This window comes from Nesoenas mayeri (genome assembly GCF_963082525.1).
Source record: "Nesoenas mayeri genome assembly, chromosome: 12".
NCBI classification, from domain to species: domain Eukaryota; kingdom Metazoa; phylum Chordata; class Aves; order Columbiformes; family Columbidae; genus Nesoenas; species Nesoenas mayeri.
In genome coordinates this window covers 11,708,379-11,848,633 of record NC_137547.1, presented here as the reverse complement: position 1 = coordinate 11,848,633, position 140,255 = coordinate 11,708,379, and the positions used below count along the sequence as shown (strand labels likewise).

The window sequence follows — 140,255 nt, the reverse complement described above, 5'->3', positions numbered from 1 at the left end:
CTCAAGGCATGAAAGTCACACCCGGGCTTTGGCTGCTCTGTATCGATTCCCTGCTCTGCGTTACAGGTGGGGTGAATAGTGCTGCCTGCTGTAAAGGCTGCCCGATGCTTCCCATTATCTTACCGTCTTTTCATGTATTTATAAATATTTGTTTATGAATTTTTGGGAGGCCCAAAATTTGCAGGCCTAGCATCTGCTTTGGAGAAACTTGTTGCTGAAGTAAACTAGTTGTTTGCGGGCACAGGGTGAGAGGGATGTGAATGTGCATCTGTTCTATAAAAAGCTTTCAAATCTTATTATTTTCCTTTTCAACTGCTGTTGTGTTTCAGCTCAGGAACGTGACATTTGAGGCAGAGCTGCGCTTTGTGCATGCTTCTTGCCATTCCCATAAGAATCAAATGAAAAATATTAAAAGTTTAAGACGATGTGGCCTCGGTAGAGACTTATTTATTGTCTCGTTCTCCAGATGCCGTCTCCGGTTCCTCACGACTGCTGCATCCTACGAGATGTCTCACAGGGATTGCAGGGTCCCTGGCAGCGTGTCCCCAACACCAGCTCCTCATTTCACAAGCTCTGCTGCCCTCGCATGGTGGGTCTAGGAGGAAGAAATGAGCCTGTTTTGGTTAAATTCAAATACATGGTTTGAATGTGGCATCTTTCATTTGTGAATGCTAATACGGGCTTGCAGGCAGTTTTGCAAGTGCTGATGTAACCCCTTCTGCAAGAATAATATTAAAAATTGATTGTCGGCGGACTTTGGTACATTCAAAGCCATATTCCGTAATAAATCTGTAACAAAGGCCTTGAAATATATACTTAACAAACCAACCTACCAATCTGCGTTTGTCCAGACAGGGAGCCCTCGTCTGCTCTTTGGTAAGCTTTTTTTTTCTTTGTGATGTCATTTTGTTCTTCACTAATGTTTCTCCATCCAAGGTTATCAGGAAGCTAATCAGCTAGACCTCCCAAGAGCAAATAATTACCTAGGGAAACATTACTCATCCTGAAGTCTGAACACAGCCTCGAGCTCTGCTTTGAATAGCTGTAAAAGAAGGATGTTCCAACCTGATGGCAATAGTAAAAATTTTGCTCACATTTGGGTCTTCTTCCTGCTGTTAGTAGTAAACATTATGTTTTATAAGAGTATCAAATTACAGATCTACCTATCAAGAAAGCCTGAATTCAGTCTACTTCTCAGCTCTGAGAAACTCTGGTACTCTGAATGTGGTCAGTACAGTATCCCGCATTAATTTCTAGTTATAGCTTAGTAGACCTTCGCTTTCATTTTATTTAAGCTTAATTTTAGTACAAAGTTGTTGTTAATGTTCACCTCTTTGTTGTTAAATCCCAAGATAATATTTGCAACAGGATGCACCACTGTGTGTGCTCTTGTAGCAATTACTAAAACCAAAGAAATGTCATACAATGGCTGGTAATGTATAGCATACAAAGGACTAAACCCACTGTATCATGGGATATGTGCCATATTCAAATATAGGTCACATGTGCAAGAGCAGATTTGAGAAAATAAGCTGCTAAACTGGCCTATCTCTGGGAGAAAGTCAAGCTGGCAGACTGAAACAGCTGAGCTAATAGTTAAGTTGATCTTTAATCCATCTTTGTTGTAAACTATCTAGAAAGAGATCACTGGGCATTAAGTAACCTGCATATATGAGTTAAATGATAAAACCTGAGAAAAATCACTGAGAAGCTGAGAAAGTCAAGATTTTGAAGCCTAAAAACTACTGTAATGGCATAATTGTATTAAGAGCAAGGCAGAAGAAATGCAGCTCTCTTTTCCTGGTGCCAGGCTAACAAAACACAGCTGGCGTTACTCTGGATTAGTTCCTTGATCTGGTTTACCACGTGTCCATGCAAATGCAGCACCCTTGAGAAGAGCAGGTGTAACTGGTGAAGGTGGGGTGAAAGTGCTTGGTTGTCTTGTGCTCTTTAATTTCTGCGGATGGCTGAAGGGCTGTGGCACAGACAGAAAGTGTCTTTTCTGGTTGTTGTAAGGTTTTATAGCTGTCAGAGGGCTGGAGCAGCCTTTGTGCTGTGTTGGGCTGTCTGGAGGTGACTTTTCTGGTGCAGTTAGATTGAACTGCTCAGTTTTATTCTTCTTTGAGAGAGACCCATCAAAAACATCCAGTGAGTGCACAGCATGAAGAAAGGCGCTTGGGAGACAAGCCAGAAACTCGTGCACTTCTGCTGAGGTAGCAACATCTCTACAAAATGAATCCTGAGCAGAAAGTCTGCTAATGCTGAGTGTAGGCAGTGAGTGGCATCGTGGTATCACAGAAGCAGCAGCAGAGCAAAAAAAATCTGAGATGATTAGACACAGCGGAGACACAGAGGAGAGGCTGAAAGGCGTTATTCTCAGGATGGGGATCCTACCTGTATTTCAGTGTCCTGCTCATATGCCCAGGCACGATAAGCTGTAAACATTGCAGCTTATGGAAATAAAGTCATTTGCCAGAGGAGCTTGTGCAGCTCCTTCCTCTCTGCGCTGCAGTTGTCAGTGATAAGAAGAGCAGTCATGTCTCCTCTGCCCTGTGAAGTGATGTGCCATCTCCATGGCCTGTAAAAATGCACAGCATAAATAACACATCTTGATGATGGAAACACCTGGTATGTTTGGACTTACTGGATCATTACTAGATTATCATTAAAAGGGAAGATGGCATTGCCAGCATGAGAAGAAAGTGTGTGAATCCTGGTGTGTGTAACTAAACCAGTGTTCGACTGCTCACAAACAGCACAGATGATATTGTAACCTCTGGGAGATGCTCCCTGGTGTTTCTGGGTCACTGGTTTGAAACCACGGCAGCCAGGAGCTCACGGAAGGCTTGCAGTCCTCACCCCACAGCCTTTCAGTTACAGAAGGGACATATAAATGTAATGTGACATATATGAATAGAAATATTACTTTGGTAGTCTCTTTCTGTGTGATATTCTCAGTGACAGCACCTATAAATCCTTTGCTCTATTATGTTTTGTTATCTGTAAGTACGGTAGGCCCAGTACTGTTTTGAAATTCAATTTATCACGCTAATTTCAAACCTCAGTGCTGCAATATTGACTTTCTTTTTATTGCATAATCCTGTGCCTTCAGGAAAGCAGTAAAGAAGATGTTAAAGTTGCCATAAACAACTGATATTTTTAAACATACATCTATTTTCTTCCCAACATGATTTGATCATACGGTGGCTGAGAAAACAGAAATATAGGTAAGTTTAGATGGCTTACTGGCCTCAAAATTACAAGCTGTTTTTTCAGTGCTATGCTCACACAGACTTAGTTTCTAAATAGAGCAACATAATTTTTGTTAGCAGAGATTCAGTTCCAGCGGCAAAATGATAGCAATGTTAATTGTCATGATAATTCTGCAGAAAGCTCTGGTTTTTCTCTTTGCTATGTCAACCTGCATCATATTTGCTGTCCAAACAGTCAAATTAGGAAAGAAAATGAACAGTAGCAGTGTTCACTGTTTTCTCCTGGATGCTTTGCAAGAGTTGTGTTTGGCCCGAGTGGCTTCCGCCCGTAGCGGTGTGAACAGGCAAATGAGCTGTGTGAATAGAAATGTCCTGGCAGCGGTCACACAATGGCAGTGCATTGGACGGTGGGGTTTGAATGTGAACTGATGCTACAAAACCACAGCACAGCCCAGTTATGTCTTTGGTTTGATTATGATGCTCTTTGTTCTCAAGGGCCTATAGCAAACCATACAGGAATAAAGAGTGCCTGTGTTTGGGATTTTAGGTTTTTGGGTTTTTTTTTTTTGAATGAGTTATTGCAAATCAGCTGCTAAAAATGTGTCTGTAAGTTCTTAAAGAAACACACTTCCTGTATAATCAACGAGGATTGTTGCCCTGCCTGGGCTTTCTTCTCCTTCTTCAGTAACCCAGCACTTTTGTACAAGGCATATGGCCATTTTTCCTTGTCTCTTCTCAACTAAAACATGTCTGGAAAGACCACTGGTCTTCTCAACCTCCAGGAAAGACTAATTAGAAAAGCCCTTCATTATGCTGGTTGAACCAGCCTATCCCCAAGTCTTTAATCTTCCCTTTGAACAGTAAAAATGAAAAGAAGGCAGGGTTAAACCAGCGTGACGCGTGAGCTCCACACACACTGAGGAGCAACTGCAGTTTGTTTCATCTTCAGCTGATGCAAATTTTTCTGCAGAGCCTGATTTTTGATAGAATGATTAAACACCATTTTTGAACAGGCCTGGGAAGGCAGCAAATTTGTTCTCAGCACACACATAAATAAAGCCATGATGTTTCAAGGTCTAAAAATTTTGTAAAAGGTATGTCAGCAAGAAATAGCATTTCCAAGGCAGCTCTACTCTCAAGTTTTCTGCTTGAATATTTCAACAGAAATTAATAGTGTTGATTTTTTAAAATAATCATAGAGGTTTTCACAAAACTTGGTCATTCTTTTTCTGTTTGAAAAATGCTCTTTCTTTTTAGTATATCACAGACAATTTTCTTATTCTATTTTTTTTTTCCTCAAATCACCTGTGATATGTCTTAATGCATTGTAAGGTGTTCATAGATGTCTTGGCACAATAGATTTTTTCCGTTTCTCTTTTTCTTCACAAGAATTAATTGTTTGCTGGCTGGGTGGATTTTTCATTAACAAATTTCGAAACACACGAAGTCTTGCTTAATTACAGTCACTTTTTCCAGCTTCCTCATGAGAAGGCAGATGTAACTGCGTAACATGCAGATCAAATTCCAGGTATTTCAGCCAACTATGCTGATCAAGGACGATCGTTGTGAGCTTCTGAGGGGTTTTGTGTTAATTTTTCATGAACATTTACAGCAGTAAAGATTATCAGGTAGTTTATTTTTAAAAGGCAATGATCGTGGAAGGCCAAATTAAACGCTGTTCTGTAATACAGAGACCCACCTCCATCTGATTCGCTCTTTACCCTTACTTGCTATATTCACAACGTTTTAAATTCATGTTTTCAGATGCCTTTGCTGCCTTCTTATCTACATGGGCCAACCCTGAATTGTTTCCTGTTTTGTGTCGTGCTTTTATTCTGGCAGGTCAATATGGGTTCATTTTCTGATGGAGCACATGGGGCAGCTGCCAGGGACCAGTCGGGGCAGAGATGACAAGAAGACAACAAGGGCAGCAGGAGGAGCAACTGACTTTTTTCATGATAAATGCTGGATGAAGACGCACATTAAACTTCACGTTTAAACCAGTTATGCCTCAGATCTTCACCTATGAGAACTGAGTTAATAATATCTCATTTTCTTGTCCTGTCTTCTGCTAATATCTGTGCTACCATCCAAAGGACCGATGGCTTCAGCTACAATAATGGCATTTCTCTTAAAATTGCAACTGCGGATGCAAAAGCATTTCACTTAGGGTGGCATTCTTCAGTGTGAAACACAAAGTTAATCGATAACTTAGCTAACTATGGGTGATCTCAAACTTTGTTTCTTTCAGCTAAAATAAGAGTTTTTTGGTATGCTTTCCTTCTGAGAGAACACGAAACAAAAATATCTGCCTTTTAAATACCTGGCCCCACACTTCCTGACTGACCCAGTATGAACCACTGCTGCTCTGCACACATTATTTCCTCTCTCTGAAAAAAAAAAAAACAAACACAAACTAGCCAGAGTCTGGCAATACTTTGCTTTGCCATTGACCTTATCTCTCATCCTGTGGGGGCAGCTGCTCCTCACAGGTAGATAAGCTAAAGACAGAGCATATGCATGATATATGATAAGGGCTGGAGACATCCACTTCTCCAGTCTGGCCTTTTTTTGATTCTGTTGACTGGTGCCCTCCCTGACACTGAAGTACTTTGCTGATGTACACTGGTGGAGGCTGAAAACCTTCTGTTTTTCTCTTTTTGTATTAGTAAGGATTTTCTTTTGTTGTTTTTTTTTAGTTTAGCTATTTTCTTAGCAAAACATATCCTTTCTGCAAGAATACTGCTATTGCAATGCCAAGTGCTAAAGTCTGGCTGTTGTTAGGATGGTGAAACCATCACAAAAGGATCTTCAGCTCTCAGCTTTGCCCTTTAATTGCGTTTTTCCTTCCACAGGAGCAGGCAGGGTCTCCTCGTGCCGCTGTAGACTTGAGTCCCCAAGCCAGCGGTGTCACCTCCGTCTGTGCTGCCAGACCAGGGGAAGCTGGTGCCTGTCACGTGCAGGGAGCAGGTTCTTCTTACTTTTCTTTAGAGATCCTGTAAGGAACCGTGTCTCCAGTTATATTTCTGCCTTATTTGTTGTTGCTGTTGTTTCATATGTGTTCTTTTTGGTCAAATGGTGCCACCTTTTGTTTTCATAAAATCCTTTGAAAAATGAACTCTGTTTTGCCACATTTGAACACTGTTTTGGTATAAATATTTGGATTTTCTTTTACTATTTTAAAAATTATATCTATTTATGAACAGATTTATCGAAGTATTTATAAATTATTATTATTATTTGAGTATAAATCAATAGAAAACTGGAATTATTCAGCTTCAACATTTTCATTGTTTTCCAAAGAGCAAAATAGAATTGGTGCAAATTCACAGTTGTTGACAAAGGGGACCTTCTTTTAATATATTTCCTTTTGGTGTAATAAACCAGGAGTTGAGTTCTGGTCGATTTTAAATCCTAGATTCCACATGGAAGCCATTTGTGTCCAGAGCACATGACCGAACACAGGCCACGTATATATATTATAAATGCATATCTTAAATCAGAAATGAGTGCTTTCGGTTTTCCCTCTCTTTTTTTTTTTTGATAAGGATTAAAGATATTAGACATTTTGCTTAAATCCCAGCTGCTGGATTCAGCAGAGTCCATGAGACTCTTGGTGTTTGTTAAAAAAGTAAATTATAAACTCTCTTGGTTACAGAAAAAACTTAAAAACAGGAAGAGAGGGCATCCCAAAGGTTTAGAAACCAGAAAGCAAAGAATTCAAACACAGAAACTAACAATTGTTGTGTTGATCTCAGGTGGGAGCATTATTAATGCACTGCTGCATTATTATTGCATGATGCAAGTGACACGGCATGAAAAGAGTTGAGCCCATGAAGATGGTAGAAGAGGAGAGAGAATTGCTGGCTGGAAATGACATATTTCAGAATTAGCGTTCCACTTTCTTTAAGACTTCCTTTTTTTAAACTATTTTTTTTCCCTTGTCAGCAACAGCCATAACAAAATCTGTCCTTGTGAAGGAGAAGAAAGTGTCATCAAAGGTGACGGCTTTTTTTTCTTGTTTTTTAAACTAACTAAAAGGCCCAGGCTGCTGAAAACTTGATTAGAGCTTTTGTATGCCTGAGGGGTCTCAACAGTGTGCTCTTACCCAGGTGGAATCAGAGTACAAAGAGGAAGAAACCCCCCCCCGTTTGACGCTGCCTCGCTAATCTCAGCAGTATATCATTCATTATTCTGCACAGGATTAAAGGTAAGGTCTGCGTTGCTGCCTTTGAGACTCAGCAAGGCAGCTACACTTTGCAGAAAGGGGGTTAAATAATTCCTGATGTGTGGCAGAAAGGTTCTGGAGAGAAGACGGCTGGGTTTAAATAACCTGGCAGAGCCTTCTGTGTTCTAGCTTTTGCCTTCTTGTCTCCAGAATAAAAGGACTTCTTAATCATAAAGCAAATGTAAAAACAATTTTATTTGAAAGAGGTAATGGTGTCTTTAAAATACTAGTCAAGTCTAAAAACCAAAAAACACGGAGGAAACAATTTTTCTTGTGTATGTGAAATTTTTAATGTCATTAGGAACAGACATAAATAAGGCCTGGATGCTCAGCTGAAGATAACTAAGCTATTTTAAATTCGTTCCAATTTGGAGATCAGGCTAAACAAGCATTTGCAAATTCACATTGCTAGTTCTTTCTTCATTCTAGACATTGTGTCCTGTTAAATGAGAGGTGTGTTAGAAATTTTCCTTTGAAAGAAGGTTGTTTGTTTTGATTTTTTTTTGTGTGTGTTTTTCTCTCTGTTGGAAAAGTTCAGGTTTAATGTTTGTTTTTAAAACAGCACAGAGGGTGTAAGTTCAGATTTTCAGTCAGATGTTACCGAATGAGTTGGTAGCTGATACCTACAAACATATTGCAAAATTTCTGGGGTTTTTTGGCCCAAATAAAATCTCTTGGGAGGTGCAAAAAGCTTCTTTTTAATACGATAAGTGAAATAATCTGACTCTGTATGCATATGATAACACATATTTGAGAAACAGAGCATGCCACGTGGTGTTCAGTATCTCCTTGAAATTCTGAAAAATGGTCCTTCGCCAACAGAGGTTTTCCTGAAGCTGCAAAGTTGAATTTGCTCTGTGAGGTGCTCAGAAGAGCGTTATTACAGACCATGGGCCTCGGGGAGTGGGTGGAGGTTGCAGTATTGCGTCTTCTCCACCCACCAGCCTGGAGCAGAGTATCCAGACTCCAGCATGTCTCCTCTGATCAGTTCTGCAAGCTGGATGGCAGTTTGAGAGACTAGAAAACTCAAGCAGCCCATCCTGAATATCTAATTTATTCAGGACTTCAGTCATTAGTAGGTACATTATCTAAATCCCCTCCCCGCCTTCCTTTATTTCCTCTTTTAAGCCGTTAACAAAAACGTAAATAAGATAGGGTCCCTATGCCAGGGTCTGTCATACCTCACCCAATACCAACTCCCACCTCGATCTGTTGACGCACAGGGTCTCCAACACTGTATGTTAAAAAGATGCTTATCATAAAAAGTAGAACAGAAGGTTTTGACCCTTTAATGTGACTCATTCAGTCATGACTACAGTGCATAAAGATAACAGCAGTTGCAATAACGATTTGCATTCTGTACAAATATGCTGATCCTAGAGATACACCAGATGGAGGCTCTTCCACGGCATAGGCGTCTGCAACGCATAGCCCAGAAGAGTATCTCTTGCTCTATCCCTATTAAGAAATTATCACTCAAGTACATCATCAATTTTTCAATCATATTTTTATGGTAGTGAGATTTTGACATGTGTTTTTGCATGATTACGTGCCTATCTGTATTAGGACCAGTGTGCTCTCTCCATTCTCAGCTAATTGTAGTGCTTTGATTAGCCAGAGGGCTTTTCTAAACTTTTCTGATGTAGCATGTGACGGATTAGAACTGATCCTTGCATGACTGAGCACAGAAGCAATGAACTTCTCCTCCCTTCCTGTGCACCCTGAGGGAAGGCCTTAGACAAGAACAAATCCCTGCAACCAGCCGTGTATAAAGTAAAGAAAGACCTGGCCTATGTCAGTTTAATGGTCCCAGAAGATCTTCCACAAGCAGTAGCAAAGACAATGTTAAGAAAACTTCAGCAGAACGGGAGGAAAATGGGAAATGCCCAGTGAGAGAGCACTTTGCAGCAGCACTGGGTGTGCGTTCAGTGCGGCGTCGGATCCCAGCAGGGCTCCCCATTAAGAGCTCAGAGTAGCGGCTCAATGCTCCAGTCCCGCCTTGCTGAGCCCTGTGCCCAGCCTGCCTCAATTTACCCTTTATTTCTCTCAGAGCTCACAGGGACAATGAGTGGGAGTGGGAGGCTAAAGCAGATTGTAACAGCACTTTTCTCTCCTAAACTGACTTGCGGTGGGAAAGAAATGAAATCTAGAAGGTAACTAGGGGGAAGAGCTGGACATTTTCTTACTGACTTGCAACTCACTTCATTCTATTGTCAAATGCTGGGGTTTTTTTCAGTGCTTCCCACTTGCAATCATACTGTTTTTACGAAAGATTTTAATTTTATTGGCTTAAAAAGCACAGGAGAATAGTTTTTCCTGTTTCCCTGCAGAGCCTCCTGCAGTTTTCCTATTCTGCCGACACCTCGGTAATGTTGAATTTCTCACTGTTGACAGTACTGGTGGATACTGTGGATGCAGTATTTTACATTTCATCTGAAGGTGTGATTGCAAGCCCTTTAAATATGCTGGAGTTTTGTGCAGCCAGTGAAACGGACTCAAGACACTGAGTAAATAGCTGGTTAGTATGCGTATAAAAAGCCCCACACTTTGACACTTAGTTCAAATGTTCTTGTGTGTATTTTGAGGTTATTATTGATCATCCCAAATCACACAGCAGAGATGCTTCTCAGCTGAAACTTCAAAAAAAATAATTCTGACAAATGCAAAGTTATCTTCTGGCACAGCTAGCTTTGCTCTGAGGAAACAGCATTCCTAAGTCAGGACATTAGTATAAAACCTGGAAGCCACATTCTGCCCAAGGCAGAACTGCTGTGAGATCTCTGGCAAACCTCACTCTCTGGGCCCGATGTCTTTGAAAATGTGAAATAAAGATTTCCATTCTTATATATATATTTTTAATTGTTTTGACATCTACAAAAATTACAGAAATTGTAAGCAATAGTACTGTATTTTGTGTATGAGGACAGAAGGAAGGAACTCCTCAGAAGTGTTTTTATACACGGGCCTTGCAAATAGCAAGGGACAGGGTGATTGAACTGAGGAGCGGCCAAACATTTTAGGACTCAGAAAAATACTGCAGCAGGCAACAGGCCAGCCACTTAGAAGTACAACCTCCCTTGCTTCATGTCAGCTTTTCTGCTAGCGACTTAAGTAGTTTACTTTAAATCAATATTTACTTTAAATATTATGATTAAGTGACAATAATTTACCAAGATTAAAATGAAACTCTGATAAGAATGGAGCCAAGTATACACTAGAATGCTTTTTACAAGAAATGCACTTTGTGAGGAGCCTGAACTCCGTTCTGCTGAGGGAGCTGGACCTGTCACATGGTATGATCGTGTTTGAGAGTAGGTCCCCTGCAAATATTGAGATGGTGGTGAGTTCTCTTGATGACGAATGTAAAATCCGCTTCAGAGTCCTGCAGATGAAAAGTTCATAAAATAAAAGCTTGAAAATGAGGTTTTCTCTATGAAATCTCTGCTTGTAGGTTTTGCAGCTCTAACCAGAAAATCAAGATGAGCTAATGTACATTCTGCTAAGGAGTGTAAATACGGTGATGGTGCATTAATAAATACTTAGGCTAGATAATCTGTCAGTGCCAGTCTCTAAAATATTTGTTCCTCCTGCCTAATGGATCTTTAACATTTCATACAATTGATGAGATAAAGCTATTAAACTTCTCTTCTGCACAAAAGCTGTATTGTCTTTGTAGCTCCTGTGAGGAAGTGGCACCAGTTTTGTGACCATTATTTATTACATCCATGAGGCTGCAGGGTGGTCCTGTGATTCTCTTCCATGCTTTGCTTTATTCTTCAGGGGAAGTAATCAACACTTCATTACCAAGTACAACAATAAGACAAGGGCTGAAATTTTCAATGCTGTAATTAAGAAAGTGTCAGTGTCAACGCTATAAATTCCCTTTTCGAAGGATTTATGACTGAAATGTAAAAATGTACTCCCAGCTGAAAAACTCCCTTTTCAGATCTTATAGTATGAATTGTGATTATATTTTTTTAACAATTCAGGGAGCCTGAAAAAAAAAGGAAAAAGAAAAAAAGGAAGGAAGATTTTATTCTAGTGGTTTACCTTCTTCTCCTCTTTAAACACATAGGAGCCAGATTCTTCAACTCAGAGAACTAATTTGCCCACATTTCTCCTCAGCACACATATACAGCTTTTTTTTTTTCTTTGCTACAGGAAAGAAGGACTGAACATGTCACCTGATAATTATCTGTGCCTCTGAGGTCCATTCTCTTTACAGGAAATTCTGTTGTGTGCCTGGAAGGTTCCGCTTTCAAGGTTTGAAAGCTGGATGGCAGGAGCTGCTGATTCTGACTATAACTTTGAATCTGCTATTGTGATTGTCAGAGTGTCTGAGTACTCTTGCTTCTGGTGTAGTGGGTGTGCTGAGTTATAGCTGGTGTTTCTTAAAGTTATAATTCTATTGTTTTGTTTTTAAGGATTGCTTACTCCATCTATATGTCTGGGGTTTTGTTGCATGCGCAAATTTATGGAATTCAATGTTATCAATCCCACTGCAGCTATGATTTTCTTCCATGTACATATTTTCTTTGACTATATAATGACTCTTCACCTTTAAGAGATAAAGTTTTATGAGGGCAGCTAAGGTTGTGCAAGAAATGTCAGGAGATGGTAGATTTTAGTCTTCCTTGAAGGAGACCACTGAGGCACAACCACACTGAAGTATGTCTAAACCAAAGCCTGCTATGCTTTGCAGTTGTGCTTAACTTCTGCAGCAATGTCTCTGAGTACCATAAGATGGTCAACTCTGTGCCTGTGCGGCTGGTGGGTTGTTGAAGGGTGGTTCCTGTGCTGAAGTTGTGCTGTATGACTGGTGAACGGCCTGTTGGTACCCAGCCTAGTGAAGCAGAACGAGGAGGGGCTGCTGAGGCTGGTATTTGCTGGGACTTAGATTCACTGTCAACATAGCCAGGTGAATCCTGGATCTGACAGCTGGGATTCAGAGAATACAGTTGTCTCCTGCTTGTAAAATGCCTGGGATCACCTGCACCCCTCAGCTCTCTGTGCAGGTTGAGTGCCTTGTGGGTTTGACCATATGGATGTTTTGGTGTTTGGCTTTTGCAGCTGGGGTTGTTGGCCACTTGGTGCTGGCATCCTGTCCATGTGATTTCAAAGGCTGCTTCAACAGGAAACATTGAAGGTTTTAATGATGAAGAGCAAAAAGTATGGGAGAGACACTTTGGTGTGATTGATACATATTCTGCCATCCTCCTTCTTTTATTATCACATCTCTTGTTAAGATGTTGTTTTGTGAATTCATAACTGTGTCACATATAAAGAGGGAAACTCTTCCCAGGTTTGGCATCTGGAAAAATGTGAAGAGTCCTTAGGAAGATGGTTCATGAAATAGTGAACAATGACAAGACTGTAACGGTCATTTTATTTTGAATTTTAAATGTTCCACATCTTTCACAGGTATTGGGGTTTGGGTTTTTTTCATTTTGTGGTGGTGAATGCACTCTTCAGTTCTCTTCCTGGTAAGTCACACTCATTTGAAACCCTTCGGTGCTTTTAACTATGATAAAGCCTTGTTAATTTGCTTTTGGGAAGAGTTTCCAAAATTGCTGCCACAGCTTCTGCTGGATACAATGGACATTTGCTTCTAAGTAACCAAATGGTGTTGGTGTTTGTTGCAAAACTTGTTGTCACTAGCCCATTCCAGATATCATTTTGTTTCAGTAGTTTCTGCAGGTTTAGGGCGAACATACTGATAAAAAAAACTTTTGACTACCATTTATAAAGTTTACTGAAATTGTGGAAAACTTTTTTTCCTGCCAGTAGATTAGATTATACTCTGTCAAAAGACATGTCATTTTCACTCCTTTGTGCCAGCTACTGGTGTTGAAAGGTGGGGAGATTAAAAGATATGTCTGACAGAGTTCATCTCATTGTTTGGGAACCAGCATTCAGAACACGGGTTCTACTGTTGTAATGTGGAGCAATCCTTGTAGATACAGCCAAGAGCTTCCTCTGTATGGGGAAACCTGCTCCATGCAGACACTGTGCCATCCCTTGCTTTGACTTCCGGGCATTTGGTCTGTGGTCTTCTGAACTGGTATGACTTATTCCCTCTGATAACTTTGTATTTTGCCTATGAATGTAGGAATTTTTCCTAGTTTTATCAAATCGGTCTGGAACAAGATTGATACATCAAATTTTGTGGCAGTATCTGGGCTTGTCCTGAGAACAGCATGTTGCATCCTATCACTACTTTTCTGAATCCCAAACTAGGAAATATTTTTAGTATTGCCATTCAAGGTGGTTGTGATACAACACACTTTGTAGTGGATTCCATAAAGCAAGTCAATTTTAACTTGAAAGCATAACTCCAGTGACAGTACAGTTTTAAAGCCTTTATCTAAACTCCTTTTCTCAAGGTCCCGTTCAATCATTTAGCAATTCTCAGCCAAACTAGTGAAATTTCTTCTTCGGATGAGCAGGAGAACCCATCAACCTCAAAGGGCTGGACAGTGGGTTGAGAGAGGTTCTCCTGCCCCTCTTCTCTGCCCTGGTGAGACCACACCTGGAATATTGTGTCCAGTTCTGGGCCCCTCAGTTCCAGAAGTACAGGGAACTGCTGGAGAGAGTCCAGCGCAGAGCAACAAAGATGCTGAAGGGAGTGGAGCATCTCCCGTGTGAGGAAAGGCTGAGGGAGCTGGGGCTCTTTAGCTTGGACAAGAGGAGACTGAGGGGTGACCTCATTAATGTTTATAAAAATGTAAAGGGTGTCAGGAGGATGGAGCCAGGCTCTCCTCGGTGACAACCAATGATAGGACAAGGGGCAACGGCAACAAACTGGAACACAGGAGGTTCCACTTAAATATGAGAAGAAACTTCTTCTCAGTGAGGGTGGCAGAGCCTGGAACAGGCTGCCCAGGGGGTTGTGGAGTCTCCTCTCTGCAGACATTCAAACCTGCCTGGACACCTTCCTGTTTTAACCTGATCTGGGTGTTCCTGCTCCGGTGCGGGGATTGGACTGGATGAGCTTTCGAGGTCCCTTCCAATCCCTGACATTCTGTGATAGCAGCCGAACCCCCCGCCCTGGCAAGAGGGGGACAGCGCGTCTCCCCTTCCCGCCTCAGGGCACGGCTGAGGGGACGGGGGAACGCGGCCGCTCCAGGGGCCCCGAGGGCTCAGCGACAGCAGGGAGCTCGCCTCGAAGCACCGCCGGGGAAGGTGGACAGGGCCGAAGTCTCGAAGAGTCCCGACCCGGCTTCCCCGCTCAGGGAGGCGACACACGGCAGAGCCCTCGCAGCGGGCGAGCGGCCGCGGGCTGAGCAGCGATCGCGCCACCAGCCGCCACCCCGGCCCGTCCGCCCCGCGCACCAGTAGGTGGCCGCGGGGGGTCACGTGGCGCCGCCCCTTCCCGGTTACGGCAGAAGCAGAAGTGGGAGCCCCGGCGGGGCGCGGCGGGACGCGGGAGCCCGGGCACCAGCAGCCGCCGGCACGGCGTGGCCGCGGGAGGCAGCGCCCCGCCGCTGCGCAGGTGAGGGCGGCCCCGGGGGCGCGGGTTGGCGCGGCGGCCGCACGCTCCCCGCGGCGGCGAGGGGCAGTCCCGGCCCGCCGGCTTCGCTCGGGCCGCGGCGGCAGCAGGTGCCGCAGGGCTGGGGCGGGGCGGCCGCGTCCCGGCGGGGACGGTGGGTGTGAGGGAGGGTCGTGTGAGCAGAGGCGAGGGCTGTCGGCGTGAGAGGGCTGGGCAGCAGCTGCGGGCTGTGCGGGACGTTGCGGGGCGCCTGCCCTGAGGGGCACGGGGAGTCTGGGGGCTGCCCGAGGGGACCCGGCCGGCCCGCACCTCGAGGCTTGGCCGCCCTCGCCCGCAGGCCAGGCCGCCGGAGAAGGAAGGAAACCCCCAGTCTCCGTGTGTGCTGACAGCTGCCCCAGGGCAGCAGCTGTGTCGCAAAGCTCTGTGCAAAGATTGTAATTAATTATTAGCGCCGTGGTACTGAACTGGTGTTGCTGGCGGATATCCGTATCATAGAATCATTCCGGTTGGAAGAGATCCTCCAGATGATAGAATGATAGAATCACAGAGTGTCAGGAATTGGAAGGGACCTCAAAAGCTCATCCAGTCCAATCCCCCCACTGGAGCAGGAACACCCAGATGAGGTTACACAGGAAGGTGTCCAGGTGGGTTTGAATGTCTGCAGAGAAGGAGACTCCACAACCCCCCTGGGCAGCCTGTTCCAGGCTCTGCCACCCTCACTGAGAAGCAGCTTCTTCTCATATTTAAGTGTAATCTCCTGTGTTCCAGTTTGTACCCATTGCCCCTTGTCCTATCATTGCCTGTCACCGAGAAGAGCCTGGCTCCATCCTCCTGACACTCGTGATACTCACCCTCATCATCGAATCCAACTGTAACGTGCTGGTGGTTCTGTGCTGAGGCAGCGCCTGCTCGGGTGAGGTGACACCTGAAGTGCCACCAAAGGGAGAATTTGGGGCAGAAGGTGCAACAACCTTTTCACAGCGCCCAGCGCTCACGGGAAACGTTAGAAACTGAATAGAGCCAAACTTTAGATTGCACTTCTTGGTTGACCTTGTGTGCCTGGAAAGCACCGGCTGTGTCATATGGGTGAAGTTATAACAGGTTACAGGTTCATCAGCACTTATCTGAGGTGTTTTTTGCTAGCCTGTATGTTTCTAATTTGCTTGTATAACAGTTTCCTCTCTTTCTTTGTTTTATCACAAAGAAAGCTGAGTTGTAGAGTGATCTTCAGATAAGAAGGGGTTGTTTCTGAAACTCTGAAGTACTGTATTGAAGTAAAACTAAGTATAAAGGTTTTTGGGTAGACTGAGTAGGGTTTTTTCCATGTCTGTGTTCACCTGCTTACTTGCATTGAGTCTTTCTGACTTTTTAGTCCAAATCGGTCAGGCCTTTCAATAAAAAACAGTATGAAAACATCTTTTACACAAACAGTAGCAAACGGTCCCTATTCTGGTACAGAATACCATAAAAGTTTTGCTTCTTTAGTGCCTACAATCAGAGGGAAAGATTTATGTATTGATGTCTGTGTCTGAACTAGAACTTACTATGTGCTTCTGTGATTATTAACTCACTTATTGAATCATGTCAGTTACGCTGGACCTTTCTGCTTTAGGCTTCAATAACTCTTTGTTAGAAGAGCAGTACTTCTATTGCAGATAAGGGTGTCTCATAGCTCATACCATGCTGGTTTAGAGGGATCCAGATAATGGGGTGGTGAGGGTTGTTGTAGAGTTTTGCTGCATGAATGGATAGAAATACTGTTCATTCAAATAGTTGTGCAGTGATGGGTGTAAGAAGACTGACAGGCACCTGTGGGTGAGTGTAAGAACACTCTTAATATTTAAAAGGTTAGGTCTAATATAAAGGGCTTCCATTAGTTCTTTTGAGAGGTCCAATGTGTTTTACTGTTACAAAGCTCTCTGTGAAGTTATTCTTAAACACAAGCAGGTAGCCAAAACAGTATAGAAGTGGTCAGATAAACTGATCAAATGTGACATTCTTTCTTCTTTTTCTGATGAAGTAGGTATCCTCAGCTACAGTATTGTTTCACAGTAAGTTAGAACCTTGGTTTATGCCTTAGGATTTAAGTTAGACTGGAAACACCATTCACCCTGTTTTTGGAAGAAAGAGCTAGTTTAAAAGGGGAAGTCCAGTATATTATATTCAGCGGAAACTGTTTAAGAAGCTACCTCTGAGAGGCAGTTCCTTTGTACTAAGGGACTAATCTCTCAAAAAACCTGTTGCTTTGCCTTTTTTTAAATGGCTATATTTAGAAACTCCTTTTCACGTTGTTCTAAGTTGTGTTTCATATTATAGCTACACCTCATTCTGTAAAAGGCAGAGCAGATGTGTGCTTTGTTACAGTCTCCTGAAGAACTATACTAAGTTAAAAGTTGAGTTTTTATTATTGCAGTGAAGTGTTACTAAAATGGTTAAACCTTGCTCCAAATCACAGCATATTAGTTTTATTACAATTCTTAATGAAAAGAGCAAAGTGAGATGACAGAGTTTCTTTTTTTGTTGGAAAACCAGACACTGTGCAAAGATTTTAATTTAACTTTTTTATTTTCCCCTCCTTTCATTTCTGTTATTACAAGTCATTGTAGCAAGGCAAGATGACTATGACTATCTTGTTCGATGGAAGCCCATTATAATTTAAATAATTGTCTGATTAGTTCCACAGAGCCAAAAAGGATCAGTTACATTCTGGCAAAAATCTGCCTTTGCTTACTGCCCTTAAACGTTGTCCGCTCCCTGTCAGTTGTAAGACTGGGCTGTATTTTTTCAGTATTATAAGGAAAGGGTACTCTATTGTTACAAGAACAAGCTTATAGATATTAAACTTTGAATAACCTGTATAATGCTTTGCAAAACATGGAGTGAGATGTGATTCCTGCTCTAGAGCACTTCAGGTTCACTGTGGGCAATGCAGAAGAGGCCACTCTGCAGCTAGGAAGGGGCTGTTATTTGCTTCTCTGGTAGCTTACAAAAAAAAGTGCTTGTTAAAATGGTAGAATTTAGAAAGGGATTGGAAAGATTGCACTAGACAGCTTCAAATTCAGACAAATTGCACCAAAAGCAGTTAATGACATGACGTTGTAAGGTGTTTTTGTGGTGTTAATAAGAGAGGAGAAATCGTTCTTGAGCACAGTGCAGATCAGGAGATGGTGACATGGGGCGAGGGGGAGGAGGGCTGGAAGAAGTTACGAAGGGGAAGCGAGAAGTGGCATGGTCAAATTAGCTATCAAGATGGAAACTGAAACTGCTTGTGATGGAGAGTGGTGGGCTGAGGAGAGAGGCAAAGAACCGGAGGAGATGCTGAGGCTGGTGGCTGCATGTGCCCGGAGATTATTTAAACCTGTCCTACTCAGGGATGTGGGTCAGGAGGATGGTTGGGAACCGTGTGGCAGCGGCTCCTGCTGTTTGTGTGAAAATGGTACTTTTCGTTTGTGCATGGAGGAGTTTCCAGGGCATCCTGTTTGTAAATCATCTTGCTGAGGAGTAATCAGGCTTCTGATTACCTGTTTCGTGCAATGGTGTGTGGGAGACCAGAACATAGAAACTTGCTGATATTCGAGAGCTGCTCTGCATGCCTCTCCCATTTGGCTGCTTTCTGCCAAGATGTGTCCCGAGTGTGTGCACACAAATACCTGCCACCTGACATGTGTGTCAGAAAAAGTGGACTGTGTAGGAGAAACACTGCCACGAAGTTTTAGAAGTGCATAAACTGAGATGCTTTTAGAAATAGCCAGCATTTGTTTCGGTATTTGTATTTTACTCATATTTTCCCTTCATCTTCTTTATAGTTCTCAGAAAGACAGGTGGCTTAAATTCTCATATAGGTCAGAACGTCAGAGTTTACACAAGCTGATGTCATTATTTCTTGTGTTTTGTCTTTGGATTGCTAGGCTTCGGTCATCAGCACTTCTTCGCTCCTCCTGATGTGATATCAAGAGGACAGCATCACTGGCTGTAGAGCCTTTGAGGCTGCTCAGATTTCAAGAGTTTTCTTCTGTCAGCAAATTGTTGCTTCCTTAGTAATATAGGGTGAGAAGAACAAACCTGCTGCAGTTCACAATGGGGACAGCATGTTATTTATCGGAAGATAGCATTGGGAATATAAAAAAAAATATCCTGGGAGAACAGAAAGATTTTGAGTGGGATTTAAGTCTGTTGCACATAGCTCTTTTCTTGTGTTGGTATCTAGATTATCAATACTTATGACAAAATGGACTTTCAGATAATTGTGACAGTAGTGGAAATGAAATTATCGTCAGTTTCGAGAGTGAAAGGTTTAACTTCCAGCCCACATAGAACTCATGAAATTTTTATGGAGCATAATTCTACAAATACCCTAGGACAATAGCAAAACTCCTATGGGAATGGTGGTTTCTGATAGGAGCTGTTTCTGTCTCTGTGTTAAAGAAGATCTCCATGAGCAAAGGTGTCTCACTCTATATAAAACAAAGACTATAGAAAATGTGGCAGAAAATGCTACAGAAATATCAAATAGTGCTCCTTTAGAAGACCTTTTTAACATAGTTCTGCTTTTGTTTGAACACATTTTTTTTTTTTATGTTTCCGATATGTTCTTTGGTCTTATTTGAACTTAAATGCTTTCTTTGTTACGGACTCATTATTTTCTCTGGCATTTCAATGCTTTGCCTACTTTGTAGTTTTTACTCTTTTGTCCTTAGTACTCAGGTATACTGACATTTCCTATTTTTTTCCATGTCTTCTTTTTCTCCTGTCCTAATTCTGCGACATTAGAGGTGTAAATCCATATTTGGGAGTGTACATGCAGCTGAAAATGCACATGCATAAAAACATACAGGGAATTACACACCTTAACGTGATTTTTATGTATTTGGGCTAAATAGACCTTGTCTTACTTTATTTTTGTCTGGAACACTGTGTACTTCTGTATTAGAAGACTGAGGAAGCAGTTAGTGGTACAGTGATGTGGTGCAGCTAGAAGAGAAGTATTGGTCTTGCTGATAAATTTAGATCACAATTCATTGGATTTGAATGGGCAGGAGTTTCTATTAGGTAGCTTTAACTTACACAATTTTTCTTTAAGAAATAAAAATGCTGTTTTAAATATTGAATTTTCTTTTTATTTTTTTTTTCCAGGACACTGAAAACCATAAAACTTTGATTAAAAAATAATTTAAAAATGCCCAGAAAAAGCATAGACTATGGAGTGCTGCCGGAGTATGAGAAAAGCCATATCAAAAGGACCTTGGAGTTGGGAACTGTTATGACAGTTTTCAGTCTTAAGAAGAGCAGTCCAGAAAGGAGGACTATTCAAGTCATAATGGAAACCAGGCAGGTAGCATGGAGCAAGACAGCTGACAAGATTGAAGGTTTCTGTGAGTATTTGCAAAGTGTACCTGAACTTGGAGTTACTAATATATTGATGTAATTGACAAATATTGATTTAATGAGCCTTTTTAATATAATGAAGGTTTTGGCTGAAAATAGTTTGATAATTTGCTGAGAATATTCTGAATTGTTGCAGTGTGGGTGAAGAATCTTCTGCAGCTTGTTATTTAGGTATCTTAAATTACTTAAATATGATTAATGTGTTTTTACCCTTAGCCCTGTTCTGAAAGTTTTTATCTTTGAATATGATGGAGCTTGTGTTCTCTATGAATTGAGTTACTGAGTGACAACTGTTTTCCGTCATTAAGCATCAAGATGGCTTGTAGATTCAAGTGATGAGTGCTTTTCTCTCCAAAAAGAAAAAAACGCCAGCTACAAGGAAACTGAATTCAAGTTTCCATTTTCTTAGGGAATTTGCTGTTTCAGGACAGAAATCATTGTTTAGGAACATTATTGGAAAAGTACTAGTGACTTAGAACAAGGAAGCTGTGACATGTAAGAGGTGGTTTCAAGGTCCTGAGTTGATACTGTCTCTTTAGTTGATATTTGAACTGAGTAAACCCACTCTTAGTAACAAGGTCAGTGAGTAGAAGGGGTAAAGCTACCTAGGACTGTAAAAGCTATGGTAGAAGAATAAAGTGAGAATATTCTTCAGTTCTTACTGAACACAGCTGATGTCAACCAAGCTCAGGTTGCGCTTTTTGGGATTTATACAGCTCGTTCTTCACGCTCATGTGAGAGAAACCAGGAAGGAGGAGAATGGAGTTTGTCTGTTGAGCTGTGGATTTTTAGAAGAGTTTTTTTGGTAAATACACAATAAATTAAAAATACATGGATCTAAGGTTGCAAAGACAGGCACTGACAAGTTGCCAGGTTTTTCGATTGTCTGTGCAGCTTCCCTTCATGCTCCTTACTTAGAAATATTAAATCTCTGTTTGCTACTCTTTCCATTGGTTGCTGTCACATTCCTTGTGCTGACTGGACCTGCAGCTGGAAATATAATGTAAGGAAATGAAAGACTGATTATTTGGAGCATGTTTTTGTTGTTGATGATGAAAATGTGATCATATAGAGTCTTCTGTGGAAAAGCAAACAGGTCTAGACACCCTACTTAACAGATATTCTGGATTATAATGTTGCAGTGCCCCAGTTTCTCATGTGGAAAATGAGGGTAATTATTCCTTGCTAAAATGACACGTGTGAAGGCAAATGCATTACTTGTTCGGATATGCTCACATCCCAAAGTGAGGTGTGCCAAAAAAAAACCAAAGTCCTGTGAGAGGATGAATAATTCAGTTATGAGAGCATGGCTTGAACATGCTTCACAAATAAAGCCTGGGGTTACACACAGAGCAGTAAGATTAAAACAAAATAGAAAATGACCACTTAGTGGGTAGATGAGGCATTAGAGTCCTCTGGCAAAAACAATTTGTGATCATGCAGTTAAAGAATTATCATAGCCATTTGCACAGAGGGGCCAAATATAAAGCTGTGCAGACTGTGCATTCCAGATCTTGGGGTCAACTTTTTTAGTGTTTGACTTGTAATCTTCTTTTACGGAAGCTTCCTAGGGTAGAGTGTATTTGTGCTAATACATCCTGATAATTAAGCAGTTTGCTGAGTGTGTAGATTTTAACACTTGTAAAAGAAGGTGGATGTTGCGATTTGACTCTTACTCCTGGATAATCCAGCAGGATAATGACTTACTTCCCGTTACACAGGCAGTCATCACTAGAATAGGGAATATAGCTATAGACCTGGGGTTTACCCAAAGGCCATTTTCCTCTTTCCCTGAAAATTGTAGTGCCTCAGCAGTTTTTTAAATTGAGCAACATTTAAGTGACCTTTATAACGATGTGTCATACTCTAAAGCACAAATACGCAAAATATCCTTTTGTTGTCTTAAAAAGCAATGAATCTGCCCAAAACCAAGATATATTTTTCAGGCATTGTTTCACAATATGGTATGAATAGTTTTTAAAATTTACCATGAACTGTATCTGATCTACTTGAAATGAAAATCACTGCAGTTTTAACTTGCTGACAGTGTTTTTGCTGCAGAAGAAGGAAATATTTAATGTATTTATTTAGTTAAATTTTGCTATTGCTTCTTTTGATTGAGACTCAGACTTCTTTTATGCTTGAAAAGTGGACAAAGTATGGATTTGAAGCTTTTGTATTTGATAATTAAGTGGATAGGCTTCTTGAATATCAATGAGAGGGCAATTTTTTTTTTCTTTTTCTGGAGCTATACTGAGGAAATGATACCAACTTCATGACAGGGGAAAAGTTTTTTGGTTTGTATATATGAACGACCCTAAGTATTCACTGATGGATTGTGTTGACTTTGTGAAAAATAAAAAACTACTTTTTTTTTTTGTTTTAATTGGCTGAGAGCATAAGAAATATATTTTTGAGTATGGTATTGTTTAATATTCTTGTGCTGCACAAGAAACAGTACCCATGATGTGATCTTAATTGTTTTTATTTGCATGTACTACAGTCCAGTAAGAATTAATACTGAATGTGGGCGGGAAGGGCAAGGTGGTTTCCTGTTGTGTGTGTGCCGTTTCACTGAAGTTTGGCAACCACTCTTTACAGAACCTGAAAACTGAATATTTGCGTCTGCTATGGGGTTTGTGTTTTTAGATCCATTACCAAGGAGAGTTCTTAAGCTTTGGGACACGAAACCAGGCTGCTAATATATAGAGAGGATGGAGACCGACTTTTATACTTTATATTGATATTCTTCCTTTGGAAATTAAGAAAAAAAAAGTATTGTGTGTGGGTTGTTTTGTTTTGTTTTGTTTTTTCTTCTCTATTTCACTGTATAACATTGAGAATTTTGGATGTCATAGTGCTGACTTTCTTGCCGGTGAACTGTAAATGTGTAAATGGTGTCGGCAACCTGTGCATGAACAGTCTGCCTTTCCTGTAGAGCTGCGCAGCCAAGAGTTGTGCAAGTCAAGTGAGCTCTTGGATGGCATTGTGATTTTCATCAGGTCAAGGTAGCTTGTCCAAGCTAATCGGATTTGATAAAGACAGTAGATTTTGCTGTTTATGAGGAAACTCTGATCCTCTTGTACAATTTGTGTTTCTTGGGTTTACTGACATTCTGCTGTTGTAAAATTTAATGCTTTGTAGACCCAAGCAAAGATTGTTAAGGGACTGCGAGGTGTCTTTCCTTTTTAGGCCATGGAGTTGGGAGAGACTGGTAAATGAGTACCTTTCAAGAAAAGTTAAAAAGTTGTCTATGTTTTCCATTTCGTGTGAGCTTCAAGTTTCCTTCTAGGCAAAAGGGGAAAGATGAGCAATGGAAAGAGAGGGGCTGCCTATCCTGAAGTGTTTTTTAGGTTTGATGGAGGCCAGGAAGGCTTTTAGTGCTACTGCTCTTTTGGTCACCTGCTCAGGCTGCAGAGTATCACGTGTGCCTTTCCTACATCGGCTGGGTCCAACACAAGCCATTGTCAAAACTGAACTGGGCAGAAGGGAGCAATACACCTTTGAGAAATGTTTTTATCGCTGATGTTTGGCTTGCAGGGTTTCATTAGTGTATTAAAATGAACGCCAGCAACATGTGCTTCCTTCTGTGGGCCTGCAGAGAGCTCTGCAGATGGCTGAAGGAAGCGGCTCTGAGCTAGATGTGACTGTGCTCACCCATGCTTGGGCTTCCTTTAGTCACCTGGCTATTGTTCTATACATAGAGACACTTTAGATGAGCTCTGAGATCATCTGAGGGAAGTATTTGTAGACACTGCCCACAAAATGTTGGAGCTTTTTCTTTTGTCTTTTACTTATTAATGGCATTTCTTTGTATTCTGCATTGTCCTCATTTTAAGCTCTTAAAGATAACCTAAAGTTTGCTGGGTGGGCTATGGGACTGCTCGTGAGGCTCAGAATCTCAGTACTGTTATTCCTAAGTTGCCCAGGTCATCAGTGCCAAAAGATTGGTTTAACTTCTGAAGACAAATATTTTTCCTGTGAGGATTTGTGTGTTTGTTTGTATTCCCCTGTTGTGCTTTGTATGTTGCAGTATGGTATTAATACTTCATCAGATCATCCATGCTTTAAATCCATTGTTGTGTTTTTCCTTCCCATTTATATTTCTTGGTATCCACAGTAACTCTGGTTTCGGTGGAGCCCCAGTCATTGGTTTCAGTAGGAGAAATACGCTCCATTTTTTTGATGAGAAGTAAGTTTTGGTGAGTGTTGCAGAAGTGCTGACCCAGCGAAAGGTTAGTGACCCTGATGCAGAATGCACAGGGTCTTGGGGTTATAAACAGGAAGGGTATTTCTGTCTGTGTGAAATAACTTTGAGGTGATATTTTCACAACCTAACACTAAGTGGATGACTTACAATGCTGGACTCACCTGGCTGCTCAGATAGTCAGTTGGGAGAATGAAAGGCTCCTCCAGAGTGAAGTTTCATTCCTGTTCTGAATTATTGTCTGCTGGAGTCTCTTTCTCTGGCCATTGAATGTATAAAAAGCATAATAACACCAACCTCCGAACTCTGAGGCAGTATGGGGGTTTTGAGCTTCTTTCTTTCATCTATGCAGTTGGTTTAAGTGTGGGAGTTCTGTTGCAAGGCATTGCAAATGTAAAATATAATTTGAACACTGAGAGCAATTTCGAGTGTAAAAGACAACACAGAAATAAAAGAGGCACTTTTTGTAGGGCCATGGATCTAAATCCCATGGCACTGGTTCCGCAGCTGATAGTAGATACCATTGCTAGGAAGAATAAGCAAATCTGATAGAAGTCTAGGGTGGACCACAGTCTTCCCCCCCACTTTTTCTTGCAGTAGCACAGCCTGGTGCTAAGGATGGCATTTGGCAATTTTGATTACGTAGCAGGGGAAAGTGTGTGGTGGGGGAAATATGTTTTTCATTGAGTGATACCCTTGGGCAAGTGGGACCCAGTATGACTTGGCTATGGATTGTTTTACTCATAGATTTTATTAACCAATGTACATTCACGGGTTTGCAATTTAAGAACTGCAGATCTTGGTAACTGTAGTAGAGCTAAACTTAACTTTTGCTTTACTAACACATGAGAGAGGGAAACTTCAGTTTCCTTGTACAAAGGGAGTTGATTTCCTTGTTTAATTTGTAACGGGCCTTTTTCTTTCAGAAACTAATTTATGCATACTTGGTACATGACCGTGAAGCTGTGACTTACCAGCATGATTTACTGCAGTGTGTTGCTCAGCCTGTCACTTCCTTAGGGTTCTGTTCTGTATTTTTATTGTATAATATGTTTACCCTTTCCAACCATGCGTGGGTCTGTGTGGTGGCCCTCAGCTCCCAGACACCCTGTGTTGTTTCTCCCAAACTTAGCTGTCCCAGGCGGGCCACACAATGCATACGTGTTGTACATCCCCGTGGTATCTGGGAGTCATTTCTGCCTCCACATCAGCCACTGGAGTGCTGTGTTTCTTTGCTGGGATACCAAGTGGCCCACAGACAACTGTACCGAGACAGCGGTGGGAGGCGGAGGGGAAGGAAGGGGCGGCCAGGGTGAGAAATGCCCATCCGGACCCTGCTAAGAGACGTGTCTGTGCGACCGGGGCTTTGCTGGCAGGGGACATTTCAATACGACCAAATAAGGTCTCGCAAATTTCCTCATATTGCTGTACACATATTTATATTTATGTGAATAAATTAGGGCTCAAAGAGGTTATGGTATTTAAGCTTGTTGAGCAAGTAGGTGGCAAGGTGTAAATCTCCAGGAGGCTGATCCATAATGGATATTTCACTCTTTATCAAATGCAAAGTCATTTAAGGACAATTGTTAAGGGAAAGTTTGTGGTGACTAGAGTTTAGTCACTGGAAAATATGTGAGTTTCTACCTACTCTTCCATGAATCCTTGTGTTCAGTGATGATTCACAGCCAGGAGAATTTATGCTCCGAGAAATCCGTAGTGGCTTCCTTGAATGTGCAAGTGTGTGTAATACTTTTCACATTTCAAGGAAGATTCTCTTGAGGACATAAGATGATTTCTCTTTTTTTGGTTACCCAGGATCTTTTTTTTTTTCCATGTAAAGAGCTGATCTTTTTTTATAAAATGATCTAAATCATTTTTTAATCCCTTAATTTTTGAAAAAGGTCACCTTTTTTTTTTTTTTTAATGTTCCTGATTTATTGCAAAATACTAAAAAAAAAAATAAATCTAGTAGCCATTTAGTTGTGGAAGCACACAACAAGAAGCAGGTTTAAAGTATTGGAGGGCCACGTTTAGAAAAAGATAATGTAGTATATCAGCTTTTAAAATGCTCTTTATGTAGCCCAAGAGGTTAGGGCGTAGGTAAGGTTGAAAGAGAAAAGGAAATAGATGTATTAGTATTAATTTATTCTGAAAACTTTATGTTTCTCAGAGGATGAAATAGCTGTGTTTGGGAATGGCAGAGATGCAGACCTCTTGTCAATGTAATTGCAAAATTACGAAGCAGAGGAATAAAAGCTACTTTGAGTCTTTTGATGCTAATGATGTGCCGCACTATAACACATAGTAACCATTTCTTTTCGATTCAGTCCAGACCTTTATTAATGCAGTAGGACTGTCTTATACCTATTTTCATTTTTAATAGAAAGGTATGATTGCCAATGCATAATATTTTATTTTAGGTTTAACATGGACTCATAATTTCACATTGTCTCTCTTCTCTTGTTTTTTTCTGTAATATCTTTCCAGAGTTTGTAGAATAAAATGACCATGGCTTTTTAGCTACATTTGCTATCTCATATTCATTTAGTGTTGTTGATCTTTCTTCTAACCTATGTAAAACATTATTGAAGAGTGAGATCACTTGAGATTTTCTTCCTGCTCAAAAGAGGAGATTTTACACAATTTTTCCTCTAGAATACGATTTTTTTAAAAAACATAAAAAGTTGAATTTTCATGTGTCACAGGTATATTAAGAAAGGGAGTGAATGGAAACAAAGAACTAACTTAATAAATTCATGTTTTATGTAGAATTAGAACCTGTGGGAGCTGCTCTGTTTTTAATTGGTCTGCAAGGTTGCACTGTTTGTGATTTCAGATTGTGTTATGTTGCCAAGCAGAAATCACTAGTTACTGCAAAATGTTGCACCTGGATATTTAATGATCAAAGCTCATTGGAGAAGCAGCGTATCTACAATATAGTCACATGGGTAACTAAACCACATCAGGCCACATAAAATTTACAGTGTGAGGTGAAATGCAGGGGTGTGTAATTTAATGCAATGGCAATCTTGCGTATGTTGGCACAGATGGTGCTGTTCTAGCTAAAATGTGGTGGGCTTTTTTAATCTTTATTGTTATATTTTGTGACTTTTATCTCGCAGCGTGTTTTCCCTGAGATTAGATTTTGTTTATTTTGCTTTTAAAATCTTTGCTAAAATGGCCTGACGAAGAGAGTTAATTTTGGTTCCGTGCATCCATTTGGCTGTCAGGTGCTTTGGGAAACTTAAAACCCAAACACCCAAGAGACTATATATGCAAGTGATTTACATTCTTAAACGTATATGATGGTTCTTTCCCCCCATCCCCGTAGGTAAAACAGCTAGGTTATTTAATCAGTATAGTTGTTAATGCCAATGTGAACGTCCCCTGTGGTGGAAAACTTCTTTCTTTCCCTTTGCGGTGTAAACTTTTACAGCATCCGTGCCTTTCTGGGAGAAATGATGAGTATCTACATACTCTGCTGAGTGTGAAATGAGTATTTCTTTTGGCTGGAGTGTTGGACTTGACCTTGCTAGTTTCTGCTCTCAGAATTTCTTTCTGTCTGAATTTCCTTACTGTTTCAGACATAAAGTAATAAATAACTCACCTTGAAAAGCTCAAGTCCATATTCTGTCATTTTCTTTCATTTCGTATTCTGAGTGCTGTTTAAAAAACAACCAGTATGTCATTGCAAAAGTGAATCCACTTCTTGCTCTTTGTGGAGTATCTTTTCAAAGGAACATTAAAATTCACCTTTTTTTCTGTTTTGAAATTGCTGTGTTTCAGTTATTACCCAGGGGATCTTTGTGTAAGTCTTCAGCTGAGTATTTAGAGCTTGGTTTCTGTGGTCAAATGAAAAAATGAACGTGTGTAGCCTTTAACTGTTTTAAAATAATTTCTTCCCTTTAGCAGCTCAGTTCTGCAATGTTTAGTGCTAACTTACAACGACCAGACTTCCTGTCATGGCCAACCAGTGAAACGGGGATGGGGTGAACTTCATGTACCTGAGCACCCCTAATGAGATTGATCAAAGTCAGTGCGAAATATAGGTTCTCCAGTGCACTTTTCCCAGGGTCCAAGTTTTACATGACAGCATTTTTGTTTCGTTTCGTTGCATGGAGTACAAGGTAAACTTTTAAGGGCATATACATAAATTTAACCCTATTCCTGTCTCATTTTGTGAAGGTGCCTTTTAATTTTAATATGAAACCAATAGCCATTTGAGATACATGGCCCCTTGAATTCAGAGCTCAAACTGGTAAGGGCTGTAATATATTGCTGCTCTACTGAGCAGTCCGGTTGAGAAGTTATTAATTTAATGGTAATTTGTTGTTACTGTACAGAACAGCTCTGTGTGACCTGATTACCTAAAAACCTGTGGGTTTGAAAGGTGGACTTGTCTAAAGCTTGTGTAAGTCACACCATTAAATCCCCAGAGGAGCCCTTGGAAAGACAGTCACGTGTGATTTCTCAAGATACACCAGACTGTTTCTCATGTTCCATCCTTGTAACTGTGTTTTCAGATATTTTTGTGGCTTACCTGTAACATCTTCCTTGGGCCACTTGAATGTCTCACTAAATTTCACCGTTTGTATGAGCTGGATTACTTGCAGTGCCACATCTGTACCGTGATGCTGCAGATTTCTGCTTTCGCGTGACTGTGTCCTTCGCTGAGAGAAACCTCACCTTGTTCCCTTTAGAGTTGCACAAGATCCATGTTTCACTCCTGCTCTGAATAAAACAGGCTATTAACATACGCCTTGTTAATTTTTAATTCTGCAGAAGTGAGGACAAAGCCATTGTCCTCACTAACCACTGTGAAGTACATTTGCAAAAGGATACTGACGGCTTTGTGCAGTCACTGGGTGCTCATTAGCAAGTAACCTCTGTTGCAGGGGACAGTTTCTACCTTGCTGAAACAAAACCTTATTTGAAATATTTTGTAATGCAAATTATTGGGAAAAATAAAAAGAAAGTGTATTCTGAAAACTGGTTCTTAAGTGCAGAATGTTGATATATTTATATATATACACACACGAAAAATCAAAAATATTCATATAGAGAATGTCCACCCTGTTTCTCAGTCCACAGCACTTACATGATCAGAGAGCCTTATTTTCCTCTCTGAAACACTGCTAGCAGTTTCCTTTTAGTCTTCTTGAGACTTATTGGAAATACCTGCTGAAGTAACTAATGCTCATGGCCTGATTTCCGACTCTGTCAGCATCCTTTGAATCAATCTGTAGGCTTTTTCTTCTCCTCCCTTAAGTATATAACTCTGAACTCTGAGGCAGAACTTTTCTCTTTGAATAGCAGTGCTGGTTCTCTTCCGGAATGAGGAGAGTGTTGTTGTGTACAACAATGTAAGGTTTTTTGCAGTTATCTTCACACCGTTCCCTACCTGTGCTTACTTTATGTCTTGTCTTCCATTCAGCTTGCACAGCACCTTCTCTGGTAGAATCCAAGTTCTGTTTTACCATCTGTCTCTAAGTGTAACTGAAGGAAATGTAGCAGCAATTCATACATATAAGTGCATTACTAAATGAGATCACTACTGCCAGGTTATTTGAACGGAAATCAGTGGAGATGTCGAGGATCAAAATTTTCTTGTTAGTTTTATAGTACTAAAGAGCTCTAGCAAGCACTCTGGAAGGCACCAAGCAATTAATCTGTGCAGTCTTTGGAAGGTAGCTTTGTAGTAGCGTAATGATCCATTGAATTAACTGATTTGCGAATAACACAAACCATCAGGAGCTGAAGTTCAGCAGTTTCAGGCTCTGAACTGCCACGAATACTGCACATCCAGCTCAGAGCCTGGAACAGGATGGTAATTGAAGATGCCTTGGAGTCCAGCCTTGTTAAAGAGCCACTTGAGAGAGTTGTCAGAATCAATATGTGACTGATGAAGCTGCCAAGGACATCCTTTTAACCCATGGAAATAACCACATTAAAGAATGGATGAAATGTAAACTACTATTGTAGGGTGTTTAGAATGGCACTAGACTTCTAAACTGTTTGGCTGGGGACCAAATGCGTTGGGAGTGTCCTCCTCATCTTGCTGGGTGTGAGTTAACTACAGGGCATACTTTGATTTATGTTTCCTTGCGAAATGCATTAATCTTCTTGCACTATTTTATTGAAATCACACCTGCAAACATGTTGGATTTGATCTGACACTGCAATCTGAATATGTCGAGATCTGTGCTTTTTTTCAGGTGTATCATACCCGAGGAATAAGTGTAAAAACGTGTCAAGATACAGCTCTGCAATTTGCATGTGGGGCTGAGAAGGAGGAAGGCTCCAGTACTTCAAGGCAGTAGAGTATCTGAGGTGCTGTGCTTGTAGTTTGAGCCCTGGCACAAAGTTACGTTTTGATTGTTCAGTGACAGATCGTGCTATAAAAAGTCCACAGTGACTGCGTAACAGCTAAGTTGGTACAACTCATTTACTAATCTGAGTGTGAAACATGCTGCAGCTTTTCCTGGCCTGTTCCTTTCTCGGCTTAGTTGGGATCAGCCATTCTGGGCTTAGTGAGCATCATTTGGAGGGTACTGGTGGCTCCAGACTACCAGACCCAAGCTTATGCTCACTGTGCATGTCTCTTGTTTCTCCCTCTGATTTTCTGCCTTGGCTTTTCTTTCAATAATATAGAATAATGCATCCTAAATGACACTATAAAATATCATTAAAATATATTCAGGTAGTTTCTCTTCATTTTCTGAAACTATAACATGTATTATGTCTTTCTTGTGTTTTGTACACCTGTTTCATATATTATTTAAGTAAACATAGTGATATCTTGCCAGAATTTTCTAGGACCTATATGTTGCCTGAAAAGTAAAGGAACATGAAATTCTGAATTTGAGGGGATTTTATATAACTATTTTCTCTCTTTTCCTCCCTTTCTCCCCAGATTTTGTTCTCTGGCTGAACCATTCCCCTGTTTACTGAATTTTAGCAATTAGGATATAGAAATGTCTTTCAAAGAGCAATTGGAGAAACAGTAATGTGGTTACCAGTGTGAAACCTGTGCATATAAAAATCCTTGTGTCTGGATGTATATACACATATGTTCATGCAGGAGAATGGGACGGTAAGGTTGAAAGGCTGCTGTAATGCAAGGAAAAGAACTGTAGTGAGTAATTGTAACCGAGGGGAGACATTGAGTAAGTTTGTGTGTTTGTTTCGGAGTTCAGTATGAGGTAAGAGCCACTTGAAATGACAACAGCAATGCAGGTTGTGAAACCTGTTTTATTGCTGCTTATAGTTTGTACTTTGAGGGGGTCTTTGTGGTGTGGTGTTCATGTGTGGATTTGTAGGAGTCTGAAATGAAAGGTGTGCTTTGCTTTGGAGTTAAAACTCTGGTTTTCAGCAGGGATTTGTTGGGTGAAGGGAAAGCAGAAGAGATAACTGGGGTTGCTCTTGCCCATGATGAGAATGAGCCAACGTGGTATGCAGTCCCACGCAACCTCCTTCCCTCTCCATTTGGGTACTTTCTGTCTCTGCATCCTCATTCTTCTCTGGGGATATTAACATGAACTCATGGGCTTAGATCATCTTTTTCAGATGGTGGCATTTGGGGATGGATATTTGGATACACCACTAGGGATCTATGTGAGACTGTGGATGGTCAGGGGCTCAGAGCCATCAGTAGGAGCTTTTGATTGCTGGACATTTATGGTCATGTCATGAATTTATTTTAGAGTTTACATCTAAATTTAGGGGCTTTGGCCGATCAGATATGCAGATCTTAGGAGGTGTTTTCATGCTTTGAGAGAGTGGCTGAGATACAGATCTTGACACATTAAAAGCTCTATCTTCAAGATAATGACACTTGGACAAATTAGTTTAAGATGCTTGTGTCCTGTGATTAGTTCAGGCTAACCTTTGAGGTCCCAATTTCCCAAGGTAAGTTGTTCAATGACTGGTAGAAAAGAGCATCTGGGGGAAAGTTTGGCCTGGGATACTTTGCAGAGAAAAAGAAATTCCAAGGTGAATTAATGTTTTATTAGAAGGCTTTTATTGATGGACTTTGTTACTTGTCTCTCTGTGCTTTCCATGATGGCATCATAGAATCCCAGCGTTACACAGGCCGAAGCTTTAACTGGTGTTCAGCTCCCTCTCCGTTGGCAGCAGAGTTGCTTTTTTATTGTATTATTAACTATCTTCTGTTATTGGTGAGACGCTCATTTAAAACAGGGTTTTACGCTGCGGCGTTCTTAAATGCATGCACAGAAACCCTCAGCTATTTTCCTTGGATCTTTCTAGGTCTGATAAACACATTTCGAGAGCAACCATGAAATGTTTTTCTTCACTCTTCATCTTGTAGCTTGCAAGTCAAGACTGTCCAGAAGTGGGAAGAGCTGTTTATTTGTCTGGTCCACGGGCAGAACAAAACCACTTCCTCAGTTTTCTAATAAGTATCTTATCTTGAGAGTGCATGTATTTCTATTTCAGTTCTGTCCCACTGCTGTTGTGCAGGCCGTGTAGCAAGGGTTTGATAAAAAGGGAGATGACTTTAGAAAATGTGTGCTCATGCAGCATTCCCATTCTGCTCTACTCATAAAGGTACCTGTGTTCTGTAGAAAGCAGCAAGTTGAAACTGATAAAATAAATAATGTCAAAAACCAGACATCTCTTTGGAGTTGACCAGAAAAAACCTCACAAACATTTTAATTATTAGGCTGGATTTTCTCTCTATATTCCTACTTTTAAATATTTTTCTTACAAGTGCCAGTGACTATACTAGCTGACAAGGTTAGCTGACTAAGATCTAATGTATAAGTTTTAGGTGTGTAAGTTAGAAGTTGTATCTTTTCTTCTTTGTCTCTGAACAGTTGTCATGGCAATTGGAAAATTCTTGCCATTTGTGGAATCATGTCTTCTGCAACCCAAAGGGGCTACGTGTATATACTTTGTCTGTGGATAATCAGTGATAGTGAAATGATAAAAATATGACAAGTTATTTTTCTTCTTCTTTTGGTCCTTCTCTACTGTTGTCTGTTAGTCTGTAATATATTTAGTTGTGGATTCGTGGATGGCAAGCCATTGCAATTTGTATTCCTTGCCCATAAAAAAAATCTATATATAGATATTTTATATATATATACATGCTTCGACTTATTCATTTATTTTTTCAGACTCTGCTGGAAGTTAAGTGCCGTTGTACTGACTGAATGCTGTTTCATTTCAGTGGATCTGATGGAAATAAAAGAAATTCGCCCAGGAAAGAATTCAAAGGACTTTGAGCGTTGCAAAGCAAAGCAAAGAGAAGAACACTGCTTTACTATTTTTTATGGTACCCAGTTTGTCCTCAACACCTTAAGCTTAGCAGGTACTTTTTTTCTTATTTGTTTCTTCTTTAAACCTCCCGATTCAACACATCAAATACATCGATGGAACAGTAATGCGAAGACTACTGTGGTTTTGACTTCTGCAGTTCAGGAGTGCACCAGATGTTTAAAATCTGGAGACAGACCTTTTACTTGGCCCTTCATGTCTGTGAACTGCTGTGTTTGTAATGTTTTGCTTTCAAATAGTGTATTGTGTGAGTGTAGTTTCTGCTTTGCTCAGTCATTTCTAGCAAGGTAGACTTCTGCTGGTTAAATACCTATGGTAAGGTTTTCAACACTGAAGAGCAGAGGTGACGTTGTCCTCTTTAAAGTCAGCAAAGGATTTGCTATTGTCTCACTGTGCTCAGAATATTGCCCTGGCATTTCCAGTCTGGACAAAATGATTCAGGAAACAATAGCCATGAAGAGTTAGACTAAGCTGCATCACAGAAACTTCATTATCACCTATTGGCAATTGCAGACTAGTTTGGAAAAATGAACTTCTAGTTTGGGTTATTTGTGTGCGTGTCACCTGATAATACCAAACTTGTAAAGAAGTACCAGGGGACTGTAAATAAAATTGGAAGGTGATAAATTGATATTGAAGTGATCCATGTGAAATGGAGGGAAGTTGTATCCTGTATCTGTGGAAAGGGATGGGACGCTTCTTATTTCAGGTGAGATTATCCAGGTTCGCAAGCCCAAGGTTTTTGAAATGAAAAGGGATATAAATTCTTACAGTGCAGGCTGAATACAGTTTCTCACTAGTGGAGTTTACAAAGAGATTTGTCTTCTAAAAAGTTTGTGGTGGATCCTTTAGAATCATACAGATGATTTATTTGGAGTGGTAGTTCTCTGTGTTATATACAGGAGCACACTTGTCCATTTAAATAATTAAACTAATTGCAAAATCTTAATAGGAGAAAATAGGAGTGCTTTGTAAGCATTTTAATGCCAACAGCAGCTTTTTAAAAAATGGAACTAATTGCTAATAGATTGCAGTACTAGAAGACAGATTTTTTTTGCAGTCTGATGCACTGGAAATTAAAGACTGCTTGTGACTACTCCATTGTTATAGGCTTTTAACTTTAAATAAGTTTTACCATTGTTTACTGAAGTCTGTGAAAATTTTGAGCAAGCGGCTGTGCTTACGTGCCTCCATGCCAGGTACTTCTGATAGATTTCCTCTAACAACCCCCCCGTCCCTCCTCCATGGCAGTTCTCAAAAGCAGCCTTCTGCCAATACTTTCAAAACACTTGGTATCGTGAGATATGTTGCCATAATGTTGAACTGCAGAACAACATGGTATAACTTTCAATTAAGGGGGAAGTCCTTTTCCTTGTTGAAGTGCTTTGTTGTGGTTTCTTAAAACAATATAAAATAGTTGTTACTTAAAGGGAATGGTAGGTGTCATAAAGGGCAGAATTGTCTTGGGAGAAGAATTGATTTGGCAGTGGTAGTGGGTGTTCTTTCCGAAATTGTAACCAACTGAAAAACATTTCCATGGGGAGCTGAGACTGGGCTCTAGCTTCATCCTTGGGGGATAAAGCATTGTTTGGCAGTATGTTTAAATAAAATGTAATCTTCATCTTGTGAGAAACGCAATTTCAGCTAGTGTGTGAAAATAATTTTTCAGAACTGGTTTAATTGAAGAATGCCTTTATGAAACTTCAGAACTAGCACACTAAAGCAGATGGACTTGGATTTCAGCTTAACTGGCATTCCCGAGGGAAGGCTATACCCAGCACGCAGTTCATCATGTTGCTTCTGTTGGATCAAAGCATTACCAAATGCAGTCATGTTAAATTATGTGGAGGACTCTTCTGGTTTGGGAAACAGAAGGGCAAACTACATTTGAAACAAACCAAGACAGTGATAAAACAATTTATAAGGTTGAGAGGAAGATGTACCTGGCTTCTAGTATTAAGCCACTTAAGGGATTCTAGACCTTTTTTAGCTTGTATTACAATGTGTTCTATGTGATCTACACCAGTTTTGTGCATTGCCCCCTTCCTGTTCCTCTTGCCTCAGTCTGTTCTGGAACAATCCGTGTTTAGAAGTATGGGTAGGACAAACAGGAGGTGGTTATGTACATCAAAAGCCCGTACTTTTCAATTTTCTTGTAGGTTGCTTGGAATATAATGAACTAGTTTTATGCTATAATGCACTGAGTTCTTTTGTCTGCGCAGCTCAAGTTGCTCTAGATGTAGGTCCCTGAGCTTTTGCCGTTTTGGAGATAGAAAATAAGAAAACAGATTTTGATTGTGTTACTACAAGAGCTCAGCAGTAGTTTCATAGTCTTTCTGCTGAGATACTGAAACTTGTCTACCCTGATAAACAGACTTCAAAGAGGAGGTATTTGCTGACAGCTTCCAAAATTAACTCTCCCACCTCCAAATTTGTGCTGTTTTTTATTAGTTTTATTATTAGCAACATAAAGTTATGTGGTGAGATTTATCAAAGAAAAAGATCAATCAGCAGCTTTGTATACTAGGGTTTATCTAAACATCGTAAGTTATGTCTTGGTTTTGTGTTGATTTTCTTTTGATGTTTCTCATACCATATTATTTTTTCAGCTGACTCTAAAGATGATGCTGATAAATGGTTGTGTGGCTTGAATATCTTGTATCAAGAGGTCATGAGTGCTCCAACACCAGCGATCACAGAGAGGTATGTGGACATAATTTCACTTTGTGAAATTTGGCTTTTCTTTGGAATTGGAAGTGGAAAATCTGAAAGAAATTTTTAAGGTGCAACAAGTGGTGCCAGCCAGTTACCTTAAGAACAACTACTGTCCAGTTAGTGTATGATACAGAAAGCTCGTATGGAAATTCTCCATGTCTGCTTTGCTATACACACACTCTGGAATCACACTCTGCTGCAGCCACTAATGTGGAGTTGCAGTTTACCTTGTTCTGAATTCCAAAACAAACCAAAAATCTCTTAGAGATCACAAGTACATTTGATGTAAGAGTGCACTGATTCTTGGAAAATTCAAATGTCTTATGCAATCACAGTAGGCTTGCTCTCCCAGATGTCCATGTGTCTTGTGTTCCAATAATTCGACATGCACTTTTGCAGTTTCTCCTTTTTATTGGAGCCGTTGCATTGTGTGGCAGTGTGCTCAGCTGACTCCGAGAGCCAGGCTGAAAATGAACATTTTGAAGGGTTACTTTTTCACAGCCAGCCATATGGTGTTGAAACTGTGCCCTTAATGCTTCTGTTTTCTCCACATGAAGCTACTCATGCTCAGAATGCCAGTTCTGTTGACAAGTTTTTAACACTGTCCCTGTACCCGATAGCTTTTCATCACTGCTGGCAGTTTTGTTTGTTGTCCACTGCTGTTACCTGTTGTGAGGATATACCTTGTCCTCGCTTGCTACCTGAGCAAACTGTGGTTTTGACATTGATGTTGTCTTTACTTGCTGTTCCAGTTGGGCAGAAAGAGTTCTTATCTATTCTTATCTCTTGTATGGTATTGCAGTGAGCTGTTATTCAAAGTGCAGCTGGGTTCCAGGCTACGTTTACACAGCAGTGATTCCCGTAGAGCCTGAGGATAAGCTTAATAATGACATGCTGTGTTCATCCTTTAGATCAACACATTGTGTGTGTGTATTTACTATTAATGCTGCTAACAGTGTTTTGCTGTGCTCCTATAACTGATGTGCAATTTACTGAGGCTTTTCTTTAAAATCCTCTAAACATGACCTTTGAAGGTCCCTTCCAACCCAAACTATTCTGATTTCCCCCTAGTTTTTAATTTTTGTGCATCTAACAGATCTTTGAGCCAGCAGCGTCATCTGGCATAAAACATTTACTCCAGTTTCGATTAGCTGAAGTTTTGGCTCACTTTATCCACTTAAATTTTTACAACTTCTGGTTGCTCATTCTTTTCTGTCCTGCCCACCCTTCCCCTTCCTGTGTTGTTTATGTGGCTTTAAAATGCAATATTAAGCAGCAGAAAAGTATGTATTTACAAATATGGTTATAAAACTGGCTGTACTGGAAATGCTTTCACTTTATTAAAAGATATGTATCTTATGACTTAAATATTTCTATTGGAATTAATCTGTGGATTTTGATATTTCATTGGCTCTGTTTTCTTTAGAATTCTTAGATTAAACCTTTTTTTTTCCCTTTTTTTCCCACAAGCTGGCTGAGAAAGCAGATCTATTCTGTTGATCAAACTAGAAGAAATAGGTAAGAAGCTCTCTTTATTCAGTTTGGTTTTAGCGAACTTTTGTTGCAGATTCTAACATGGAATGAAAACAAATAAATATGAGGTCACTGAAACTGGCATTTGCTCTTGCTTTAACAACTTGAGCTCTGCCTTTTGCTCAACACAATGTGGTCATAGCACTCACTCAAATGATGAAAAATAAATAGTTTTGCTTTTAGTTTAGGATTACTCTGCTGGAATGGGGACAAGGAGTTGTATTCTCCCAGTCTTACTGCAGAGATTCAGCTCAGCTGTGCAGGTGTGGTAGGTTGCTTGCCTTATAAAGGCAAGAGACCTTATAGATGTCCCATTCATAGCCAAATTGTAGCCCAGCAGCTTGGACTGTATAACCCGCTGTGGGCTTTCCCGTGCAGTTATGCCACCAGTTCTTCCTTCATTGCTGATGCATGTTTGCACTGAAATGATTACACATAAACTAGACAGACCAGAACCAGCTTTTATAAGCTTGTTTGGGCAGTAGTAACAAAGAAGCTGGATAAACAGAGCTCAATGTGGGCTGCTAAAGATCCAGGGCAGAGTGATTAGCCTTCCCTTGTTTCAGTCCCAGTGGGGCTTACACATAGCTAGTATTAGTATTATAGTATGTGTGGTATTATTAGTATTGTAATTATTATTATTATTACTACTAGTTGTATTATAATATGTGTGGTATGTATTTTGAAACTAATCATGGCAGCAGTGTCAAATATATCCAGAGATGGACTTGTCCCAGCAATAACATGAATTCTTGCCTGCAGGGGTCAGAGCTGTGAGGAGAACAGAGTATTAAGAGGAGACAGCAGAGATACCTGAGGCTATTAGAGGAGAGAAAGAGGAAGAGTACTGATATGACAGGGTAGTACCGTGGGAAAGAGTTTCTTCAACAGTGGGAAACAGAAGATGTTCTTGAGGATGGATACAGAAGGAAGGCATAGTGGTGTGGAATAAGGCAAAGTCTTTATTTTTTTTTAGCAATTAATTGGCCTGGCTACACAGGCTTGTCTCTTGCCACATGTTCAAACAGACCCAAGCCATAGAGTTAGCTCTGACACGGTGCTTGTCACGTGAAAGACGTCTCATGGCTTGTAGCTCCCAGTGTGCTGTGTAGCTTCGTGTGTTTGAGTTTCAGTAGGTCATTTCAGGTCCATGTGTGTTGTGGGTTTATAGCTTTTGTACAACAAAGGAGGGTTTTTTTTAAGATTAATTCAGTTGCATACCTCTCCTTAGAGCTGCCAGAAATCATGTGATCATGAGAAGAATGTTAACCCCTCCTTCCCAATGTCTGTTACTTTACCATCATTTTACCCTTTGTCTGGAACATGCATTTTATTCTAAGGTGTAATTCAGTGTAGAAAAGTACATGCGTTTCCTCTCGTTTAGGCCTTTTCCTAAAAGCAAAATAAAGTGTGGTGTTTCATTGTGTGAATGAGACTGCGTTCTTGCAGGAAACAACACTGTTGTGCAGCTGCCATCAGCATGAGCTGAGACACCATTGCAAACCAGCCTTTCGTAAGCTGACCGGAGCGGTGAAGGGGAAAGTAAATCATTTTTACTGGATATTGGCTTACACCTGCTGATATATTTTGAAAAACTTGCCCTGTGGTGGGGGTATGTTGGTAAGGGTCATGAAACACAAGCAAATGTTAGGATGGAGAAGCTGTGGCTGACAGTGTGTGTCTGCTGAAGAGGTTTCATGTGTTGGTTTAGGGTTGTTTCGTCACAGTCTGATTAGGATCAAGGGGACTTGCAGTGCGGAGAGGGCAGTTTTTCGTTCTCTTGATAGATGATTCATGCTTTTAGAAAAAGTCAGGAAAGCAGTTTAGACTGAGCTTCATTGTGTGTAGTGTTGCAGTTTCTTGGGAGGTTAATTGTAAAGGTTAGGCTTCCAGGTTTCATAGGTTGAGTTTTTTCCAGTGGTAATGAAGTCCCCGCTCTTTGTTTTGGCTTGTACTTGTCTGGCCAGAGGAAATGGCTTGTGCTTGGTCTTTAGAGTACAAACGGAGTGCTCGTTCTTGCTCCTAAAAGAAGTAGTTTTTTTCCAGAGGTCTGGCGACAAGGCGGAAAGCCAGGAATTTCCTGAGTTCTAATCTGGCTTGGGCATGGATTTTGGCTAAGCTCCTTCTCAATTTGCCTCCTTCCCGCTCTACACAATGGAGAGGAGAATATCTCACAGGGTAGCTACTTGTATGGACACTGTAGGACAGAAGTGCTGCTTTCGTCTATGTGCTGGTTGTTTTTGTTGCTTTCAAGTGACTCTGTTCTGATCCTGTGTTTGCAGAGAGTTAATGGCTTATGAATTGCACTGTAGGTCAAGACAGAGTACCATAGCCTTGTTTTCTTTGGTACTGGTGGTGTTGCATTAATGTTTTGTGGGCATTGCCTGTAGGACCCATGGATGCTGTGCCTGCCTTTTCTTGACTCTTCCCTGCTTCCTTTTGCTGCTGTGAATTCCCTTCATCTTCGCATCTTTGCAACTTTTCCCTGTGCCTTTCAGATGTCCCACTGTAACGCTGTGTCTTTCTCATTGAGACCTCACGTCAGTGCCTACCCAGAGTTTCAGACTCTGTCTTAGAACATGCAATCTGATTTCTATTCTTTGCTATCCAAAGAAAGTTCTCTCTGTTCATAATAATAATTAATTTAGCGTTGTGAATATTGCTTAAATACTTGATGTATGTAAGCACTACGTTGCTTACAATCTGAAATAAGTGTGTCTCATTTGAAAGATCTTGCTGTTATTTAGAAAACTTTGGATTTTAAATGTTGCTAGTGTATCACTGGACATTCTGAAACTCTCTAGAAAGGGTCAGCAGGTCTGTGCAAATGACCTGGAAGATAATTCCTCTCTGGGGATTGTGAGAGTAGGATGAGGTCGTGTTCAGGTGTTGGAGAGGGGGAGAGTCTTGCTGCTGGAAATCAATTTTACCATAAAAGCGAATAACAGCTGGAGAAAAAGGTTATAATGGTAATGAAAACTGCACCTCCTTGTTTTCAACATGTCTAGTTTGCTCACATGTGGATGTTATGTTTATAGAAGCCTACAGCTTTGTGAGATGAGCCCTACCCAAAATGTTTCAATAGTCATGTGTTTGTATTGATAGAAAATACATTAGTGGCTGACTAGATACAGCAGAACTGTGGGATTTTTGCAATCTTTCTTCTTCTTTTTTTTTTTTTTCCTACAGTATCAGTCTTAGAGAGCTGAAAACTGTCCTTCCCCAAGTAAACTTCAAAGTGAGCAGCATGAAGTTCTTGAAGGATAAATTTGCGGTAATTACCTGATAAATTATATCTGTTTGCTATTATTTGATATGTGTTGTTATTTCTTTTCAGGGCACTGCCTGTATGTTTGCTTCTTGCCATGTACAGTTAAATAAATTATATTGGTTCATTTCTCAGCTTGGCTTTGCCTATATCTAAGGCTATAAGAAAATATAGATATAAATGTTCCATCTTTTCATTGAATGGTTGACCAAAGCTAACACCGGGTTTTGAGCTCCAGTGCTTATACTGTGCAAGAGGATGGGAAACTGTTTTATATTTAAGATAAAAATCATATATAAGATATTTTTTTGGTAGTATGATCAAGTAATAACCTCTTCACTCCAACTTGTGTTAATAACTTCTGAAGGTTGTTTTGATTCCTACAGGAATTTTAAATATCTCACCTCTTCCTGCTTTCCAGCTCTCCACCCCTAAAGCCTACATTCTTGCTTGTGTTGCTCCAGCTAACAATGGCTAAATGAGGTACTTTCAGTAACGTAGTGGAAATGAAGTCACGATACAAAATGCCAGACCAAAGGTGTGGGTTAGAAGCACTAAGTAACCAACAATCTGTTTACTTGTTTGCATTACAAATAATTTAAAAAGTTAAAAATCGCAAGTGGTTAAAACAAGTGAAGTTGGAGTAGAACAGAATGTGTCAGAAGGTGGCAGCTGGAGTAAGAGCAACTTGTTTGCCGTGCAAATGCAGTTCAGGGAATTCTAAACTCACTCTGTGCTACTTTCTATTGTAGGAGATAGGCGCTCACAAGGAAGATCTTAGTTTTGAACAATTTCATTTGTTCTACAAGAAAATCATGTTTGAACAGCAGAAATCGGTAAGCTTTTTCCTAAGTAGTCTTCATACTGTTTAGTTGCTTGATCAGAATAAAGGATGAATGCTGATTGTTTTTTATTTCTCGTTATTACTAATTTTTCTTTATTTCCCCATTCTTGTAACAGCAAAAGAGTATAGTACTGTACTTTATAGATGACAGCCACCATCAGCAATTGGCTTAAGAAGATGAACAAGACATTGATATTGCTGCTTCTGTGGCAACAGAGATATGCACTGATGCAATGGGGTTTCTAGGAAGAACTTTTCTTCTGAGTTTGTTCAGGATGTAGCGTGTCTTTTCATTAGGCTTGGCTGATCTGTTTACTGATAAGAGCAAGGTTTTCCATACTTGCATTAATATTTATCACTAAGAACATTCTGTAAATCGTGAGGATGTATCCTGGGCATCATATAACAGCTATTGTTCTCATCATTCATGGTTAGAGATTAAAGGTGGTGAGTCCATTACAAGATGGGAAACTGCCCAACTACTGTTTCCATGTATTCATTGCAGCGATTCATGAAGTTGGTGGAAACTGCATACATTTAGTGACTCTGAAAGTCAGGAACCTTTAAAACTTTGTGGAAACACATAATTTGAAATTACTTGCATAACGACATGTGCTTATAGTTGGTTCAACTTGCATTTGCTAAAATAGAAGCTTCAATAGTGAAAGTCACTGCTGTTTCTTTTGGCAGTAGAGCTTTATTGTGCTGTTTAAAAGTGATACTGAGATTACTGTGAAGTAATAAAGAATCTCCATTTACTGAAAGGGTTTTAATTTTGGCCATGAAAGTCTAGGTAATTAACTTGAGCAGAAAGCTAAAGAGTAAAACAGGATACAGAGTGATTTCCTTAAACTTGTTGTTGCCCCTCCAGATTATTTCAGAGAAACTCCTCAGTTTGCTCAACAACTGCTTTGGGTCAGTTAATAAGTTTTCTGCGATCTGTAACTACGTTGCTCCAAGCTGGAAGCAATTTGGGTTTTATATTCCCATGAATAAATGTGATGGATGATACATAATTGCAATTTTTCTGGGATATCAAACAATAGAAGTGCCCTAGAAACTTGACTATGTGTATAAGGTGCCTTATAAACAGCAAGTTTTTTGCTTGAAAATTGCATGCGTTCATGCTGAAAGGCCTGAAGTGCACGTGCCAGCCTTGGCAGCATGTTTTACCTATGTATTTCATTCAAAGTGTGTCTTGACAACTGGCATGTAGCTTCTCTAGAGCAGAAATACATGTATTTCACCTTCCCAGGCCAATGGACATTATTAGATGGCATTAGATAGAAAATTGCTTGTTCTTTTGTTATTTATCTTGTCTCCCTTTCCTGTGTTTTGTTTGTTTTAAGATTCTTGATGAATTCAAAAAGGATTCCTCTGTGTTCATTCTTGGGTGAGATTCTTCGTTTGTGTTATTTTTTCCACATTTCCATATGGTTGTAGTGCTGCAGGATTGTTTTTTTAATTGCTTCACTGTTTTTTTTTTTTGTTCTGATGCTTTAGTAAGTGAAAAGAAATGATACATCTTTCTGCATTCAGAAAGGTGAACTTATAGTGGAAAAAAATGCTGGATATAATTTGATAAATGTTTTTCACCTTCTGACTACAAAAATGGTGTGGACTTGAACAAGCAGATTTGCCCATCCTCTGATTTAGTAAGAGCTGAGCAGAATTATTGAAGGACAATATGAACTAAACTTTGTGGGACTGCCTACAAGCACAGATTTAGCAAGGATGGGTAGGTTATAAATACCTTGTTGGTATCAGGTGATGCAGCATTTTTGTCCTACAAAAGAGAAAGCAGTTGTGCTGCTTTTTCTTGGTGCAGCTGCATCTCACATCCTTTTTTAGGAGGTTTTGGGTTATCACAATAGATCATCGGAATAATACGTGGGAGGAGTTATTTGTGGAAGTGTGGCTCTGTGGTAATTTATAAGGATGGTGTCTCCATATGTCTCAACTAAGCTTAACAACACCCCTGTGAATGCTGCTCATTTTCTACAAAGCATTGTGCAGAGATTTGATGCTTTTGCCAGTGAATCACTACGAAAAATACATCAGGAATGCAGGAGGCTTTATTTAAAGACTCAAAATACAGCAATTAGATAATACACTATTACAAGCCTAATCAAAATTCTATCGAAGTAATAAAAAGTCTCTTGGTGGTGGCAGCACATTTATGCTGTAAATCCAAGATACAAATCCATGTCATTTTCATATTGTGCTCTAACGTCTGCTGGCACTTCCTCTGTTAATTCTTTGGCTTCACTTTCCTTGTTTCTTTTTTTTTTTAAGAAATACTGACCGTCCAGATGCTTCAGCAGTTCATCTCCATGACTTTCAGAGATTCCTGCTACATGAGCAGCAGGTGGGAAGGTTACAGAAATTTTGAGTTCTTTTTCTTGAGATTGTCTCACAGAATTCTACGCTCATTAAAAAGAAATGTGATGTGTCATAGAATATGATTGATGTCAGCTGTGATACTAGACCTTGGAAAGATTTCTCCTTATTTGTTGCTGTTGAAGTTCACAAGAACTAGTATTTTTCATTTATACAAAGACTCTGAAGGTGCACCAGAGGAGGAGAGAGTGAACAAAGTAAATAAGGTTTTAACAGGTCTCCGTTTAGTCATGTAGATAAATAGACGAGGTTACAAATAAACACTGGATATATGTCAAAGATGACAGCCTGGCCTAGATACAGTTGTTGTCATAGCTACATCTGGGGTAATGCCTTGACCATGGCCCCATTTTAGCAGCAGTAACCCATTTTTACATAAAAAGCTGAGCTGAATGCCTGGATTTGAGTCAAAGTTAATTTTCTGTTGAATAGAGCCGGTTCGGTGTCCCATACAAGCAGGCAGGTAAGGATGGAACCAGGGATTGGAACCTTGTCTTCGTGGTCTTCTAGTATGTTATTTAGCACAGGCATCATGAGAAAAATTGTGTGATGTTTGCTAATGCTGCTAAGCTCCAGGTTTGCAAATATGATTGAAAAGTGAGATCTACACTTCCTGTATAAGCTTGCTACTTTCTTTTTCTCTCTGTTGCACTGTGTTAAGAGGATGTTCAGACTGCACTTAGAAATGAGATTATAGTTAAAGCAGATCCTTCAAGGCAGCCAGTTTTTTTCTCTGTATCTGCATGCATTTGTGCACATATATAGTATGTATCTTGTGAGCCTCCAATCTCTATAAAGGTACTTAGATGGAGATCTTCTTTTTCCGCTTTAAACTTCACAGAGGAGACTCTTCAGATACGCGCGTACAATAAAATATATTGGCAATAAACTTGCCAGATGAGAGAGAAGTAAATGACATCTGTAGGTCTCTGTTCATTATTTGATTTTGTGTAGCATAGTGCCACTTCTCAAGATTTTTTTCTACTCTATTATTATTATCTGCAGGAATCTTGGGCACAAGATCTCAGTAAAGTCAGAGAACGAATGACGAAGTTTATTGATGACACTATGAGAGAAACTGCTGAACCCTTCCTCTTTGTTGACGAGGTAAAATAATGATACTTTCTAATAACATGTCATGGACTTCTGTCTCTCACTGCTAGTTCCTAGCTTGGTAATTTTGTGGCAGATCCTCTAGGTTTCTCTTGCTACATTGCTAGATTTCTTTTAGTCTTGTGTGGTAAAAGCATTTAAATTCAGTCTCTCTCTTTGTATTGTAGTTCCTTACTTACCTTTTTGCAAAAGAAAACAGTATTTGGGATGAGAAATATGATTCAATAGATGCACAGGACATGAATAATCCTTTGTCCCACTACTGGATTTCTTCCTCTCATAACACGTAAGTGATCAAAAGTTCCATTGTCTATCCCTGTTCAAACAGACCTAGCACTTTAGGTCTGTATTTCTGACTATGCCAGAAATAAACTGTGCAGATTTGTGAAACCTTCCTAAAGCATGATGTAAATGTGGCAAATACAGTTTGTGGGATTCCTTTTTCCCTTTCTCTTAAGATCTTAGACACACTAAGAGAAGAGGAAAACCCCAAATCCTGTTACAAAAAATAAAAAGAAATCTTGAGTTTAAACTGTTCCAGCCTTTCTGCTTTCAGAAATTAAAGTTATTCAGGGAGCTTCATTTTTTTTCCGAGCACCAACAGCCTCACTGAGCTAATGTCAGCACTAATTGTACCTGAACATAGAAATGCCAGAAGGACCCCACTTGTCTTGTGGGAAAATCCCACACCATTTGTGTGGATTTGTTGCCTAGGGAGAGGAGGCAGTGATGTGCACTATTAGATAGATACTCTGACAGTTGACAGTGTCACAAAGTGGACTAAGGTTTAGTCCTGAGCAAGACAGGAATATGGAGACCTTAAATTAGCACATCTGCTGATGAGGACTTGGCTGTTCACGGTCTTTGCCTGGTAATGAGGATCGGAGCAGACAGAGGTCCCTGAGGCAGAGGAAGAGCGTTGTTTGCTATTCACACTCTTCTTTGTTATTTTGAGTTTATTCTACAGCCAGAAGCTTGGAGGCCTGAGGACTGTATTTTTGTTGCTACTGGTTTTAGAATTTGTGACTAGCAGCTGAGCTGCCAATTTCTATAGTTTGTGTGTAAGGTATCCAGCCCTTTCCCTCGACAATCTGTGATATTCAAGCTCTTTTGCTCAAGTACGAACCTATGTGATGATAAGTTTGAACTGTCTTCAAATGGAAGGCATTTGCTCATCTAGCATTGTAATGAAAAACAAGGTGTAAAAGAGGGAGGAGAGGTGAACAAATAAAATATTGCAGGCAATGAAATAAAATGGATATGGATATAGCGTATAGGTGTATTTCTAAGTTTTAGGCTGTGGTATCACTCTCAATACCCTCCACATATTTTCCAAAATGATTATACCTCAGCATGATGAGGTTTAGGTGTGTTTCAAAGTCATGATTTGCTCTCTAGAAGTGTGTCGGTTTGAGTTGATTGATGTTTAGATTGAGGCTTTAACCTCCTATAACTTGGTCCATTCAAAAATCTGATTGCATCAGATTCAGCAGCGTTCAGTTCTTCCATTGCAAGGAAAACAAAACAAAACCCAACCAATCAAAAAATCAACATGCAGTCTTCATGACAGGAGAAAAAGTGAGTGGGAAATGGTTGAAATTGACTGCCTGTCTTTTACAATTTCCTTTTATTCCTTAGATACCTGACAGGAGACCAGCTTCGAAGTGAATCCTCCACAGAGGCTTACATCAGGTGCCTTAGAATGGGATGTCGATGTATTGAGTGTAAGTAAAGAGTTTGTAGAGTGGTTTATAATGTGCTCTCTATATAAGTGGAGTTTCCCTTGTTTACCAAGAAAGAAAAAAGAACTGAAATCAAGAACTAGTTTGTTTTCTGAAGTTGAAGTTAGTCATATAAAAAACACCAATTCCCTAAATTGTTTTTCATATGCCTCAATATTGCCTTGGTTCACTTACTCAGATTCTTGTTCCCTTGGAATTTTAAGGAGGACTTTCTAAATCTCATCTCACTGTACACCAAAAATTCAGTGTCGGCTCTACTATATGAAAGAATAGGATTTCAACCAGAATTACTTATTTATTGTAGATAGATAGTTTATTTGCCTTCATTGTAATACAGACAAGCCTAAGGCATAGAGATTTTTGTAATTTGGTCCCATTTTTCATCCTATTTAACTTGCTTGTAAGTCAATTGATGTCTTTGTGTATTTGTTTTCCGCTAACCACGTATGTGTCTTCATCTCTGTGCTTGTGTACCTTGTTGAAAAATTTGACTTCAATTTCATATTATTTCACCACTTACTTCATAAAACTTGTTGCTACTGCCTGTTCAATTTGGCTAAGGCAAAATGTATCTCAAATCATTGAGTTTCAAGGTTAAAACCATCAAAATGGATAAGCTGTTGACTTGCCACCTATTGGAGTGTATTTATCTCTGGAAAATTATTGTAAACTAGTAGACTGACAATATAGCTGCCTAAATTCCTTATTTCCAGTTTCCCACATGATAATGCTTTGGGAAAATTTTCCATTGTATTTTATTTGCATTGCTCTTACTTAAGTGAAATTAATTTCCTCTATGAGAGATGTGAAGTTATCTAATAGAATATTTTATTAGAGCATTAAGGTCTATGACTCAATATGTGAAATGCTGAAAATTTGGGTGTATTCTTTCTGTTAGAATTATTTAAGTAATTGCTCAGTCTTTTTGTTTTTCCACTGCTTGTTTTTCCTAGTGGATTGCTGGGATGGTCCTGATGGGAAACCCATCATTTACCATGGATGGACGCGGACAACAAAGATCAAATTTGATGACGTAGTTCAGGCAATCAAAGATCATGCCTTTGTTACATCTGAGTAAGTTTTGATTTGCTTTCCTTAAGCCTGTTTTTGTATGCTTAGACCTTCCTGAACTTATTTTCTCTATAATCTAGTGCAAAAAGTAATAGGAGAATAACGACATTCCAGTAGTCTTCATTATTGCTAAACGTGGATCTTTAATAGATTCAGTTTTGAGGAAAGTCCTGTTACATTACAATTTGCTGCTAAGGAAGATAGCGAGTACCCTAAAGTGGCTCCCATTTCATTGCTTGGGTCTTCTTTTATTAAATTGAAGTGTGAAACTTCAAATGCTGAATACTATGTCTTAAATTTATGGCTTCAGACCATTAGTACCATGAATGCCGTGTGATGCTTTCCCTACTTACATTAAGGAACAGGCTACCCAGAAGATATATTGAAATATTTCCTGGATATGCAGGGTCAAAATTAGAAGAACCAAAGCTCATTCAGAGATGAAATTGCTGAGGGATGTGAAGGACAGCAAGACAGACTTCTATAGGTAGAATTGCAACAAAATGAAGATGAAGGAAAATGTGCTGCTGATTTGGACAGCAGACATAGTGAGTGGAGGAGGCTGAAGTACTCAGTGCTTTCTCTGCCTCAGTTTTCAATATTGGAGCTGGAGCACACGATATCCAAGGGGAAGCTCACAGAACTAAGCTTGTTTAGCTTTGAGAAGAGGTTAATGAGGGAGTCTGGTTGGTGTCTTCTGCTACCTAGTGGATTAATACAGAGAAGGTGGAGCCAGACTCTTCTTGGAGTGCATGTGAAGGAAAACAGACACAATTTTGAGGAGAGGAGAAACAAATGTTCACATAATGGTGCTTTAGCACTGAAACTGTGCCTGAAGAGCTTGGAAAGGATCTTTGTCCTTGCAGATACTCAAATCTCGCCTGGACAAAGCTCTGAGAAACCTGATGGGAACTGGGCCTTCCCAGAGAAGGGGTATGGACTAGGTGGCCTCCAGAGGTCCCTTCTGACCTTAACGATTCTGTGATTGCACATCTGTTATTATCTGTTGTGTGTCTGCCTCCATCCCTTTTGTCTTCTTGTTTGCTTTATACATTTTCTTTGATCTGAGGGTTGAGGGCAGGTGCTGTTTTCCTTGCCTTAACAAGTTGTAGTAAGGAGAAATTATCTTTGTTCACCTTTCTTTGCTCCATCAAAGATACCCAGTCATTTTGTCAATAGAAGAGCACTGTAGTGTGGAGCAGCAGCGGCACATGGCCAAAGTGTTCAAGGAGGTGTTTGGGGACCAGCTTTTAATGAAACCCGTTGAAGCCAGCGCAGACCAGCTACCGTCACCAACCCAGCTGAAAGAAAAAATCATCATCAAGGTAGGTTTGCTTTGTGTGGTGGTAGATAAAACAGGAAAACAAGAACAGGAGCCAGAAACACTACTGGCTTCACAGCTGAGCTGTTAGTTCCTGGCTTCACAGCTGAGCTGTTAGTTCCTGTCCAGAAAAAATAGACCCCATGCTTGAAGTATGTGCTGGTAACATTTTGCAATACCACATGGAGTTATGTAGCACAACACATTAGAGTGCTTGCTGTTGGTTTTCTTTGCAATAATTGTTGCTAGTTCAAGTGCCAGATTGAATGTTAGCTCTTCTCTAAAGGTCTTCCAGCTCCTGAAATGTCACTGCTAAATTTCAGCAGTTCACTGCCACAGATGTTCATAATAGACTTCTTACTCAATGTGGCCTCCTTAAAAATGATAAAAGTATGTTCTTGAACAGGAAGTTTGATTAGTGTAATTAACTTTTTTTTTTTTTTTTCCAAAGAATACCTCTTATTCGAGTGAAACCCGAAGTACTTGCAGGCTGCACACTTAGGTTGTCAGGATTGTTTGCAAACTGCAAATATTTGTGGGCATTTGTGAACTCAGTGTGATTTACATATGTAATTTAGTGAGCCACTTGTGAAACTATTAGAGGACAATGTTAGGGTGTCTTTCCTTCTGGGCAATACGGATGCTTTACTCGCTACTGTTGTGCAACAACATGAGGCAGGTAACTGAAAGATGACTTCTTAAATTGAAACTGCAGTAGAAGAACCTTTCAAAAGGCAAAATTAGGTGAAGAATCTGGAGGCTGCTCATGATGTCTTTAGTAAAATAATAACTTTTGTCTATGCTTCAGGTTTCCAGCTCTTGTGACAGCACTGCATCCTATTAAACTTTTGAACAGAAGAAATAAGAGTAGATATTAATAGTTGTAAGCATACAGCTCTTGAATGTAAGACTGGAAATAATAGCACCCCAAAAGTTCTCTGTTTAGGTTTCTGGGTGTTTTTTCCCTCCAAACTGTCGTTACCTTGCAGAGCATAGATGGGAGTTGCATAGGCACATGAATAATAACGTGACAGATCTGATTCAAAGAGAATTACAGACTACTGTGAGTCTGCACGAGAGAATATCTGTATCACTCTGTCCTGTCTAACAGAGCATTAAAGAGTCTTTAAATAGATCAGCACCTGCCAGTGAGCTGGTTGTGTTATCTGGGTTTTGTTTGGAAAATGTTCTCAGTAAACAGAGACAACTCCTACTTAGGGGCCTGTGGGATTTTTCAGATAAACCTGTCAAATTGAAATCTACCTAGAGCAGGCTATGCAGAACTGAATGTAGTTAAGAACTACTAAATATGAGATGATTAATCCTGTCATTAGCTGCAGCTCAATATTTGATGTTACTCCTAGCCCCCTGAGCCACAGTTTTTCATGATCACTCTCAAGAAAGTAGAACTTAGCCCCTCTTTTCATAAAAGATTTTGCTTCTGCTCATTTTTCTTGTCGAAGAGTGACCCCTTTCATTTTAATTCTTTTATGTCCTGCTCTCTGCAGAGGGATTCTTGTTTTATCCTTATTTCTTGGTATGTGTCACTTCATGTTTTCTGTCCTCTAAAGAATGGTAAGCTCTTATCAATCTAGTTGTTTCTTCATTGCTTGAGTCATACCTCTGCTAAATTTTTAACCTTTATTATGATATTTACATTTTAAAGAAAGAAAATCCAGCCCTGTTGCATAAAGCCTTGTGGAATAGCCATTGTTATTGTAATGATAGAAGGTGACTGGGCAATGGAGGGAAATACTTCCAGTAATACTGAGTGTGGTGAAATATTATGATTAATTTTATAGGTTATTCTAGATGAGTGTATGTATGTGGTGGGGTTTTTTTTGTTTGTTTTTAAGCACAAAAAACTGGGGCCAAAGGGAGACGTTGATGTGAACTTGGAAGACAAGAAAGAAGAAAAGAAGCAACAAGGAGAACTTTACATGTGGGACACAATAGAACAGGTATCATTTACGTTAAACTTGCTACAGTCTGTTGCTAGCTTGTGTAATATTGGAAATTTACGTGGATTTTCTCAATATTTGTGAGGTAATATTGTCAGTTGAACAGCTGTGACTGAAGGGAAGAAGGTATTTTGTTTATCGTTATACCTTGTTTGGAAATTGTCCTGAGTTTCCCTCTGTCTTGTTAATGGTTTTAATATCTCTCAAATTTCAGAAATGGACTCGGCACTACTGTGCTATTGCTGATGAGAAGCTTTCATTCAGTGATGACATAGAACAGAATGCTGATGAAGATTCACCAAAGGTAATGGCTATGTTTTATTATTTAAGCATGTTATTTTTATTCTCACTGATTGTTTCAGTGTCTACAGATGCATATTTTCTATGCTGGTGCTCAAATGGTAGAGGATCGGTGTCAGATAACAAGTGTACCTGGAGATAAAGAATTTTAAGGGTCTTTGCCAAGGTACTCCAGTTAGCCTTATTTTTAATAAAATAACTTTTTCCCTTGACTAATTGAGGGCTTGTGCAGAAGAGTACAAAGACAATGAAATATAATTTTGGTACTTAAATGCTAATGCTGCTGCATGCACTGGCAATCAAAGTCTTTATATGCCTTTGGCTAAGTAATATTGCTATTCTCAAACTAGACAGTATGATGAACAAAGATTTGTTGTGGTAGTAATACAGCACACTAAGAGGGCATATTGTTCACTTTGTATTTGCAAAGTGTTTGTCACAGGTGAGCGTGTTTTACCTGGTGGTTGTGCCTGGTAAAGCAAGAAACGTGAAGCTCAGTAATGGTTGCAATAGCAGTGATGTTCAGCATGGTTTCTAGATGGATCTTTTGAGTTTCTGTGCACTCCCTTTCATGGGTAACATGTATGTGCAAGGTTCAGAGATCTCTCTGCATATGCAGAACATCTTACCCATTCACCTAGTTGTTAATGTCAGTAAAATAAATAATGTGTATGAAAGAACACTGATAAATCCTGGAAAAAGCTGATGAGAAACCCTGTGAATTAGCAGTAGGGTGTTTTGCCTTGAAAATATAAATGTGTTTGCATTGCTGCATTCTTTCACTTTCTCTTGATTAGATATTAAAATAAGGCTGAAGTTGATCACTGCTCCACAGGAACGGCTTGAAAAATTAGAAACGCACTATAAAAATTCTTATTTTCTGGTCTAGGAGGTGAAACGTACTGAACTGCACTTAAAAGAGAAATGGTTCCATGGGAAAATGAAGGAGGGGAGAACAACTGCTGAGAAACTGCTCCAGGAATATTGTGCTGAAATGGGTGGCAAGGATGGGACATTCCTAGTTAGGGAAAGTGAGGCTTTCCCTGATGATTGCACCTTGTCATTCTGGTATGGCGATTGTCATAAAAATTTTATGTGGGTTTTGTTTGGTTTATGGCGCACAAAAATGTCTGTATTTTTCAAGTATGCATTTATAGTGGAGAGAAAATATGAATAAGGAGTTGCTGTAATTCCAGGGATGTTATTAATGAGGTTGTGAAAGACTACTTTCTGAATTAAACTTCACTGTAGTGTAGCGGATTTTGGCACAGTAGGTTACAGTTGTCAAGAGAGAACTGACTGGTTTGATTCACTGCCCCTCTCTCTCAACTTTTCTAGTGCTCTGGCAGGATATAGGATTGGTTATTTCCTCAATAAGTGGGCTAAAGTTTGATTTTGGGATAAATTACTGATTTCTACACTGAAAATGTAGCCTCATGAGTTAACCTTTAGTAGCAGAGATTGATCTTTTCAATGAAAAGGTCCTCTAGATGGAAAATAATAAAGAATTTTCAGAGTGTGGCGTGTGGTTAGCTGTCAGAGCAAATTTTGCAGGGACTGAGTGTATACCAGATTTTAAACCACTGTGAGTTCACAATTATTGGTTTTGGACCTGTAATCTTACTTGTCAGGATTTTTGTTGCCCCTCTTACTTTGCTGGTTTTAGGAGATGATACAGATTTCTTGCCTCTTGGCAAGCTCAGCAGCTAGTTAACCAGGAACGATGAGGAAATGCTTCAAAAGAAAATCTGTTGTAAAACCTTCCTTTTCCTTATGCCTCTTTTCATTTCTTCAGGAGGTCAGGCAGAGTCCAGCACTGCCGTATCCGTTCTTCAAGTGATGGGGACGCTGTGAAATACTACCTGACAGACAACCTCACCTTCGACAGCATCTATGATCTCATTCAACACTACAAGGAGGCCCACTTGCGATGTGCTGAGTTTGAGCTGCGTCTGACTGATGCTGTGCCTAATCCCAGCCCTCACGAGACTAAAGAGTACGTACAGCAGAAGGCAAGCAGCAGGGTTGTTCTGTCAGTGTCCTTGGCATTGGTTTAGATCGTCCTGGATTTTTGCAGAGAAAATTCCCTGGTTTCAGGAGCACACCTGAGTGTTGCTTGTCCATGGGTGTCGTAGGGATAGGCTTCCTTGAAAGAGTGCTAGAGTTAGTTTAGGTTATGGTTGGACTCAATGATCCTGAGGGTCTCTTCCAGCTGAAATGATTCTATGATTCTATGCTGAGTAAGATCACTGACTTTGTGAGAATCTGGTACAACAGAGGACAGTCACTGGGAAAGCAATTTAGCAGCAGCAACTGGGAAAATCAGTGAGAACTGTAATGCTGTGGAAAAGCGCCAGTTCCTTCTTTCTCAGCTCAGTGTTTTTATAACACCCAGTGGATTGGATTAGGTATTTAGTAGTTGGCTGTGGTCTGGCAACTAAGTGGTCGTGGTCTGTGCCATCTGGAAACGCTGTTACTAGGGCACTGAGCCCAAATAGTTAGGTTTTCCTAATCCCGTTCTCCCCTCACCTCTGTCAGAGATGATGAGGCTGACTTTGCCCCATGCTGCCAGGAACAGTGTAGCTGGGTGGTTATTTCCAGCTGTGATTTGCCTGATGTAGATCCCAGGCAGAGCTTGCTCTTGTTTGCTGGCAGAACACTGTCATCACTGCCCCAGTTTTCTTTTCAGTGAGAAGAAGTAAATCTCCTTTGCATGTGAAATACTGATCTGTGACATTAAACTTATTTTTTCACCCCCCGCCCTGTGCTCTGGGAGTCACTGACCACCCACAGATCACTTTGGAAGCCAGTGAGAAGGAAGGGTAGAGTTTAAGGGTTAGACTTTCCTGCCTTTCTGTATAAGATGGAGATGTACTGCCAGAGTAAGTGGCCACAGCTTCACTGAAGGCACATTACATCCAAGATGGGTGTATCCCTATAATGAAAGACAAAATGAAGCTCTGACTAAAATAATTCAAATGCCTGGTGTTTGTCTTTTTGGGCTTTTCCTTAAATCTACTGTGTGAAAACTCTGAATAAACTACTGAAAACTGAATGGTAGACTAAAAGCAGGATCCAGCACCTTTGTTTCAGGAAGAAATGCAGATTTATGTTCTATCATTTCAGATAGGCAAGGTGTTCTGATCTATTCTTTATGCTTTCATCCAAAATAAGCTGCTATGTTACAATGTTCTGTAATAAGCTGCTGTCATAGGCGGCAAGATGGGGAAATTCCAATGCAGAATTTTTCTTGTAATGTTTGGAAGTGTTGTTAATAACACTGCATGTTATTCTTACTGAATGACACTTGACAAGCTTTGTAATCCTTTGTCTGTTTTGATTTTTAACTGTTGTAGTTGGTACTATAGTAATTTGAGTCGGGGAGAGGCAGAAGACATGCTGATGCGAATTCCTCGAGATGGAGCCTTTCTGATTAGAAAGAGAGATGAACCTGATTCGTTTGCCATGACTTTCAGGTAAGAAAAGGCAGATATGACGACATTCCCTAGTAGCCCAACAATGTTCTGTTCTATATAAAAATAAAGTGGTCTTTTAAAGACTCATAAAATTATTGCTTTCAAACTTTGGGTAATTAGCATGGTAATTTGTGCAGCAGGTCCATGTATGACAATGTGTACAAGAGTTAATTTGTGACTGGAAAAATCCTTGATGCTTTTATAAAGAGTGTTTGCACACTGACTGTCCCTTTTTTCCCATAGAGAACTGTGCACAGTCCTTCTTCACTTCCTTGGCACTTCTTACTACAGGGTGTTATTTTGAAGTTCTCTTTGGTGCTGGTTCAGCAATGATTCTGGGTCCTTCTGCCCTTGGAAATCCTGCCCTGTCATATAACTGATCAAAATGAAATGTCAAAATGAAACTTTTTTTTTTTTCCCCCTAGGGAAAATATTTTTGAAACTGTGGTTCTTGCAGCAATATTAATAAAATGTATAGAATCGGGATGTTTTCCATCATGCCTTCAAATAAAATTGTGCTTCTCTGAAAACGCATATTTCTGCAACATATAAAATTGCTTTGGAAAAACAAATACTTGTTTTTTCCTCTTATTTACAACCCTTACTGTGTATTGAAGGTGTCTAGAATTCCCCAGTCACCTGTGTACTTTGGTTTTAAGCTTTCTGCTGTTACAAAGTGTTATTACCAAGTATTATATTAAGTTATTGAAGTAGCTTGAGCTGCAGCATCTCAATAAAACAATTTCACAGTGGGGAAAACAAGAAGTACCACAACCTCAGCAGCTTGAAAAGGGTGCAGGGGTCTTCTGTGGGTGGGCTGTCAGTGGATGGTTTTACTGTTAGCAATGCAAGCACAAACCTTGTGTTCAAGCACAAGAGTGAGTTTGTTTGTTTTTCTTTCAAAATGGATTTCTGTCGTTATCAAAATGAATATAGGCAAGAGACAGCTACTCATTCTGAGGGGAATGTGTCTGTCGCTTAGGGACACTGGCAGATCAGCTACAGCGGATGCCAGAGGGTCTGTCACTCTGATCAGAGACATACGTGTTAGTATAAAGATGACAGAATACCTGTCTGTAGAGGAAAAAATAGGGAAATTTAAGCAAAACCGTGGATTTGTTCCAGGGCTCTGTACATGGTAGAAAAGTGAGACTGTCTTTTTGTGAATTGAATCGATCAACTGGAATTCAATGTGAATAAAAGAGGCTTTGGAAGAGGGAGAAATTATTTCATGTGGTGAAGATGCACAAAGCAGTTTTGGTCCAGTTTACAGCCCTGATGCTCTCACTGCAAGTACCAAAACCATTTACAGCACCTGCATTTGTTTCACAGAGCGGAGGGGAAGGTGAAGCACTTCCGAATTCAGCAAGAAGGCCGTCATTTTGTTCTCGGAACCTCGGCCTATTTTGAGAGTTTAGTGGAGCTGGTAACGTACTATGAGAAGCATCCGCTGTACAGGAAAATGAAGTTGCGCTACCCGGTGACTGAGGAACTGCTGGAGCGCTACAGCACGGTGAGCAATGGTCTGTGTCCCAGTGCCAGTCGCTGTAGTGGATGGAGTCCCCGATCTAGACCTGGAGGTGCTGGGTTTGGTTCTGGCCGTGGTACATGATCTTTGGGGGAGGTTAAGCAGGTAGTTTTCTTGTCTGTGAAACTGAGATGGTTGTACTGACTTCTCTCACAAAGGTTTTGAGATGTGTAAAGGAAAGAGCTTCATCTTTGATTACAGGTCAACTCCTGCTTTCCTCAGGGTTTGATTGGAAAAGAAAAGTGGGGGATCATTGCTCTGCAAAGAGTTTTTGATAAAAGCCTCACCTGCAGTTGGCCCTCTCTTCTGTTGCTGGAGTGGGCAGAGATCTTAAAGTGATCCTGCAGATGCCAATTGCTAAGCATTTCAGAAAAAAATGAAATATTCTGCTGTGCCTTGCTCTGGACAAACAGTGCGATTTGCTTCACCGCACCGGAGCCATCTCAGGGATGGTGTCCAACTGCCTTCTGTGTTAAAAAGCGAGGAGTACCTCTGAAGGCTCACTCTTTGAGATAAGCATGGAGGAATCTCCCTCAGAGATACTTGTCTCTGTCCATTGACTAAACTGGGAGCCTGGATAAGCAGCTTAGCATAGAGCCCGACTTTCTGGATGGATGTTTCATGATGAGAGAGCTGATGTAACTGGCTTTTGAAAAGCCTGAGATGCTGTCTTCTCTTTTCAAATATATGTCTGTTAGAAGCTGCAGGAAAAACACGCCTGCCATGCTTGAAATCTGGGGTTTTTATTTATTTTGGGGAGACTAAAAGGGACTGAAAGGATTTTAAACCTCAGGATTTTTGATAATATTGCCTATAGCTAAAGTTCTGTATCCTAGAACTGGGTCCAGATAGGAACACAAGGAGAGAATAAAATGAAAAATACAAGTGTATATATTTTTTTTAGAATTTTTACTTAATAGTGAAACGAATACTGGTACTAAAGTATGGTAACACAGAAATTGTAAGTGTAGGTGTTACCTTCCCTGATTACACATAGAAGGTTCCTCAAAATCTCAGAGCTACTCAACTGATTAAGAGATATATTTGTGAGGTGTTGCTGTTTCGTTGTGTTTTACTCTTCATTAAACTGAGGCATAGACAGGTTAAATAACAGACTCACGTTCAGATATGTTCAAATATGGAAATGAGCATAACATAGATGTCTGGCTTCCCTCCTCTTCTGTTTGCCTGTGTATTGCCAGAAAGGCGATTGCAGCAATGAATGTTCTGTTGACATTAAGTACTTTAATAATTTTTTATTCCTGTAACTTCATTTTTTTTTCTTCTCCCTGCTTTTAGGAAAAAGATATAAACTCCCTCTATGAGGTCAAGATGTATGTGGAACCCAGTGAAATCACCCCTACAGTGGTAAGCTTAAAGAGAAATAGACCACCGAAAATTATGAGACTGGGCTTTTTTATTTCCTATTAGCAGTAATGAAAAGGATAATTGAAAGCATTAGTGTGTTTGATTTGAATTGTGTCACTTTTTTCTAGCATGTCTCTCAAATTTGTACCCAAACTTTTTTTGTGTGTGCAAATCCTGTATTGATTCATCCTTACTGGGAATTTGGGCACTTTTTGCTATTAGGTCTGTGGAGGTGATTTGATTTGGCCTGCTTGCTTATGCAAGTGTGCCCCCAAATTAAATAACCTATGAGAAGATTTAATTGGAGGAGGCCAGATCTCTGTGAAAAGAAAATATAACATGTAAACCCCAAGTGTGTGTGTTTATGAGCACGGTTATTTGTCTGTGCACAAAATGATCGCAGTTCCATTAGCAAACATGGCCTGCATGCACAAATAGGTGCAGAGTTTATTTATGAGCTCTCTGTATAAAAATGGTGTCTTTGATTTATTAGTGAGTTATTAAAGTTTGTCTTCTTTTAAGATGTATTTAATGGTTTAAAAACAAGTGGCACAGCAAACATCTATTTATCTCTAATTCTTGTTAGGGCCTGCCTACTTGTAAATTCTCAGAAAATTTCACCTGCTTGTAAATTTTGTGAATGTTAATTATTTTTAGTCTTTTTGGCCAGTGAATTTGCATAGCTGCTGAAGAATTTGGGTAGCAGTAAATTCCAGATAAGGAATTGCTTGTCCTGCTAAAACTGGATGTCTTCCTAAATGAAATAAAACCAGCAGGTTAACTGATATGGTTTTGAAGTAGAGGCTTTGTGGGCATCTAAGCCTACAAGCTCCAACTGCATATGAATACATGCAATGAAGACAGAAGACTGATATTTCAATGTGTAGTTTGTTTTTCTTTCTTTCAGCACCCCAAGAAAGAGAAATATTTTTTTCTCTTTCTTTTTTCCAAGCTGATACTTGAAGCATAGCAGTTAAGTAGCATCACTTACTTCCATCAATAGATGTCACTCTGGAACTTTAGTATTATGTTTTCTAAGCTTCATAACAAAAAATGATCCAATCCTCTCACTTTTTTTTTATTATTATTTTTTAAGATTGCATTATTGATCATTTTGTGACCCATACCCCTACATGACCCCTTTGCTCTGTTTCTCTTAAAGCCTCAGAGAACAGTGAAAGCCCTGTATGACTACAGAGCCAAAAGAAGTGATGAATTGAGCTTCTCTCGAGGAGCTTTAATTCATAATGTCACAAAGGAAACTGGAGGCTGGTAAGGACAAAGATTTCTCATAGGAGAACTTCTGGTGACTTACTAGATGGAGGAAGAAATTGAGCTTTGGGTAGTTGTTTTTAAAATCTTTGCTTATTGTCTGATTGCTGGTTATTAACTGTGGGTTTATAAATCTTTCTGGCAGTACATTAAGGAAAAAAAAAAAAACCACAAAAAAACAAAACCAAAAAACCCCACAAAACCCCAAGCCAAAACAAACAACAAACCAAACAAAATCCCCCCTCATCCTCAAGTCTCCTTTCATGTCTTTTCCATTTCCTCTATCCTACAGCAATAACCTCATCCTGCAGAACCTCTATAGCCCAGTGTATCCAGTGTTTTTCCTTTGCTGCATTTATTCTTCCCAAACACTTGTGTATTCTGGGAAGTCACGCATTGCTCTATTGTCGTCATTGCTCTGTTTCTTTCCTTGCTCTGCTAAGTACTCAGGCATCAATCCCACCTTTTTTAGTTATCAGTACAGTCTTCTTTCATAAGAGGTTTTCTTTCTTAGCTGGCTTGTAAATTGCTTGGAAAGCTTGGGAATCTAATGTTTCCCTGTAGTTTCTGCAGGGTAATCAACCATATAATAGTATCTTTAGTACTGGAGGGGGAAAAAGCCTCTTAAGTCATTAATTGCAGTTTACAGGGACTGTAATCCCTCTGAAATCATCTGTTCTACAGTTAATGATCACTTTGTTAGAGCTTTTAGCTACTTCATCACTTACATTTTGGTGATAGCCAGCTAGACAAGCTAGTGTGGGATATTAATGACCAATTTCTTGAGGATTAGTGCCTCATTTATGTCCTGTTGAAGCTCTTTAACTAATTTTTTCTCTATATATACATTTCTTCTTAAATTCAGGTGGAAGGGGGATTATGGAGAAAAAGTCCAACACTATTTTCCATCTAATTATGTTGAAGACCTGTCATCTGATAACTCTTCTGAGCTTGAGAGCCAGGTGAGGGTTAAGGTTTATCCAACACCTTTCCCTAGAAGAAACTGCCTACTGGAAGTCTGGTTTATACAATTACTACTCTGCATAACGTGTTTGAGAGAACAAGGTGTTTATGGTGATTTCCTGCTAATGAAAATCATACCAGTTTAGATTTTTCAGATAGTTTGGTTAAACAGTAATGGTCTTAAACTTTTAACTAGGTTGCCTGTATAATAACTGCCTTAATATTTGCAAATAAGAAAACTGTGTGTCCAAACACATCTTACTAGCCATTTCATACTCCATTATGAAGTTCTGATGCCTAACTAACCCTATAGTGTTTGCCAAAAGCATCTAAAAATCCGGTCTAGCATCTTGGACAAAGATATCTTCAACAGAAGAAAACAAAGCTCCACAGTAAGCAGTTTTGACATTTTTGAGTTTTAAAACTAAAATCTTGAGTTCTTTTGTTGTCCTCAAGCACTTCTAATGATTTACCAGGAGTCTTTGGAGGAAAACACATGTATTAGGTTCCCCTCCTTACCCCCCCAAATCATTACAGCTTTAGCAGACTTGAAAAATGTGCAGTTGTCAGGACAGAACCTGCACTCCCCATTTTGCCCATTTTGTCCCATTTTGGACTCCCTGCACTCTTACTATGGAGATTCTCATGTGTTTCTCAAAATGAGAAATTCTTGATAAGGAAACAGGCATTTAAAGATTTTAGTGGGCATGCTTTCAGTGAAACAGGTTAGATTTAACAGTACATGTTTATTATTTGTTAATGTCCTGTGCATATTCGCTCAAGAGAAGACTTGAGGTTGGATTTAACTCATGTCTTTCAGATTATCGAAGACAATCCATTAGGCTCTCTCTGTCGCGGCATACTGGTACTCAATACGTACAATGTTGGTATGTATTTTCTGGTGCTTACACGTGGACTCCTGAGCTTTCTGTGTTGAGTAAACTCTTTTACGTTTAGCAGGAAAATTGGAAAAAAAATCTACTTGTATTAATACAGCTAATACAATTAATATGATGAAAATGTATGATACTATCTATTGCAATAAATCAACAATGACAGCTTTGAAGAACAACTGTTGTATTTTAATATCAATTTCTTGCTATTGTGTTGCCTAATAGTGAAAATGCCACAAGGGAAACACAACAAGCCTTTTGTCTTCATTCTGGAACCCAAGAATCCAGAAGATCCATCTGTCGAGTTTGCAACGGATAAAGTAGAAGAACTCTTTGAATGGTACCAAAGTATCCGTGAAATAACTTGGAAAACTACAGAAGAGGTATTGATAGATATCTATCCATTGTTTTTTATAATGTACTGCTATAAATTTACAATAGGATTTGTCTTTAGCTGCCATACACTGGTAAACCTTGCTGACACCTGGTTCTCCACTCTTTTCGTATGGCTGTTTTTCTGTTCATTTTACTGATGCTGGGAATCCTCTGTAAATTAGCATTTTATGTAAATTCATGTTAACAGGAGTTTTCAGCAGAGTACTGTCTGTTTTGTACCCTAGTACTGTCTGTTTTGTACCCTGTACCTCAGTGAAGAAGTGTGATTAGTAATACAAAGTGGACACCATTACAATTTTACATCTGGTTGCACTGTTTCTGTCCTAGTGTTAAGCAGAAGAAAGTAAAATTACGGACTGTTCTCTTCAGAGTTGTGAATCCACTAGCGAGTATATGTGAAATCTGAGCTGCCTTTGCCTAAACTCTTCTAAATCCTGTTTGCTAACTCTGCTTCCAGTGAATGCAGTGGCACTGATAGGGAATTGTTTGGCTAATACTTTATTTATTTGTAACTAATAGGCACATTCTGGATTTAGTAGTATTTCCAGATCCCTGCCTAAAGATTAAAGTATTCTGCCTAAGTTTAGGTTTTATGTTCCTCTACGATTACTGCTGCTTAAAGACTTGCTTTTCCTGTTCTGCTGTATTCATTTGCCTCTCTGTCATCTTTTCTAGTATTTAAGAAGTCTTTAACGTGACCAAAAAGGCCTTGCAATGACTATGCTCAAGTATACTCTTTCCTTTGTTGCTTTTATTCACTTTTTGTTAAACGAGTGATATGAGTGATGGAAAAATGTGTTTCAGTATCATGTTGGCTCATGCTGTTTATCTGTCATCTGGAGTGATAATGCTCTGAGGGTCATCATAATCCTATTTATAGCAGGCGAGTTGGTGTCTCAAGCAGGGGACTGCAAATTCAGCAAGGGAAGAAGTGACAGGAGCTGTTCACCTATTGCTGGGGGAGGAGAGATACAGTTCTTATGCCAGGCTTTCATTTGGAAATAAGAATGAGAAAAAGAGAAACATGGCCTAGAAGAAGTGTCTCTAAATTGAATGTTTTTTACGGTACATGAATGGCTCTTCAGGAGCTTGGCAGCTTTTTCTCCCTCTGTGCTCTCAGAGAAGTATTAAACAGTCTGTGTTCAAAGGTGTTTGAAAACTCATTTCTGGCAGTCAGGAGGCTTTTCTCACCGAGTGGCCTCTGGAAAGTTCACATGATAGACTGCTGCATGGGGAGAGGAAAAAAGACGAGGAAAGGCGTTTTTGCCAGTACAGTTAACAGGCTGAATTTTGGGGCAGGAAAAAGCGTAGCGAGTCATCACTATGCCACAAAATTATACAGGTGTTTTATGAGTTTATTTTGGGGCTGTGTCCATTATACACAAAAAGTAAAACTAAGCTTCACGTGTCGTGTCGTCTCTGTTTAATACGGGCACCTGGCATGCTCCTAGGAGTGGTTGTTCATTACTAGCTCTCCTACCTGGTTACCACTAGAGAGTTATGTCTAAAGATGAGCTTGTGGCACCTGCAAGTGGTCCTTTGCTATTTGGAACTCTAGTTACTGTTGAGCAATGTCTGGGAAATGGTGGTGGATCCCTCACTAAGTACAATGAGGTTTGTACAGCTTTTTCCCAAGGTTATTTCCAAGTCTAAAAGCCATATTCTTCTTCACTTCTCTTAGACTTCAATATATAATCTCTGGTTCAGTGAAACTTTCTGGAAACCCATGGTTCCCTACCATGATTTTCATTCCTCTTTAGTTTGTGTTGTTGAGGGAATTCTTTTGGAAAACTTCCTAATAGCTGCTGCTTCATAACCTCTTGTACCAAAACTAATCGCTGTTTAATGTGGGACTCTTCTAACATTTTTTATCCTGTAATTACTTCTATGTCTGAAAATCCTCCAGCCTGAATATCTCCACTCAGGACAAGTCTTTCTGATTTCAGTTGTTCCCAGCCTCTGGTTGCAGAAAGTGTTGCTCAGCTTCCACAGAGCATGTGCGTGTGCAGTTTATTACTGGTAATGACAAGAAGATTGCATGTGATTTTCCATAAATCACGTTATTGGTTTGGTGTGCAAATAGAAGACTACAGGAATGATGCTCATAGGACTTGAATTCAACTCTTGGGAGTTACTAACAAGACTTAAGTCCTGCTTGGGATTGTAAATAAACAGTGAAACAATTCATTACCCTTTGCATTTTTTCTTCATACCTGTGCATTTATATGAGGTATGGAGTTGAGAATGTAACTAAAATTGAGTGGACCCACATTAAAAGGAAAAAAAAAGTTGGCAGGATTCTGAGTGGGGCTGATCAGGGAAACACTGAAATACTTGCTTAAAAAAAAACCAAAACAACACAACAGACCTCTCAAAAAGCCCGCAATGCCAACTAACATCTAAACCCACTTGGTTAGCCTGTCCTCTGAATTGGGTCTTGAAGTACATTACATCTGTGCCAGTGTCTAAGGTTTCAGATAAGAATCTGGGCAACAAAGAATGTTCAACTTCGTCATTTTATTAGATTATACCCTGGAGTTCCTCTACCATAATACTTGGAGTTTCTGTAATCTAAAACTTTGATACATTTTTCAGGAGAACAGGAGGAAATACTGGGAAAAGAATCAATTGATTGCTATTGAATTATCCGACCTGGTAATCTATTGCAAGCCAACAAGCAAAACCAAGGACAATTTAGGTATTTCCTTTACTATTACATCTGAATTTTACCCCTTCTTTTATCTTTATAAATGTTAGTTGACATTTTAGAACTGAAGATATAATCTATCCTTTCTCTACTGGAAAGCAAAGTTCTGACTCACCCATATGGTTTTCAGTGACACTTGAAATTGTGCACTGGAGTACAAAAAAATCGTCACAAATGTCTAAATTTCTCTAGTTAACTAGAGACACTCTCCTGTAGGTGTCTTTCATGGGGAAGCTTGCTAGTTACATGTCAATTGACTTTTTTGAGATGAAAAACTCTGGCTGAACACTCGTGATTTGTTTGTGAAAACCTTCAAGATGGATTTGTTGTGCATTACCTAATTTTACTGAAAGAACCTGTTTGCTATTTAAGTAAGCTCTTGGAATGGTATATGGTTTCATAATATGAGAACTGGGGTCTGTGTAAGTGCAGATGTGGAATCTGACACTGGAACACGTACTACTTATTCCAGTTTTTTGTTACTGCTGCTGGAGAAGCCAGCAAATGTGCCCTTCTTCCTGAAGTTTCTTTGCAAATGTTTCTAATAAGCTGTCACTGTAGTTAAGACATAATAATTATAGTCATTGTTTGAGGCATTGGCTAACCCTGGCTCACTCTTTCTTCTCCCCATTTAAACCCAGGAAAAGATGTCTCATTGAAATATGTTATAGTAGTCAGAAGTGCATTATTAGCAATGATGAGATGAGAACATGACTATAGACTCTTATCTGCCCTGCTGTGAAGCAAGTGGCAGGCAGGCAATTTTAACTTTCAGACTTGTGCTCAACCAATTTGCCACATCTATATGAAAATGGTGCCAATTATTGCATTAAAGGACAAAGCAAAACAAAGTGAAACAAAGTGTTACTAGAAATACAGTGTAAATGTCGACTTCTTTCTTCCTTTAGTAACCGCTCCTTTTCCTCCCTGCCCTGTGTAGAAAATCCTGATTTCAAAGAAATCCGTTCTTTTGTGGAAACCAAGGCAGAAAGCATTGTTAAGCAAAAGCCAGTTGAGTTGTTGAAATACAACCTGAAGGGACTGACACGCGTCTATCCTAAAGGACAGAGGGTCGACTCATCCAACTATGACCCATTTCGCCTCTGGCTTTGTGGCTCCCAGATGGTGGCTCTTAACTTCCAAACACCAGGTAATATTATATTTAAAAAAGGATCTAATCCACCTGCCATTTCACCATAAATGAGCCTCTTTCTGGCCCCTTTGCCATTCTAGTTACTGTTGCTGTCCTGTTTATTTGTACTTCCCAGCAAGAAGGGACGTGTGAGAGCTAAAGTTTGGTTTTGAATGTGTGGATCACCTGATAGATCTGGTCCCCAAAAGTCAGTCTGCAAAAGCCTGGTCTTTAAGCCTAAGTAGCCTCAAAATCTGAAACATTTATTTCACTTTGATCTCTTTGTGATAAGCAAGCAGAGATATTTACAGCAAGTTTCAGGTGGATGAACAGTTGTTCAGCCACGGGGAAGGCTGCACTCAACTTTCTGGTAAGGGCCAGCTAGCTTATGACGCGTTGATAGGGAACTAATTGTGAATGGATGGGTTTATTGGGATTAAAATTAGTGAGAAATAGCCTGTCAAGTTCAGTTACTGAAAGGAACTGAGTCTTCCAACTTACCTTTCCAGTTCTTTCAGATCAAGTGGTGACCAGAAAGAATTGCAGAGAGGAGTCGTCAGTTTAGTGCTTCCTTAGCTGTATTCAAATAGAGATCTTCTGGTTTGACTGTTTAACTCTCTCCCTAGATAAATACATGCAATTGAACCATGCCTTGTTTTCACTGAATGGACGCACTGGCTACGTTCTGCAGCCAGAAAGCATGCGAAATGAAGACTATGACCCAATGCCAAATGACTCGAAGAGGAAATTGCAGATGATTATGACAGTGAGGGTAAATGTCTTTTGTAAATTATGTTTTTTACAAGTCATAAATATCTATAAAACTAAAAATAAAGCTATTATGTTTCAGAGCAAGATCTGACAGATTGTCAAAATAATGTTTTTAAACGTCAGTGTGTTTGAGAATAAAACTAATTCCACTGATTCCTGAAAAGAAATATATGTCTTTATCATGCTGATGAAGCACATGCTATAGGACTGAAAACACAGTCCTGGGATAATTTTATATAATGGCTAATGAAAATTTCAAGTGAAGTAACATGCGTTTCCAATTTCATGACTTCTCAATAGAAGGGTGCTATTGGACATTGGTTAGCAGCAGACTAACCAGTTCAGAGACTTCCAGTGTGGAAGAAAGATATTTATAATGAAATATAGAAACTCAGCAGAAAAAATAATGAGCTGATTCTCCCCCCCTTCACCATATTTAGTACACTGTGACTTAATCAGTATGTCATTCTTATTTTTCATCAAAAGATGGGTTTATCTTTTGAAGATTATACCATGTTGTCTTCTGGTGCCAAACAGGAATTGAACTTGTTTCTGTACAATAAGATATGTCCTTTAAAAACATGTTTTCTGAGAAAGAAGAAACACGTTCACTGCTCTTCACTACAGTTTAGAAAAGAGGTAGACGGGCTGTGAATGTAAAGCAGGAATGTGTTAAAATAGATACATAATAAAGGCTGAGGAAAGATAACAAAATTTATGTGACAGGCCTGGTCTGGAACTGCATACTGTGTGTAATCAATGTCAGCAACAGTATCTTACAATAAAAATTATTGGGTTACCCAAACAATGAAATATTTTATTACTGGTGGCATAGATAGTGTGCTAAATACATGCAAACACATTCAAGAGAGAGAATACATATTTTTACATGTTCTCTGGAGTTGTTTCCCCCCTCTAGTTCTGTAGTCTACCTTCTGTACAGAAGCAATAGTGCCGAATTTCCCTTGGGCGTGGTTATAATGTACAGTTGCTTTTGCAGGTTTTAGGTGCTCGTCATCTCCCTAAACTTGGCAGAAGCATCGCTTGTCCCTTTGTAGAGGTAGAAATTTGTGGGGCTGAATATGATAACAACAAATTTAAGACAACAGTTGTGAGTGAGTATCTGCAGTTTTCTGTGTTGTGGGGATATGGTAATACTTCCAGTGCACTTAAATAAAATGTGTAGAGGATGACCATGAATATATGTTGTCTGTAATTGGCCAGAAACCTATAGAGGGAGGAGTCAATCAACTGTTGCTCTGGACTAATGAGTCAGACAGTGTAATTCTTTTGCTTGCCTCAGGGCCAGTTAATTTGAGAGACTACAATGTATATCAAATTTAGAAAAAAAAATACTCTTACATTTTGTAGAAAAAAATTTCACAATTCTGTTATGTATTTGCCTAAGCATAAGTTCGTGTATTTGCATATTTTAAAAAATTGCAGTTTTGGAAGTGTGTGCCAGTCAGCACCCAAAAGTCTGGTCCAAATGGGAAGTTGCTCCTGTGAGATCCAGACTGTGTTTATTTAAACTTGGGTTCTAAGACTGGCATCCCCTCAGAGGCAGCTTGGGAATATAAGGCTGTAAAGAAGTATAACTTGCAATGCAATAGAGGGTTGATCAAAGTTCTGGATAAGAGGCGTGTGTTTGGTGTGTGTGTGTGTGTTTGTGTGTGCATGAGCTTCCTTTAAGTGCATCGAAATGGGGCAATATCTCAGCCCTTAGTATTTCACCATCTAATATTTCTGGATGCAGCAGTGCTCCTCAGGTAGACAAGGGGCTTTGCTTCTAGTTATCCAAACCAGAGGAAAATAAACACAGAATTAGGAGCAGAATGTGCATTGTAGCTCTTCAGTACTTCAGGGAAGAGGATTATGATTTTAACTTCTTGTGGGAAGTGATCAAGACTTGAGAAAGCCAACTTCCTGGCTCTGTCACACATACCTAATTATTTGGTGTTTCATAAATTACTGTAAGAAATGGGCCATTGCACATTAGTCTTCCCAGTGCTTTTCACAGTTCTACTCTGATACGGAGTATAAGGCTCATGAATATGAACAATGAATTAGATTCTTTTACAAGTACATGTCCAAGGACGTTTTATATGTTTAAATTCAAACAACAGCTTTTCTTCGTGGATTTTCATCCCTGCCAAGTTTCTTCCTATCTCCCCCCCCCAAATAAACATATACGAACCTTCTGAAGCAAGGTTACAACAGGAGGCAGGTGGTAAATAGGATTTTTGGGCTTTGTTATATCCAGAAAATATCCTGGGATACATACCCATATGTGAATGAAGTGAAATTATTGCTTCATAATGCAAATGTTTACTTTTGGTTACAGATGACAATGGCCTTAATCCAGTTTGGGCACCCTGTCCGGAACAAGTGAAATTTGAAATTTATGATCCAAATTTAGCGTTTCTGCGCTTTGTTGTTTATGAGGAGGATATGTTCAGTGATCCCAATTTCTTAGCACACGCCACTTTTCCCATCAAAGGAATCAAATCAGGTAAGATCAGTGGGTATAATAAGGGGCTAAATCAGAAAGATGCTGTTCAGCATTGTTGTATTGTGACTTGCTCTCAGTCGAAGTTACAAGGTGCCAAAGGACAAGTGCTCTTTTGATCTGAGTTCCTTTAATCCATTGTTTATGATGATACTGGGTGTGTCATTTGTAAGTATTTAAAATAATCCTGCCACCCTCTTGAAATTCCATTTTTAAAATTGAGATAGGAAAGCATTATGTAGAATAATTTGCACTGTCTTTATCACATACTCAATTTCAGCAACAGAGTTATGTGCTCTGAGTAAAATCTGAGAAGATTCTTTTTCTCTTTTGGGGTCAGGGCATTTGTTTTGTTAATTACCTTAGCTGTGGATGTCGAGTAAGTTTTCTGCTTTTCTCTGCTTCTGGCTGTAGTTTCCAAGAGCACGTGAAATGGTGTATTTCTCAGTTTTGCCATTCTTGCCTTTCGCTTCCCTGTATTTGTCACAGCAAAGCCTGCTCTGCGCAGCAGAGCAATTGAGCTGTGAAGGATCCGTTAGTCCTCGGGACTGTAAGCACCATTTTTGTGACTGCTGATAACCCTTTGCTTTGACTCTAATTGTCCTTCGTATGTGTCCCCTGCTCCAGGTTTTAGATCAGTTCCTCTCAAGAACGGCTACAGTGAAGATATAGAGCTGGCCTCTCTTCTGATTCACTGTGAAATGCAACAAGTGCTGGTGAGAACCACGGAGGTTTTTTGTGCACTTAGTGTCTGTGTTATCAGTTCTTTGTGGAAAAAAGCAAATGAGGATTTAGTTTTCTGTTCTGTGCACATCTTCTGTAGGTACTGGGGAAGGACAAGAACGCAAATAGTTACTCTCCCTCTGGGTGGACAGCTTACACAGTTGTTAAAAGACATAAAGCACTAACAAAGTCTCATTACCTCCACTAGTTTTTGCTGTAACGGCATGGTCGTTGGCTTCCCTTCTCAGCTGACTGATGCCATGCAAAGTTAATCCAGCTTTGACTTTGTAGAACAGTCTTTTTTTAAAGGTCCTGCATAAAAAGAAATCACTTTAGGAAGAGGAGATAGTAATTTTTCCCAGTATTTCATTAAAATAAGCAACCCATCAGGTGGAGGACATATTCCTACAGAAGTGCTAATCTGCGTCTTTTAAGCCTCTCAAAACCACCTAATTGAAGTAGTAGTATTTTTAAACATACAAGGTAAAAAATAATGATGCATCCTTGCTCATGAAGCCAGGCATTGAAGCGGCTGATCTGTGAACAGCATTTGTTGGTGTTCCAAAGGCGTTGCTGTATGTATGTTGACTTGAAGCAGGATTATTCCCAGGCTCTATCTCAATAATATTTAATGTTATTTAAGCACACTGCTCCAGAGGCCATGTGATGAAAGTTTAAAGATGCTTCTGGGAAGTGAATATTTCAGGGTGCTTTCCAGTATCTTTCAGATTCAGAGGAGAAAAAAAAAAGCCCAACTTCTTATTTGTAGTCTTTTACAACCATTCAGGCTTCTGCTGCAGTTCACACCAGTGTACATTATTTTTCCAGATTAAAACATGAACTTCTGCTAACTGTAATCATTATGTCTCTGGGGGGTTTTGTGCTTGCAGTGCCATACACTGAAATGAAAATTACTGAATTCAGTCACATTCTTCCTCCCAAAGAGGCGGCAACCTTTTTCAAACATCCTTTGTCAGTATTTTTACAAGGCCACCACATAACACGCAGTGTGAAATGACCATGTGCAGTGACAGTGTTTGGCAGCTGTGGTAGGTTCTTTCCAGTGGGTCGCAAAGAGCCATGAGAGCAGGAGAGGGCCGGAAGCTGAAACCAAAAGTCTGTGTCTCTGTGTGTGAACAAAAGAGACCTACATCCTTTGAAGACAACGTTTAAAATGTTCTTATTTCATGGACACGAGTCTGATAGAGTAGGCCTGATAAACTACTATTTTTTGGCTTGCTGCCTTTGAGAAAACTGGGAGAGACTCACCGTTGCCTAATAGGTTGAGCATGGACATCACTTGTAGACGCGTTGCGAATTCCTCCTGCTGTGGTTTCTCTTCAGAAATTCAGATCATTATTTGCCTGGGGCAGGAGTAGCTCTTAACGTGTTGTTCATAGCAGCGGGATGTCTCCCAGTCTGTCAGCACCGAGTCCTTTGGCAGCAGCACATTTCACACTCTTCAGGCCCCTTCTGCTTGTTAAGCCAAATGAAGATGCAGCATGGCTGTGTGTTTTTACGTTTGATGTCTCTAGGTGGTAACGCAGTGGCAGGAGAACTTTCAAAACTCTCCCCTTTTGTTTGGCAGTCTGCAACACACTGGGACTTGCCGTAGTTAATCAACTTCTAGAGCTTTTGCCAGATCATTCAAGAAGCATCAGAAAAGATCAAGGCTGTCTCCATCTGTTCTTCTGCCCCTCTTTTTTAAATGATGACCCTCCATAAAATGATATAATTTAATAACAAGCCTGTTTATATACAGAGCCCATCTGCATACTCCTGGAAATGAAATACAAAATTATAAAGGGGAATTACAGATGGCTGTGGATTTTCTCAGGAATAGAGATGCAAGAGTATTGTACACATAAGCATGCACATTTGTGAATTATTATGGAGGGCCTTATGGATTTTCTGTGGAAGTTAACCAGTTTTCTTGATATTGTGGAAATCGTACTATACTGAGGTTGTTGTTACATTTAGGAGCGTGTCTTATTTGCTTGAAAATTGATTTACCTGCTGCAGAAAGTGTGTATATCTCTTCAGCATTTTCTGATTACAGTCAGCCTCAACAGTATATATGTTTTTAACATAAAGATTGAAATGGACATTCTTAAATGGGGCTTTAAAATCTAGCTTTGTGGATATATTTATTTACAAGAACAAATAATAGTACATATGCATCTCAATGATTACATCTGCAAATTGGTCATTGGCAATCAGCTTTTCCCTTTGTGATTTTGGAATGCAAAGTTTCATTCACCTTTAAAAAAAACATAAATAAAATAAAAACAAATACCTTTTTAAATCTTAATCAGTAGCATAGCACCGAGGTTGTTTGAGTTGCTTCAGCCCATACCTGGGAGCTGCAGGAATGTGTTTCAGGAGGAAAAAGGTTTAGGAAAGGATCTTGTTGCTCTAACTGAAGGTCCTTGGGTATGTTGCTAAGCTGTCAATTTTCCTTGATCTGGACTGAGTGCAAAAAGAGGCATTCTTATTAGTATGCTGCCTCTGAAAATGTTTAGATTTATTACATTTATTGATTGCATGTCATTTCATGGAGGATGAGTATCTTGGTTTGCTGCTGATGTGAAAATTAAGACTTCGGTCCTGCCGGTACTATTCCCCACTAGTAACTCAATGAAGGAAGCGGGTTTTGCATTCAAAGTTTTGAAGTATTAAAATAATTTGAAGTCATAAAGGGAATCAGTATGATTATTTCATGCTTGTGGAGTTTTTTTGAGACTTTCCACTGTGGGCCACATGCAACAACAGAAACGCAGACTGCTGCAAATTATTTTTCAAATATTTAGTCCTGCTGCAAGAATTGAATTTCCATAGGTCCACAGAAATACAGGATCTGTCCTTCTTTCTTGGCCATCTGAGTACTTGCTACTATTAGGGGTCCTATTTACTAGTCAGTATTTCCATCGTTAGTCTCCATCTCAATAGGGAAGCACCAGGAGTGGTAGGATGTAGCAGAATACACAAATATGATGGAACAGTCAAAAATTAAACTTTTTTAAAAGTATTTTTTAAACTGTTAGAGTCTGATATCCCACTATAATACACCATTTGCTGTCCTTTCCTCAACAGACTGTCATGCTTTATTACAGAAAAATATTCCAATAGAAGTTTTTAGATATACATATTTCATTACTTGCACTGTAATGTCCGTGATGCCCCCGTTAGAGGGTATGGCTGTTTGTACTGTGGGGGTTTTTTAGTGCTTTCTTAGTTAGTTTGTCTCTGTAAACATTCAAAAAATGTCTTGTAAAACTAATTTTATAAAACATTCTATATAAAGCCAATGGAATGTATTTAGGAAAACAAAATATTCTCCCTATGTTGATTCGATGTCATTTTTGGTGCTTGTCTTACAAGTTACATTGATTTCCAATATTCTTTTGAAGGAAAGTGAAGAAGAGCTTTATTCCTCATGTCGGCAACTTCGGAAGCGCCAAGAGGAGCTTAATAACCAGCTGTTCCTTTATGACACCCATGTGAATTTAAGAAATCCTAACAGAGATGCTATATTAAAAGAATTCAGTGTGAATGAGCGCAAACTACAGATATGTCAGGAGACATGCAACCGCAGGTGGGTTGATAATCATTCTCCTTTCCCAGGCAGCTCTATTTAGACATGATTTCTGGTGAGGAAACCTCAGCTTTATCAAAATGAGCACCCGCAGAGTGGCAAGGGTATGTCTGAAGCAAGGAAGGGCTGTGAGCCACTAGAGGCCAGCAGATGCTGTGAAATCTCTGCTCAGTGCCATCTCGCTTTCAGTGATCACAGTGAAACACGTAATTCTGTGAGTTTATGTTTCTCTCTTCTCCCACTTTCCGGGAGGAAAGCCTGGGGGTATATACAGACAAATAAACCGCTTCACTCCTTCTACACCAGTGAAGTTATGTCCCTGGAAATATCTTTAGCATATTAGATATGGGAGAAGACGCTTCCAGATACAGACACCACAAAAGATAAGACCAGTAACAGCCTAGAATTGTCTGATAAGTGTCAGTACATTATCCAAAGCTGAGGGGAAGGATCCTTCTCCTTTGCTGCCACTGTTGGGCTCGGTGTGAGGGAGACAGAGGCTTCGTGTACCAGGAGGAATTCTTGAGGGGATCTCAAGATGGGATGGGGGGAAGACTTTTCTATGTGTGCTGAACAGCTGCATGAATCACTGGTTTACTCCCATTTATTGAAGAAAAAAAATGCAATGCTTGTTACCGATGCATTACTTGCCATTTGTATCTAAGTAATTTGAACTTGGTAGACTGTTTTCCTCTGAGAAATTCCCACTAGACTTGATGCTTTCCTTTTCTTTTCCCTTAAGATTAAAGGAGAAGAAAGTCAGTAACAGCAAATTCTACTCTTAAAGAAATCATTCTTTGATGCATGCTCTACTGTGCAATTCAGGAAGAGATACTAATTTATCCTGGTCGTCCTACTCAATGACGGTCTCATCAGACTGAATGACTGGAAGAAGAGGAGGAGGAGGAAAGATGGGTTTCTTTTATAATTTCTTGTTATAGGAAAAACTGTTTTAATTCCTAATAATTTATATTCTGTACAAAGCATACCGTCTGTGCAGGCCACACCTTCTACGTATTCAAGATTTTTAAAATCTGAGGGCATGTTGTTGGATAGACCTCACTTCTCATTATCAATACCTGAACAACAAGTGTAAGTCATCTACTATATTTGTGTACGCAGGCTATAGATAAGACATTCACAACAATTTGCATGCATGGAATCACACCACTTTAATAACCTGGCTCCTTAAGATTAACTGGTAGTGAGTTTTTAATTTATTAAATGTTGTAAAAGCACTTTTACACCAGCATTGTCATGTCATATATGTTACAGTGCCCAAGGCAGCAGATTGTACTTTTGATACTGTATAATATATTTTACTGTATTGTCTCCTTTTTTCTTACATTTTTGAGAACTAGATAATATGTTAATTTTGTTGAAACCAAATATCTTCTGCAACTGTAGTTGTGTTTTTCCTGTTGAACTCTCTGTGGAGGTTCAAGAAAAGAACGATATATGAATCTGTATTCATTGCCCTTGTGAACCTGTGTTCACAACCTCAAGGCACCACAAGGAAGAGTTTTAAGATTACACAGTAGGAAATATCGGTTTGTTTGTGGAAAGGAAAGGTATTTGAAATTCTGAAAATCATTTACTTTGGTGTGGTGTCATTTTGCAATTCCTTTCAGCTGCTAACTTTCTTACAAATGAGTTTTTAAATGAACTGTCCATTTTAAATCTTGCAATCCTACTTAGACGATAGCGTCAAATGATAGTGCTTTGTAAATATAGACTGTTTTCCCAAAATGTATCTAATGCAAGAATGATAGTATGCACAAACATAGAGGTACATCTTTCTTACGGCTTTAATCAAATGAACACGGATGAGAAAACTTGTTAGATTAGCAAGTGTGTTCTCCTGCCAGAGCAGAACCAAAGTCCTTCCATGGCACATTTAACACCAGTTGTCATCATTTGTACATGTGTTGGTTCTTTGTGCTACCACCATTGTTACTATCACATTCCTTTACCTCTACACGGGTGGAGTTTTGCTGTCTGTGTGCTTCACTTTAACCTCCAAATGCGTGCAGAGGAGTTCAGTTTTTCTGTCTAAGTGACTGCCTGAGGCATAAAATGCTGCCTACATAGTGTTATGTTTCTGATCACGGAAAACGTGCATGGATTTGGGATTCACGGCCCGATGAAGCTGCCTCAGCAGTTTTCAGTTTTTCTTGCTCCCCACGCAATGACTTTTGTTGTTTCAAGAGGCACTTAATTGATGCCATTGTGCGTTCACAGATGATGGTTTGAGGAACCCCCTCGAGGCTTTAGTTATTCCGTAAAGACACTCTTGTCTCAAAGATGAAAGTGCTATAATCGTGTGTCCCATGATGGGGTGACTTCTGTAAATTTTTTATGATAAAGAAATTAATTACTAATCACTCAACTGAAAAAGAGAACAAAGTTAAAGGCAATTTTCTGCTTTTCTTCCTCCTGGCTGAAATCTTTTCACTAGCCAGTTGTGTTCAAGGATTAGATGGGTACAAACTACCCTCCAACAAAGAAAAATCACATCAACCGTGGATTTGGGAGGTGGAGCTATAACCTAGACTGCTGTATAAAGCTGGGCTTATCTGCAGTATCCAGGTGTAACTGGATGATCCAGTTGCTGTTCCTCAAGGGGGGACCTTTGATGTGCATGCATTTTGTAGCATGTTCCAGGATGTTGTTAGTTTGTCGTATGATCTGTCCTTGTGCTGTGTATTTCATTCAGCAACCTCCATGATTCCCATCTGACGTTGTGAGAACACTGTGGTGTCAGTGTTGAAAAGACAAGGTGGCCCAAAGCCTTGTCTGGAAGGTTCTGAGGTTGTTGCTACAGGTGGGACAGGATTTATAGGCAGCTGACTACCAGCTTGGTTTGAATTAATCACAAAAAACAGGAATCTACAAGATGCTGTGGCCTCGGGAGACCAAACCCTAGAGCTCGAGGCTGTTGCTATGGCGGGTTGATTTTTGTTTTGTTTTTCTTAAGCTCAGTTCCAGAGCAGACGTAACCAAACTTTCCATTTTTCCTGGCTTCTTTGATTGGTATCTATATTCCCGACACAGAACAGCCATTGCATGATGAACACAGGAGTTCCTTGTGCACATTTTTTAGTCCTTTGAAAAGTCCCGTGCATATTTCCCACACATACGTGGTGTCAAAAGTTACAAGAGGCACTCCTCCGTATTTATAAAGATCATTTTACAGTAAGACCATTTCTCACCAGAGTATAATGTTACACTGTATTCAGAAGGAATATACTGCATTGGCTGTTTTGTTGACATGTAAGTGATGTGCAAGGCCACATATTAACTCTTCTCCTGTTTCTTGCATTCTCTCTTCTAACTCCAAAATCCCACTTCTCAATTCTTTTCCAGGGCACACCCTGTAGCAACTTTTTCACAGTTGCAACTGTTTTAATATGAAAGTAGGTTTGAATGTGTGTGCTGATTGTATAATCTAGGAGGAAAAACATTTATAAATTTTTTGAAGTCAACAATATCTGTTAAATTGTTATATTCTTATGGAAACTGTTTTAAATTCTCAAAATAACTTATTTTTAATAAATAATTTTTGATATCTCAGCAGTGGTGTGAATGATGCCAGATGCTTCGTTTTAGCATTGCTCATGGAATTGCAAGAATTTTGTGGATCATTTGCGGTAGTATGAGTGAGTTCTTACAGAAAAATGGTCTGCTGGTGTGTGATGGTGTGTTTTGCGGGGGGTTGGAGGAAGGGCATCTGTGTTTTTTCAAGATGAACTGACTTATTGATCATTTCCATAGACGTGGTTATTGCTGCACTTCATCTGGCTGCAGACAAGCAGGGCAGAAGGAAAAAGTCAAAGATCATGTTTAACCTGCAAACCCTAACTGACCTTTTTCAGTGACAGGCAGATATAAGCTTCAGCCCTAGTGAACATCACATTTAGATCAACTCAAACAGTGAAGCCTGAACAAGGCAAAGATGGGTTTGTAGGAGTCTGGAAGCACAGTAATCGTGATGTTCACCATAAAATTGCATCAGCACATTCTGCCTGTAAGGTTGCATGGGCAGAACTGCTGCTGGGTGAACGATGCTGTCTTCATATTGTCATCTTTTTCATTGTTGGGAGTCTTGGGAACAAAATTTTTCCCAGTCTTTTGATGAAAATGACGTGTATTGAGCAGGACTTGATATGCGCAGCGTTGCTCTTCCAGGTCATTACATGAGCCAAACGGTCTTTGTCACCTTTTAATTTGTGAATATTGGTATGCACAAGTTCTGAAGTAAAAAAAAATTGCTTCACTCAGGTGTTTTGTTGCCTGTGTTCTCACTTTTTTTCCACCCTAATGCATCTGTAAGTTTCTCTGTTGCAAACATTTTTTCAGTTTTGCAGCTCTCAAACGGAACTTCTAGATGGTGAGATGGCATTGCCTGTGCACCAGAGGTTATCTTTGAATTGTCCAGACTAGTTGTAAAAGACTGAATGCGGTGTGGAAGCTGAAGTACAGTTGGCGAATTCTGCACTAGTCATGTGTCAGCGTTGCCAAGTGCAGTACAACTAGTTGACTTTGTTCCAGACTGAAATTCAGTTTATATCATTAGAAACAGGAGATAAATGTAATGCAAATTAACCTTCAGAATCAGTTTGGAGCCAAATTTATCTTCTGATCCATAACGGTATTTATAAACATGCACAGCTATTAGTTTTCAAAGAATTTAATCATGAGCTTGACTAGAATAACACAGGAGTAGCTCCCTTAACACTTGTGCACTACCAAATTGCAATTTAATTCCCAGATCTTTTACAATCTGTGTAAATTATCAGTGTTCAGGATGCTTTTCCGTGAAGAACACATCATAAATCATTGAATACACCACTATTTTGTTGAAAGTATGTGGAAATTAGTAATAAATAGAAATGAAGGAAAGTTTTGATTGAGTCTCTTAGGAGAAGGAACTATAAAAATCTGGTCTATTTTCTGGGTAGTTTAAACTTCTAAACCAAATATATTTATATTTAAATATAAGTTGTTTGTGTATATCTGGCAGATTTTTACCTTGACTACCTTGCCCAACGATTCTTTAAGTAGTTACTTAAAACATCAGCGTCATTCTTTATAGTGAGGCACCTATCAGTTGTCAAATAATTTTGAGGACTAGGAAAAACTGAAGCTGTGCTATATTTTCAGATCTGCTTTTTCAGTTTTTAGATACATTTCTGGTAATTCACTTTCAGGAAAACAGGTGATAGATTGAAATTTGGAAATAGACACAACACTTCCATTAATTACCTTAATTTACTCAGCTACTCTTGCAAGAGTATGAAAATGAGAAGCAGGAACGAGAGAATTCTCATTGTAAAATAGCTAAAATGGAGCGGCTGTGACTGGCTTTATACATAGGTGATTTTCAAACCATTTTAAAGTATCTCCTTAAGCCACTGTTTTCGTTTTGGAAAAAGTCTCCTTCACCTCTTCTGCAGCCAGGACTTGGCTTTTTTTTCCCAGATGGAGCTGAATGATGGGGAATCAATGAATTCAGCGAGAGGCTGTTGATGTGGTCGGGGCGGCCGGTGCCAAACCGCTGCCTGGTTCTCCTCACAAGTACCTGATTTAGGAGCCTGTGCTCAAGGAGGAGTCAGGAGCTCTCAAGACAAAATAATCCCTCCTGTTCTGTTGTCAGCCAAAAGTTCTGTCCTTGACTCCAGGCAAATGAAAAGGTTCATGTGTTGAGCTCAGCTTCTGCAGAAGTTTTGGTATTCATGGGCTTTTTGTCTTCTCAGGATCTTCTGGTTTTTTGTACCTAAAAACCTATGCAAGGCTTTAACCTCAGCCAGTCTTAACAACGTGGGTTAGGCTTCATCAGTTTAGGACACTTTGAGAGATTTTTTTTCCACCAGCCCCACCATTGAGATAATGATGATGGCAGTAGCTGAGTTTTGCTAATAAAAGTATCACAAATAGCCGAAGAAATTCCTCTGGGGCACAGGAATTATGTGCCATATCTGAAATAAAAAGATTTTTTTACAAGACTTAGCATAAAACACCAATGTTATGGTTCTGTGCAATGGGTTTGTGCAATCTCTTGTACGTTTTGGTTTTGTCTATTGCTTCTGCTGGCATTAGAAGTTCTTAATCTGTTTCTGATAACATCATGTCAAAACCAGAGAACCCAAAGGGGAAAATAACCAAGTGGTTTTGACTTGAAAAACAGGGCCTGTTGGAAACAGAACAGCAGTCCGGCGCTTTCATGAGGTCATGTCTGTCTTTCTTCTGTTTTATTAAAAAGTTTATTCTTTCTGCAGACTATGGTGATGTGTATTGATGAGTTCTGGAACGTGGCCTTTGTGCCGTCAGCGCTCTGTTGGAGGCACGTAAGCTCTTTATGAAGGAGCGCAGCACTGCTGCTACACAAACACCGCTGCCCCAGGCCCCCTCGGTTTTATTCCTATTATAGGGCAGGGTGAAAAGAAAGAAGTTGAGTGTTCTCTTGAGCTGTCCCTCAAGCTAAGTATTAAATTTAGTTTCTTTCATGGTGTACACACTGGTAGGGTAATGAAGGAGGAGAAAATTCAGATTTCAAGCAAAACAAAACATCAATAGCAAGTTGGTTTTTTTCTAAAGGTGAACTTCCCAGGAAAATAATTCAACATTCAAAAAATAGTGCTGTCTTCAGTCAGCATTAACTACAAAAATCTCCACTGTCTAAACACGGGTGGCAGTGGACTTGGAGCTTGGTTCCTCCATGTAGGCAGTTTTGTTTTCTGAGAATCCTTCAGCAATGCAGTGCAGCTACTGCCGCTTTCTTCCGCTTCACTTCCCCGTTCGAACCCCAGTAGGATGTAACAGAACTGAGGTAACTGGAACTTACACAAAATTAAGATCACTGTAGTTTCAGCTATTAAAATGGAAAGAGTAAAGTTTAAAGAGAACCTTGGACTTCTAGGAGTGTCCTTTTATCAGAAAGTACTGAAACTGTAATGCTGATGGGTTGAGGGAAAGAACTTTGTGATTTAACATTTTTATGTGAATTTTCTCAGTATCTCTTCCTATATTAAACTGACAGAGATGAGGGAGATGCTGGAGACAACAGTAGCGACCTGTACTTAACAAGGTCTTATTTTCTGTTCTTAAAACTCCACAAAATTATGAGTTTCATTGGATCAAGTGTTTATCATCCTACTACAAAGGTAAAGTTCTATTCAAATGGTGTCAGGTTACAGAAATATTATTAAAGACTAAAAACGTTTTATAAACAGTGGAACATGAATGTAATCACTTACCAAATGTCTTTGATGGATTATTTGTTTAACCATTCAATAATGCTGGGAAGAATCATAGGTCTTCTTTATGAATGCACTTTAGCTGGCTCATTCATTTTAAACAGGCATATTTTACTGTTAGGAAAATCTACAAATCTGTGCTGCTTCAAGCACTTTGCTGTAACTTAGATTAACCATTGTGCGTTTTCCAGAAATGCCATTAGATATCACAGTTAACTCAGAAAAGCATACCAGAATGTATTCATTAAAAAAAGAATTTATTTATTGTCTAGCAGTTTATCAGTTAATCATGGTTAGTCATATATACATCCAAACTGGAAGGCGAATTTGGTTTTGGAATGCGATCAAAGAATAAGTTTATTCTCCTCTGGATCATGTAGCACAAGCTCTTTAGGAATAAAGGGCAGGGACTGAGAGTATAATCCCATCAGGGGGAAGAAGGGCCAGTCTAAAGATATTTGTTCCATTGACTGTAGTGTGGTGTTGTACCTAAGAATAAAATGCTGTTTGCAGTAACACTGAACTTCATCTTGTTCATGATCTGATCAAATGTACTTTGAAGAAGAACTATGTATAAAAATGACACCTTTTTACTCAGCAGTTTTGTTCCTCGGGGACTGTTACTTACCCGAATGACACAAATGTGTATTTTCTTGTTTTTCTTTTTTTAAATTATTTTTTTAAATTACCTCAAGACAGTACTGAGAGAACATAAGTAAATTCTCTCCTCCATAGTCAGCGTTTCACCTTTCAGGCTGAAAATGTAACTGCAGATGGAAACCATGAGACTATCACAGCAATCAGCAGCAGGATCAATCCTCCATCCCTCACAAGATGCACAGCCGTGTATTTTCTTGGCTTTGGTCCACATCCCTGAGATCTAAACCACTCAACCACTTCATTCAGGCTGTACTGCTGAGGCTCATAGCCCAGCTCTTTTCTGGCCTTCTCCATGCTAAAATAATGTGTGACGCCAGTTTTGTAAACCTCCGTGCGAGTGAGGAGAGGCTGAAAATTATAAATGTGACCTACAAGAAAATGAACTACTTCAGTAAGGAATGCAAAAAAATAGACAAGGGAGAGAGGGAGACGACAGGTTGGGAACTTGTAACCCAAACCTTCTACTAACGGTCGGAAAAATTCAAAGTTATTTACAGGCCTGCCATCTGAAATAAAATAGGCTTGGCCCGCAGCTATGTGCTTTTTGTTGGCTTTGAGGGCCTCAGAGGCAAGGATATGAGCCTGAACTAGATTGTCTACATGTACAAATTCTACTAAACTAAGAGGATCTCCGTATACAAATTTAAACAGTCCCCTTTCAATGTAACTCACTATTCTTGGAAGATGCCTTTGTTCCCCAGGCCCATAGATACCTGCTGGCCGGAGAGCACAAGTCCTTAACACCCCTTTCCCATTTCCAAGCTCAGCACCATTTGCCTCCAGCACCTTCATTTCAGCTAAAGATTTGGTCCGGGAGTAGTGATCTGGATGAAGGTGAAGAGGTAGGTAAGGCAGAGATTCGTCCCCATTTTCTATAATCTGGCCTCCAAATATCACGTTATATGTACTTGTATAAACCAGACCCGACACTCCTGTGCTCATACAGGCTTGGATGACATTTTCCGTTCCTTTCACATTAACATCTTCGATGAGTTTTCGGTTCAGCTGCTCCCTCCCAGACATTCCATAGGAAGCGATATGGAATACGCAGATTACATCTCTGAGAGCCCCTTCCACTTCAGACAGGCAACAGACATCCCCTTGCATGAACTTTATTCCCTCTGGCACGGTTTGACGTGGCTTCACGACATCAAAGAGAATCACATCAACTCCCTTTTGGTATAGGGCACAACCTAAACTGAAACATGATAGAAACCATATGTTAGTAGACATAGCGTAACAATGCATGAAACACTTCACCTGGAGGTAAGAAAAGACTATTAACTATTTTAATATTGGCTTTTTTTTTTTTCTGATGGGAGTTTTTAAAATATTTACCCATCTACTATGGAGAAGATTCAACTGTGATACTTTAGATACTGAGCTAATTTCTCAGGCTTCATCAATACTTTGGAAAAAAAAAAGGGGCAGGGGGGTGGAGAGGTAGAACTGTGATAAAGGAAAAATCAGAAGACAAATAACTGAAGTGCTTTCAGCAGCCTTTATCTGCTTCTGTCCCCTATAGATCAGCAATAGCAAACCTTTCACATGTAAACCTGTAGCCAAATATTTTTAGAAAAATAATAAATCAGTCTTATTGGTTTTATCTTATTGATTTTGTGCCATCCCAGCTCTGCCAGGACAACAGCCTGGTCTTCACTGCTGTGCTTGAAATTTATGGAGAAGAGGAATGAGCAAGATGCTTCTAAGCTGGTATGAACACTTTGCCACATGTCTACATTTTATTCCAAGTCAAAGGTATAAATACAGGTATTCATACAACGTATAAATCTGATATTGCTCCCCCTCTTTCCTTCAACTGTTGTATTTCTATAATGCCAAAAGGGGGAGACAATGGAAAAAAACAAGCAGAATTCAGATAGATATGTTCTGAGATTTTTTTGTCCCTGCTTGAAATTTACTTTTGGGTCAAGACTGCAATCTCTCTCACTCTGAAGCTTCTCTGAAAGACAGTCCAGGGCTCAAAACAGGTTTTTTTTCTTTACATGGTTTAGCCTGCAGAGCCATATACAGTTAGGGGAAAAGGATTTCGCTGAAATAGGTACCTTATTAACAACTCTAACCCTAAAACATCAATATCCATAAAAATAAATACATTCTTAAGAGCAGCTGGAGTATTTAATCTATATGGCCAAGTATGTGTGTAATTATGTGCTGGCTGTGGCCTCCTGTCAATAGAAAGATCTGTGTACAAGTGTGGACTTGCACTAAATCCCCATTACGAAAGTGACCAGACAGGTAAATGTCTGCAAATCAGCTGATGTGGACATTTGGAAACACAACAATTTGTTTGCTTAAAACAGTGGCAAACAGAATAACATGTTTGTTTAAAACTGCGACCCAAGATGACTCAGAGACGGGAGGGAACTGGATCAGGTACCTCAGGCCCGGTTTTCCCTTTTCCAGACTGATTTTGTTGCCTCACCAGCAACAATCCATTACATTTATTCTTGTACGTGATAACTATTTAATGCACTAACCGGAAGCCAAAATAGCCGCCTCCTCCGGTGATGAGGACTCTTTCCTTGGCAGCGTTTTCTCGTTTCATCCTCTTTCCTTTGGCACTACTGAAGGAAATTGTCCTATAAAACACATTGTAAAAATGCGCATTAAAACCAATCTGTGTTTTAACATCGCTACATGTTCAGTTATTCACATATCTATTTCATGTTTTAATTGAAGCCCTTCATTTCACCATCTGCTGGGCAAGGCTGAACCACCTCCTGCCCTGGTATTCCTCAAAGGAGAGCTTACAGTCGTGTTAGGCAGATCTGTGGCTGTCGTTATGAGAATTTAGGAAAGTCTCCACCTTCCCTCCCCGGGCCTTGTGCTGCGGTTGTTCCGTGTTCAGCGACTGCGGGCGGGACAGCCCGGCGGGATCGGGCCCCTCAGCGCGGCCCGGCCCCTCAGCAGGGACCCGCGGGAGCGCAGGGCCGCGCTGAGGAGCCCCCGCGCCGGGAAAGGGGCCCGGGGAGCGGCGGGGCCCGGCCCTACCTGCTCCGGAGCGCCGCTGTGCCGGCCGCGGGGCTCCCCGGGAAATGGAGTTCCGCGGGGGCGGGCGGCAAGATGGCGGCGGGGTCATGTGGGCGGGAAGGCGGTCGGTACGGGTTGAGTTTCGTCCCGGTGAGCGTCAGTTCGCCGCGTTGTGTCAGCCTGTGTGTCCGGACGATGCTCCTTTTCCCTTTCCCTTAGAATCATAGAATCATTTTGGTTGGCAGAGACCCTCTGAATCATCGAGTCCAACCATAACCCAACTCCAGCACTAAATCACGTCCCTAAGAACCTCGTCTAAACGCCCTTTAAACCCCTCCAGGGATGGTGACTCCACATCCCTGGGCAGCCTGTTCCAATGTCTGACAGCCTTTCTGTGAATAAATTTTTCCTAATACCCAATCTAAACCTCCCCTGACACAATTTGGGGCCATTTCCTCGTGTCCTATCACTTGTACTGTCCCTTCCCGAGCAACACTCGACCAGATCTTGGCTCTCAGCATAATGCACTTTAAAACAGGGAATCTCCCAAGAAATGAGTAATAGGATGAGACGAAATGGCCTCAAGTTGCACCGGGGGAGTTTTAGATTGGATATTAGGAAACAATTCTTCCCAGAAAGGGCTGTCGGGCATTGGAACAGGCTGCCCAGGGCAGTGGTGGAGTCACCATCCCTGGAGGGGTTGAACAAATATATATAATGGAATGTTTGTGCTGCGATTGATTATTGTTTTTTAAATAAACAAAAAACAACCAAACCCAAAAAACAACACAAACATATAAACCCAATCTCCACTCTCAATTTTCACACTAAAGAACCAGGCATTTCAGAGCCTGTAGCGTAATTGTGTATATCCCAGCAGAATCAGACTGCGTTACAGTCACTTGAAGAGATCACGTTGATACGTGGAATTGCATGGTAGGGCAAGGTGTGTCAGGATAGAACCACTTGCAGTGTAAACAGAGTGTTACCTGCCACAACCTGTGTTGAAATGCACCTGAAATGAACTTCAAAGAAATCCTTCAATCAGCATCTAAACAGAGCTAAATAAGCAGCGGTAGTGACCAATGCAAGTTAGAAAGAATGAGGAATGAAATAATTAATTATCCTTTCATAGTATGTTAGTTCATCTGGTTCCCTTTGCAATTTAAAATACTTAGCTAGTAAGATTATTTTTGTCATCAAAATACAAAACATGCCAACAGTACTTGGTGATATTTCACCTGGGGAATTTCACCTTGGTCTACTGGTTTTGTATTAATTTGATTGATTTCTGTGTTACTTGATTAATTTTTGGTATTACTTAATTGTCCTTTTTTTCATTGAACAATGGGGCAGGGAGAAGAGAACAAGACTTTAACTAGGTCAGAACTAACCACATTAATGGTCTTACTAAAACTTAAAAACAATTGGTTAAAATAGTACCAAAAAAATGAAAATGGATAAAAATGCTAGTCTGAGTTTTATTCTTGGCTCTGACAGAGGTTTCCTGAGTGACCTTCAGAAAATCGATTTCTGGTCTGCAACAAAGGTGACATTGCCCTTCTTCACTGCCTGAGGTTGCGCTGGTGCTTCTTTCATTCCTGTTGACGAAGCTCAAATCAGAGATGCTGTACAAATATTAATAAACCAGGAAATCAATGGTGTGGGGCTTGAAGAATTTAGGCAAGTACTCGAGTTGGACCCTCTGAAAATGTTAATGTTGACTTCTTAGGACGCCTGTGCACTGTACGGTATTGCTGTGGGGAGCGTCATACATCTGCTGATGCAAACATGACAAAAAAAGTAAATATGGTTTCTTTTTCCTGTTAGTTCTGGTAATGGAAAAGCTTAGTGTCTCTCTTTCACATTGAGAAAGGAGAAGGATTGCAACATTAATTGCATTTGTTGTTTAGTGAACACCATTCGCTCAGGCTGATTAAAATTGCTCATCCAAACAGTTGCTTTATGTCATTTCCCTAACCTAATTCTTCTGTGTTCTTTCATTTTAGGAGATATGAATTAATAAACACGTCTAGTCCTGACTAGAAGGAGGTGCAGGGAGTAGTGGAATCCTTATCAAAATAGGAATTCACAAAATGGGAGGTAGTTTCTTCTCAAGCGAGCTCTTGGAAGGGGTCAGACTGTTTGTAGAGTGTCTTGAGATCCTTGGGTGAAAGCAAAAGTTCGGTCGATGTTGCACTGGAGATGTGTGGGCTTTTAATATAATTCTTCCTATACTGTAAAAAAAAACCCCTCCATTTTATTTTAGTTCTGGGATCACCTTGAATGTGGATGCAGATTTTGGGATGAATGTTAACCTGTAGCTAGCAAGTTGCTTTTCATACACTAGCAGAAGCCAAATCCAAGAAAGAAGCCACAGAGGGACTTGGATGGGACGCTGGCAGCTGCAGTGCAAGACCCTCCTCACAGGTTTCTGTCCTCCCTTGTTTGCCCAAGGCAGCTCTGCTCAAAGCTGGGACACTTGGGAGCCCTTCAGTCATATCAGTGTTATATTTGATGTTATATTTGATGTCGTGGTACCACACCTTATGGCTTAGTTACTAACTAGGTATTTCGTGCAACATATGTGCGCTCTATCTTGTAAACAACGGGATTACACAAGTCAGCTTTCTTTCCAGGTGGCTGCTCACAGATCAGAACAACCTAAGCTTGGTAGTCAGGCCTTGACTATTCTGAATTTTATGGCTGTGTTTCACTGTGGTCGCCTTTAGCACATTAGTTATGAAAAATTGTTACTATAAAAGACACTGTAAATGCTTTGAATTATTTTTTGCAAGGATTCTTGAAGAACAAGCTTGATTCTGAGGTATCCAGCAATATGAAGTGATGCATGCATTCTGTGCAGTCGTTGGCAGTGAATTTCCTTTCCATCCTGTAATGCCTCAGAAATGTAGATTATCATATTTTCAAAAGTACCATTTATTTATCCTAAAAGGAAGGGGGAAAAGGAAGTTTACATATTTTAGGATAAGTGAATTTCTAGAGCACAGAACTGAGAATAACCTGTATTCTCCCTTTTTACTTTGATAACAAATAGCAGTTTATGACCTGTGCGTCTCTTTGTCTTCTCTGCAGAACACATTGATAACCCAGTTTTCATAACAAGAGGATTTTAATCTTCATAATCTCCATGGAGTTAAAGTGAGTCTCCAGGGACTCCTAACAGCCACTCCTAAGCATTTCAGTCTCAGTGTCTGAACTAAGTGGTTGCTCCAACAATCTTGATCTTCAGCTCCCTTAAGCCTACCAGGTATTTTTAAGTTGTAATTTGACCTGATATTATTACCTGGTGTTCTCAGGTGCTAGTATCTGTTTGCAAAATATATTGCAAACATATTAGTACTTAACAGTATAAAATCCAATTTAACTGCTGCACCTTAGAGGTAAAAGCCAAAATATAGCCCATCTTCTAGCTTTACTTCACGAACAATTTCAGTAAGGCAAAGGAGGTATACGAGACTGCAGGGTCTAAAGGATTGAGCCTCTTTGTACCTGGAAGGATTATATGTTTTAAAAGTTAGTACATTAACAAACATCTTATGAAAAGACTAGGAAAAGGTTCTTGAAAAGACTTTCACAGATGTTTTTGCTCTCAAAGTAAGGGAGGACAGGTTTTGGGATGGTGAATGTATTTGACTCGGTTACTTAAAGCAAATATTCTCCTAAGTTTAAATAGGCAACTATTTCAGAAGGTAATGATATACTCTACGTTTCAGTAATTGTCTGATTCAGTTTTAAGTGTGATGGATGTGCATCCAGCTGCCCTTACTTGCCACACTGATAATGAGGAATGGCTTCCCTGTTGTAGTAATTTAGAACTTAATTCAACTATCCATAGGTTTACAGAAATTTCGTCCTCTGCCAGCAAAAACAAGATTGGGTCTGTCTGCTGTGAATCATTGACACTAATAATTGAACATCCAGTTGATGGCTGGAGATGTACTACTTTGATCTTTTGGAAGGATCTAAAGGATCGTTCAGCTTCATAGGCAGCTAATCATGTGCTATACCATATGTAGAGCAAACTCGAGGCAAAATGTGTTCTTTAATCTGTATTTTGTACCATGTTAATTATCTGTCTGTGAATAAGGAATCTGCAGGTGCTGCTGCTGAGGATGAGTAAAGATGTGTCAGCAAGATCACCAAAGCCTGAATTAGTTGCAGTATTTCTGTGGGTTTCTCAGTGGAAGCTGTATTTGCTGACAGGTAAATGAAATATATTTGCTGAGGAAATGTTATCCATCTTCAAATTTACTTCTGGTGCTTTCAGATTCATGATAATATGTTCAAAGTCTAGGCAGTGGTCTCCCATTTTCAGGCACTTGGAACAGCAAGAAAGCAGAACAGACACTGGCTTAAAAATGGTAGTGCCCATTTTAGTTCTGTAATTACCTTGAAAACATTGCAAAAATTATGTGATTTTTTGCAGAGGAAGGATTAGGTAAGAGTTTGAACATGTAAATAGAGGAAAGCTACCTCAAAAAAAGGATAAATGTCTTTCTTGCTTCAGCTGTGTTTAAGTTAGATAACCTCTGTAAGACTGACTTTGTGGCATCTTGGTATTTACAATAGCTCAGCTTTCTTGCATATCTGATGCTATTTATTCTGTTCCATGGAATTAACGATTGTAGAAAGCATTTTATCACAGCCTGATGTGTGACTTAATTCTGACCCATTTCAAATCAAGCAGTTCTGGCACAAAACTGAGTGTCCCTTTGAAATGGATTTATTTAAAACAAAAAACTTTGTAGGTTGAAGGCACTTGGTCAAAACAAAATAAATCCCCTAACTCTAGAGTGGGGCAAAGTTACTAAGGTTACAAAGATGAATTAGTTTTAACATGTGTATTTATCTTGTGTTCAAAAGGCTTATTTGGACATGTTTTTCCTGGAATGGTAATATGAAGAACGTGTTGAAAGTTGGAGCTGTTCAACTGGGAGTGTGAGTGCCTGTAACTTAAAGTAACATACCGCAAGGTATTCTTGCTCTTAATTTTCATTCCTCTTAATAAAAATTGTGGGTGCAGCATCTGGTTATAACTAATTTTGAATTTTTACTGTATTTGAGGGAGAAGCAAGATCTGAATAACTGGGGGATTCCAGTATATGAGTTTTTGTTTGATTCTTGCAGTGAAAGAATTCTGACTGAGCTTTGCATTTAAAGTGCTGCTTCTTTATCTTTCAGAAAGCATCCACCCCATCGAAACAGAATTTGTGCCAGTGGAAAATGCTGGTTTAATTCCAGGTCATATGTCAACTTAATTCTTTGTTTATCACAGGAACATGGAAGAATCAAACATCAAACACGTTATGGACAATTTACATAAACCGAAATGTTATTCTATATGACTTAGAAGAACGACATGTTCTAGTAACTGGATTTCTTGTATAATGAAAGTTTCTCAAGTCTAATAGGTAATCTTGAAGTTACAAAACCAAGTGTTTGTACCTAGGGAGTTCTTTATACACAAGCGGAATAAAACGATACAGAGGAAAATTACTTGCTTAATCAATTTAGATATTCAGCTTTAACAATTTATAATTATTATCATAAGAATGTGTATTTTAGCTAGTACTCTTCTTTCCCCACATCTGTCACTGATGTTGCCTGAGCTCTTTCGCCCTTTTAGAAAACACTCTAGGAAAGCTTGGGAAAGCAGTTGGAGTGGCCAGTGGGAATCCCTTGAGTGCCATATTGTTAGGAGGAAAGCCAAAGAGACTTCACCATTTGTGTTACTCAGGTAGTTTTGGTCCTGGCTCCTTTCCCTACCATCATAAATGAAGGTAATGTCTGCGAGGGATGGGCATCACCCAAAGCAGCTTATCAGACTTAAGTGTATTTAGACTTCTTAAAAGTAGAATTATTAGATTATTTGAATTATTAAATTTCTTTAACAAGTTGACCGCTGGGTGCTTCTGGCTGTAGTAGCTGAAGTTAGTGTCATGGCCTGATATCTTGGGATGAACGTGCTGCAGGTTATGAACTAGAGGACTATTTAGTACAAAAATTAAGGGTAAACTAAACATATGTATAAAAATACTACAGAAAATAGTTCACACGTAGTGACTATAGCTTGTTTAGTGCATCACGCTGGAGGGCTGCATGGCAGGACTCTAAGAAAGGTTCTCAGAGTCACTTTTTTTCTTTCTTGTGCATGTGTTCTGTGGCCACATTTGCAGCCTTTGACTCATTACTTGTATTTCAGTTGCACTTTCTGAAACATCTGGGTGATGGACCTGTCCAATTTTGACTCTTTTCATAGCTGAATGGTACTCTCACAGGTGAGGTACCATTCAGCTAAGTCTTCTTGTTCCTTTACTATCAGCAGTGATCTTATAAAAGCTTTACAAGTTCTCTGGCCTTTTAGAGACTTTAGAGATTATGAAGAGACTTCTTTATAACAACACGACATGCAAGTATGTGGTGGCATTCAAAAGAATGGATTAAAATAATTGTTGACACTTCTCACCTTTTCATTAAAAGTCTTTGTACTTTCCTCTTAATATTCTGGCTTGCATTACTGTAAAGTGGAACTTCCATTTAAATGGATAGTTTGTTGAATGTATTCCCCTTTGTGCAGGTGTATTGCTGTACAATGCTGGGCTGTGGTTTAGCCTCGTGAAGTTGCAGTAGCTGTTTAACATGCTGACAAAGTTTCACAGAGTCTAAAATTCCAGTTTTAAAGGCTCCAGTATTACTGATTTCTGTCATGTGCCCAATGATCTTAAGGGTTCTTTCCAACCTAAATGATTCTATGATTTTTAGCCCTTAAAGATACTCACCTGCCTGAGCTGAGGCTCAGCTTTGTACTTCTTGCATTCGGTGAGATACCTCCTCTCTGACCTCTGCTGGTTAAATCCAAAGGGCTTTGCATAGAGCACCCTTTCTCCAAAGGGACACAGTCCCACTCAGCTTCTTCTCACTGGACTTCGATTCAAGGAAGATGTATGAAATATGAATAGAAAAGAGTGGGGTGCAAACCATTCCTGCCAGAATTGGGAAAGCGAGGCAGTGCTCAAAACTGCACCTGTAGCCGTTCTGCAGAACAACATCCTGTGAAGAACCTCAGCTGGCTCAGCATCCCCCTGGTACATTTTCCACAAATTCTAGCTGTATGTGGCTCTGTGAATCACACCAGTGAGGCCAGGTGTGTCATAGTTAGCACTTGCCCATGGGCAATACTGTTGTACAATAACAGTTTTTATTCAGGCCTTTGGCATAATTCCCTTGGATTAATAATATCTTTTTTCCTTGGCCTTCTTTGTAAAAGCAATTTTCTTTTCACTTGTATCTATCCATTTACATATATATGTCTTTATCTTGTACACTTATCTCTGCTTCAGCTGATGAGAGATGCTGACACCCACTTCTGATGAGCCCGCAATTCCAGTCTCTGCTGCCCACTTCTTTTTTTTCAGCTAGGCATCTTCCTGCTTCTTCTCATGTTTCTCTCATTCTCCAGAGCAATTCTGTATAAGCACGTACAGTGTGATCCTCTGCTGACCTCAGAACTCTGTTATGATGTCTGTAAAACTTTATTCGATGGTCTTTAGGTTCCTGGCACTCAAAGAGCACCTCCTGTCAAGTTGATGGCCACCGACAGCATATTCAAGCAGCAAGACCCAGGACTGACTGCAATGATATAGGAGTTTTTATGTATGATTTTTTTGACTAATTAAAAGTTGACCTCTCTTTGCTTCAGTTCATTCATGTGTACTGTGGGAACAGTAATTCTGTCTTGCCTCCTAGAGCATTTATGATAGCTAAGTGCTTAAATATTCCTGAGGGGATGGAGCACCATTTACAGAGAGATGATGCCAGCATAGTTTTTCTTCAAAATACCTCTTTCCTCTCTACTTTCTGCTGTAGAGGCCAATATCTAGAGGTACTACAGTAATTTAATTCTTGCCCACTTTTCCAAGTATAGTTGAGTGTCTCATTTCCATTTGCCATTTTGTATATATCTGTGGGGATAGAATACTGCGAGATGAAATGATAATCAGCAATTAAACATATGGAGGTAAAATTATACTCCTAAGTGTACAAACAGATTCCATGTTTTAGACTCCTGTAAGTCTTTATATTTCATTTGCATTTGAAATTTGGCCAGTATCTGCTGGTTTCTGCCATTGCTTCCTGCGGTCCAGTTTTCATGGCTACTTTGGAAGCCCATCACCTGTCTCTTTTCTAGAGCCATCGAAAGGCTTTCCCTGGGACAGTCTCTCCTTATTTTGCACAACTCATTTTCAAACTGCATTGTCTATTCGAAAGCAATAGTCATCAACTCTTCTTTGTAACCAGTTATAAAGGTAAGAACTTTTAAACTTTTATATGACATTGAATTTCTGATTTTAACAGCACAAAGATATATTTGACATGAGCTTTTACTTTATTTAAAAAGAAAATAAAAACCTCAGGCTAAAGGAAGCAAAAATTGCTCCTAGGCTGGTACTTTTAAATCCTAGTTTCAGTCCATAAACTTGATTGTAAAGTTAAATTGAAAAACCAGAATATTTAATAAGGAACATAAAATTCTTAAGAATTGGAGGTGCTCTCTGCTTTAAAATGTTAGAACTCAGAAAAAAGGAAATTGAAAACACATATGAGCTCATTATTAATATTAATCAAGATCTAAAAGCCACCTTGGATACTTGTGTAGATCCTTTTAAAGTTAATAGAAACCATATCATGTCTCTGAGAACTTTCCTAAAATCACGTGTCTGGAATAGTTGTTAGGTTTGAACTATCTAATTATATTCCAGCTTATTATAATATAACTCCTTTAACTTGGAATATCTTTAGGTTCATTCAGAACACTGTCAATGAGTTAACAAAAACTTCTTGCTCTTCAGTTGCCAGTAAAAATGTGGTTCAGCAGTGAGGAAAAGCAGCTGCCTTCTGGTGGCCATTTTACATCCTGTGTTTCAGTTCAGTTCCCAGAGACGTTTGTTTGCGGATATCTTGACTTGCATCCCTAACACAGAGAGAAAATACACATCTTATTATTGAGTCAGGCTTCTCTCAACACTGCTGACGCTGTAATGGTTTAAGAGCATGGGCTATATGACAGCCCATGTGTCCTGAATCTGCCCATATATATATATACATAAATATATGTAAAAATAAATATATAAATCCCAGAAATGCCGGCGACAAGGCACATAACCTGTATGCCATCTGACATTTTTGACGAGCTCTCCAGAATTAATCTGTCTAGGAGCTACTATGCTCAGCTTAATTATGGAAAGGCTGCATCTGTGTTCAAAGCTGTTGAGAGAGGGAGAAGAAAGTAAAAATGTCCACTAGGTTTGATTAACTGCTTTCAGCCTGATGAATAAAGACAGATGGTTACTGGTTATTTTTTCTTAATGGATTTTGGAGCTCCATTTGGTGGATGAATTAAAGTTATAGGTCCCAAATCTGCCTTTGAAGCTATGCCTGCATAGCCCTGAGTGATTCTCGCAAAGTTTGCCTGCATCCAAGAGAGATGTTTGCCCTAAGGCTGTCATATATGTTGTTAAAAAGCAGTTTTGAAATGAAAACTAAAAGTCAAGTGATAGTTTACAGTATTAATAAAACAAGTTACACACGGCACAGCTGAGGAAGGAATCCCCTGCGAGGGACGATTAGTGTGAAGTGCCTGTGCAGACTCATCACATGGAACCTCTGCCTGCTCAGGTGCCACCTCCACCTGGGGCTTGACAATGTTTTAGTACGGACTTTAAAACTTGGAGAAGTTCATTAAAGTTGCACTTTATAGTTTTGTCACCTGGAAATCAGAATAGTAGGTTCATTTGCACGAATCTATTAGTATGGCTCAAATCCAGGTGGAGGATGTCTCTAAGACGGGGTCTAATTCTGCAGCTGTGCGCATGTTTAAATACATGGGTATGAACGTATCTGTCGTTGTGTATGAATATCTGTGTTTATTTTTAAGAATGTACATGTCTGTAGGTTTGGACTGTAGGGGAACATTTAGACCTAACAGGTATTGGGACCATCATTCAGCATTAAACTATTAAATAATATGTCTAGTTTTATGTGAGGATAGTCATAGTGATTTTAATGGGATTAGATATGCTTACATCGAAACAATTTTTGAGTCAGGGTTAAGGTTACTGCATGATATAAAATGCCTAAGATGGACAATATAATAAAGGGAAACAAAACAATGAAAAAATGACACTGAGTATACAGATTTTTCTATAGTTGGTGGATTGCCTAAAGAAAAAATACCATTTAACTAAAATGCTACCTGCCATAGGACCATCACGGCCCCCCACAGATCCTGAAAGGGACCTTGAGAGGTCATCGAGTTTTTGCCTTGCTCCACAGGAGCATCGTGTGTCACCGAGTCATTCCCGACACAAAGCTGGTGGCACTGACAGCAGTCGGATGCCATTGCGGCAGTTTTCAGGCAGCACAAACATCACTGAAAAGCTCCGGAACGCTCTTCAGATCCGCAGCGTTAGAGGAGAAATCGGTGACATTCGGTATGTAGCAAACACACATTCAATCAAAATAGTAACATAAGTCATTGATTACACACAGAGTGAGGTCACGATTCCTCAACAGGAAAAATACCTGGGTTCACTATTCGGAAGCGAGGGATTTGTCCTTCGAGTGACAGAAAACAGAATGCGTTCAGGGCAGGTGACACTTTGTCATGGTTGATCACTTAATGCTTTTTGAATCATCGCTCATTTTTCATCTCATTTTGCTTCATCTTTCATTTCAAAGACTAGCTGATGTAACGGGGAGGAAAAGCTAAAAATAGGTCAACTCTGTTTATGAGAGGCAAAGATTTTTTTAAGAGCTTGCAGATGGATGGGGAGGCACGTGGCAGACATGCATAGTTAATAACCCAAGTGATGATAAGGAGATGCTACCACTCATTTTCTTTCATCCCCTTGCAGAGTCCATGCAGAGCTCAGAAACATGTTCCATGGCTCCAAGTTGTATGTGATTTATTTTTAATGTTGTCACTATCTACAATGGATGCCAAGTTGTGTTGGTGATGTAGTAAATCCCCTCACTTAGAAGGGACTCTTCTTGGGGGGAAAAGAGAGAAGAACAGCTAGACTGGGAGCTGAGGATTTTTTTGGTCACCATTTTGCTTTAGACAATATTGGTCCATGTCTAGGCTGCACTTAAAGGTCTTGATTAAAGTTATGTGCTGATGCTAGTTGCAAGATGGCACTATTTGGTTAAATATTTATAAGGCACTCTAGGGCCCACATTTCAATGGGAACGAATAATCTCCCATGTGTACCCGGAGTGCCTGCTGAGCTGGGATTGCTGAATTCTGCATCTTCATCACTACTGCAACCTGGTTTAGCTACTCAGTTTGTCTACCCATGCTTTAATTAGGCTTTTGATTACCATGGATGCCTCATTTTCTGTTTGCCTCCATATTCACATTGCTATTAATGAATTTAACTATGATAAAAATCATGAGACTTTTACATAGATAATGCCTAAATATTTCAAACTCTTTTGATGTCTACTGTTAACAATTGTGGGTTTTTTTCTGACGTAAATATGGTCTACATGACTTGTGGTTAGGTGAAACCATCCAGAAGGAAGGCAGGCAAAATTCCAGTTGCATTTCAGGAAGCACCTGCAAAGAAATGAGCACAGTGTGGGCTGGGAAAATGTGGAAATCCTTTGTATTCTGGGCACATAGATGCTACCATTAACTTCAGAGAGACAAAGCTGTAGGAAAGGGAATACAGAGATATAATAAAAATCTAGTTGGAAAATCAGACTATTCTTCCAGTCCAGTATAGAGCTTATATCTTTGCTTCCTATGTATTGAGGCACTGCTATGCTGTGCTCCATCCCAGGCAGGGCTGGAATGTTACTCTGAATGTACCAAAGGAAATCTTAGGGAAGAGTTTGTTGCTGATAGAGAAGTGGACTAAGATAAACTGATATATTTTCTTCCCTGACACTGATGGTTCTGTGAAAGCCGTTTCATGTTCCCAGATTGCAGAAGAAAGGCAGGCAAGTGTAATTTCTCATGAGGATAACCTCGAGATGATTCCTGGCTGACTTCCTCAAGAGTACCTAACTGCCTTTAGGTTTTCTGATTCTGTCCTCTTTTTGGGAAATAATGACAATTGGGTTGATAAAAATGACTTATTTTGGAAAGAGTGCAATCTGCTTTTAGCTGTTCCTGAAAGCCAAGAGACCCGTAGATGTCTGGAGAGTTAGAGAAGAAAACCTCCCTTCCAAATACAAAGGATTGCTTATAATCTTAATGATTTCTCTGATTTAAGATGTTTTGGCTATTGCAGAGAATTTACGAAGTGTTATTAGAGTTCATGTAAATACCAAGACAGAACTTACCGCTCATGGCTTCATTTCATGTGGCATGTTATTACGAGACTGACTGCTTCAAAGATAGAGCTGCTGCAGGCATTGGATTCACATGGGAAATGCAGGTGGTAATTATTTCTTTTGAAGAGTATATAATGCTAAGGTGTATATTGCATGGGTACCTGCCATAAGGATTTACAGGCCCAGTTTGGCCATCAGTACAGAAGTTCCTCACTCTGAGGTTCTTACACTTGAGAAAAGCTGAAGAAGTGATGATGATGATTATTATAATTAGCGATTGTTAGAATTGAAGATTGAGAAATGGTGAGATAAAGCTGTTTCTTCACTGCCAAGTGATCTTCAGGAATCACTGTCCATCTCTGAATTCACAGTCTTTACAATTACTATATTTGTAAAAACAAAATCCCCAGTAACTTAGAGGTAAAATATACTTTTACTTTTCTTTAATGGATACATACTTTATTTGACAGGAATTATATTCCCTAAGGTTCTATTAAAGAAATAGTTTGGAAACAAAGGAGAGGTTACACAGCCTTATTTCAGTTGCAGATAATGTTTTTTTTCCTCTTATTCAATACATACCTGTGAGTTCAGAGATCTTAATTCACAAAGGTACTTGGCTACATTCCCAGCTTTAGGCAGATAGTTTTGTTGTCTTTACTGGGGCAATTCTCGTGCTTCAAGTTGAGTGCATGAACAGATGACTGGCTGTAGGCAGAGGATTATCTCAGCCCTTGTATAGGAGTTCTGTAGTATTTGTAAGAGCAAAGTTTGTTTGCCCAAATGAGTTTTGTATACGCAAGTTGAATAGCTTCTGCATCCAGGACTCATAGTGTGACAAGTGCCTTTGTAGCCATTAAATCCACCAAAATCCAAATGTATGAAGGTGTTTAGATACTCTCAGAAGCTGTAGTCAAACAGAGTTAATGATTTTTAGCCAGTTTTAAATCACATACCCTCCTTTCCAACAGCACCCTGTCTCATGGTGAGTCTGATCTGTGCACTTACGTATTATTTTATTCACACACCAAGGTGAACACATGATCAGCTTCTTGGGAAAAGATGCCTTCAGTGGTTAGATTTTATATTCAAAAGAGAAAGGCAACACTAATTTAGAGACCAGAGCTGGGGAGGACATTGAACTGGATGTGGTCACTTCTGCCCCACTTCCCACTATGCAAACACTCCAGCTCTCCATATCCTCAAGCATGAGAGTGGATGCTTTAAATGCCAGCACATTTGTGATCAGCTAATCATGCGATAAAGCCCAATTAGGGAGAGAACGCTAAATTCTCCGAGGAAATCTTTAAGAAGATGCTTTAATGGAGGGCAAGGTATAACTGACCTCAAGACCAGCACGCTACTAAAAGCAGAAGCAGCAAATGGCAAAGTGAAAATGGTTTACACCTTGTGTACTAGTGGGAGGATGGATGGATGAGTGTTCAAAACAGTAACGAATGACAAGCAGACCTTCAGGGTGATGTTCCTTTAAGACAGTGACCTCACCTCTAATGTAAACTACCTATAGAGGTATGTAAACATTTTCACTGGCTGTAAAAATCTGTATTCAACAGATGTATCATCCCATAAAATAGCAAAAGAATAATGGAATGGAAATGTGCTTGTGTCTCCTGTTAGCTTTGCACCCTGTACTTCAATCTTCTAGTGCCTGTCCAAAATAAAATAGGTTGGCAGTATATTTTCTTCCAGAAAACCAGCTACGTCATGTCAGCTGGTTGTGTTATAACTTAGGCTCATCTCTCAAACCAGTTAGCAGAGATTTTTAGTGTGAAATATTCCTATGTTGTATTTAAATCCTTTTAGCTGGATGAGTTTTAAAATATTCTTTTATTTCTGTTTAAATAACTTTCAGAGTACACCACGGTAGGTGTTACATCTCTCAAATATAGCTAATCAATTGTGGTTTTTTTTTTTTTGACTTGCTGTGGGTATTGAACCAGGGATTCCTATCAAAGCTAAGCTTGATGTCATCACTGGAGGTCAACCAAAGACCCACTCTCAGGTGTGTTACATGTGTTCCTTTAACGAACCTTAATGGCAAGGGAGCAACCACTCCTTCCTCACCTCCTGACCCCCCCAGAGTGTCAGTTAACCACAGATATTCACTAGATGTGGAGTAGGTAAATAGCCAAAGGTGTGCACTAAGGTGGGGAAGGTCATTTGGAGCTTTTTGTTGAAAGAAGAGGGTGACCTACATGTGATAAAGCCCAATGCTAACCACACATTTTACACTATAGAGAGTAAATAACCCTATCCCAACTCACTTTTGTCACTGCCCATCAAAAATCAGTTCCACTGAAACTACACGTTAAGTTTTTAGGCAGGAAATTGCAACAAATTCCCATAAAGGAAACTGTTTTGTTTTTTTGGTTTTTTTTCCCCTATCTAGGAAAAACATACTTTAAACATACAAAGCATAGCAGTTATTTTTTCCCCAAAGGCAGTACTTGCTGCATCATGTCCATTCCTAGTGCTGTCAATCATTATCCAGCCAGCATATTGTTCAGAAGGTGGAGCTGTCAGGCAGAAGGAATAAAAGGTTAAAAAAAAAAAAGGAAAGCTTCTGCTTCTTGCTGATGCCAAGGGGAAGTGAGATTATGTCAAAGCTTTAAACAGAATCCCCTTTCCCTGCCCCACCCCCTGCTCCTATATAACATGTGCTGCCTTTAGCAACACCTGCATTTACCCAGCTGCTGGTGGGGTGTTCTTGCTCCTCACTGTTGCTGATGGATGCTCTTGCCAGCAGCCCACTGGGATGGCTGTATGTGGGTGTCACCGCTCTTTTTGGGGTGACCATGCTCTTTGTGGCCAAGAGGAGCCCGATGGAGAAAAGGAACGTGCTGGTCTGGAGCCTCCTGCCCATGGCACTGGCGCTGCTGTGCGCGGCCACGCTGGGCGCTGCCGGGGGCCTGGGGGTGCTTTGTGCCATGAGCATCATCTCCGCTGTGTACCTGGGTGCCAGGACGATGCTGCCTGTGGGTGACAAAGCTGTGCTCATCACAGGTAAGCTGCTGCACGTGGGCTCCAGGAAGCAAAACCTGCTTTTTTTGTTTGTTTGTTTCCTCATAAGAAGGCTGGAAAACTTTGGGTTAGCTATATGCAAAATGCATGCTTGTAAGGTTTCTTTTTTTCTTTTTCATTTTATTTGCTTTGCTGGAGATGTTTATTCCAGGTAAATAAGTGTTCTGAAATTAAGTAGAGAACCATCTTAATAGATGCTGTTATCTTTTAGTGTCTCATTTAATCTTTACAAGTAGCTTTTTAGACATACTTGTGAAATTAACTGCTGCAAAAAGCATAAGAATACTTAAGGTGGTCTAATTTTTTAGGCGAGATGTTAATTCCTGGAAGCCCTTAGAACACTACGTTCATACATTACTTTTGTTTACGTGAATTTATTGCACTGATTACAGATGTACAGTTATCTTTTGGTGTGTGCGTTTACACAGTGCACGTTACGTATATCATACATAGGTTTTAAGACACTGGTTTGGTGCCATCTCTTTGAAATGATGTATGACATAATTCGGGAGTAATTTCCTTCACTAGCAGTGGAAGTTCAGAACTAATGATTTCACTCTCTATTAACACTCCGATCTACTCAGACCCCACTTTTAGTTTGCAGGGATTGCATTTTTGTAGTTTTATGGCTTTTCTCTTGTTTCTTCTAAAACTTTGAATGTTGTTTACTTGTGTTAATCAAACCTTTAAACTGAAGTGCCTGCCAACTTCTTGCACTGTTAACTTGCTCTTTTTTGTTTTATTTCCTAGGTTTCCCCTCTGGAAAGCTGAATTAAGTTGCTTTGGTTTATATAGCTATTTCTTGCAGAATTTAATTTCATTTTATAGGGACACCTGGAAATAATTTAGGTTTGCCTAGCAAGCATTCATAGGGATTAAATACAAAAGTTAAAAGAGGAGAAGAACAGCAAGTTCTCCCCTTGCGGTTTCTCTGCTAGCTGGGTTTCTCCTGCAGATGTAGCAGATGAAGATGGGTATTTGGGGGGAACAGCCAGCACCCCTTTTCTAGCCCTGCAAATGCTGGGGTTGTGCTTGTGCTTGGGCATGTTCTTAATTTGTTATACTGCAGTTCTTCAGGAAAGAAGCAGCTCTTACCTGCTCTAGAGAATTTGAATTAGAGCAATATAGGGGAGTGAAGAGCATTTGGGTATATTCCAGCAAGTGAATGGGCTTTCTTTGTACCCAGGCTGCAACTGTCCTGAAGAAATGCAAGTCTGGATGCCTCTGACAGGTGACATGTCTGCAGAGGCTCTTCTTGGTCTTTACTTGAATCCAGACTGATATGCAAGCAATCAATCAAACCTTTCATCAACTGAAAGTTTTACTCAATACGTTTCTTGGTGAAATTGCGCTGACTGTAGTATTCCTCCCTTTACCTTAGGATGTGTGCCTGTGTGCGGGTGCAAGGTGCCTATAAATCAAACTTGGTGTCATTTTCTTCAATTTACACAAGACCTGAGGCAGGCACTTAATAGGAAACTGTGATTTATTTTCTCCTCCCCCCCACTTTCAGCCCTGCAGGGTTCAGGAATGCTGCTGTGCATCTGCCATGCATCACTCATGAGGTGGCTGGTTTGGCCAGAGGATGGAATCATCTCTGTGCTTCTTTCCCTGGCTTTTGTCAGATATTGTTCTGATCCTCTTTCAGTGTCCCTTGTACAACTGCTATTGTGTGTTATTTATTTAAGCTGGCAGTTTGTCGGAATACCACAATAAGGGAAAACTGTGCCCAGCTGTCAAAATGCTTTTTCACGTGAATAACTCTGGGCAGTCTTGAAGGTGTTGGTGAAACATTTCTATTGATCCTCTTGCTGGGATTGAGTGCTTCAGTGTTCTTAAACAAGCTCCTGGATGTGTGAACATTTATAGTTCGGTAGACCCAATAGCCAGATTACCTAAAAATTAAATTACCATGAAGATCTGAAGTAGGAGAAATTGTAGAATTCTTGCCCTGATTATTCTGTGTGCAGTGGGATGAATTTCTCCACTTAACTTAGTCTTTTCATTCTTGATGTGTGACTTGGCATTTCTGATGCTCAGTGTGAGTTGATGATAAATTCTCAGAAGCTACAGTCAGTAGTGACCACCTTTCTCATAATAAATCTTCTAATCATTCACAAATTGTCATCTTTGACATAGAAGCAAGAGAGGGAGGAAAAAAACTGGGGACAAACCCAGCAGCAGGAACAGACAAACACCATTTTTTTATTTGCATCTCGGGTTACTACACTCATCCCTAGTTGTTGAGTGCTCTGCCCCTTCCCAAGCTAAAAGCTGCGTTGTAAAACTTAAGTAATATGCAGCTCTGTGGCCATGTACTTGGCGGGGAAGGATTTGATCAAGAAATAGGGTTTTTCACTAAAAGTGAAAGAAAGATGCATCACCCCCAAACCCAGAAATGTGTCAAATCTTTGGGATATTTGCAGACCTCTTCATGTTTCTTCAGGGAATTCCAGTAGCTCAGATTTGTTGTTCTCTTTCGGGTCAGGGCTGTGAGAATTTTAAATGTGATCTATGTGATGCTGTGGTGCATCTTCAGCAAGCTGCAGACTTCAAAAATGCACAAACACTTTTTTTTAAAAGGATTAAGCAGGGCAGATCTGAACCTTTCTTCCTACTCTAATATATACTTCAGTGACTTTATTCTTTTTGGTTACATTTGTATATATTTCCATGTGTGCTTGCTTTTTTTTTTTTTTTTTAAATGATGGTTTAGAACAGACCCACTTTTCAAGTTTCTTTTTGATGCTTTCAGGAAGTGACACTGGGTTTGGACATGCACTGGCTAAATACCTGGATAACTTAGGTTTTGTTGTGTTTGCTGGAGTTTTGAATAAGGATGGACCTGGAGCTGAGGAACTGCGACGAACCTGTTCTCGGAGACTCTCTCTCCTGCAACTGGACATAACCAATGCCACCCAAGTCAAGGAAGCCTATCTAAAAGTCTCAGAGAAGGTGCAAAATACAGGTACAGCTTTTTTCCTTTGTAAGAGGATACACTAGTACTCCTGTTATAAGGTGAATCTCTTAACTGTTGGCTGCATCATGACTTAAGTGTGTAGGTCACCTCCATGCCACAGTCAGTGTGCAACCAGGGTGTTTACATTGATGACTTCTGCTTTCTGGGACACATGAGAAATGGTGATGAGTGTTCATGGAATTGGTACCATGTATCTGTAGAATCACAGAATGGTTTGGGTTGGAAGTGACCTTCAAAGCTCATCTAGTCCAACTGCCTGTAATAAGCAGGGACATCTTTACCAGCTCAGGTTTCTCAGAGCCCCGTCCAGCCTGGCCTGGGATGTCTCCAGGAATGGGGCATCCACCACCTCTCTGGGCAACCTGGGACAGTGTTTCACCACCTTCATTATAAAATTTTTCCCTCATGTCCAGCCTCTGAATCTCCCTCCTTTAGTTTAAAACCATCACCCCTTTTCCTATCACAACAGGCCCTGCTGAAAAGTCTCGCCATCTTTCTTATTGGCCCCTTTTAAGCATGGAAAGGCCGGAATAAGGTCTCCTCAGAGCCTTCTCTTCTCCAGGCTGAACACCCCAACTCAGCCTGTCCTCATAAGAGCTGCAGCTAATCTCTGCATTGGTCTGAAGGCACCATCCAGCTCACCAGTTTAATCTTTATGGAATTGTTTCCCTGCTGTGTGGCAGCCTTGTTCTTTCTCCTCTTTCCAGGACTCTGGGGAGTGGTGAACAATGCGGGGGTCCTGGGTTTGCCGGCCGATGGTGAGCTGCTGCCCATGAGCATGTACAGGCAGTGCATGGAGGTGAACTTCTTCGGGGCTGTGGAGGTGTCCAAGACCTTCTTACCATTACTTCGGAAATCCCAGGGGAGGCTGGTTAACATATGCAGCATGGCAGGTGAGCTGAACTAAATCACCAAACAAACTTCTGGTGAAACAGGAAAAGCAACCAACTTCCTTGGCAAAAATGCTGAGGGAGATGTCAGTCAGTCTTGCCTCTCAATACATCTATATCTATAAGTGCAGGTTTTTCTTTGGAGAGACTAGTTCCATAAAATAGCCCTTAAAAAAGAGTTTAATATGTCTAAAATATGCTGTTATATAAAATACAGTAAAATTCAGCTCTCGTGTTGTAGATGCTATGAGTGATAGCTTTGTGAGCTTCTAGAAAGACAGGTGGTAAATAACATATGTTTCTATAGCACGTTCCACCATAAGTCTGTGGACACCTCAGTTGGTGTGTCATTGAACCACACTGTAGAGATGCCCCAAAGCTGTCTGCCTCTTGCAGAGACAGGCTCTACTCCATCTCGGCTGATTACACCTAAACTTTCAACGTATTTATTTTTAATACTTTGAGTTAAAATCAGAGCATAAATATCTTTCAGGAAACTTAATGAAATTTGCCATTTTTAATAGTTTGTTATAGAAGTTAGTTATTCCACCTCCCAGCCTTATAGGGCTCAAGTACTACAGTTAGAGTGAGAAAGCACAATGAGAAAACACCTGCTGAAGTGAAGTGTTTAATTCTTCAAGAGCAGAAGCCAGTTTTATTTTTGCTGTATCCTACAGCTCTTTCCAGAGTGCACATTGCGAGATTATGGTCTGCTAATAACCTGGGACCTAAGAAGTGCGTGTTTATACTTATTTTAAAATATTTTGGATATTTTCTTAAAAATACTTGATCCTAATTTATTAGCAAAGTGGTATTATTTTCATGAATAAAATATTTTTTAGAAGTTATTAACGTCAGTTTTGTCCCATAAATTGGATCCTGTGGTTACTATATATATAATGTGCTTTTATAACATGATCTTCTATTCTAGGAGGACAGCTGAGATACTAAGATGTAAGAACTGAAGTAATACAGTATCTGGTAGCTAGCAGCTGAGGAGCAAGAATGTTCCTTTGAAAATGAGACCTGCTAAAAGCAGGATGTCATGATGCTGGAAAGTATTTTGGTTTAAGACCTCTTAAGGATTTACCGTGTTGTCTGCTTCCCCGATTTTCCTTCACTCTGTTTGCTTGGACCCTTGCAGTTGTTGTCTATCTGAATCCTGCTGTATTTTTGGGGTGTCTTGTGAAGGTGTTACCTTGTGTTCATGGCTGACGTCAAGGACATCATAGCCTAGCTCTGATGCTGTCCTCTTCTGTTGTCTTTTTATAATCCCCAGTATTTTTTGTGTCTGCACACCTGTGTTTGTGGTTTGTTGCTGACACTTAAAGAAATTGGGACTGAATTATCAGGTGGACTTTTCTGGTGCTGCTCTGCCCACCAGCCCTTGCAAGCACAGGGACAGAGGACAAACCTCTGTTTTCTCTGAGCATCCAGGTGAAACTTGCACTTTTGGTGTTTTGAGGCAAAAGTCTTAATTCTTGGCATGAATCCCCAGGCTGCCTCACAGGGATAAATGGAGAGCTTCCCTGTGCTCAGTAATCTGCCCTTACAGGAGTCGATAATGACCCTGCTTAAACTATAGCTGCTTGCACAGATGTTCCTGCACATGGGCTGCTTTGGGTAAATAGCTTCCTTTTAACGCAGGGTCTGAGGGTCCTTTGGTCAAACATTAGCAGAAAAGTTAGCAAGGTCTCATTGTGCTGGGTCTATTCTGGTCCGTAGAGCTGATTTAGCTGGGCACGAGGTTAGCCTGACCTCAGAGGGAAAAAGTATGTGATTCAATTGGCTCAAACCAATTGAAACTCAAACTTTAATAGATGCATACAGAAGAATAATTAACATATAATTGGCCTGGTTTCTTCAAAGGAATGACTGTGTATGACACTCCTGTGATACCTTGGTTGTTGCAGTACAAAACCCAATAAACGGCACCAGTGGCTTACCTGAAAACTCCCCTCTGTCGAGGTATTTTCTTTTGAAAGATTCAAATACAGTGAGATAAATGCATAATGTCTGAAACTGAGGCTGTACCAGATGATGTGCCCAGCTGCCCGTGCAGGCAGGAGGAGGACCGAGGTGCCCCAAGGAGAAGGGTTTCCCACTCTGTCCCCCCTCCCACTGTGCCAACAGCCCATGGTGGCTGTGACGACCCTAAATGACATTCTCTGTGTGGTGATAATGCCGACCTTGTGACAGAACTGGAGGGCTGGACAGAAAGGGGAGAGGCTCAAATCATCCTAGGATGTTTCTAAAGCTGAAGCAGTGACAGTCTGCCAGTTTATAGAACAGAGGAAGTCTCCATATTTGGAAGAAATTTCTTCTTTTTCTGGAAGTTTTAATTTCATTAATGTATGGATTTATTTTAAATTCACCTAAAATACTGTCTTTATTCTGTCTTTTCCATCTGAACAAACACTGCTGGGGCTGGAGAAGATGGGATTTAACTATAGCCAGGGGATCTGCTTAAATGATGGGTCTCAGGGAATCCTGTCACCCTGGGGACACAATTCCAGCTTTGCTTTGTCCACAGAGGTTCCCCCCCTCCTGCACTGTTGCCTCTAGTCTTTCTGAGACTAGCTGGCAAGAACTGGAAGATAAGTTGGCTTTATAAAGCTAGAATTGAGAGCATATACCCTGTTTTAACTGTGGCTTATAGCAGAAGCTTGAAATTTGTGTTACAGTAACAACAAGAACAACGGCTTTAAACTATTGCTTCACTGCTTATATGAACTAAAACATTATCTGTGTTTCTGAAACCAAGTCATAATTTTCAACAGTTTTTACCCTTACATGCAATACAGTTTATTTTTTCTGCCATACCAGGTGTCTTTTCAGATGTTACTGAGCATAACTGCTATAAGCAACTTCTAATTTAAAACTTTCACACTTTTTTAACCTCCAGAAAGAAATTATTCCCTCGCTGACCTGTCTTTAACCTCAGTGAGAGCTGCATAATTTTGGTTGTACTATAATCTTCCTTCTAAATCACGAAAATAAAGGCTGGAAAGAGCGACCGTCAAGCTTTATCATGTTTATATTACTCCTGCAGGAGGCATTCCACTACCAAAGTATGCTGCGTACGGTGCGTCAAAAGCAGCTCTGTCCATGTTTTCTGGGGTAATGAGGCAAGAGCTTTCCAAATGGGGAGTTAAAGTTGCTGCAATTCATCCATCAGGCTTCCGAACAGGTTGGTATTTGACATTACAGGTAGTTCTTTCTGCCTCGTCCCTGTAGTCCAGCATCCTCAAACTGAACCCTGAGTGTTTCTCAGCAGTCAGACTTATTTTTTTCCCATTTTTTCATCTCTGTTATGGAAATTAAGATCCAGGCAATTGGTGCTTTCCCTTTGCTCCAGCTTTGTTGAAGTTAACAACAAAAAAATTCCTGTGGTTAGTTTGAGTGTTGTGGGTTGCTTGTCCTGTATGAGAGCTTCAGGACTCGCTGTCAGTCCTGCCTTTCTCAATATCAGAGCTCTCTTATTGAGCTGCTCAGTCTTGTGCTAAAGTATTTGCAGCAATACCTGTAATCCCATTTACTTTGCTGTTGATATTGCTCTGTGTTCTGGGCTTTCCTCTCCACTCCTTCCCTCTGATGTGCCTGTTCTGCAAGTCCTGGTGACTTTATGGAGACAATTTTTATGCTGATGAAAAGCAAAATGGTCTTTTTAATAAAATCCTGCTCCCCTGAATGCCTCCCCACCTGGGGAGGGTCCGTGGGGGACACTGGGCTCTGACAGCGCCCATGTGGTCAGTAGTACCTGCCCCAGGCTTGACCTTCAGGGCTTCACTTAGCTGTGGTCAGACTTCTGGATGAAAGCTTCATGCATCAAAACAAGGCCCAATATCTGAGATTTAAATAAATATCTGAAGTTTTATCTTTATTTGCAGTGCTTAATTCATGATAGTTAGGCAATAAATGCATTGGAAAAGCCATTGCTTTCATTCTTACGTAATGCAGATGCGGGAAAAAATAGTGGTGTGGTTGGTATGCTTTGTGTTGTGGTTCTTTTGTTCAGGTTTTTTTGTTTTTCTAAAAAGAAAAAAAAAATCTGGCCTAATATGAGCCTTGTCCTCTGTGAAACTAGTTATTGTAATACCAGTGTCACTTGTGAAAGAGGAGCTTAGCACTTGGCCAACCCAACTGAATCCTGCTCATCTTGGTTTGTCTGTCTCCCCTCAGTCATTCACATCTCTTGATAAGAACTGATTAGAGACACCCACAAAATGAATAAGGGTGGAATGGCAAGGAGCGGGGAGGGAAAGATGATGTGGCTGTGAGAGCTTTTTAGGTAGAGCTGGTAACCAAGTGGTGTATAACCCCCATGCTCTTCATGTAACCCGTGTTTCATGCTTTCCCTTCTCTGCCAGATAAAAGCCCTTGCAGCTCACCTGCTGTTTGGTCTGTTCTTCACTGACCCAGTTCAGAGCAACTGTGACTTGGGGGTGGTGGTGAACAACTCATTGACTGTTAATTATAGATTGTTTGTTTTTGTTGTTTTTAATTCATCCCAATACCACTTGCTATCCTGTGATGTTGCTACTGCAGGTATACTGGGTACCTCCGAACTGTGGGATAAGCAAGAAAAGGAGCTGCTGGAGAATCTCCCAGCAGACACAAGGCAAGACTATGGTGAGGACTATCTCCTGGGGCTGAAGAGCTACCTCCCGCAGCTGGTCCCGCACTGCAACACTGACCTCTCCCCCGTGCTGAGCGCCATCCTGCACGCCTTGCTGGCCAGGAGACCACACGGCTTGTACACCCCGGGTAGAGGGGCTTATATATTCCTCTGCATCTTCTGCTACTTTCCCCTCTGGTTCTATGACTTTTTCAGTAGCAGGATGCCGAGTACTGAGTCTGTCCCGAAGGCACTGAGAACGTGGGAAGCTGAGCGCAAGCATTTCTAAAGTGTCCACCGGTGTTTGTCTTACTTGATGAGGTAACTGGGGAAAGACCTCTGTTTTAAGGCATTGCTATATATTGTACTGTCTTTGTTAAATTGCATTTACACTGCCTTGCAGACAGAGGTAGATCTTTGTGTTAAGAGTAATGTTCAGGAAAAGTGGTGGATAAACAGAAAGCTATACCCAGATGGGGCTTTTTTGGAGGAATTTCAGTGTTTTCCTGATGTCTCTGTATTCTGCCTTCTGTGTAAAGTATCTCATGAGGTTATATAGTTCATGTCTGCTTTGAAAAGCACCACCAGCATGCAGAGAGATGTCTAACCTATTTGGTTTTTTTTAAGACAGAGCAAAAAAATGCTTGAGCATCCACAACCTTCTTAAGCATTACAAGTAGCTGCATGTATTCCTATCACTTGAAGTTTTAAAAATTTCTAATCCAAATCCTTCTCACAACAGTTTCAGCCCAATATGGATTTACTTTGTTTCTGTTGCTGTTGGACCTGAGAAACGATTGACCTTTTTTCCCCAAGTTTTGTGAATATAGTTGTCGTGTTTATAATGTGTCCTTTTCGCTACACTAAGCAACATAAATTAATTGGGGGGAACAAATGAACAAAGATCAAGACATTCATAAAGAAGCAAACAATCTCCTTCCTACAGTATTATAAAAAGTAGTCATAAGCATATCAGCTGCTAATTTGATATCAGCGCCTTGGTCATTTTGTACATTGCCTGTATGCTTGTGCTTCTTTAATCATTAATAAATTCTGATCTCACTTCTGCTTGTTGTACAATTCCTTACTCTGCTTGATTTATGAAGCGTGCACAATTTTTGCCTGTTTCTCCTGACACCTTCCTGTCTCTCCCTCTGCTTTGGGAGAGTTTGTGCTCTCTCTTCTAAGACCAGTCAGTCTTCAAGTTGGCTCTACTGGAGTCCAGTGTCTATCTTCTGATAGATTTTTGGCTGCTCTGCTTTCCTGAATCCATTCTAGGAGCATCAGGTGCCCTCCCTGCTGCTGCTTGTCCCTCTGCCCTATACCATGGAACCCTCAACCACACCAAGAGGTTGGGCAGCCCGCCTGTATTTTCCTACCGCTTTTCCATTTTTCCATTGCCTATCACATCATTGGGCTTTGAAAGGCTGGGATATTTTGAAAGCAATCCTCATCCCCTGTGTTCCCTGGTTTGTCCATCTGTCCTGTGCCTTGCTTTGTGAAGATGCATTACTTTTCATGTGATAGAAAACTGGAAGTCATTATATTCTGGGCTTTAAATGTAGATGTACTTTTTTTCCCCAGTTATTTCTGAACAAATTCTAGTATTCTGTCATAATCCTACTCATTTGATGTACTTTTGCAATCAGCTGAACAAAATCACAATTTAATTTACATCTGTAGTATTTTTTCCACGTCCTCCCGCATCTTTTACATCAACACAACACTCCTGTAAATGCACAGAGGATGCTCAGCAGGTTTGATCCATGATTTTAATTTGTGCCCCAATGTGGAAATTCTCCTGTCCTGTAATTATTACTGCTTTTCCTACTGAGGCTCATCTTCCTGTGCATTTACATCAGTCCCACTGTTACAGACTTTTGTTTTACTTTGAGAAGGTGTGACCAAAAAAATGTTTTTAACTTGGGGAAAATCTGTGCCTCTTTCTGTTTCAACCTTTCTCCTTTAGTTACTTCCCAAATTTATATGTCAGCAAAAGTGCATAATAAAAAATATTATTTAGAAACGGAGTTGTGACTCTTTCTGTCTGATTTGGCCCTTTGTGCTTTTGGGGATTGGTGCTACAGCCCTTCCCTTCCTATGCTGTCCTGAGTCCCACAGCAGGAGAGCACAAGGGGAAGATGATGGGGACCTTCTCTGGGGAAAGGGGATAAGATGGCAGTGGGTACCTTGTTTTGGGAAGGACATGATCCCAAACAGCTCAAAAATGGCTGCTGAACCAAAAGGAAAGGTGGGTGCCATGAGTTGCAGAGCTGGGTCTGTGCTGGGCAGCAACCTCTGAATTTTGGCTACATTCAGGGTGAGAGAATTTACTGCCAGCCAGCCTATCTGCCTCTCCATCTTGGGCAGAGGTGATTGTTTTTCACTTTACACCTAATTTAGGTGTAACTTAGGTGGCCTGGAATGTTGCCTTTAGGTGCATTATGCAACCAAAATTCTTCTTAGTAGACAGCTGTTTTGTGTAGCAATCTTCATAACAATCTTTAATTGCTGCTATGTTATTTGGCTATAAAATATAACTTTTTTTCCCTCCCTTTCTCTTTTGTAATAGGAGTATTATCTCTCACATTGCAGACGTATTAAAATAGGGATCTACATGGAAGACTTGATTTCATTTTATTTTATTTTACTTTTATTTCCCAGGAAATTTATGTTCTAAATATCCATTTTACATGTCTTTGTCTAACTACAAAGATGTTTTAGCAAGTCTCAAGTAATTGCGGCATTAAAAATTGTTATTGTTTTCTTTCTACAGGGATCTATCTTTGTGCTTTAAAGATAATTCTGTTGTAACACATTACAGAATTATGTGCCATTTAATGGGATATTGTATTAGAGGTAAATTTCTTTCTCTGATGACTTGCATTGCAAATAATCCCAACTGTGAGGGTGGGAGAAATGTGGAATAAATTGTGGGTGTTTGTGGCCAAACACACCCATGCTGATGTTAAAGCTGATGCCAGCCAATGCTTTCAAGGACCAGTGTCTGGCTGTTATTTCTCCTTTGCTGACTAAAAAGGCTGATGTACACAAAGCAATTTCAGGTGTAGGAAGAGAGGATGTTTAGTTCTAGCAGTGGAAACAGATATATTAAAAAAACAAACAAACAAACAAACCCAAACTAACCACTGTGATTTGGGCCTATTTATGAAGACGAGTTTTCTAACAAAAAACATATGGCATGTGGAAGAGTATCTGACAAATTGAAGAAATTGGCTGTAACACTAAAAATGGGCTAATAAATAACATCCCTAAATGTCACTTAATGCCTCACAGTCATTAGGAGTGTATATATTAAAACCACACAAATGTAGGGTTTAAAAGGGGTCAGATGCTGCAGAAATCATGATTAAAGAGTAGATTTGATGCACAGCCCTCTGATCCAATATTTCTCTGGAATGTAGGTTGTGACAAAGGAGTAAATGCTGTCAAATGTTTTTTACCAAGCAAATCTGTGGCTGGTGTCCTGGGGCTCCCACTTCCTTACCCTGTGGTTGTTACTTTGGCTGACATCTGTTCTTCATGTGAACAATTGATTTTAGCATACGTAGCTTTGATGAGACAAAATGTGCATTAAAAAAGTAATTTGGCTTTATAACTTTTTGGTTTGGATCCTTTTGCCGTCTCTACAGGGGCCCCTGATGACAACCCTATCTAATGCATGTTTCTAGCATTGCAAGCCCAGGAAAGGAGGTAAAATATCAGGTGCTTCTGTGGTTTTATCATGGGCTGACCAGAGGTGATGGTTTTGGTGGCCACCTCCAAAGAACCATCATGGCTGATGCGCTTACCTCCCACCCCAAAAGCACCGGAAACTTCTAGACCAATAGACCACTGTGGTCATGTACACACCCCTTGGCTGACAGACAGGGCCCCTGACCATTGAAATGCCTTGGTTGAGAGAAGTTTCTAGACCATTAGCATAAATGACCACAGCTGCATTGAGTTGGTTTTCCTTGGAGCAGCAGGTCTGCAGTTGAGGATTCTCTTCCTTAGACTGTAATGTCATCTAAGAAAGTTTCCTTGACGATTGAGACACGTTATTGGTAAGTGATTGTATCTTCTGAGTACACTTGAGAGTCTGAGTGGGAAGATGCACATTTTGAATCATTATTCTAGAGTCTTGGGATCCATTGAGTTGGCATTGCTTGTGTAGTAATTGTAACTCCCAACTAGTACCCGAATTTGTGTTTTATAAGGTTGTTAAAGTACCAAATGATTTTGCATAGATTTTGCATTTCTAGTTGGTTCACAGCTAAACAGTTCTGGTTAGAATAAAGTTTGCTTGGAGTTTATAATCTACCTAAATTGATAGTGAATTTTGTCTTGGATAAAACTGGTAGTGTAGGAGACTGAGTAGTTCTGAGTCACTAACAGAGAGTCATGTTGGGACAGGGATTAATCCTAAAACTGCTTTCAAGCCCTACAAGAGGCTGAGCAGACTCTCCTGCAGCAGGCTTTCTTATGGTGTCTGACTTAGTAATGTTTGTGCACAACTTTATTGTTCAAGCCAAAGCCATCAATACAGCATCACATATAAACAGTAATTTATAAGTTCGTTTTTCATTATTACAGGCTAAAAACAGAGAAGGGAAGAACAAATAGTCACTCATCTGTGTGCCAATCGTAGTTACAGCATGGTTGGGACAAATACGTGAGTTTGGTCATTTTTCCTAAAAGACTGATTTTGGGATCCTTTCTGGGACAAAAAATGGCCTGGTTTAGCCTTTTTATGGCTGTGTTTTGGAAGTAAGCTGGCTTCCCAAAACGATACAACACATAAGTGTATTGTGCATCATGGAGCCATCATATTTCTAGGAACACTTAAAGAAACTGCCTTTGAAATAAAATTCATGCAGGCTTGAAAGGAAAGCATTCAAACAAAAGAGCTTGGGCCTTGCAGGGAAATTTACAGGAGGGTTTTGTTTGGTTTGGTTTTGTTTAATTTCTTCAAAGTGTTAAAATACTTGATTGGAAAGTATTGCTGCTGCCAGGAAACACCCAGAACGTTGGATCCTGAGATGCCTGAGGTGTGATCGTTCCAGCTGAAAATTGTTGGGTCATGTAGTGCTCCCAGGGATGTAGAGGCCATCATAGGCAGTGTTTCAATAGCGAGTGCCTTCATCACCCAGGCTGAAGATTACAGCTGTTGCTGTTCAATTACAGAGGCATTGTGGCAACTTTGAGAGAGTGGGCTTTTACCATGGTAAGAGAGGTAATTGTAAAGCACGACCAAGTCATTAATCAAAAATCACTGACATCTCATGAAAGGAGGCAAGTTTTAAATCTCTTTAATAGGATAAATGAGTTTTAAGCATGTTGTATAGGTCATTGTAACCTAAGCTAATGAATCTGGCTTTAACAACCTATGTGAAAGTCATTAGGATCATATAAACAGCGTCCACAGATTTAATGTCTGGAATATGTAGGTTAAACAATCCAAGTTTATATGCCTATTCATCTTGTTGCCTTTGGGTTTGGAAAGAGCACTGAATAAGCTGGAAACTAATCCTGTGAGTTAAGAATTTAGATCTTGCCAGGTCCCGTGAGTGAGAAAAGTGAGGATGGCTTAGGGGTCAAAGGATGACTCTCAAATCCTGGTGGAGCCAGTTCAGCCTTTGCTATTAGTCTGATCAATCAGGAGAGCTCTGTGAGCTGCAGAGTGTGTAGCACTTTCTACAGAGCCTTTCAGAAGTGACCTTTAAATTTGATTATATATGTAATAGTTCTTCTGAAAGTTTCATTTTCCAGCCATGTTTTCACCCAACACATCTGGATTGGGGACTTTCCTCTTCTGACATAAAAGGACACATTTCAAATGCCAAAATAAGAAGTGGAAGATGAAGCAAAGATCAAGGGTGTGAGAATGAAAGACCTAAATAAAAAAAATGACAGCAATTGGTTTAAATGGCAGACAGCGAAGGAGGCGGAGGGAGGAAGGAAGGAAGCGTGGTTGTGCTCAGGAAATGAGTTGGAGCAGGTTCAGCTCCGTTGATGTGTCTCATGCTCATGTTGTGTTACCCACTGTCTTCCACACCTCCTCCACCAATCCCTTCAACACCTGGTGTTAGAAGTGCTATTTAAGAGACTGAACTGTGATAAAATTACCTACTCTGGAGGCGAAGCCCTACTTGTGTTACTTGTTTTTATGTTGTCCCAACCCACAAAAGCCTGGGATGGGAGTGACCTGCTCTGACATGGGGGTTTGCACTGAGGATAGGGATGGATGCTTCAAGCTTGACCGACTCTTGGTGGCTTTGGGTGATAATGGGAGAAGCAGGTCTTCGTACTTCCACGTCCCTGGGAATGGGGAGATGTTAGTGGTGGGACAATGCATGTCAGCCCTCCTTCACTAAGCCTGCACAAGTCTGGCAGCGTTTACTTCTTGGCTCTCTTATTTTGGGGGAAAGAATGTCACGCTGTACTTTGTGTCATAATGCAGAAAAAAATTTATTGCCCTTTAGCCATAACAATTTCCATAGCAGCAATCAGAGTAGGTGGTGGTGTCTGTCTGTGGTTTCCTGGGGGCATGCACTGTCAGCAATAGTGCTGACACCAATCCAGCAGCATATGTGGAAATCTTTGGTGCATGTATGACAGAGTGAACAAAGCAAACAAGAGGAAGATGTACTTCTGAGAACGGCCTGGGGGTGATTTATTCCCCTGCTCTCTGGGCGCATCCTACCTTTTCAGAAAAAGAGTTAGAAATCACTGTTATGGCTTCTGCATATCTCAGAAAGCATCTTGATGCCTTGAATTTCTCAAACAATCTCAATTCGCTGCCTGAAGGACAAAATCCTAAAGGGCTAATTTAGTTAAAAAAGATAAATGGGGGAAAACAGAGCAAACATGATACAGCTATTGTGTTTTAATGTATATACAGCAATGTAATCATGTTGTATGGTTGGCAGAGATGAATTTAGGAAATAAGAGGCTTAAAAATTAAGCATTTTTGAAAATGTTCCATCATGAAGAGTTGTGTTAAAAGTTCATGTGTGGACTTGGCTGTTTCATAGTCTCATTTCAATTACATGTTCATGCAATAATATAGTGGGTTTTATATCCTTTCACCCCAAATGTTGCCACTATGATCATAAACGTGTGTTGCCTTAGATGTTAGTGGGAAGCACTGTTGTTAAACAAGACACAAAAGCATCCCCCAAAGGCACCCACTCAGCAGCAGTGACATGAAAACATGGCTTTGGGCCATGCCATTGCTCCCTCTGTGTTTTTCAAGTTTTCCCAAAGATACGCAAAGGCTAATAGTGTAATAAAATAAGAATAGATATTAAAAACGAGAAGATAAATGATTCTGCTCGGCCTACTGGTTTAACATATGGTGTGGAGAAGCAAACGGGACGTGGTGACAGACCCACGTGTGCTGTAATGGATGGCTGTGTCTGAGGGGCAGCCCAGCTGAATTTCTGTGTCAGGGAAACATGCTAAGCATGAACCAGGACAACGTGATGGATGTACCAGGTAGAGCTCAGACCTAAAATCCAGCAAACTGGCTCTGTGCAGGGGAGGTGCAGGAGCTCCTGTTTGGGGAGGGGTTGTGTCTTGGCACAGTGCAGCGGCAGGGAGTGCTGCATTGAGGGGCAGGGGGCTGCCTGGAGTACATTTTGGGGTTTTTTTTTTGGTTTGAAATCTCTTGAAAGCATTGCTAAGCATCAGAGATTTCCTCCCTGAGGAAGGGAGGAAATGTGGGCTTTCACCCTAAAGTTATCTGAGACTGTTTAATTGCAATATGCTGTGTCTGCACTCTGCTGTCTTTCAGGGGACTGATGACTTAAGAGGTGAGTCCTTCTATGAAGAAAAAATTAGGGGGTGTTTCCTCACTGTGTGAGCTGAGGGGCAGCTCTCATGACCATTGCGTATCTTACCGCAATAAAAATATCCAGTGCCTGCACAAAATATTGAGTCCCAACCAATTTGAGGGAATTGGCTTAGAAGTGCCAGATGACTCTGGAAGAGTTAGTCTTTCATATGAACATTTGCACAACCTCCTGATATCCTCTGAAAGTAAGTATTGCTTTTGGTTTTCTCTTTTTACTCCACGGTGCTTGATCAACTCAAGAGGACCCTGTTCTGGCAGTTCTAGGTAAGGAGGTAAAACGGGGCTGATGAAATAGGGTTTGCCTGTGGTTGCCCTTCTATTGAGGTCTGAAGGTCTTACATTCCTGGGGTTGTGGATGCCAGTGTGGAAACTGGTTCTTCATCTGGGCTGGTCTTGAGAAGTCCGTGGTCCTTCACTATTTGCTGTGCAGCAATGCATCTGGTAGAAGCAGTATTCCCATTGCTGACATGGACAGCCAGGGTAAGATTGATCCTGGCTCTTCTATGGTTTATGGCAGCTGTGACATACGTGGCAAGGTCCTACCTGACCATGTGATATACCTACACAGGCCTTTTTCTTTCCAGAGTGACATTTGTTTAACCAAGGCAATACTTGCATATCAGAGCTATGTTACAGGTGCCTCCATCTGACAGCTCCTGAGTATTTATCTCTAGGAGCAGAAGTATGGGGAGTGAAATGTTTGTTGCCCTGTGGGGAATGGGCAGGTAGATTATGTCCATCAGTCTGTTATGGGCATGTGTGCAGCTTGGCAGGAATGCTGCCCGAGCACCAGCAGCACCCGTGGGGTCCCTGGGCATCCGCACCAGGGTGGCTGAGAGCAGCATCCCAGGAGATACAGCAAATAGCTTCCATGGAGAAATGACAGCTCTTCAGGCTAGGTTTCTTTTACCTTTTGAAGTCCTGTTGTAAACTGGGTTGTTCATGGCTTTTAATGGAAGTTTCTACATGGTGTAGCAATTAAGTTTTCAATACTGAAGCATTTGAGTCAAGTGTCTTAATTTTTACACTAACAAACTGGGATTCCCCATGGGTTGTAACACAAGCTGTTTCAGCATTGCAGAAATTTCTCCGTGCCAAGTATCACTGGTACCTTTGGAGAAGCTGTAGTGACAGTAGTTTGTTTCTCCTGTGACCCCTCCATGCCGCTGAGCTGTTTGCTCTCCGCTTGTGTCACGGGTGACTTTGACAATCCAATTCCCTTTAGGCAGCAGAGCAGGTTACTAATTTTTCCCATGAGCAGCTTTCTATCCACCTCCAACCTAAACCTCCTCTTCCTCCCCAATCTGATGTATTCAGAGACTGCAGTGTGACTTGGGACCAGTGGTAAAGGGAAAAGTAGAGGTTGCTGGGGCACAACCCATTTCTTGTGTGCATTATATGGAGGAATGTTGCTTGCACCTCACAGTCCTGGTGCTCATGGGGACCTGGGGGTCAGACCTTGCTGGCCAACACTCATCAGTAAAAATCCCCCTTCAGACAGCAAAACTTGCTGCTGCCTGCTTGACTGTGACCACTCAGATAACTGTGTTTAGACAGCAATCAGAGGCAGAAGCTCTTTGCCAGCATATTGACTAGACATTTTGCTATGTTTTGCTAAGTATGTATGGCATATTTACACCTGAATTTTAGCAAAAAATCTTCTCATAGAGAGGCTGTGGGCTGTGAGAAAAGATGCAACATACTGAAAAAAAAAAATCCTCAGAACTCCTAAAAGTCACACTGGTTTTACCCAAATTAAGCATCTGCAGTTGAGCTATGGTCTCTTAACTCAAATAATCTAACAATTTTAACAGAGGAGACAAGAAGGCGATTTAGCTATTTTTTCTATCATAGTGGTAGATGAAGAGAAAAATGAGATTGGAATTCAGTGGAGGTAACCACTTGGAGAATATGCAGAAATCAGGGATTCTCATGGCTGAGCTGCATCTGGGGAGACTGGTGTTTTGGGGATGCATCACCTTGATGTGAACTCCCAAGAGGGTTATGAAATGGTTCCTGTTTCCAAATGACGGTGATGAAAATGATGAGAAAACAAGAGAACGTGTCGTGGTGTGTTGCGAGGACCCTGCAGGTGGGAGCTAATGAGGCATCCCCAGCGCCACGTGTGTTAAATTGAGTTACCTGCAGGGCATCTCCCATCAAAGCCTTCAACACCACCTTGGCCTGAGGAGCATGACCCACGTGGGCAGGGTGGTACCAAAGGCTTAACTGGTAATACTAAACTGCATCCAGCCCCCACACCAGACTAGTTCTTACTGGTGCAATAATCTTACAGTTCTAGAAAGCAGAAGAAGGCCTCTGACTTGGCAGCTTTGAGGTCATGCATATCCTAGAAAGATTTTGTTGTTTTCATAAAAACAGCATCATTGCCGTAATTTGCAATTTTTAGAACTGGACATGTGTCCAGTTGCTGATAGTTGCAGACCTGCAGCAGGTAATTCTCAATGAGTAAGTCTGGACTTCTTTTTTTAAGAAGATTATGTTTGTGCACTCCATGAATGTAAACCTAGTGATAAAACCAGCAGGAGCCAATCTGAATGAACCATGGAGGTTTTCTGCAGTCAGGTGTGTAGTACATGCTGTCCCAGCTTAAAGCCTTAATTAGTTTGAACAGAAATTAACTCTGCAAATTTTCTTTCTGGGCTAAGGAAAGAGAGAATTGCCAACCATTCAACCTCCTTGCTGTCACACAACCTCCCTCCTTTAGCTAAACTTACTGAGCTGAGGCAACCAGTATTGTCATCCTGGGTAAATACTTGCTGCCAGAAATACTTAGAATGGGATTCATGTGTGTTTTGATTAAAATCTGGATCCTTGTAAACAACAAAAGCCAAAGGGAAAGAAAAATATACAGGGCTTGAATATGCAGATGAAATAATATTTTATGCGCAATTCAAAAGAAATTGTGAAATTTTCCCAGCTACAAGAACCACTGCAGTTCATGTGCATGCAGCTGGCTGGCCAGGGTCTTGTCAGGGCTCCTTGTCTGTTTATTTAAAGCAAAAAGCATTTTAAGAGGAGGAAGCCAAGCCCCAACACCAGCAGCATCTTTTCTTGTGGTCATCTAATGTTCACCTGGGAAGCACAAAAGGCTTGAAGTCCATCAGCCTCTGGGTAGTACTTAACTATTTGTTCATAACGTCTGAATAGACAATATGGGTATGAATTAAATAAAACCAAAACATGAATAAATGAGAAAAACTGTATCACCTTACTGACACTAAGCTTAAACTGGAGACACCTCTCCTCTCCTCAGCTAATACTTTCCTGACAGTGGGCTCTTGCTTTCTTTGTTTGGTCTTATAATAACCCTCGGGCTGTATGTGGGTAGAGGTCCCCATCAGACAGCATTAATTAAAGTGCATCTCTCTCTCTGAAGCCCTTACACCCCTTTTGTAAGTCCATCTAGGCAGATTCAAATTTTTTATCTTGCAGCTGCTTCTGCATCTTTATCTAGGTGACTGCTCGGTTGTGCCTCCTAATTAGATGCCTAACTTCTGTTCTTTCAAATTTTTTCCAGATCTTATCCAGAAACACAATTTTTATCAGTTCTGCAGAGATTTAGAGAACTATGTATGTCAGACTCTTAATATTCCATGATTTTGCATCAGCTGCCACAGAGGGCTTGTCCAGCAATGGAGTTTATGCAGCCAGAAGGCCAAGTTGTTCTGCAGTTAAGCAGGAGATGCTCTAGCTGTGTTGCAATGTGCCATCTGTCATGAAAATACAGCTGAAAAGGCAGAAAAGGTGTAATTTACAACATGATCGCATCCTTGCAGTGCCTGGTATCCTCTTCATCCTGTAGAAATAGCACTCAGCTTCAATGAGTTAAAATTATGGTTGGCCGAAAGTGATGGATGCCTGTGATGGTGGCCATATGGTGGTCAGCCATGGATAGTTGGCCATGTGAGTGGTAATGGATCATATGGGCTGTTCCTGAAGTTACTGCCCCAGATAACAGCAGGAGAGGCCAAGCCTTCCTGTGTCTGGATGTACATGAGCCTGTTGTGGATTAACGGACAGGGTGTGAAGGGAAGGGAGAGCTGAAGAGAGCACCAAGGTCATCGCATCAGAGGCAGTGATTCCTGCAGAGCCAGTCTAGCCATTAGTGCATGGAAGGGTCTTGGACCTCAGTGCAAAGTAATCTATGTTTTGTGTCATACAGAGACCCTCAGCTGGATCAGCAGAGTGAAGTAGGGATAAACTTTGGGTGCCAATAGACACCGCTGAAACACCCACTTAGAAAAACTAGAAATAGGAAAGCTCCTACAAGTCCTGTTAGAGCTGATATACGGCTCCTGTCCTGGCTGTGAGATTCAGAAAAGTAAACAGCAGCTCCAGCGTTTCCCCTGCAAGGTGCTGAGGGTGGGATGTATTTTCTTTCTTAGTCTTTGAATCCCAGGCAGCTGAAGGGATGATCTGACCATGCCACACGCATCAGGGCTTTATGGTGTGCACTGTGTGCATTGGGGTACACCAGGCTCTTTCTACCTGATCTTCCAAAGTGCTCTTCTAATTAAATTTAAGATCCAGTTAATGTAAATGTCTATGCATGCCAACATTTTGAAATAACATTAATGTGACTTGGGAACCTGCCCACAAGTCCCAGGGGATGCTGATCTGCATCATGAGACACGTGGCTGCTGCTAAATGTTTGGCTGTACGAGCTGTACCTGAGCTCACATAATACATGCACCATGTGAGCTGGGACTGGCTGCACTTCTTCCAAGTCCCGTGCTAATGTCTCTACCACCAGACTGTTCTCACCTCCAGAATCGGAATAACTGTTCTTTTAGCAGTTGGGCTTTGCCTGCGTTTTCAAGCCTGAAGCCAGAAGAAAGCTTGGATAATGCACTCAATTTAAATGGACTCATTCAGTTAAAAAACACTCTGCTAATTCCTGCTGTTTTCCAAGCTGCTAAAAAAATTAAAACTACAATAATTTTTCCTGTTGTAGGCAAGTAAAATGGCACAATTAATTGCTTTTTCTATTTCTTTAACCTCTTTTGTCTTGCAAAATTGCAAGAAGGTTTAAAAGTAGATGAAAGGACGTGAAGGAGAATAATTAATAAGAGGTAAGATTTGCCTCTGAACACATTTACTGTTTTAGTGGAACGTATCAGATGTCTCCATCTTGGAACACATGTACCACTTTCTTTTTGTTTTTCCTGGATGTGTAGAAAGGGAGGGCCACTTGGGAAAGACCAGGTAAGACAACAAAGTTATTCTCAGCTGTTCAGTTCATTCTACTCAGGGCTGTTTTGCAGCTTTTGCTGTCTGAGAATTGGATTTGCCATCCTGGGAAGGCATGAGAAGTTCCTCGTGCTCCTGCAAACCATGATGTGAGCTCCAGGAACTGAGATGGCACCTTCTCAAAGGAGCACGTGTGCCATCCCCATCCCTTCGATAAGATGTTCTCCAAATGAATAGCACTGCCTGCTTTTGGCCATGTGGGCTGCAGCAGAAAGCAGCTCGAGAGCAGGGCTGTAACCTGTTTGTTTGCTGTCTTTCTTACCCCCAACTGTACAGTTTGTATAAAATGCAAACAATCCTACCTGAGGTCTGGGGTGCTTACGGGAATGAGCCAACCTTGTACAGGTGCATTTTGCTGCCGGGCTGGGGGTCCCTGCAAGGTAGGAGAGATGCTGGATTTGTACAAGAGCACGTTCAGCCAAATGTCTCTATAGTACATTCTAGTGCTGCATTTGTACCAGACATGAATGAGTCACTTAAATTCTGTCGCTTTTTAAAATTTTCTGTAAATCCATAGGTGCTTAAGCTTGCTACAGATCACTAAATAGTGTAACATGTCCCACTGGCAATGGCATTCATCATTTCTGTTTTGTTGAGCCAAATGATTGGTGTGTGACTAAAACATGTTCATTGCCCCTGATGTGAATATGTTGAGAGATGAAGCCTGTTTGTCTGTACAGTGCATCCCAAGCTGCCCCACATTCCCCCAGCTCTTGTCCTGGAGCAGTACCCATGTTTTGTACAAGCCAGCTCCAGCCCTGATCTGCAGGGAAAAGGAAAACATTGCTCCGCCTGGCCATGGCTGCTCCAGTGCATTTGTCTATAGGATGTAGCTGGAAATTGGATGATGCACTTTAATTATTCAGCTAATTGGGAGGTGAGTTAATTTTTGTGTCAAACCGTGCAAGCTAGTCAATGGGTTTTGAATGATGTAAGCCCAATACCAGTCTGACATGCCTCTGATAGTCTTTTCCTTTTTGTTTTTCCTCCACACTAACAGAGAGGTTAACGTTATTTATTCTTTCCAGAAAGAAAAAACAACATCAAGTGTTCTAAAAGCTGTGACCTGAAGCCTTTCATTGCATTGTTCAGTCAAGGGCAAGGCTTGTATTTAGAATCGTGGAGAGGTAGATGACAACGTGGATCAACATTATAAAAATTATTGAGCTGAAGAAAAAACCCAAACAAAACAACAAAAAGCCCACCAAAACCCAGGAGACCAAATATTTGCTGGTAAATGCAGTGAAATATGTATAAGGAGATGGTTGTGTTCAGAGCTGTAAAGACCAAATTACCTTCCCAGCAAAAGGGCTGCTAAGTGAGGTTTCCATCCCACCAGCAGCTGCTTCTTGCTGACGTCAGTGGCTTTTCTGTGAAATAATGGCGCAATTACGCCTTGTTGACCTCAGGACTGTTTGTAGGGAACAAGAGGAGAAGCAGGAGTAGGTCAGGGCGCACCGGCACGGTGGCAGAGCATCACTCACCGGCGGGAGCTCCAGGGTGTCTTTCAGACAGAAAACCTGAATTATATTTTTATTTTTTTCCTTGCAAATTGCATCCCTGGCTGCTCTGACTCTGCCTGTCAAAAGATGCTCAGTCCCCTGCAGAATGTGTGTGGAGGTCCTGAGGCTGGGCTGGGCTGGTGGAGGTGGTGGTTGTCCCCTCGCGGTGGTTGTCCCCTCCCAGTGCTGTGGAGCCAGGAGCTGCTGGATCCAGATCTCCCCTTCCCGGCCGCAATGCAGCAGTGCAGATGGGCTGAGCTGCAGAAGGTACCAGAGCACCTCCCCAGGTTTTCTCTCCACTGCCTTAGCTTCTGAGGCTAATGAAGCTTTGAGGGATAATGTGAATTGCTGCATAAATTGGTATCCTTTGCTAATTGCATCTGCATTTTGCTTTGATGAAAGCCCAGTATAAGGTGCCAAGAAAGCAATAACATACAACATCAATAGCTACTTTACAAAAAACAGAAGTTGATGTTTGATTAAATGTCCAATGATTCATGGAGCCAGAGTCAGTCAGCTCACCAGGAGGTGTTGTTTAAGGGCTCAGTGGAAGACTATTTCAAGATAGTGAAGGATCATCCCTTGAGACCAAACCAAACAAAAAATAATAAACCCCCAAACAAGAAAACGCCCCACAAACAACACAACACCCCCCCAACAAACAAAAACCAAACAAAACCAACAAAACCAAACCAAAACATAGTCAGAACATCTTTCAGGCTACTAAGATGAAGGTCACGTTGTTCTGCTTGCTGAGACAAGACTCATCACCACACACAAGTTGCTTCAATCCTCTCTAGCTGTTTCCCCTCCTTGACTGCCAGCCAGTCATCTTATCCTAGTTGCAGAAAATCAGATGGCCAGAAACACTCTTGAAGGTCTTCAGAGCCAAATTGCTCGCAGACCAGGGCTGCTGTGAATGCCTCACAAGCATTTTCATGGCCAAATTGGATTGAGGCAGATCATCGCTTTTTAGCCCGGGGTCTGACAGAAGGAAAAGCCCTGGTACACTTGTGTGGTGCTGCCAAGCACCTCTGCGTCAGATGGTAGCAAACAAATAGTTATTACCTGGCAGCTGGTTGGAAATGGAAACTCATTCACTCAAGTTTTCTAAGGACAGAAAAAAGCCCTGTGAAGCGGTGCTGTTCACAGAGAGCTGCATCCCGCCAGCTCCAGCAGCCTCCCTTGCTGCCAGCTTGTCACTCTGATTTTGGACGCTTATCTTGACCTTGTGGCAACCTCCTGTTACCACTGTGGTGTTGACAAATGCATTTCATACCTACAACTTCTGTGCTCCAGTGAGATCCCTCTCCATCACTGGCTACATGAAGCAGAAACGTTTGTGTGGGCCGTGGGGTCACACAGTGTTGCAATGGAGACATGGAAGTTGAGAGCTGGTTTTGCTTACCCGCAAAATGGAAACCCAATGAAGATTCAATACCCTTGTTTTCTTAGCCGTAATTTGTTAGAAAAACTGTTTGTGATGGCTGTGAGGAAATGGCTTGCTCGCCACCGATGCGGGAGGCAGCGTGGGTGCACACTCTGCCAGCAGCACAGGAACAAAAGCAAACAGCCTGACAGATGCTGCAAATGCATAACTCCTTGTTAACCGCAGCCAAAATCACTGCTGTCTTGTGTAAATATTTAGCGACACCAATGAAGCATGAGAAAGTTTGAAAAGAGAGCGGAAGCAAGCCCAAAGGTGCAGTGCTGTGGGATGGTGTTCTGGGGATGTGCATGCACCCATCTGCCTGTTGGAACCAAAGGTGAAAATATACGTCAGTGCTCTAGAAAAATACACCCGATGTGTGTAAAAGCATCACTTGTGTCTGAATGAAAAACTGAAGAACGCCATTGAAACTGCATAGGGAACCACAGAGGGTTGTCCACCATGTTTTCTCACCTTTCAGCTCTTGGCTCCTGTGGTACATCTGCATGACTTTATTCCCATGTATTCCTTTTTTTTCTCTTGTCGATACCAAGGGTGTTACTGCAAAGCCTTTTTGAACAGCATATAAATGTCTACAGGAAAATACATTGCTAAACAGATTTCTGAGAACAAAGAATTTCAAGCCAATCTAATTATTTCTTAGTTAGACCTGCAGTATGCGTTGATCTGTCTTCACAAGGTTTTTGACGCTGTGCCTGTGACATTCCTATGAACCAACATAGAAAATACAGGGTAAAAAAAAAATCTGCAGTGAGGTGGACGTATTAAAACTGAAAGATTGTTTTCAAAGAGCAGTGTGTAATGGTTCAAGTGTCGCAGTGATTTAGAGGCGAAGATGTGTCCAGTTTTGTTGAACATCACGAAGGAGAGAGCGCAGACAGAGGACCCCAGAGGAAAAACAACAAAATAAGTCAGGCTTTCTTAAAAATCTCTTTATTAGAAACTGTGGCTAGAACAGGGTTTGTTTAGTCCTCGAGGGAGACAGCCGAGGAAGGATAACATTTTTGTGTCTGACTGGAGGTGAGTGGTGAGGCCAGGGGGAGCAGGACAGGGCTGATGGGGTTTGGGGTGCGAGGGTGAGACAGCTCACCAGCTGCTCAAGCCAAACCTGGGGGTTTGGTGTTGCAGCACAAAGGATGTATTTAAGTCTTCTGCAGAGTTCAGGTGTGATCTGCTTGAATCCATCCTAGTGCAGGGGGCGGGACCACAGCAGCTCGTGATGTCCCTTAATGTCCTACATCCCTGGGACTCTCATAATCTCAGATCTGGATCTTTGAAAACCATCCAAGGTGAACTTCTGGGGGTTTTGTCCAGGTGCTCAGGCCGTGGTGGTTCTGGAAGAAGTCAGTTCTTGCTTGCATGAAGTATAAGCTGATTAAATGTATTTGAGGTTCCTGTCATTCTGGACAGTAGTGTCTAAATCACACTGAGAATGGCCTTTAAGTCCTGTCAGCATGAAGAATCTTCACTTGCTTAACATGACGCCACTTTTCACAATACTTTAGTTAAATGAATGCAAGTCGCAGTATATTGAGTGGCTTATTTTAATTAATCTTAAACCAGTTCCAGATAAAAATGCAATAACTAGGAACAAGTTACCAAAACTGATAAGTGTGTCTTTATAGGGATTTCCCTGTTTAACTAAATGGGGTTTAAGGCATGCTTTTATTTAAAATGATGTGACTTTTATGTGAAAAGGCTTGAATCATTTAAGCAGTCTTAAAAATTTGACTCCAAAACCTTAAAAGTTAAAAAAAATAGTCATGAGAGAACCAGGATTTTATTTTCATTGTTCACTTGGTTTAATCATTGGGTTTGTCTGTGAGCCCTGCAAGCTGGGGCACTGCACAGCTGCTCAAGGGAAATGCAAAGAAGCTGAAATCTGGTCTTCAGCTTCTTTTTACTTCCATATGTCTGAAACATAACAGGTTTCTTCTTGCTTTTTAAAAACAACATGGTCAAAGCAGTGGCTTTACGTGTGCTTATATGGTCTGAATTTGGTCCAGCTGGGAGGATGATACTGAGTACGTAACATGGATGTACCATTTGCTGATACAGTGTGGGTGCTTCGTGCCACAATATGAAATTTCCTAATGTGTGAATCTTTGCCCCCCCTCTTGCTTCCCCCCCCCAGCTAATTATATAGCTCTTATTGATTTTATGTGCGTGGTGGTGTGTTTTTTTTAAATCCAACCCAAAGGAGGTGTATACATATGGATGATAATTGATAACAACATAATTCATAACCCTTCTACAGCTTCTTTCATCTTCCAGTTTATGTTTCGGTGCTTGATGTTACCCATTATGCAGAGATCAATGTGTCAAAATGAGGGAGATTTATAGCGAAGACAATTCTGCTTTTGAGTTTGAAAAAAACCCCACAACATCTTTTCCCTGAGTTAATCAAAGAAATTCAAAGGGATTTTGAATCTTTCAATTTTCTTTGGCTTATGGAGAAGATGAAAAGTGTTTGACCTCCAGTAAACCAACTGAATTCATGTGGTGGCTCTGTAGATAAATAAAATGTCCCAGACAGAATATTGATTACTTAGGTAGTATTTGCTGAATCACAAGTAAGACCATCAAAAGCAACAGGAAGAAACCATCATAAAATACATCAGAGCATCCAAAGTGTTGGGCTTAATGCAAATAGACAAGTTGAGTAAGTGATATTAAACTAACAAGGCTGAGAAATAGCAAGATGCTATTGCTCCATTGCATGATCCATGGCAGCGGTAGGTCCTCTACACCAGCTACCTCCCCAGCATCCATCACTCACTTTGGCACTTGCTTTAGAGGGGGAAAACTGTTAAAAGAACTGAGGCTGTCATGGAAAGTTGGTCCCTAAAATGCTTTTATTGTCTACCTGACGCTGAGACATTAGGTTTTGACGGGGTGATTTACTAGCGAGGGAATTACCCATCTGTGGCCATTGCAGTTGTATTTTTTTGAAGTGTTGGTTGTGAATTCAAGTTCATAGCAGAATGGTGAGGTGACCATCTCCTGGGGCTTCTGGTGATGCTGGCAGCATCATTGCTTGAGGCAGAGGTTGCCCCAGTGGTGGCCACCCTCACCTGATGGTCTGATCAACGTATTGGGAGGATCCACCATCTCTTGTTAGAAATAAGGAATAAAATGGTAGTTTTTTCCACCTCTTGTGAAACCATAGGCCTGGAAGGATATATCTGCCTGATATTAAAAAAAAAAAAAAAGGTGGGAGCAAATCTCAGTGCCCACATCTGGTGATTTTGTGCAACGTCTGATTTCTGAGCAGACACCTTGTGATTCTGTGTTTCTGTGGGGTTATCGCAGGTAGGAGCTGTGTCTCTGGGTGGGCAGGCACGGGGTACAACATCACCTTCCCTGCTCTCAGGTGGACGCTGTAGATATTGGGGGGGGTGGCATGGGGAGCAAGAGAAGAGATTATGGGAAATGAGGTATAAAAGGTAGATATGCACTTCTTTTTGTCTTTCCTATGGAAGCGAGATCTGGCCAGTCCCTCTGGGTATTATACACGTTTTGCTATCAGAGGGAACTGAAGATATTTTGTCAAAAAAGGTAATTTGAAATTTAAATTAATTTCTTAATCCTAAAAGAGAGATACTTACTTCCTAAGGAAAACTGTGGAATGAAAGATAACCTACATTAACTTAATAACCAGTAGCAGGCTACAAAAAGACAAAGTTACAGAGATGCTTGCTTGAAAGAAATTAAAATAAGCAACCTTTGCTCTTTTTATATTTGTGCAAGAAGTAGTGATGAGATGCATACTCTATTTCACCTTCTTCTCTACAGAAAGTACACAAGCTGCAATTAATTCCAAGTGTAGCAGCACTGCTGGAAGGAATGATCATAAACCAAACCTCAGACTAATAACCTGGGTAGTAATATTTCTAAGTTGAGATAATTTTGGACTTGTCATCTTTGGCTGAAGTTCTGAGCCAGGCATATTTTCTTTTATATTAAATATATTATGTGTCATGAAGCAAAAATGAAAATAACTCCAGACTTAACTTAATAAGCTGTCTTCCAACAGAGCTGTAAAGTCTGTTTTGTTTGACTTTCCTTGGAAGACAACGGACTTCAGATTGAAAGAATACGTGCTGTAGGAGATCCAGAATGATCCTTTCAGCGGACATGGGCATCTTCACTAGTTATTGCTGTGGAGTTTGTACCTTTAGCTCTGAGCAGAGAAATGGGATTTAACTGGGGCCGATGGGGGCATAGACGCTTTCATCTTGCTAAGGGTTTACTATGGAAATATCAAAGGAAATGTATTTAGAAAGGGACCTCTCTTTACAGTAATTTATACCATTTAGGGCTTATCTAAAGCCAAACAGTATCACAGGGATTTGCTGAACTTAGTTATGATTTAGGAAATGAGATATTTACCTCAGTTCCTTTTGAAGGACTTCTATGTTGCTGGGTTTTGTGTAAGTGAGGGGCATAAGCTTGCACGAACATCTTCTTGGACCAAAGAAACATAAGAACAGGACAAGGATGGATGGTCTGATTAAAAAGGTGATCTGGATAGAGAATTTAACAGCGAAAGAGGAACAGGCAAGCATTAGGGCTTGTGTAGCATTATGGAATATCTGTGTTTAAAATCCCCAGCAGTTGCAGTGCAGGGATCTTAACAAAAAGCAAAGAATTATGCTAATTTCAGTATCTAAATATCTGAAAAAAAAGACCTTAAGTTCAATGTCAAATGGACAGTCACATGGACTAGCACCAGTTCCTTAGTGTTAGAGAATCACCAAAAGCAAAGATTTTTGGGCTTCAGTATGGCTGTGACATGGGCTGTGCTGCCGCTACGGGAGGTTTCAGCACATACCTGGAAGGATTTGCATAGACAACTTGCTTTGGGCATCATATGTTTGAGCACACACCTGGGGAGGTTTTGTGTGTTTTACGCTGGCACAGGTGTAGGAATTGGGACACTCTGAGTGGGATCTGCCAAAATCCCGCCTCTGCCTGGGGCTGTGTTTACATGACTTAGTGCCTGTGAGGTGAGAGATAACGTGGAGCCTCCTGGGATTATGAACACAATTTCTAACCTTTATCCTCCATGGTTACAGGTTAATAATTAACCAGTGAATGTTAATGAACATGTCAGCTGCACTGATCACTGGAGCCCTTTGTTTTCCTACGGCTTCACATGTTTTGGAGACAGAGGTATTCCCAGAAATGGCTTTGTTGATCTGTTTGCATGTTCTACATTTAATTCACCTCATCCCCAAATCTTTTCTTGTCCACTTTACTGCCCAGTTGATGCCACTCTCCATTAGCTGCTTCTCTCTGGCAAAATTACCAAGTAGAGGGGATAATTTAAAGCTAGCAAGACTGGAGAATTAAATAGGGCTCTGGTAAAGTCATTAACAAAAGCAAGTTTTATCCTGATGCCAACATGAAGAATCATTAAGATATCAAACTATCCTCCTGCCATCATCAGAAATTAGAAGTCATATCCACGCATACAGGTGTTCTGTCGAAATACTCTGAGATGGCATGCACAAGAGCAGGACTCTAAATCACTTTTTCCCCTTCTCTAAGCTCTGTGTTTGTTGTAATAGGTGAATCATTTTTTCATTATTAATGATTAATTATTTTCTTGTGTTCTTAATGTCCCTGGATGGGTAAAAAATAGATAGCAAGTAAAATCCTGGTGACATCTAGTGGCTGCTGGCAATTCGCAGTGGTGTATGGGGTGAATACCTTTGCTCCGAATGTTTTGAGTCAATGTGCCGGCCACAAAGCAGAGCTGGAAATACCAGGCCTTCCAAAACCAACAGACCTTCCCATCTTGCTTGAGGACAATATTACTGGAATTTCTTTGAATAGCACAGCTGTCCAAGGAGACCCGTGATTCTACCCTGTTGTCCCCATGTTCCTGGTCATAGCCGGCACCTGGGATGCTTTGGAGAGTTAATGTCACCAAAGCAGCCTTTTGTCTCCCAAATCCTGCTCTCCTGTAGGACAGCCTCCCGTGTTCCACCGCCTCGCTCTCTGTGGGCACTGCGCTCACCAGCACCCGCAGACTGAGATGTAACACAGCAAGGTTAGTTTACAGGTGTCTAGTGAGAGAAATTTAGGCCAATTACAGAAATATTTTGAAAAGCCAGTTGCAAGGAAATCCAGCATTATATGCGAGTTAGCAAATACAAAAATAAATATTCCATGAATCTGGAAGGTTTGACATGGGGTGCTAGAATATAGACTGGTTTCTTGTCAAGTAGAACTGGTACTTAGACCAGAAACATTGATGTGATTTGACTTTAAATGCAGAGGTTGTTCAGCCTGCAAGAACAGGCTAGTGCCAGTATATATCAAAGGTATGGCTGAGGAAATGTTTGAAAAAAACAAATGCAGAAAGGAGGCAACATCTGTGTACTGGAAGGCTCCCGGCAGCTGTTTCCCCCAGGCCAGGCTCAGGGAAGCATTATCCACCCTGCAAGGCTGAGCACGGATGCCAGGTTGTTTTATTTTTCCCATTGCTCTCCACTCTGTGCCTTGAATGGGGAAACAGACTTTGATTTTTGTAGTGATGAACGAGTGAAATGGTATTTGGGCTTTGCTCGAACCAATCAGCAATAATTTCAGAGTGACTGTTGTGGGGGCAAGGCCGACACACGTGGCAGCACCATATTTCTGATGTGAGCTCTCTGTCCTTCCGTGTGCAACCATAGCCTCTTGTTAACTGGGCACTGCCTCACCCAGCCAGCGTTTCGCTGATTAAAACGTAGGATAAGCACACACACACAAAAAATCCTTAGCATCAGTCAAATGTGGTGAAATAAAGAGATACCAGAGGTGTATCTATGCACAGGTCATTCTTTCCTGCACGCAGTCTGCCTCTGCAGTCACACATCTCCCGGTTCTCCCATGACCGTCCAGCCGGCTTGGCTGCAGGTCACCCGCAGCTGGTTAGGACCTTGTTGTGCATCCTGTGCTCGCTATGTGCTGGGGTGGTTTGCAAGCGAGAACATTTGAGAAATTCTAAGAGAAACTGAGGCTTGTGATGATGTGGTTGGCAGGTTTCACCATGGCCAGTCAATGCATCATGTGGTCCAGCGAGTAATGTGGGTGGCCCATTATGTATAATTCATAAGGAAATGAGAGTTGCATTTATTATGTGCTTACACAGCAATATGCCTATAATTGCTGGATATATTTACACCCATTACAGCTCAGTACAGAGACAAGTGAGCCCCTTCCCCCTTTCTAGCTGGGGCACAGCGCTCATAGCTGCTGCTCACATCTTCCAGCAGGTCTGGACTCAGACCACCAGCACCTTTCTAGGAGGAAAAAGCAAGCCTTAATTTTTAACCCAGCTTAAAAGTGATGATCAGGTGTCATCTAAGTAGCAGCCAGGCTGCATGGGCAGAAGCCTGCAAATCAAGAGGAGGAAAGGAAAATCCCAGAAGGGAGTTGGGCTGCAGAGATGGGATGCAGCACATCCAAGGCAGCAGCAGAAGATACGGCTGGAGAAAGCTGTTGCCCACCTTCCCTCAACTCTGTTCTACGCGTCAGGGATGGCACTCTCGGCAAGAACTCGTCTCCTTCCTCTGCTGCAAAGCATGTGAAAATTGAAACTGCTGGAGGTGAGCGACGTGCCCTCCCGCACCCAGCATTAGCCTAGTCTGTGCAAAACACTTTGATAAGTGAGATGCTGTTTAAAGGGAATATAATTTAATTCAGGGCCACTTGCATAAAGTACTAGTCAGAGTGCATTAAGGAGGCAAGATCTGGCCATGAATAAAGGTTTTAAGACTGGGGATTCACTTTCATTTACAAGCACCTAATGTTATTTTTGCATTTAAGTCCAATTTTCAAAATAGAGTTGAGAGCAAGGGAACCAGTATCTCCTGGAAAGCCCTAACCTCAGGGCTTGTCCGCATGAGGAACTTCACCAGCATTTCTCCTGTAGTCAAAGTATAAGTGAATTAAAATAAATCCAATTATGGCCACATTTTCTCTGACAGAGCGGATCCACACAGGCTCACCATCTGCTTTAACTAATCTGTGCTATGAATTCATAGCCCTGTATTGTTCAAGTTAGTCTTCTGGGGTAGTTTCTGTGTAAACAAAGATTAAATCTGTTAAAAAATATTATTTACAGTAATGTTTATGTAGGGGTGTTACACACAACTTTATTTTGAACAGTTTTTCCATGTAATGTTAATGGGTTTTCAGTCAGTGAAATGAAGTGTGTGCTGACTCCTAATACGCAATCCCTCACTTTGCATTGATGATGGTTTATGTTGCATTTTGTTGAAAGGCCTCCTAGTTGAGTTGAATCATGTTGAAATAAGTCAATGACCTAGGGAGAGATTCTCTGTATAGGGAGTTGACCATGTTTAAATAGGGCTTAAAGTTGTCACACTTGCAGCTGGACTGTCAACACTTTTTTTTGTCTATGCACGCTGAGGCTTCCAGGTAATTTATAATGCTTAAAAAAAAAAAAATAAAGAAAATTTATGCAATTCCTTAAGAAGAGTCTGCTATATATAAGAAAATAGATCCAGGATGTAATTTTCATTAGCTGGTTGCTTTATTCCTTTGGTTGCTCTGTCCCTCCTTCTGTTTTTTACCAGTTGTCTTGATGAAAGACCTTTCTGTGCTGTTCTGGCAGAGGAACCCAATGAGAGAGCTGCTGTGATTGTAAGTGTAAATCACAGACATTGGCCCTCGAGGGCCTTGAGCTTGGCAAGTGGGTGCATGCAAAGCTGGGGTGCTGCACCTAGCACCCCCAAACCCACCACACCTGCCCCAGGCAAAGCACCAGTGACTCTGTATTAACTTTAACCCAGGTCTAGTGGGTCTCCAGTCAACAAGGAGAGACTTCTGTCTGCTGGCCACTAGTCTAACTTAGATGTGGTTGTACTGACAGGTTTCCCAGTAATTTTTTAGGATTAGCAGCATAGCCGTAACATTTATCTAAATTCAGTGGCAAAATTTTTAAGTCTCTTCTGATTTGTGTGTTGCTGTAACTCATGAGGCAAAATGCCATCTGTCCTGTTGTGCAAGATGTGGAGGAGTTTCTAAAGAGAGAACCACATTTCCTCAACCAATTAACAAAATTCAAAGGAAATTTAGAAATTTTTAGGCTGTGGCTGGCACAGAAGATTGAAGGTGTTTGGCCTCATGGGAACCCACAAACTCCTTTGGTGGCTCCAAAGGAAAATAAAATGCATGTCCAGAGGCATTATTGCTCATTTAGGCTCTGTTTAATGAGTCCTGAACAGAAAGGCTCATCAAAAGCGAGATGGTGTCAATACCAGAATGTAATGTGTTAGAGCAGATGAGATGTTGGGATTAATGGAGGTGGGCAGGCCGTATAATTTGGGTGAAAGTAGCAAGCGAGAAGGTGTCTTTAATTTGTGGCGTTACCCCCTGCTCAGGCATCCCGCCTCTTGCTACTGCTCGCAGGAGAGGTGGACACTCTCGAGCCTTTGAAAACCTCCTGCTGCCACACTAGAGTTCTATAAAGTCAATGTGGACTAGTTCAAAGATGAACCAGGGGAGGTTCAGATTGGATATTAGGAAAAAATTCTTCACAGAAAGGGTTGTCAGGCACTGGAACAGGCTGCCCAGGGCAGTGGTGGAGCCACCATCCCTGGAAGGATTTAAAAGGCATTTAGATGATGTTCTTAGGGACATGATTTAGTGCTAGAGTTAGGATAGGTGATGGTTGGACTCGATGATGCTGAGGGTCTCTTCCACTGAAATTATTCTATGATTCTGTGTTGTTGTAGATGTTGCAATTGGCTTCTACCCAGCGCACATCCCCCCAGCATCCCTCATACTTTTGTGGCTCCATGTAACTGCTTCACAGCAGATCTTATTTTCTCTGGCTGTGAAGGTCCCTTGGATGTGGCCAGGTTCTGTCATCCATCGTTGGCCACTGCAGGGACATGGGGACAGTCGTGGCCCTTGGTCCTTTCTCCTTGCTCACCAAAAGATGCCAGTAAAGAGCTTCAGTTCCTCAGGCTCAGCTGCCAGAGCTGTGTTAGGAGCCTTCCCACTGCACACCCGATACCTGATTTATCTTGAAAGATGTGCTTTTGGCATTTTCCCCAGTGGGACCTGGAGTACAGAGTGAAGACTTATTCTGCTGATCTGGATAATGTCATTGGATGGAGACAAATGATATTTAAGCAGGTGTTTCCACTGATTTAAATGGTGATTTTTTTTTTTCAATTAAAAAAAAAATCCCATGTGTGCCTATGCAGGAATGTGGTCTATAATATTTAAATTGTCATATCCCAAAGGCTGAGTCCAACAGAGACATAAACAATCCAGGAAACGGTGTGGATTTCAGTTGGCCTTGAAGTAATATATTCCGTAAAACATTTTCAGGTGAGTGAAACATGCAAGATGCTTCTATAGAGATTTCTGAGCCTTAAAACCTGTGTGATTAATTTAAGTTACAGTAGGAATGGGAAGATCAGACTAAAAAGGAGGAGATCTGAGTGCTCTGATGACAGTGATGGAATTTCGGCCGTGTATTTGGGAGAGAAGTGGCAGCATTATTAAAGAAGAACAACAAAATTTTAAGGGCAGTTGGCGATCTAAAATTACACAGAAATCTGTGGTTGCTGGGTGCCCTGATAGACATGCCAGCCCCATGAACCGCACACAGCCTGCGGCCATACAATTCTGCACACACATTTTGCTGCACATGAGTGAGTGCCCGGCTCCAAAATCGCCCGATTTTGCATTATTTACTCTGCCACAGCCTAAAAATTGCCCGTAAAATCAGCCAAAGCCCAGAGCCAGACCAGCTCTGCCTTCCCACCCCAGGAACCCCCCCATCAGGACAGCAGCTGGGCGTTCTTCTGATCACTGATAAATTCTTCAGAAGGACTTTAAAGGGAGCTCACTAGAGCCCAGGAATCACACTGGTTCAGCGGGGCTGGAGAGAGTAAAATTACAGTGACATCTAGTGATCATAAATATTTCACAAAGGTGCTGCCGGTGTAAAAATAAAACATTTATTGTTAGCATTTTAAACACATAACACACAAAATCAGATCGTTTGCCGCGGCCAGGGAATGAGGTGGGTTACAAATGTGGGTAGATGATGTGAATTGAAGTGCTGCAGGGATGATAGAGAGCAAAGTGCCGGTGCTGGGGAAGGGTGGTGGGTGGGTTCCCACAGGGATCTTTGCTCAGTCTGTACTTCTCTCTGTTTCAGCAGAGTTTGCTGATGGTACTAAATTGCAGCACATTCATATAAAAGAAGCTCGGTGCTTTGGAGACTGGGAATAGAACTAATAAAATGATGTGCAGCTTTGAAAAGTATGTGTCAGTCCCCAGGGAGAAAAAAGCAAAATGAACCTTATTCAGTGGTAGGAGTACGCGGTGCTGCAGCAGCTCTGCCTGAGCGCTGGACCAGCACTGAAGGAAAACAAATAAGGAGAGAATACCAGTTGGGCATCAAAGCTACAATTCAGGTTTGCATGTCGAATCGAAACAGCATTTGGTAGCAGTAGGAACTCATTGTTTTTGTGATGTTTAGATCAAGTGATTGTTTTCTGCTCCAGGTTAGTGATTGACTGATTACATGATTTAAAAAAAGGATTTTTCTTCTGGTTTTCAATGCCTGATGGGCCATCTGACCACAGTCATGTCTGCTTTGTCAGGCTGGACTTAAATTCTGTTATCCAGCTGAAGTACCTTACTGTAGCTGAAGCCTTAGGTGTGAGCAAATGGTATGTTACTGGGCAAATAATTAGGAGAAACACTTTCTCTGATAAGAGTAGGGCAGAGCATTGCCTATTCACGTCTTCCTTGTGCAAAGTGATGAAAACCAAGTCCGTCGGGTTAGCTGGAGTAGCAACAGAGCACGATAACTGATGCAGTTGGTGAATTGATTTTGCGGTTTTAAACTGGGTATCTTTGTGGCCATATAAATATGCAGTCAAATTTTCTTATGATGAAACATTCAGGAGCTGCTTCGATGAAAGTTGAGAAGGAAGCTCCCAGCCAATTTCTGAGCCCTTCCCTTGAGTCTCCAGCAGCCAGGCAGGTTTAGTCTCTCAATTATTAGCTGAAAGCAGAATATATATTCACACTGTCTGATTGCAGATGCCGCTGGAGAATATCCCTCAGATACATGCATAAGGCAGAATCAGGCACATCAGATGCTATGACTGCCTTTGACAGTTGTGAGCAATAACAACAGAACAGGAGTTTATTAAAAATGGTAGCCCAAATTAACTACTGGGTTTCTGTGATTAGGCAAGTAATTTTCTGGAAGGAAAAAATGTGTAGTGGGACCTCTCAGGTTCTGCATGTGAGTAAAGCTTTTGATGCAACATTATTTGGAAAATTACTAGCTATGCTGGCATAGGCAAGAATAAGAAGAGTAATTACAAAGCGGGTAAGGACCTGGTAGGAGACAGCTGAGAGAGGACCAGTGATTGCTTCTGGTGAGGTTGCTTAGTGGTTTCATGGGTGACAAAGGGGATGGGGTTTGCTTGCTGAAGGGTTTACAGACCTCACCCCGTCTTTGCTGGAGAACACCTGGTGCCTCTTGCAAAAGCTGGAAGACAGAGGAAAAAGGGCGTAGCAGCTACTTGCATGTCCAACTGCCCTCTGAATCTTGCCACATCTCAGAAATTTCCCGAAGGGTTTGCACAGCTCTGATATTTTATCAGAAACCCATCCTGAGCTGAAGGCACCTTCTTCCATTATCTGCCTGGGTTTGTGGTCCTGGTCTCAAGCTCCAGAGACAACACTGTATTTGTGAACATGATATTTGTCTCGGATTGCTCTGGGCTTGGGGGGTCGGGAGCTGTGCTGGGCAGGAGCTGCAAGGAAACGGTGCGCACAGCACCCGGTGTTGGGGATCTGAGCACAACTGCCGAGAAAGCAATTAAAAATAACATTAGTGTGAATCGACAGATTTAGCGTTGCGTTTGCTCTCAGTGGGACTTCACGGTGTGGGGCTGAACCGTCGGCTTTTCTCTGTGATAGGTCTATTTATTTTAAATAAGGGAGCAGCAGAGATGTGCCTCCAGCCCCTTAAAAAGTAAATGGTTACTTTTCAAGAACTATTTCGCCAGAATTTCACACCACAGCTCCTGTTAAATAAAGTTTGGAAAGGCAGATGACAACCTTCCAGCATGACAGCATCCTCAGCATCCTTCTCAGAGGAAGCACTGACCTGGATGTAGCATTAATTTGCAATGGTGTGAGAAAGGAAAGTAACATTGCTGTTGCATGGAAATTAGCTGCCTTTTACCTTACGGGATGAAAATGTACAGGGTCAGTGTCACTTAAGTTCATCCCACAGCAAAGACCTTTCAATGATCAATCTGATTCTTGCTGGAAAAAGAAAAATATTGTGGGTATCATTGTGGAGCTGGTTTCTGGGAAAGAGCTGCTTCTTGGCATAGCTCGATTCCTGGAAGATTATTAGATTCAGTAACTTTAATTTTTTTGTTACAAGATTGACTCAGTTCCCAGCCAAGCAATGCAGAAGTGGATGTGATTTTAGATCCCACCAGCTATGACAATTCACTTTGTCAGTAGTGAATTTATTTCCCCACTCTGCTGTCCAGAATACAACTCGCTGCACCGACCATACCCAAAATCTGCTTCCCAGCTTTCTGCCCCTCCCAAACCCCCACAGAGCTGCATTTCTCCTCCTGTCCCTCCTCGGTAGGCAGCACCCAAGGTGCCAGCCTGCAAAACCATGGGCAATTTCTGCCATCTCCATTTGCTCCCCTCCTACTCCAGCTGTGAATACTTTGTCTCCTTTTCCATGTACGTATACGTGGTGCACGTTGTGCTGTATATACAAGCTGTGGGTGCCTGGAGAGGTGGAAAAAACACATGAAGAGGGTCTTCATGTGTCTTGAGTCCCTGCAGTGCTGCTTAGAAGTCACCAATGTCCCCATGAGTGTAGAGGTGGGAGGAAAGCCAAGAGCTCCAGAGTCCAGATTGCCACAGTAACCCTTGCTCTACCACCTTTGGCTTTTACACCAGAGATAAACCTTGTGCTTTGTAAACACCCAGCTCCGTGGACGTGTCTGACACTGATAAGATTCGTAGTGGGGCTGTTTATTGCCAAGAATCAATGAAGAGCCCTGCAGGACCATCTTCTTGCTTCTGAATCTTCCCACAACTTCTAGCTTCTCTTCCACACAGACAAAAAAACTCCAATAAAGGTAAGTCTGGGGGAGAATTTTGAGTGCAGAGCATCTCTCCTTTTCCCCAGTAGCACTCCTGATTCAGCGATGATGTGGAGGGAATACATTGTCATCACAAACATGTATTATTTCTGTGATGCATGTTAGTGAATTGTAATGAATATGTGTTTCCTGAAGGCGCGGTTGTTTTTTTCCTTTGCTGTCGCCGTACTCTGTTTCTTAATCTTCATAGAGATAAAAGGTTTCCCTCCCACGTACCTCCAGGGGAAAAAAAATAAATCTGAGTAATGGGAATGACAGAACTTGTGTAATTGTTCCCACTTTATATGTTTCCAGGCTGATTGCCTGAATTAGGGCTGATGGAAATTCCCACTGAAGTCAGTGCGAGCTTCTTCCCTGAAACAACAGCTTTGTTGGAGGAGTTTTCTGGAGGAGCAGGCTCTAAGCCAGGCGAGTGCAAGTAGCTTTGCTCCTTGGCTTCGGTGGAATAAGAACAATTTAACCCTGCTGAGGATGGAGCTTGGTAAAGTTCATTGCAAGAATAACTGCCCATACATGGTGACTGCTGCTGCATTTAAGTACATGTGCGAATATTGTTTTTTCAAAGCTAATATATATATACATGGATATATATATATATCCATATATATATAAATAAAAGTATATATTGTCCAGTAATATAAATTAGACCGCTGTATGGAGAAAATATGAACTATAAAGCCAAGATATTTTCAATTTAGGAAAATTAGGGCATATTAACCTTTGAGATGTTCTTTCCCTCACTTTATATCCCAGTTGCAGAAATATTGGAAGTGTTTCATCAGTGTTTGCTATCCCAAATATGATTTTGTTTTTCCCCACTGTATTCATACACAAATATAACTCTGCTTTAGTTAGCGCACCTGTTGTTAGCTGGGAATATTTTCCTCCTAAAATGCATATGATACAAATGTTTGAATACCCAGGCATTTATTTACCTGAGAATGATAGAGACTGTTGACTTGTGAATCCTCTTTGTGCAGGCAGGTCATAGCTAAATGGGTGGAATTACATGTGCCCAGGCCACAGGGTATTTTATGTACTTGTTTAGCAAGTGTACAGAATTTTTGCAGATGATCAGTTAATTAATTTTAATGGGATGTCTTATGTTCCTTTTTAGACTAGACCAACATAACATCTTTATTTTCAAATGAGGCCTTTCTGTCCCCACACAGGAAAATGCATTGCCCTGCAATTACCAAGCACCTACCAGCAATGGTAAAAATGTGGTGAGATTAAAAGGAATTGTAAACTAGTCTTTAGCAACTGAGTATTTCCTCATAGACCATCTGCTTTTTTTGCGGGCTGTGTCGTGGATGCCCGTTTGCCTGGCTGCCCCTCTGTGCTTCAGCCCCACAGTTTTTCCAAATGTTTCCATTTGGAAAAAGTCCAAAGTGGGCTTTCGACAGTGTGACCAACAGCTCTCCGTAGAAAGTGTAAAATGAAACTGTCTCAGAGTCCAGCCAGCAATGCCAGTGCTCCATTCCATATTACGCGGCCGTATTCCCTTTGGTGTAGCATGATGCCAGCTATTAACTGGTTAATCATTGCAGCATTTATCTGCACAGAATGCCAGAAAAACAGAATATATCCAATTTCTAGATATGACATTGAGTTGAAGAGAGAAAGATAAATGTCTTGGGTCTCCAAAGGTGCTCTGGGTGCATATTCCATACTGGTTTGGGAAGCGCTGGAACGTTCTGCAGCAGCGTGTGCAGTGGTCAGATGCAGAGAGAGGGATGGAGGAT

General features: G+C 40.6%; 3 protein-coding genes across 3 annotated transcripts; 2 read left to right on the top strand and 1 right to left on the bottom strand.

Annotated features, from left to right (window-relative positions):
* Nucleotides 1-20,105: 20,105 nt before the first annotated feature.
* Nucleotides 20,106-74,277, top strand: PLCG2 (phospholipase C gamma 2; the record flags this gene model as incomplete). The annotated part of the gene is made up of 32 exons (XM_080351985.1): nucleotides 20,106-20,301; nucleotides 33,715-33,855; nucleotides 36,431-36,524; nucleotides 38,007-38,054; nucleotides 41,259-41,343; nucleotides 42,090-42,173; nucleotides 43,531-43,574; nucleotides 44,477-44,549; nucleotides 45,587-45,688; nucleotides 45,862-45,980; nucleotides 47,333-47,418; nucleotides 48,390-48,510; nucleotides 49,664-49,832; nucleotides 51,685-51,789; nucleotides 52,004-52,093; nucleotides 52,979-53,157; nucleotides 53,885-54,085; nucleotides 55,446-55,565; nucleotides 56,898-57,078; nucleotides 58,393-58,461; nucleotides 59,624-59,733; nucleotides 60,599-60,695; nucleotides 61,517-61,583; nucleotides 61,815-61,972; nucleotides 64,581-64,683; nucleotides 65,633-65,842; nucleotides 66,451-66,596; nucleotides 67,596-67,710; nucleotides 68,940-69,107; nucleotides 69,732-69,820; nucleotides 73,238-73,422; nucleotides 74,165-74,277. 32 exons carry the CDS (start codon nucleotides 20,106-20,108, stop codon nucleotides 74,205-74,207), a joined length of 3,798 nt encoding a protein of 1,265 aa, XP_080208111.1. The 3' UTR covers nucleotides 74,208-74,277.
* A 6,737-nt stretch (nucleotides 74,278-81,014) lies between these two features.
* On the bottom strand, nucleotides 81,015-83,916 carry SDR42E1 (short chain dehydrogenase/reductase family 42E, member 1). The gene is made up of 2 exons (XM_080351687.1): nucleotides 83,840-83,916; nucleotides 81,015-82,536 (listed from the first exon to the last, which is right to left on the bottom strand). The coding sequence occupies exons 1-2, from the start codon at nucleotides 83,905-83,907 to the stop codon at nucleotides 81,429-81,431; spliced, it is 1,176 nt and encodes a 391-aa protein (XP_080207813.1). The 5' UTR covers nucleotides 83,908-83,916; the 3' UTR covers nucleotides 81,015-81,428.
* A 15,478-nt stretch (nucleotides 83,917-99,394) lies between these two features.
* Nucleotides 99,395-108,514, top strand: HSD17B2 (hydroxysteroid 17-beta dehydrogenase 2; the record flags this gene model as incomplete). The annotated part of the gene is made up of 5 exons (XM_080352004.1): nucleotides 99,395-99,719; nucleotides 102,493-102,705; nucleotides 103,425-103,610; nucleotides 106,660-106,797; nucleotides 108,156-108,514. Exons 1-5 carry the CDS (start codon nucleotides 99,443-99,445, stop codon nucleotides 108,512-108,514), a joined length of 1,173 nt encoding a protein of 390 aa, XP_080208130.1. The 5' UTR covers nucleotides 99,395-99,442.
* Between the last annotated feature and the right edge of the window lie 31,741 nt (nucleotides 108,515-140,255).

What these genes read in the sequence shown, in the direction of transcription:
- SDR42E1 (XM_080351687.1), bottom strand. Translation starts at nt 83,907, where the DNA reads ATGAAACGAGAAAACGCTGCCAAGGAAAGAGTCCTCATCACCGGAGGA. An exon ending in GGCGGCTATTTTGGCTTCCG is followed by an intron (nt 82,537 to 83,839) that starts GTTAGTGCATTA and finishes ATCATGTTTCAG; the next exon opens with TTTAGGTTGTGCCCTATACC.